Source organism: Protopterus annectens, chromosome 1.part2 (genome assembly GCF_019279795.1).
Source record: "Protopterus annectens isolate FY-2018-M chromosome 1.part2, PAN1.0, whole genome shotgun sequence".
In the NCBI taxonomy this organism is placed as follows: domain Eukaryota; kingdom Metazoa; phylum Chordata; order Ceratodontiformes; family Protopteridae; genus Protopterus; species Protopterus annectens.
The window spans coordinates 618138323-618282501 of NC_056727.1; positions in this window are offsets into that span (position 1 = coordinate 618138323).

Genomic DNA, 144179 nt, shown 5'->3' on the forward strand with positions numbered 1-144179 from the left:
TGCCAGTCCTGGCCTCATGTGGCGGGATCTGGTAATAGACAGTAGGTTGACCCTGTACCTACATTGATAGCATGATACAGGTATTCCCTGGTATCAGTGGCATCTGTCCATACAGGGCATGTGTTTAAGGCATGGTATGTCCTTTGTGGGTCACATTTGATGGCACCACAGGTGTTGCAGGTGTCCAGTGGGGAATATAGGGAAGGTGCACTGTCTGCATGTACATGCCTATTGGACTGATGGACAGGGTGCCATGCCCTCTGTAGCCCACTGCAATCACACCATGGTTACTATCAGTGGGCAATATGCAGGATACTACCAACATAGCGGTTGTTGCCTAGAGAAGTATGTGTGTGTATGAGACATGGGTTGAGAGTGTTCTCTAGGTAATACAAGAGTTGCTAACTTCATTCGCCAGGCCTTTAATGTCACATGTAGGGTTATGGATTTACACCCCAGCCTCTCGGCTATTTCACATTTGTTATCCCTGTAAGGTGAACATTGTGCCATATACTAGGGCCACCATATAAGAAATTTGCAAAACCCGCCCTACAATGAGTCCAGTTGTTACACACTCACAATCACCTCCACACAGGATACAAATGACAAACACACACACACACACACACACACACACACACACACACACACACACACACCTGCCATGTCTGGGATTAGAACTCCTACCTAGCTAGCTTAATACACTACATCACGATGCAGTTATAGGACACGGCAAGGAGATTACTGGAGTACTTCTTCCCCAAAGGTGTATTTCACAGTGAATGACATCAGTAGGCTTGCCAAAGTAGGGAATTTGAATTGTAGTGATTGTGACTAGCCTAAAAAGCACTGCTCCCTACACAGACATAAAAACACACACACAAACATCCACACATGCCATGTGTGGGAATAGAACCCCTACCAGAGTTCTATATCACACAACAACATTACACTGTTATAGGACATGCCATGGAGATTGTAGAGTACTTCTTCCCCAAAGGTGTATTTCACAGTGAATGACATCAGCAGGCTTGAAAAAGTAGGGCATTTGAATTGTAGTGGGTATAAGTAGCCTAAAAACTAGTGCTCCATACACAGGCAGAGACACACACAAACACATTTTCCATGTCTGGGTTTAGAACTCCTGCTTAACTAGTTTATCACACTACAACAGTACACAGTTATAGGACATGCCATGGAGATTATTAAGGTACATTGTTCCTAAAGGTGCATTTCACAGTGAATGACATCAACAGCCTTGCCAAAGTAGGGCATTGAAATTGTAGTGAGTATGACTAGCCTAAAATGGATTGCTCCCTACACAGACAGGAACACACACACACAGTTCCCATGTCTCAGATTAGAACTCCTACCTAACAAGTTTATCACATTACAGCAGTACGCAGTTATAGGACACGCCACAGAGATTACTGGGCTATACTGTTTCCAAAGGTGTATTTCACAGTGAATGACATCAGCAGGCTTGCCAAAGTAGGGCATTTGAATTGTAGTGAGTGTGACTAACCTAAAAATCATTGCTCCCTACACAGACATAGAAATGCACACACAAACACCCACACTTGCCATGTGTGGAAATAGAACCCCTACCAGCATTCTATACCACACTACAGCATTAAACTGTTATAGGATACACTATGGAGATTATTATAGTACTCTTTCTCCAAATGTGTATTTCACAGTGAATGGCATCAGCAGGCTTGCCAAAGTAGGGCATTTGAATTGTAGTGGGTGTGACTAGCCTAAAAAGCATTGCTCCCTACACAGACATAGAAACACAAACAGCCACACTTGCCATGTGTGGGAATAAAGCCCCTAACAGAGCTCTATATTACACTACAGCAATACACTGTTACAGGACGCGCCATGGAAATTACTAGGTTGCATTGTTCCCAAAGGTGTATTTCACAGTGAATGACATTAGCAGCCTTGCTAAAGAAGAGGATTTGAATTGTAGTGAGTGTGACTAGCCTAAAATGCATTGTTCCATACACAGACAGGGACACACAGCATTGCCATGTCTGGGATTAGAACTCCTACCTAACTAGTTTATCACACTACAGCAGTACGCAGTTACAGGACACACCACAGAGATTACTCTCCCAAAGGTGTATTTCACAGTGAATGACATCAACAGGCTTGTCAAAGTGGGGCATTTGAATTGTAGTGAGGGTGACTAGCCTAAAAAGCATTGCTTCATACACAGGCAGAGACACACACACACACACAGTTGCTATGTCTGAGATTAAAACTCCAACCTAACTAGATCATCACACTACAGCAGTACGCAGTTATAGGACACGCCACAGAGATTACTGGGCTACTTTTCCTCAAAGGTGTATTTCAAAGTGGATGACCTCAGCAGGCTTGTCATAGTAGGGCTATGGGGAGGGCAGTGTGTGTGCATGGGCCATAACCCATTCATCTAGAGGTTGACACACCACGTGCAGGCACACGCAGGGTTATATTCTGCAGGTATGTGTATACACCTGCTAGATGACTACTTCCTTGTACAGTCATGTTGCACAGCTAGCACTTGTGCCACATAGTCTGTAATGCTGAAGGATACTGGTGACTAATTTCTACAGTGAGTGACATTTACATCTCATGTGGTTGTAGCCATTTGGCTGTGTGCTGGGTGGGACATGCCTCATAATGGATGGCTCCTTGTTACAGTCACTCTCTTCCACACATGTATGTACATCTACTTTTGGCTTATTATAGTGTGTTGTCCTTGGATATATGTCTGCATTCCTATCCACTGTGTCTGTAAATTATGACTGGTGCATACTGAGGAGTGTATGCACTAACATCTGCAACTGCCAGATATGTATGGTCTACTGTTGTTTGCAGACATGGGCTTCATTTGTTTAAGTGTGTGAGCATGCCCAGTATGCCCTTCTGTATTGAATGTGTGGATCTATTCCAGGTAGTTTGTACTCCAGTGCAGACCTTTGTGTTCTACACCTACAGGTAGCAAACTGTTTCTGCAGGGTATCCATTGATCATTTGGCAAAATGGGGACAAACTGTGCAGGGGATAGTGTGTACTGTAGGTGATTGTGTCTGTGCTGCTTCAGCTACATGGTACTGCTGTTAGCAGAGATATTCAGACGTGTATTGTTATACACTGTGATGTTTTCTGTCCTCATGTACTGTCAGGTGGACATTCTTGCTCACAGTGATGTCTTGGGGGACAAGGGTGACTGCAGCTGTGTCTGGTATTGTGGGCAGACGCCTACATATTCATGGTAAATTATGCCATTCTGGAGGAGGAGCTGCAGACACTTGTTGGGTCTGTGTATCTGGTTCAGCACTTTGGTACAGTGCTGGCAGTGGATCCCATACTTGTACATCCATCGACATGACATTATGGTCTTGTCTTGCTGTGGCAATACCTCCCAGCTGTACAGATTCGCACAGGTTACTCAGAGGCAGGGGTCATGAGTCAGGAAATTACCCCTATTGTGGTGTACGGGCAGGTATGTAGCCAACCATTTATGTGTTTGCAGCCAGAGATAGTGTGTGAACACAGCTTTGTGTTGGACCTTGCACATTCCATGCTGCCCATGCTCCCATCCCCCCTGTTATTCTATTCTCTTCCATACATTATGCATACAACTTTCCATAAGGTTATCACCCCATCACAGCTGAGTTTTGGTGTTGGTCCACAGTTCATGCAGTGGGACATGGTGGACATGTTACTGTGGTTTGTCCACATTGCCTTGCATATGGCTTATGTGGAGTGTGTTATGTTATTTGGATGTCCATGACATAACATGCATTGACAGTACATGTAAGACACAGGCCTTTGGCAGAGGCCTGTGGGCCATTTGGTGTTCATGCAGGCCAGATGTGGCAGGTCGTTGCATTCTGTCAGTCCTAAAGTCTCAGACCACCATACAGTATATTCCCCTGAGGTGACAGGGTAGGTGTGCTAGGTGTTCATGCCAATACCTTCTATCAGTCTTGATCAGGTTGTGTGGATGCTGACAGGGTGCTACCTATGGCTAGGGACACACCTGCATGGGACACCTGGACTGCATGCTGCATTCTTTCGCTATTGCCATATACAGGTGGATCATATTGTACCCATTCCCCACAGCAGGGATACGACCAGAGAGGTACCTGTGGGTGGTGTTTGGGTGAGCTTGGTGCATGTGTGCTATGGACACTACTTGCATCTGACACACAGATATGCATGGGGCATTCCAGTTATGCTGGCATGTGCAGGTACATCAGCTGTTTTCCAATACATCAGTCCTACCTCCTTTGTGATCAGCAAGTGTTCGGGCAGACAACACCAGTATCCCCTACTACAAGACCAGATAATGTGATGCATACCTGTATGTAAAATTCCAAGAGTGTGCCCATTTCACAGTTACACAATATACACTGTATATCGGGGGACTTTCCCTTGTGAACTGCTTGTATATCTAGCCCAACAGCCATACCATGTCAATCTTGCAGATGATGGCACATATTACCACCATACATTTACAATGGCTTACTGCTAGCATGGGTTATACTAGTGGGAATTGTCTTAGGCACTGCAGTTGTGAGGACTTGGCCCTGTCATCAGCAGTAGTGGGCAATGGCCACCGAGTCTTACTTCAACATGCATACATACTGACCACTCTCACACAATATGAAACACACCAACCTAACACACACATACCTGCATATTCTGCAAATGCTACAATCTATCCTGCTACCTTGGCCACCTCTGGGAATCTGTGCTCCACTGGTATTATACCTACACATACATGTTACTACATTTCTATATAGGGTTGTGGGGGGCACACCTGACTGTTGCGATGTGTGTACATCAGATTGGGGGGACACACCAGACCGTTATTACATTTCTAAATAGGTTAGGGGGGCACACCTGACTGTTACTACATTTCTAAGTAGGGTTGGGGGAGCACACCTGAATGTTTCTACAATTCTACACAGGATTGGGGGAGGAGGACACACCTGACTGTCACTACATTTCTACGCTGGATTGGGGGAAGGGGCACACTTGACTGTTTCTACATGTCTACATAGGAGTGGGGGGGCACACCTGACAGCTACTACATTTCTACATAGGATTGGGGGCACACCTGACTGTTTCTACATTTCTACACAGAATTGGGGGGCACACCTGACTATTTCTACATTTCTACACAGGGCTGGGGGGCACACTTGACTGTTTCTACATTTCTACACAGGATTGGGGTGCACCTGACTGTTACTACATTTCTACATAGGATGGGGGGCACACCTAACTGTTTCTATATTTCTACACAGAATTGGAGGGCACACCTGACTATTTCTACATTTCTACACAGGATTGGGGGCACACCTGACTGTTTCTACATTTCTACACATGATTGGGGGGCACACCTGATTGTTACTACATTTCTATTCATGATTGGGGAGGGGGCATACCTGTCTGTTTCTACATTCTACACAGAGGTTGGGAGGCACACCTGACTGTTTCTACATTTTTACACAGGATTGGAGGGGGAATCTGACTGTTTCAACATAACTACATAGGATGGGGGTGCACACCTGACACTTGTGTACTAGTATGTCAGGTACTCCATTTCATTCTGTATTCTAACCTATCATGCTGACTATAGGCATATCAGTGTACTATAGGTCTTAGGTTTGATTGACCTACATATTAGTTTCTGACTTCCTTCCCTTCAGAACTAACATCCCACTGCCTGACCTGATGTAGTCTGTCTGTGTAGGCCTGGGGGGGAGGTTACCCATAGGCATCATTCAGAGGCCATAGCACAGCATTTGTTTATGTTTGTCTACACTTGTTCTGCTGGCTGAGACTGTTGTTGAGTATGTGAACCTCCCTGACTGGCATGTGTGAGTCATATGGACACACATGTGGCCCAGCGCATTTCCTGCAGTGGGTTTTGCTGCCCTGCATAGTACTGGCTACTATGGTGACACCAGTATTTGTTACAGATCTCATGGTGCCACTATAGGTGTCTACTAACTGCTGGCATTCCATTCAGCCACCAGATTCCCTTGCATGCTCACATCCATACCATAGATACAGGTAACAACACATACTACTCCATTTGGCAATTGGTAGGTTGAGTGACTTACCTTGTGGGTGTGCCAGTACTGAGGGTGGTGCTGCAGAGTGGTCTATGTCAGATGCACACAGTACATTCCCTACACATGGCTGAGCACAGGTGGTGTCATGTTTGGCATCCCTTTTACTGTATGTGCAAGTCAGAGAGAGGTGTCATTCCTTGGGTCCCTCCTGTGTCAGTGTATGTGCTAGGCGTTGCCTCTTTGCCAAGGCCAGGGCATACTGAGCATGCCTCCTTCTGCCTACTGGGGCAGGCTCAGGTTGTTCCTTCTCTGGGTCACTATGTGCCTGTGCAGGCCTTGGCAAAGGTGGAGGGCTGTGTGGCCCTGCCCCATGCTGTTCCTGCTGCAGCTGTTTCCGCAGGATCATATTGTGTAGCATGGCACATGCGATGACAATTTGGGTACATGTAGCTGGTGAGTACTGCAAGGCTCCACCAGATGTGACCAGGCACCAGAACACACGCTCTATTATAATTCTGGTCTGGGCGTGTGCCTCATTATGGAGTTCTTGTTCGGGTGTGTGTGCATTTCTGATGGGTGTCATCAGCCACGGCTCCAGTCCGTAACCAGCATCCCCCACTAGGTAACTGTAAGGGATGTCCCCACTGGCAAATCTCTGGTACAGCTGTGACAGATGCCAGATGTGGGAATCGTGATAGCTTCCAGAGCAGCCAGCACACACATTCATTATTATGCCCTGGACATCGCACATGACCTGGCAGTTGACGGAGGGGAAGCCCTTCCGGTTGATGTAGACCCTACCCCGCTCACCAGGTGGTGCCTTGATGCATATGTGCATGCAGTCTATAGCACCCACTACCTCAGGGTATTCTGCTATTTGGTGGAACAGTTGCATATTGCTGGCCAACAACTCACGGGTGTTGGGGAAATATATGTGCTCACCAGCATGTGCTGACATGGCATCCAGGAACTGGTGGAGTACTCTGGATGCTGATGCCTGTAAGATCCCCATCATATCCCCAGTTGGCCTTTGGAAAGAACCTGTAGCTAGTATTCTTAGGGCTACATATACCTTGGTATCCATTGAGATGGGTTCCCCTCTGTTAGTTCTGTGTGTCAGGCGTGACCGGCACAGCTCAACAATTTGCTGTAAAAGGTCCCTGTCCACCCTATAGCACTCCACTATCTCCAGCTCATGTAGCTCCTGGTAGGTTACCCTGGGTCTGTACACTCTTCTCTGTCTCCTCACTGTGGGGTTGGACGACAGCATTCACATCCTCACCACCCTCAGCCTCTTCCACATGTTGTTGTATGATAGCTATTGCAGCCCTTATCATTTTGTTGTTTTGTTTGTTAAAATGTCCCCACTTGTATACACCGGTGGTGTACAGCATGGGAAAACCAGAGGGAAAGGTGTTTGCATAGTTTATAGTAGTGTTCCGGGCTGGGCTGGTCTGCTGCCTGTGTAACTGGCTGATTCTGATACATTTCACCTGCCAGCTATGCTAGTTCTCCTAGATTACCTTCCTACTGCTGTTTTACTTCCCATTGCCTTCCTGTTTAAGCCCGAGGGGAGCCGCACAAACACAGTGCTCAAATGTGCACAGAGCTGCTATTTCCTGGTATACTTTTTTTTTTCCTTTAAAACCCGGTGCGCGGTACACACACCTGCTTAGGCAATGTAAAGAGTGCTAGGCAGCCTCAGACACACCCCCTTGCTTAGCTCTGCTAAACTAGGAGCAAACCCAAGCCACAGGGCTTCAGACTGCTTACAGTATGCCTGACACACACCCCTATGATGTCAGCGAACTCCTAGGCTTGCACCAAGCTATTCCTGCTCTTACACTGTTGGGTGCTGACCAGCATGCAGGGGAAATCTGGGATTCAGTATCATTCCCCTCAGTTGCATAGGATTGCCTGCTAATGCATAGTTACATGTCCCACACTGAGCCTCCCCCTTAGCAGCCACTATTCACTGGCCATGTTGTCTTCTGCCTGCCATTGAGTATAATGGTTCATAGGTTCATAGGTTCTTAGGTTCATACTAGGCTATCTGCCCTAGGGCATTTATAAGCCTAGCCAGAATGTGTTTGGCTTTCACCACCCATTTTAAATTTATTTTGCTATGCCCTTTTCGAGGTTAGTATACCGTGCCTCTGTCTAACAGTGACACAGAAGTGATACCCGGGGTAAACCTACGATCTCCCATCCACTCATCAAGATTCCTCTTGAAGAGAGTCAATGAGGGACTCTGCCTAACCTGTACTGGGATTTTATTCCAGAGTGAAGGGAGCCTCTGGGTTAAGAATCTGTCCCTCCAGCATGTCCTATTTATTTCAGTGCTGAGGTTCAAGTCTCTCGAGCGTGTAGCTCGATGGGATTTGGATTTTCTGAGGTGCAGCATGTCCATTAATTCCGGGTTGGACATGGCTTTATACGTCAGGCACAGATCACCTCTGAACAGGCGGTAGAGCTGGAGTTTCTTTAACCGGGCAGCATACGGCATCTGTTTGAGCCCTTTGATCCTCTTGGTGAGGTACTTTTGGGGTCTTTCCAGTTGCTGCAGGTGTCTGGTAAGGTACATCCCAAAAGGGGCATTGTACTCAATTATGGGCCTGATGAGGGATGAGTAAAGAGGCACGATGACCTCCCTTGATCTAGATGTGAATCCCTTCATGATTAGGTGGGCTATATAAAATGTTTTTCTAACCACTTTGGCCACGTGGTTGTCAAATGAGAGATTGCTATCAACTTGGGTCCCCAGGTCCTAATTACTTCTTCTGTACTTAATGGATTACCATCTATGTGGTAATTTGTGGGCACTTTGTTTTGCCAAAGGGGATGACTATACACTTTTTGGCATTTAGCTTGAGGCCATGGCTCTGGCACCAGTTTTCTGTTTCTATGAGGCCCTTTTGGAGGATGCTTGTGTCAGCTGAAGAGTCAATTATGGCGCCCAGTTTGCAGTCATCTGTGGACTTGGTCAGCCACAGTCCTTCCATGTTGGCCTGTACCTCCAAGAAATATATACCCAACAAGAGAGGTCCCAGGACTGAGCCTTGTGGGACACCACTTGTAACTGGTTTGGAGTCTGACATGGCTCCAGCAATTCTAACCATGTGGGCTCTGTCCTTGAGCCAGTTTGCAATCCATCTAGTGACATAGGGGTTTATATTTAAGCTGGTGAGCTTATCTATCATGCCCGAGTAGGGTATTGTATCGAAGACTTTTGCGAGGTCCAGGTAGGCTGTGTGGACCACCTTCCCCTCGTCAATGGCCTTGGTGACTGTTTCAAAGAAATCAACCAGGTTTAAGAGGCAGGATCTGCCCTTAACAAAGCCAAACTGGGTAGGATCCAGTGTCTGTAGGTCCCCAATATCTTTATTTATGAGGTCCATGATGATCCTTTCCATAGCTTTGCAGACCAAGCTAGTCAGGCTTATGGGGCGATAGTTTCCAGGATCCGTTGAGGCACCACCTTTATGGAGAGGGACCACTGTTGCTGTACGCCACTCTTTGGGCACATATCCTGTAGTAAGGCTGAGATTGAACAGTAGTTTTATGTTTGGGTTTAGCTCTTCTTGGAGTTCATGTAGGATGCAGCCGGGACACTGTCTGGTCCCATTGATGCTGTGTTTTTGCTTTGAAGAGGCGGCTCTTACCTGAGCATCTGAGATGTCAGGGGCAGCACTCTGCTGGGATAGATATTTGCCCTTTCGGTGTGGAGGGAGGAGAAGTTTGCGCTGAACCTGTCAGCTAGGATGTTGGCAATGTCTGTGGGTTTGGTGTATTTTTTGTCATTTTGGACTAATTCTGAGCATATCTGGGAATTACCACCCAGGTTCCTAACATAACTAAAGAAAGCCTTGTGATTATCCTTAGTGTCCTGTGCAATGTTTCTCTTGAAGCTGGCCTTAGACAATTTTATGAGTGCCCGTAGTTTTTTGCTAATACTGATCAGTGATGCCTTCCCTTTTTGGGATTTTGCTCTATCATATAGTAGCTTCCTCCTTCTATTGTATAGTTTGTTTATGGCTGGGGTCCACCAGACAGGACGTCTGCCTTTGGAGGACTGGGTCTTGGTTTTATTTGGGATCGCATGATCCATGCATTCCTGAAGGTGTTCATAGAATGCGTTTATAAAGGATTCTGTGGTCTGGGACGTATTTTCCACAGGCCCGGGGGCTTTGAAGGATTCCACCTCGGTTTTGAGGAGTGTGAAATTTGCTTTAGAGAAGTTTTTCACTGTGGTTTTCTGGGCAGGGGGTGGGGTCGGGATGTGAATATCCAGTGAGATTAGTTTATGGTCTGATCTTACCAGTGAGGGATACACTTCTGGTCTGGGGCATAGAGTCTCCATGTTGGTGATGATCAGGTCCAGTATGTTTTCCCCTCTTGTGAGAGTGGTAACAAGTTGTTCCATAGCATTTGAGTTTATAAATTCTAGGAACCTTTGGGCTAGGGTGTTGGAGCTAGAGTAATGCTCCCAGTCTATGTTTGCGTAGTTGAAGTCGCCTAATATAATGGTGTTTGGAGAGACCTTCATATTTTCCAGTGTTCTCAGGAAGGCCGAGTGGGGTTCCTGGGTTTGGGAGGGTGGTCTGTAGCAGGCTATAAACTGGAAGGCAGTTTTACCCACTGTTAGTTGCACATGGATAGTCTCTGATGCTTCGTGCTTTGCCACCAACCTGGAGGTGTGGGTATCTTTGATGAATATCGATACTCCCCCTCCTTTTGTGGTTCGATCCAAGTTTTGGGGCCGAAAAGAATGGTATGAGGTATAACCTGATAGTGCTGGGGTGCTCTCGGGAGTCCTGAACCAGGTTTCTGTTACTGCACAGATATCGATGTTCTCCATGCTAAGGAGAGTTTCGTGCATCTTGAGGTTTAGACTTCTGGCGTTGAGTAGCATTACTCTTAGTTTCTTATCCCTTGTGATACCTATGGAGGTGGGTTTGTCTTTTGAGCCTTGCCTAAAAAAGGCACTATGGGGGTAGCAAGAGCCTTTGCCAATATCCGAAAGCCCAGGGGTGACAGGTGCAAGCCGTCCCTAACGATGCATCGTGGCTTGTCGAGCATATCATCCTAAGCTGACAGGCATTGGATCCCCTTTGAATGACACCAGTACTTAAGCCAATTGTTGAAATTGATCATCTTGTCTTCATATTGTGGCATCATTCTTGGTGAGGGTAAGATGCTACTCAAGGTCAGAGTCATACTGGCCTGGGCTACATGCTCAGAGAGCTCCTCTATGTCTCTTTTCATGTAGTCCAGGGAGGTACGTCTCAGGTCATTCACACCAGCATGGACAATGACTGAGTCATATTTGTACTTGCCTTGGAGTGACCTGAGTGCTTGTGTTATGTGGCGGATCCTAGCGCCCGACAGGCTGCTCACCGTGACCCTCTCTTTGTTCAGCCTGGTGAGCGGGACGTCAGTGTGCCTGATGATAGAGTCACCTATTACAAGTGTATCAGGTGTGTTGTTTAGTCTTAAGGGCTGTGACTGTTCGGCACACTGGCTTTGTGAGATATGTGTTGCACGTGTTTTGTTTTGGGGTAGCGGTTGCTTGGGTGTCTGCTTTGGAGGTCTCTGCTGCTTAGGCATCATTCACCCCTATATTAACCTGCAATCTTTACGCTCCTCCAATAAGATCTTAGCTCAAACTACCAAAGCCAATAATTCTGCTGGGGATTCTCTATTCTCAAACTTTGTAGGTAAAATGTGGAACTCCCTACCGACCATGCTCACCTCAGAACCCTCACTCCTACAATTCAAAAAAAAGCTTAAACCCCATCTCAATACTCTCTGGCAATGTCCCTGTTCCAAACCTGATTAACCACTATCATTTACCCTTCTCTTACCTCACTATCCTTAAGCTTTTAACAAGGCCTGCCTTTGTAACTGACCTATGTTTTTTATATGCTGCTGTTTTTTTTTTTCCCCAAGATGTGATGTATCTTTATATTGTATTTAGAACTCAACTATCTTCCTTTTTTTGCATTTAACAATGTTCATATGTCTGTTATGTACTTGGAGCTTTTCTCCCCTGGGCTCCACTGAAAATGGACATGTATCCAGTCGGACTCTCCCGGTTAACAAATGTAAAATAAAATAAATAAATAAATAAAATTATTTAGAGCCTCCGAGTATGTTTTTGTGTGATTATGTGTTTGGTTTGTTGTCGTGGTAGGTCTATGTGAGACTGGAATTGTAGGGAGTGTGGTTTCCTTCTCCTCCTGACTGGTTATGCCAGTACTGAGTTGAGAGAGCTTAGCCTCCAGTTTGGCTATATGGTTGCATCTCTCACATGCGTTGGAATTTGTTGGGAGGAGGAGAGGGTTGTCTGTGTACATGAGGCAGTTGTAACATTGCCTCAAGATTCCCAGATTCACCAGCTGGACCGGAGAGGAGATTGACAACTGACCTTTGGACGTGCTAGAATAATATTGGGAATTCCTTTATAATTGAAAACAAGGGCCAGTGGGAAGTGAGGGTGTAGTGCTTTTAATTTTTAGTGCTGACTTATATAATTGCTTTAGTGAGCAAGTGCCAGGTAACTTAAGTGCAATGTGTTACAGGTAACTTAAATGCAAAAATGACAAACAGTAACTTTCTTTCAAGTGAAACAAGGAAATAAGTACAGTAAGCAATGCAGATATCACTAGTGATCCACAGAAGTTCTAAGAAGCCGCGTATTAGGTGGAATTAGCGTTCCAGGGAAATAACAAGCAAACAAACAACAAGCATATAAACAAAGCTAGATTCAGCAGGCCTGGATCTAGTCTATGCTACAGCAAACAAAGTGTATCAATTTCAGTAAGATACAGTTCAAATATTCTGGCACTATAAACCTTTAACCAAAAATTCCCAGCTCAGAAGGGCAGAGTCCAGCCTCTTCTCCCACAAGAGTGCAGGCAACGAACCTTCTTAATGTAAAATAACTGGCCTGAAGCCCAAGTGCTTAAACAAGAACTAATACAATTTAAGAATAACAGACACTGGGCTCTCAATCAGCAGTTCCCAACTTAGAAGGATGAAAGCTACCTATCCTGCCACCACAGTGCATGCCACAAACCTTCCTAATGTAAAACAACTGGTCTGAAGCCCAAGTGCTTAATCCAAAAGACTTAGAATGATAGCTACACTTTAATCAAGTTGGCAAAATTGTGATTTTGATTAGAATGCTTGTTTTATGTTTTTTTTCTCGTTTTCCGTACGATCCGGTCTGTGCGCCGCTGCCCTATGCTTAAACAGCAGAGATTGGCTAAAAAAAAAAAATAAAAGTTGTTTTTTTTTTAATTTTGCAAATGTTTTCCATAACAATGGCCTTATAGTTGGCCATTGGCATGCTTTCTACATGATATCCGCCCTTTATTTGGAGCTTTCATGGCTCCGTTTTGTAATTTGCAGAAATGTACTCTGTTACTGGTGGAGTACATTTCTGCAGATTACACTAGTCCTGCATGGCCAGTTTCCAGCTTTCTGGATCGCAAATTCACCTCATTTGCATGGCTTTCTCCTGCAAATGTGGTAATTTGCATACAGAGGCTGAGTCGATGCAGGACTAGTGCAGGAATGCTCATGCACATCCCTACAGGTTATTCCTGGATTGCACGGCACACATATTGCCTGCAGAATCCAGGGGATGATGTGAGCCTTTTGATTTCCTTACTTAGAAGTACTGTGTGCAAAAGATAGCTGCAAAGCTTCCCTTTCGATAAAGGACAGCATGATGTTATGCTGACAGTGGTTCAGGTGAAGCATAATCGTTAAAAGATGTGGTTAGTTACGTTTTTGCACCTGCAGGAATAAAATATTACTCTGCAGGCTGTACTCAATATAGAAGCACTGAAATTAGTATTATAGGCTTCCACAAGCAGTCTGCAGGCAGTAACTCAGGCAAATAAACCTTTGTCAGAGGTGTTCATGGCCCTTATTACTGCTTTCATTGTTCTGACTATGTTTCTGTTCATTGCAGTTTATTGTTCATTCCTCCTGAGTGGATTTTTGTTTTTGTTGGTAAATATGTCGGATGATGTTTTTTGTGGGTTGGTTAAATATTATTTATTTTATTTTAATTTATTTTCATTTGCTAACCAGGGACATACAGTAATCCCTATGGACTATTTTGAGTCTCAGCCCAGAATAGTTCAATAGACAGAAGATAACACAATTGATGGTTTCACTCTTTAATTTTTCCAAATCTTTTGGGTTTTCAATACCCTGATGGGAATGGGCCCCATTCCTAAGTCAAAGTACGATTAAAGGTCATGAAATTAGTATTGTTTCAATCTTTGATGTCAGCCAAAAGTGCTCTTCACAGCACCCACAATGTGCCCAGTAATGAGTCCTTCTGCAATTCGTACGGGGTTACATGGATTGGTAACATATCTAAATACGATTGTAGATTCTTTTTTATAAGACCCATTGCGCCTACAACTATTGGAACTGACTGGGTATCTTTCTTCCACATTGCTCTTGTTTCTGCCTGCAGATCCTGATATTTTATGACTTTGTGTCTCTCTGTATGCAACGCACTGTAGTCCCTGGGTGTGGCGATTTCAATGATCAGTGCTATTTTTGTCTTCTTTTATGGACTGCTATATCCAGTTTTCTAGCATCTATCTTTTGAATTGTTGGTAATGGGTGATCCCATGTGATATAAACTTCGTAATTTTCTATGATGCTTTGTGGATCATGTTTCCAGTGTTTTTCAGCTACTTTAATACCATAACGTTTGCACAATCCCCAGTGCAACAGTCTTGCCACATTATTATGCCTTTCAGTATGCAGTCCTCCTGCCATTATTACGTCACAACCAGCAACAAGGTGTGTGACTGTTTTCAATTTGGTTTTACAAAACCTACATTTGTCTGTTTTCTCACATGTTCAATGGACTTTGTAAACCAGTGTGTACATAGCCTGCTATCTTGGGCCACCAGTATTAACCTTTCATCTTTTGGTTTGAATTCGTCTATCCTTAATCATTCCTGCATTCAATCCTGATCAATATGAGGTTCTTCCAGAAGTTTTCTATACTTGCAACTATATTTATGCATTTTCCGCATTCCTTGCCATCTCATCTGGTCCTTCATCTTATATTCTTTCTTTTGGTTTTGGCACATTCAGTTGCTGCCTGATTTTTATCTACTTCTGGTTTGATTTCCATTCCTGCTTGACGCCGAAATGCTTCTGCTAGATTAAGCAGTAGCTTACAATAGACAAAGTACAATAGATAGAAGATAACACAGTTGATTGTTTCATGTAGATGATTAAATGATGATTAATACCAAAGTATGTTTGACAAGCAAGTGATCAACACTATTAAGTGCTTTATTATAAGAAAAATATGACTATAACTAAATCAAATCAAATAAAACTATCAGGATTTAAATGGTAAAATAGATTACCCAACAGATTCAAAATGCATCATACACGGTGTCTGTTCACTTTATACGCTATGTACAGTGAGGCATGCTGGGAGGAAGTAAAAGAAAAAAGTCAAGGAAGATGGAAAAGAAGAGAAAGAATGTGGTGGAAGAACTCCTATTTTGTTCTAATTTTGCTACAGAGATTAAAGTGAGTCTACAGTCAGATTTCTGGTATGTCAGAAGCCTAACATTAATCAGTTGCCAGTATGCAAGCAGTTTTTTTAACAGAACAAAATTAAACATTTCATACGAAACAGCATGATAGTAAGATAGCGGAACATTGGACAATAAATGGAAAACAAGTGCTACTAGTCAGCATTTATAACATATACAGCTGGAAATGTGTTCACAAAGTCTTTAACTCTTGTACACTAAAACTTTAAACAGATTTTCTTTCAAAGGTTTCAGGGCTCAACATTTTTTCTGTGGAAAATAATTTAGCATATGAATAAATGTTGTGATGCCACAAGAAATGGGATGAAATAGTTAATGATGATAAATGGCTGCTCTGTGATAGAACCATTCCAAAACATTGGGCAAAGGAAAATAATGTTTTTGAAGTAATATGAGACTGAGTACTGTAAAAGCACTACCTGAATATTAAATTCCCTGCAGACAAATGAGAGCTCTCCAAGATGCAGTTGCAAATATTAATGATGAAGTCTTAATAACTTTGATTTGTTTCATCCCCTTCTCTCATCACCACAGTATAATGAATGTCTGGTCTCATTCACCTGTAGTAAAGACTAAACAACTTCTGGTTTCAAAGTCACTGCATGCTGTAACATGTAATCAGATGTTAACAGTCTTTTCTTACGTTAAATTGGTTGTTCTAATTTTCTATCGATGCTCTCTGACTGGCTGCAAATGCTGGAATATGACTTCTCATTACTAAATTTTATACACGACAAAGAGTCGGCCTTGTCTTGTGCAGTTATGCACGGTAGCAGATTTTATTTAGATTTCACCCTAACATGTGGCTTGCAGCATGAGCGGCATGTTTTTTTTTTCCTGCACTCATTCAATGAATTCTTGAAGAGCTAACTTCATGTTAGCTTACGCTTTGATTACACTCATCTGGTTCCATTTAGTAAGCATCCAGCTGGACAAAGCTGTTTCATCTGAATGCTTCTACAACAGCAGCCAGAAAAATGAGTGCGTTGAAAATCATTTTAAGAATATATTGTCTCTGGGGAAATACTTCAGCTATTGAAGAGCGCAGAATTATATTTTTGTAACCTGGTTGAACTGCTATTTTGTTTTTATTTTACTACGGGGTTTAAAGATAGTCTCCAGACTGATTTCTGGTATTTCAGAAGCTTAGCTTCATCAGGTGCCTGTATATAAGCGGTCTTTTAACAGAACACAATTAAACTTTACAGCAACGCATAAACACTTTTCATATTCAGCTGAGTTTTTGTATTTGAGAAAGTACATGGTCCTAAGTAATTATAATAAAAGTCATTAATGGGAACCAGAACATTGTTCACTGTTAATGCAGCACCTAGCTGTCATTGTCATCAACAACCCTTTCTTCTCATTTTCTGCATGGGGTTGGGGTGTTCTATCAACTTTCTTCATTCAATGCCACTCATATCTCTTCTTCGACCGTCATGCCTGGCTGTCTCAGGTCCGCACTCATGCAGTCCCTCCATCTCTTTGCTGGACTCGTAGTTTCCTCTTGCCATCTTCCTGCCTCTCCCAAATCTTCTTCACCAGATTGCCTTCTGCTTTCCTGCACGTGTCTGAACTACCATAATGTGTTCTCTTTGACTTTCTCTGCAATTAGATCCACTTAGGCTTCAGTTTAAATGTCATCATTCCTTCATCTGTTCCACTGTGTGCACCCTACCGCCCATCTCAGGTTCTTATCTCCATCATCTCTAAGTTCCTCAACAGTTCTGACTTCAATGTCCAAGTTTCTGTGCCATACAGTAGTACTGGTCACAGCACTATTTTGTACACCTTACTTCTCAGCTTGTTATCCTTCTTCTGTCCCACACTACCCCTGACACTGATTGATAGTACCCTCCTTCTCAGCCACCCCTCCCAGATACCTGAAGCTATTAACCTGTTACACTAGTTTCCCTTCTGTCTCGTTTGTCAAATTCTTCTGATTTTCATTTGCCGCCATGAAAACTGTTTTGTCTGTTCTCACTTTCATCCTGTATGCCTTCCACTTTGCATTCCCTTCCCTTATAATTTGCTGATGTTCTTGCTCAGAGTCTGATTGTAATGCCACATCATCTGCATGCAGTGGTTTTGTCGATCGTCCCAGATCACCTGTTTGGTAATGTAGACCATCAACCATATTAGCAGTGGGCTTACATATGAACCCTGATGCAACCACCCTACTGGGACCCCCACTGTGAGTCTGAACACTGTCTGTACTTGCATCATTGCATCCTTGTACATAACTGGCACAAATTCTATCAGTGTTTCACGGACTTCAAACCATTGCAGGACTGCCTAAATAAGCTTTCTTGGGACCTTACTGTATGCTTTATCAAAGTTTGTGAATGCTCATTTGGACTCTTTTCTCATCTTTAACTTCTTTTCAAATATCTTTTTTACTGCAAACATTGGGTAAATTGTGAAACATCCTGATCTGAATCCAAACTGGTCACCTCCCATCTTACTTTCTGCTACTGTCTGTACTCATTTATCAATCACCGTCTCCAGCATTTTCATGCAGTGTGACAGGGGTCTGATACATCTGTACTGCCCACAATTGGGAATTTCCCATTTAGTATTGTACAGTGACACTAGAATGCCTATTCTCCAGTCATCTGGAATACACTTTTCTCTCCATACTGCTGTGAGTACCCTCTGGAACCATTCCTCCTCCAACTGACCCAGCATCTTGTTCAGATCTGCTGTGACCTCATCTGAGCCTGCTATGTACCTTAGCCTCCTTTCCTTAGGGCTGTTCTTACTTCTTCTAGGGTGGGCTCTTCTCCTTTAATCATAGGCCATGTCTGGGACAGTACAACTTCTCAGAGGTTCTCTTTATTCTGAAGCTATCGGGAGTACTCATTCCATCAGTATTTGATGTCCTGTGGTCTGGTAAGCAGGGTTTTGCTGGTATCCTATATGAAGGGTGGCTCTGATGACTATCGTCTTTATATTTCTCTTTTTGTATTCAGTTTAGTATGTAGAATTTACCTAGCTATACCACTACATTATTTAATCAAACCCATAAGATGGGAAAATACCATTTTTATAAAATTACAAGGAATCATGATCCTGTACTTCCTTAGCCACAGTGTTAAAATGTTCAATCAAAGGGTTCCGATAGATATTACAATTATGACATGGTTCTATACTGCAAGATCTTATTATGCATGTTATTTTGCAAAAAGCAGGACTGTAATGGCTAAAAAACTGCTGTAGGGAGACAGAAGCATCTTCAGCAACTCCAGCACTTCAGCACCTAATTCAGCCCCACATTCCCTCTAGAGCCTTAAGAGCTAGCAACCAGAACCTCATAACTGTCATCAAACATAAAAACAAAACTGGTAAGTCCCTCATTTCCAACACCATTGCCAAAACCTGGAACATACTACCAAGCCAAATAACTTCTACCACCTCCTTTAGTCAATTAAAAAAACTCCTTAAAACCCACTATCTAAGTAACTGGATATGCTCATGCCACTCACCAGGGTAGTCCATACCAAGAGAATTTGTCAGGGTACATTTATGTTTAAACAGTTTCTCCCCTGAAAGCTTCCAAACCCATATACATTTACCTTACAAAACTTATAACTGCAAAAGAAAAAAAAGGTACCTCTGATTGTCTACTGTAAGAAATGTTAATCACTAGCATAATGTCCTATTGTGTGTATATATGCTATATGTATGTTTGTTAATCACCAGCATGTTGTCCTGATGTGTATATATGCCATATGTATGTATGTTCTACTTCTTTTTACTCTCATGTAATGTATTGCAATGTGAAGCTTTTCTCCCAGGGCCTCCGCTGAAAATGGGCCTGTGTCCAGTTGGACTTTCCCGGTAAACAAATGTAAAAAAAAAAAAAAAACAAATGTAAAAGCAGCAGTACTATGGATGAGACTACAACATGCCAGATTCCATGCAGTTTATTAATATATTTGAGCTGAAAGGATGCAGGTTAACAGGTTTTGAATTTGTCATAAGAAATAATGGACTTAGTAAACAAATAAACAAAGTAAAATTGCTGAATGTTCTGGTCCAACAGAAGAGGAAATATTGTAAACTTACAAAGGTGTATGAGCTGAAAGAAAATCATTGCTTGCACTAGCCATGCAAGTCAAAAGGTGGTATTTGCAGTCCCAGTGTTCACACTTTCTTGCTGCTACACCTATATGCAAATACACTAATCCCAGGTTTTTCATACTGACTAAGTAAATGTGAAAGCTTCTGCTAAAAAAATGCCCACTTTCATGAAATGTGCAAACTTGTTGAAGTTAATTGTTTTGTATGCATGAAGTACGAAGTGAAAATGTGAGTACTTATTTAATTTTAGAAGTATCTGTGAGTTTTAGGTGAACACGCCTATGTGCAGGCACATCATATGTATGGCGCAAAGCACAGTTATTTTTATTAGATTTTTTAAATTATGAAGAGGTTTTATATATTTTCTACAGTGGTGTCCTTATGTGGACATCCTGTTTGATTTCTTAAAAGAGTGGAAAGGGGAATACGTATAGGCGTTTTCTACAGGGGTAACCTTATGTGGATGCCCTGATTATTATTTAATTATTTTTTAAGAGTGGAACGGGAGATATAGGAAAGATTAAAAAAGGGGAGATGTAACAAAGAAGGAAACACAGAAGGAACACATCAAGAGGTTTATACTGGAGAGGACTGAAGAAGAGGGGTTCTGTATTATTAGTTGAGGATATATCCCCTATTTTTCAAATAATTTTTTGTAAGAGAGGTAGTTTGGGTAGGAACTAGGTTAGAGGGTGTGGAGGAAAGGATTAGAGAGGGAGATGAAGATATTTTTTTTAACAGGAGGACACCCAGTCCACAGGACCTCAAACGTTTCAACTGCCTGCGCAGAACCCTATGATGAGGGGTTGGAGGCCTGTGGTTGCATTTTTGTCAACATCGACTGGGGCCTCTCTATCATCTGCTCCATCACATCTTCAACCAAGTCCCAAAGCCCACTGTTTGTGTGACTTACCAGGCATCACTCTGCCAGGGTGCCTACAGGATCAATGCTACCAGCCCAACCCTATGAGGACATCCCTGGATGAGCAAACTGTGAACACTCCCTGATCCTGAAGGAACATGGTTGGTCTGCTCCTAGGAATTCTGGACCTGTAGAAAAATGAACATAAATAGGCAATAAAGGAAAAAAGAAAGACCAAGTAATACATAATTAACATAAGGGGAGAAAAAGAGGGAGGGTAGACAGATAAAAAAGACATGTAGACAATAAATTAACTCATAATTTAATTTAAGGACGGTGCAGTGGTGCAGCGGTAGTGTTGCCGCCTCACAGCAGGAGGTGCTCTGGTTCGATTCGTGGCTGCTGGGGTGCCTTCTGTGTGGAGTCTGCATGTCCTCCCTGTGTTCATGTGGGTTTCCCTCCACATTACAAAGACATGCATCTGGAACCTTTCTCCCCAGGCCTCTGCTGAAAATTGGCTTTGTTCCAAGTCAGACTTTCCCGGTTGATAAATAATTTAATACATCAATGCAATCTTTAATTTTTTTCAATTCTTGGGTGGGGTGCCTTCTGCACGGAGTCTGCATGTCCTCCCTGTGGTCACATGGGTTTCCTCCAGGTGCTCCAGTTTCCTCCCACATCCCAAAGACATGCTGTAGGTGGATTGGATACTCTAAATTGGCCATAGGTGGGAGTGTGTGTGTGTGTGCGCCTTCTGTGGAAGGTTGGATGCCGGGCTGGCAACTCAACACTGTAAAACTCCACTGCCAATCATGAGCGGACAGGTGATCCGCTGTGGCGACCCCTAACCGGGAAAAAGCCGAAAGAAGAAGAAGATATATATATATATATATATATATATTCAGAAAATTCATAAAAAAATATATGCTGGGAAATGATGCTGGAATCTTGTGAACAATCAGCATAATGATATCAAATTGTGTTGATTTTTGCATTTACAGTCCACTTATACTGAGAAGATAAGCTGCTGTAACATAAGAAATGGAAACATTTTTGAAATTTCCTGCTGATTTGGATTGTGCTGCAGTTGTGTCAGGCATTATTCAACACTTTTTTTGAAATTACACTTTTTTCAGAATCATGTTTGAATACTCATGAGAACCCTCTGTACATCTATTAAGGCATCTTTCATCCTGTGCCTGGCTATATGAGATCTCTTGTTCCATAAGACATAGAGGATGGTTGCTTATCTATCATAGATGTGTGCTCAAATCTTTCTTACACAACTACTTTTAGTGATCAGGAAAGCAAAGAAGTTATTCTTGTCCTTATACTGAGTCTATGTGCTTATTTCTGCATGCATGTCTGCTGAATCCATCTCTCTTATATGTTTATATTTACTAACTACCAAAGCAGCAAATCACAGATTTTCACCAAGTATTTCTACTGAATCCTTCTATAATATGATAAATTTCTTGTTTACTGCAAGCTGAACTACAATGATATCCTGACTTTCATCGTAGGTATATACTAAACTAACAATTACCAGGGTCTTTATAAGCCTAGCTGTGCATTCCAACCCAATTGTGTCTCTGTCTATCATGGGCATTTATTTGGAGGGGGTATGTTAGTTATAAAGTTTCTAGAGGTTATCCGGGCATTACTGTCTGCCTCTGTCGGAGTTGTGTCACCAAAAATGTATTTGTACTCAGATCTTTGATTTATTTATGATGAAAGCAGGCATGCTTTCATTCCTGTGTTGTTTGGTTAAAAAGTGGATCAAACTTACTTTTGTATGTTGTTTTAGGTAAATGAATGATGCAGCAGCAGGGATCCACACAGAGGAAAATATAATTTTAGCCACAAGGAGAAATACATCCTCATTACATCCCTTACTATATATAGCAAATGTTTTTTTGGAAAATGGGGCCCCAAACAAGTTGAAAGGGCAAAGACCTGGAATCAAGTGGATATGGATATAAATGCTGTAAGTGGAATGTACCATATATTAACATAGTGCAAGAAGAGGGCTAATGGTGTTGTAGGACATGCTAGAGCAAAGGCAAGGCATAATGCACTTAACTATAACACTACTAGGAGGTTATTCATACATGTATTCCTTTAACACCTAAGGATTACCTCTTCTCTATTCATATGGGTGACAACAAAACTGATCATGATGACACAGGCATAATCATAGGTTCATAGGTGTGTACAAGGCTAATGGCCCTGCAGCCTTTACAAGCCTAGCCCATAGACGTGCCTTGGCATCGTGTAGCCTGATGTTAGTTCCCAGTGCCTCTATCAAGTAGAGCCACTGGAGTGATCCCCGGGGTGAACTTTCTATTTCCCATCCACTCATCAAGATTTCTCTTGAAGAGGCCCAGTGAGGTGCTCTGCTTGAAATGTATGGGAAGTCTATTCCAGAGCATGGGCAGTCTCTGGGTTATGAACCTGTCCCTCCAGCATGTTCTGTTGATTGTGCTAATGAGGTTGAGGTCTCTGGAGCGTGTGGTGCAGAGGGATTTGGATTTCATTAGATGTAGTATTTCTAACAGAGCTGGGTCAGACATAGCTTTGTAAGTCAAACAGAGATCGCCTCTTAGTAGACGATATGAGACAGAGAATAGTTGGAATTTTTGAGTCTGTCCATGTAGAATATGTGTTTAAGGCCTAGGATCCTCTTCATGTGGTACTTTTGTGGCCTTTCCAGCTGTTGCATGTGTCCAGTGAGGTACATGTCAAATGGAGCATTATACTCGATGGTTGCCCTAATGAGGGATGAATACAGAGAGATGATGACATCTTTCTTCCTGGATGCAAAACCCTTGGTAATGAGATGTACCACATAGAAGGACTTTCTGACCACAGTGGCAATGTGGTGGTCGAAGAAGAGGTTGCTGTCAACCTGTGTCCCCAGATCTCTTATAACTACTTCAGTGTTCAATGGGCTCCCATCGATGTGGTAATTAGTGGGAACTGAGTTTTCCCCAAAGGGGATGATGACGCATTTTTTTGCATTAAGCTTAAGGCCGTGGTTTTGACAACAGTAATTGGTCTCAGTGAGGCCTTTCTGTAGGATGTCTACATCACTTGGGAGCTAATATCACTCCCAGCTTGCAGTCGTCTGCAAACTTGGTCAGCTAGAGTCCCTACTTGTTGGCTTGGACTTCTGAGAAGTAGATTCCAAACAGGAGAGGATCTAGGACCAATCCCTGTGGGACTCCACTCGTGACTGGTCAGCGGTCTGACTTGGAGTCCACTACTTTCACATTGTGGGTTCTATCTGTGAGCCAATTTGCAACCCACCTATTGATATAGTTTCATAGGTTCATAGGTATGTACTACTCTAATGGCCCTGGAGACTTTACAATCATAGCCCAAAAAATTGCCCAGACACCATGCCACCCAATGTTAATTCACAGTGCCCCTATCCAGTAGGGCAACTGGAGTGATCCCTGGGGTGAACTTTCTGTTACCCATCCACTTGTCAAGATTTCTCTTGAAGAGGTCCAGGGAGGTGTTCTGCTTGACATGAATGGGAAGCTTATTCCAGAGTATGGGCAGTCTCTGGGAGATGAACCTGTCCCTCCATCATGTTCTGTTAATTGTGGTAATGAAGTTATGATCTCTGGAGCATATGGCATTGGAGGATTGGGATTTCATTAGATGTAGCATTTCAATTAGGGCTGGGTTGGACATGGCTTTGTAAGTCAAGCAGCGATCACCTCTAAGTAGATGATAAGAGACTGAAAACAGCTGAAGTTTCTTGGGTCTGTCCATGTAGGATATGCATTTAAGGCCTAGGATCATTTTTATGAGGTACTTTTGTGGCCTCTCCAGCTGTTGTAGGTGTCTGGTCAGGTACATGCCAAATGGGGCATTATATTCGATGATTGGTCTAATGAGGGATGAGTATATAGGGATGATGACCTCTTTCTTCCTGGATACAAAACATTTGGTTATAATACGTGCCACATAGAAGGACTTTTTGACCACAGTGGCAATGTGGTGGTCGAAGGTGAGGTGGCTGTCGACCTGGGTGCCCAGATCTCTTATGTCTCCTTCAGTGTTCAGCGGGCTCCCATCAGTGTGGTAATTCATGGGAACTGAGTTTTTTCCAAAGGGGATGATAACACATTTTTGGCATTAAGCTTCAGGCTATGGTTCTGATACCAGTCATTGGTCTCAGAGAGGCCCTTTTGTAGGATGTCTACATTACTTGTGTAGTTGATAATGACTACTAGCTTGCAGTCATCAGCAAATGTGGTCAGCCAAATTCCATTTGTGTTTGCCTGGACTTCTGAGAAGTAGATGCCAAACAGGAGACGGCCCAGGACCAAGCCCTGTGGGACTCCACTAGTGACTGGTTGATAGTCTGACTTGGAATCCACAACATTCACTCTGTGGGTCCTGTCTGTGAGCCAATTTGTAACCCACCTTGTGATGTAAGGATTGATGCCTAGTTTGGTGAGTTTATCAATGATACCTGAGTGGGAAATGGTATCAAAGGCCTTGGCCAGGTCAAGGTAGGCTGTATGCACTGCCTTACCCTCGTCCACAGCCTTGGTGACTGCCTTGAAGAAGACAACCAGGTTCTGTAGGCAGGATCTCCTCTTGACAAAGCCAAACTGTGTGGGGTCAAGAGTTTGGAGATTGCCTATATCTTTGTTAAGCAGGTCCATGATGATATGCTCCATAGCTTTGCATACCAGACTTGTCAGGCTAATGGGGCGATAGTTCCCAGGGTCTGTAGTTGCTCCCCCTTTATGGAGCAGTATGACTGTAGTAGTCCACTATTCATTAGGGACATAGCCCGAGGTAAGGCTATGATTGAACAGGACACACAGATGTGGTGCCAGTTCATTTTGTAGCTCATGTAGAATGCAGCCAGGGATATTATCAGGTCCCATGGATGCTGTATTCTTGGTTTTGGACAATGCAACTTTTACCTGTGCCGCAAAAATGGTGGGTACCAGGCTTTCTTCTGGTATTGTGATAGGACCTTTGGGGGGGGTAGAGAGGTAAAGCTGGCACTGAATCTGTCTGCCAGTATGTTGGCTATATCTGTTGGCTCAGTATAGGAGGTGCCATTGTGCAATAACTCAGAGCAAATCTGTGTATTGCTTTGGAGGTTTTTGATATATCTATAGAGTGCTTTGTGGTCATTTTTGGTATCAGCCACAATTCTGCCTTCATAGCTGGCTTTAGAGGATTTGATAAGGGATCTCAGCTTTTTGTTGAGACTGACAAGGGAGGTTTTCCAGTCTTGTGACTTCATTTTTTTTTGCAACAGTTTCTTCTTTTTGTTGTAGAGTTTATTGATGGCTGGGGACCACCAGATCGGCTTCCTTTTTTGGAGGAGAGCATTTTAATTCTATTTGGTATGGCAAGGTCCATGCATTTGTGTACATGCTCGTACAGTGCATTGGTATATGATTCGGCAGTCATGCAGCTATTTTCCATTGGCATGGGTGCCGAGAAGTTAGTCACCTCTGTTTTTAGGAGCCCAAAGTTGGCTTTAGAGAAGTTTTTCAGGGTGGTCTCCTTAGCGGGGGTTGTAGGTGAGATGGAGATTTCCATGGTGATCAGTTTGTGGTCAGATTTAACCAGGGAGGAATTGACTATAGGTGTGGAGCAATGGCCTCCCATGTTGGTGATAATCAGGTCAAGGAGGTTGCTTCCTCTAGTGGGGGTCAGAAAGAGCTGGTCCAAGGCATTGAAACTGATAAATTCCAGAAAGCGTTGGGCCTGTACATTGGTACTTGAAAAGTTTTTCCATTTGATGGAAGGGTAGTTGAAGTCATTCAGTATGAGAGTATTGGGTTGGACCTTGATAGATTCCAGGGTGCTTAGGAACTTGGAGTGAGAGTCTAGGGACATGTTTGGTGTTCTGTAGCAGGTTATGACTTGTATCACCATTTTACCCAGTGTTAGTTGTACCTGAAGTATCTCAGATGCATTATGCTGGGCTACCACTCTAGAGGTGTATGTATCCTTTAAGAATATGGAAACACCACCACTTTTAGAGCTTACGGACATATTCTGGGGTGAAAGGTATGGGACGAGTTGTAGCATGGGAGCACAGGGGTGCTTTCTGCCTCTTTAAACCAGGTCTCTGTTACAGCACAGATGTCAACATTCTCCATTTTGAGGACAGCTTTGAGTAAGTGCATCTTGAGATTTAGACTTCTAGCACTGTGCAGCATGACCCTCAGATTGCATTTGTTTGTAGCTGCTATACTGGAAGTTTGGTCTTTGGAACACTGCCTACAAAGGCACTATAGGGGTGACAAGAGCCTTATCCAGTACCTGGAATCCCAGGGATGACAGATGCAGGCTGTCTTTGGCAAAGCATCGAGGTCTGTTGATCATGTCATCCCAGGCAGACAGATACTGTATCCCCTTAGAATGACACCAGAAACTTAGTCAATTGTTGAAGTGAATAATTTTCTGCTCATACTGTGGTATCATTCTGGGTGACAGAATACTGCTCAGGGCTACGGTCATACCTGCCTGCGCCACATAATCCAAGCATTCCATCACATCTCTTCTCATGTAGTCCAGAGAGGTATGTCTCAGGTCATTCACACCCACATGGATAATGACTGAGTCATATTTGTACTTGTTGTGGAGTGACCTGAGTTAATGTGTTATGTGGCAGATCCTGGCACCTGATAGACAACTGACTGTCACCTTCTCCTTGTTCAACCTAGTGAGTGGGACATCCGTGTGTCTCACAATTCAGTCTCCTATGATTAGTACATTGGGCAAAGTGTTTTGCCTTAAGGGCTTAAGCTGAGGGGTACATTGTGGTGGTGAGCTATGTGCTCTGGGATTGGTGTTGTGTTGTGGTGGGTGAGTGCATTTCTGTCTCAGGGGGTCTCTGTTGTTTGGGTAAATTTTTATTGAGAGCCTCCATGAAGGTGAGTGCATGGTTTGTGTTTCTATGTGTGGGCTGTGATGGTTGGTGTTTTGGAGGTCTGTGTGTTCTATGCAGTGAGTTGCAGATGTTGACCTTCTCTTGACCAGCTAGTTCAGTCTTGTTTAGAGCATGCACTGCTTCCAGTTTGGTGGTATAAGTGCATCTCTCACATGCATGAGTGTTGGGAGGTAAGATGAGAGGGTTGTCTGTGTACATTAGACAGTTGCCACACTATCTCAGAATGTGCAAGTGCACCAGGTTAGCAGGAGAAAGCATAGGAAATTGCCCTACAATCACACCAGGAGGGGTGGTCATAAATAATATGTATTGGTGCTGTTACTGTGTAGGAACAGCTAGTGCTGATAGCGCCTAAGAGTGCTACAATAAATGCTACAAAAGCCTGTTAAAGTGCTAGCTGATTAAGCTAATTGAAGTGCAAGTAGTAAAAGAATATGCACATTCTAAGGGAAAAATTGAAGAGCAGACTGTCTGGTACCAGTAATAGTTTATTTCGGCTGAGCGCCGCTGCACAGTGTGTAAACCCACGCAAACATGGGTTTTAAACCAGAAAGTTGAAAGGGATGGAAAAACTGCCCAAACTGCCAATAAACTACAATTTCTGGACCAGAAACCTCTCCTCTTGTGGTAGATAGGCTAACTAGTGCTTACCACTCCCACTGATAAGTTAGAAGGCTTCCTTCCAACACAGAAAGGTCTGGGGGGCTCAGAAACTTACAAAACCATCCTGGATACACCAAATCTGTATCTGGACTAGACTAGTTACAGGAAAGGTGGGAAACAAGCTTAGAACTTTTTTTTGTTTGCTTGTTTTTTGCAGAAAAGGAGTTAAAACAGTAGCAAAAGCACTTTAAATGCAGTACAAGCTAGCACACTTGAGTGTGTAGCAATATTAAGATAAATACAGTTTAAATAAATACAGATAAACTAAAAACAACAAAAAACAAGTGCAGAGAGCAGAACATTATGAAAAAATCAAAATGGAGGCACTTAGAGTATCTCTTTCTCCTTCCTGTTGCTCTTGTAGTCTGCAGGTCACCAAAACTGGATCCGCAGAGCTTAACCAAGTGCAAACCCATGCAAACAAGGGATTTAAAACCAGAAAGTTGAAAAAGATGGAAAAAGTGCCCAAACGGCCAATGAACTAAAATTTCTGGGCCAGAAACCACTCCTCTTGTGGTAGATAGGCTACCTAGTGCTTACAACTCCCACTGATAAGCTAGAAGGCTTCCCTCCAACACAGATCAGAGGTTTTGTGGATGCTGGCTATTACATACATCTGCATCATCAACAGACATATACTCAGGAAAGTTATTATGACCATATAACATATCCACGTAAAGAAATGACTGCCTGGTGAAATGAGCACATGTAACACATGACATTTACTAAGGGGAACCTGGATGACTGGATGGGAAACAGAAAATACACCCCTGGGATTCCAACTGTGTCCCTGCTGGACAGGGGAAACAGGTGCTGACTTTGTTTTACTTTTTATTGCTTATTTTTACTAATTGCACTGTTTCTAGCATTTGTTATTAACTTTGCAACTTATTTGAATTGTTCTTCTGAAACCTGTTACTGTTATCACTTTAACTGATCATTTTAAGTGTATTTCAATTGTTTAACTGTTGTGGGCTACACACTCAAGTGTGATAGCCATTTTTCTACCCTGAAAGTGTTTGTATTACTGTATTTATTTTAATTTTCACAAAAAATCATATCTCTCTACTCATTTCCCACCTTTCTATAACTAGTAGAGTCTGGTTTTCAGATTTTGCTGAATTCTGGGCTGTTTTGTAGTTTCTGTGTTGCCCAGACCTTACTAAGATAGACGGGAGCTTCTCTGTTCATTAGTGAGAGTGGTGATCTTTGAGCAGCCTATCTGTCTCTGGAGGAGTGGTTTCAGCTCATAATTTGTAGTTTTATAGGCAATTTTGGGCTATTTCTATCCCTTTCATCGTTTGGTTTAAAAACCCATGTTTGCCCAGTGTTTGCACTTGTATTACATCAGCAAGATCCTACTGGATGTCCTGCAGAGTTCTACAGCAGCAGAGAGAGAAAAGAGAGACTTTGAGTGGATTAAGTACCTCTGTTTTACTTTTTATTGCTTATTTTCACTAACCGCACTATTTCTAACATTTTTTATTAACTTTGCAATTTATTTGAATTGTTTTTTTGAAACCTGTTACTGCTTGCACTTTAACTGATCAAGTGTGATAGCCATTTTTCTGCCTTGAAAGTGTTTGTATTACTGTATCTATTGTAATTTTCACCAAAAAAAAATCCTATCTCTCTACTCATTTCCCACCTTTCTATAACTAGTAGAGTCCAGTTTTCAGATTTTACTGAATTCTGGGCTGTATTGTAGTTTCTGTGTTGCCCAGACCTTATTAAGATAGAAGGGAGCTCCTTTGTTCATCAGTGAGAGTGGTGAGCTTTGATTAGCCAATCTGTCACTGGAGGAGTGGTTTCAGCTCAGAATTTGTAGTTTTATTGGCCATTTTTGGCTATTTCTATCCCTTTCATCTTTCTGTTTAAAAACCCGTGTTTGCGCAGCTTTTGCACTTGTATTACCTCAGCAAGATCCTCCTGCAGAGTTCTACAGCAGCAGAGGGAGAAAAGAGAGACTTTGAGTGGAATAAGTACCTCTGTTTTGCTTTTTATTGCTTATTTTTGTTAACCACACTATTCCTGGCATTTTTTATTAACTTTGCAATTTATTTGGATTGCTTTTTTGAAACCTGTTACTGTTTGCACTTTAACTGATCATTTTTAGGCGTATTTCAATTGTTTAAATGTTGTGGGTTATACACTCAAGTGCAATAGCTGTTTTTCTGCCTTGAAAGTGTTTGTATTTCTGTATCTCTTTTAATTTTCACAAAAAAAAAATCTTCTCTCTACTCGTTTCCCACCTTTTAAAACTAGTAGAGTCTGGTTTTCAGATTTTGCTGAATTCTAGGCTGTTTTGTAGTTTCTGTATTGCCCAGACCTTAGTAAGATAGAAGGAAGCTTCTCTGTTCATCAGTGAGAGTGGTGAGCTTAGAGCATCCTATCTGTCACTGGAAAAGTGGTTTCAGCTCAGAATTTGGAGTTTTATTGGCCATTCTGGACTATTTCTAGCCCTTTCATCTTTCTGTTTAAAAACCCGTGTTTGTGTGGGTTTTGTGTTTGTATTACCTCAGCAAGATCCTGCCTGGGTGTCCTGCAGAATTCTACAGCAGCAGAGAGAGAAAAGAGAGACTTTGACTGGATTAAGCACCTCTGTTTTGCTTTTTATTGCTTATTTTTACTAACCACACTGTTTCTAGCATTTTTTATTAACTTTGCAACTTATTTGAATTGTTTTTTGAAACTTGTTACTGTTTGCACTTTAACTGATCATTTTTAAGTGAATTTCAATTGTTTAACTGTTGTGGGCTACACACTCCAGTGTGATAGACGTTTTTCTGCCTTGAAAGTGTTTGTATTTCTGTATCTGTTTTAATTTTCACAAAAAAAATCCTGTCTCTCTATTCGTTTCCCACCTTTCTATAACTAGTTGAGTCTGGTTTTCAGATTTTGCTGAATTCTAGGCTGTTTTGTAGTTTCTGTGTTGCCCAGACCTTACTTAAATAGAAGGAAGCTTCTGTGTTCATCAGTGAGAGTGTAAGCTTTGAACAGCCTATCTGTCACTGGAGGAGTTTTTTCAGCTCAGAACTTGTAGTTTTATTCACCATTTTGGGCTATTTCTATCCCTTTCATCTTTCTGTTTAAAAAACATGTTTGTGTAGTTTATTGCACTTGTATTACCTCAGCAAGATCCTGCCTGGGTGTCCTGCAGAGTTCTTCAGCAGCAGAGAGAGAAAAGAGACTTTGAGTTGATTAAGTACCTCTGTTTTGCTTTTTATTGCTTATTTTCACTAACCACACTGTTTCTAGCATTTTTATTAGCTTTGCAACTTATTTGAATTGTTTTTTTGAAACCTGTTACTGTTTGCACTTTAACTGATAATGTTTAAGTGTATTTCAGTTTTGTGGGCTACACACAGCCATTTTTCTGCCTTGAAAGTGTTTGCATTACTGTATCTGTTTTAATTTTCAAAAATAAAATGTATCTCTCTACTCATTTCCCACCTTTCTATAATGAGTAGTGTCCGGTTTTCAGATTTTGCTGAATTCTGGGCTGTTTTGTAGTTTCTGTGTTGCCCAGACCTTACTAAGATAGAAGGAAGCTTCTCTGTTCATCAGTGAGAGTGGTGAGCTTTGAGCACCCTATCTGTCGCTGGAGGAGTGGTTTCGGCCCATAATTTGTAGTTTTATTGGCCATTTTGGGCTACTTTTATCCCTTTCATCTTTCTGTTTAAAAACCCATGTCTGCGTGGGTTTGCACATCGTCCAGTTCTGTTTAACTAGGGTTAAACTATTACCGGCGCCAGGAAGTCTGCTCTTCAAATTTTCCCTTCGAACTAGCCAGTTGTTCAGTTTTAAGCACTCAAACCTGTTGCTTGAAGCTCAACACTTGCTTAGAAACCCTTGTAAGCACTAGATAGTCTATAGATTGCTACAGCACTCAACTCTCCTTACTTAGAGAAAAACAGTGTTTAGTGTTTAAATAAACAAGCACCTATTCAGGCATGCCCAAGGGTCAGCTCCCAGTGTTTTCTCCTGTCCACCTGATGAATCTAGGCATCCTGGGGTAATGTAGCAATTGCCTCATGTACAGAGACAACCCTCTCCTCCTTCTACATAACACTACAACCTGTGAGAGATGCACTTATATAACAAAACTGGAAGCCAAGCTCCCTCCAGCAAAGACTGAATTAGTCAAGAGGAGAAGGTAAACACTCACACCACAGCACACACAACACATAGTCCATCAAAACCTACACCCACACACTGTAACACAAAACACATGCCTATATGCGCGGAGGTTCTTAATATAAATCTACCCAAACAACAGAGACCTCTGAAGCTGAAATGCAAACAACCAACACCGCCCAACACAACCCAAGTGACACATAACTCACAAAACCAGTGTGCCACTCAACCTCAGCCCCTAAGGCAAAACAACGTACCAAGCACACTAGTCATAGGTGATGTTTTAGTCAGGCACACTGATGTCAAACTCACCAGGCTAAACAAGGAGAAGATTACTGTCAGCTGCCTGTCAGGTGCCAGGATCCACCTCATAACGCATGCACTCAGGTCACTCCACAACTAGTACAAATATAACTCAATCATTGTTCCTGTTGTAGTGAACGACCTGAGACATACCTCCCTGGACAATATGAAAAGAGACATGGAGGAGCTCTTGGATTTTGTAGCTCAGGCAGGTATGATCCCAGCCCTGAGCAGCATCCTGCCATCACCCAGAATGATACCTCAGTACAAGGACAAAATGATTAGGGTTATACTAGGCTATCTGCCCTAAGGCATTTATAAGCCTAGCCCAAAGTTTTGTGGCTTACGCCACCCCTTATGTTAAAAAATACTGTGCCCATTAGTTTGTTGTGCCTCTGTCCAGCAGTGACACAGAGATGATTCCCGGGGTAAACCTATGATCTCCCATCCACCGGTCAAGATTTCTCTTGAACAGAGCCAGCGAGGTGCTCTGCCTCACATGGACCGGGATTTTATTCCACAACATAGGGAGTCTCTGGGTGACAAATCTATCCCTCCAGCATGTCCTATTTATATCTGTGCTAAGGTTTAAGTTGCTTGCTCTAGTGGATCTGGTAGATTTGGATTTTTTTAGGTGGAGCATGTCCATTAATTCCGGGTTGGACATGGCCTTGTATGTCAGGCACAGGTCACCTCTGAGCAGGCGGTCACGATGCGACTGAATAGAGCTGGAGTTTTTTCAGTCTGGCAGCATATGACAGATTTTGGAGTCCCTTTATCCTTTTGGTGAGGAACTTTTGGGGTCTCTCCAATTGCTGCAGGTGTCGGGTGAGATACATCCCGAATGGGGCATTGTACTCAATCATTGGTCTGATAAGTGAAGAGTACATGGGAACAATGACCTCACTTGATCTGGATGTGAATCCCTTCATGATCAGGTGGGCAATGTAGAAGGTCTTTCTAACCACTTTAGCAATGCGAGTGTCAAAAGAAAGGCCACTGTCAACCTGGGTCCCCAGGTCCCTGATAACCTCTTCTGTGCTTAGTGGATTTCCACCTATATGGTAGCTTGGGGTTACCTTGTTTTTCCTGAAGGGTATGACTATACATTTTTTGGCATTTACCTTCAGGCCATGGCTCTGGCACCAGCTATCAGTTTCCATGAGACCCCTCCGAAGGATATCTGTGTGTCGATGTACTCCACTATATGGCCCAGTTTGCAGTCATCTGCAAACTTTGTCATATAGTCCTCCTATGTTTGCCTGTACTTCTGAGAAGTAGATGCCGAACAACAGGGGCCAAGGACTGAGCCCTGTGGGACACCACTTGTGACCGGCTTGGTCTGACATGGCGCCAGCAACTCTAACCCTGTGGGTTCTGTCCTTTAGCCAGTTTGCAACCCATCTTGTGACATATGGGTTTACATTTAAGTAGTGGTCTCTATCTATAATAATTGGGGTGGGGTGTAGAAAGCTTTTGCAAGGTCAAGGTAGGCTGTATGGACTGCCTTTCCTCATCAATGGCCTTGGTGACTGTTTGAAGAACGACTAAGTTCAAAAAAAAGCATGATGCCCCTTGACAAAAGCCAAACTGGGTCGGGTCATGTCTGCAAGTCCCCTATGTCTTTGTTTATGAGTTCCATTATGATCCTCTCCATAGCTTTGCAGACCAGGCTTGTTTAAAATGGGGGCGTAATTACCAGGGGTCGTAGAGGCACTGCCTTTGTGGAGTGGGACCACAGTTGCCGTCGCCACTCCTTGGGCACGTATCCTGTGGTAAGGCTAAGATTAAACAGCTGCCCTTATGTGCGGGTTTAGTTCCTCATTGAGTTCATGTAGCACACAGCTGGGGACACCATCCGGTCCCATTGATGCTGTTTTTTCTGCTTTAGTGAGAGCAGCTTTCACCTGCTCATTTGCGTTGTCTGGGAGGCTTCACTCCGCTGGGCTAGTTATCTCTCCTTTTGGGGAGAGAGGTGAAGTTTGCACTGAACCTGTCTGCCAGGGGTGAGTTTTTACTGAAAACCTGTCTGCCAGTATGTTGGCAATGTCTGTGGGTTCAGTGATTTTTGTATCATTTTGGACTAATTCTGAGCATATCTGGGAGTTTCCACCCAGGTTTCTAACATAGCTGAAGAAGGCCTTATGATTGTCTTTTGAATCTATGGCAATTTACTCTCAAAGTTGGCCTTGGATGATTTTATGAGTGCTCATATTTTCTTACTAATAATGATCAAGGGTGTCTTCTCTTTTATGGATTTTGCTCTATCATGTAACAGCTTTCTCCTCTTAATGTAAAGTTTGTTTATACCAGGGTCCACACCAGACTGGGCGTTTGCCCTTGGTGGAAAGAGTCTTGGTTTTATTAGGGATTGCCTGATCCATGCAGTCCTGGAGGTGTTTGTAGAAGGCATTTGTAAGGGCTTCCGCAGCTTGGGTTGTGGTTTCCACTGGCTGGGAGCCTTGAAGGATACCACACCAGTCTTGAGTAGTGTGAAAGTTTTTTAGAGAAGTTCTTCACTGTGGTCTTTTTGTTTGGGGTGGGGGTGGGATGTGGATTTCCAGTGAGATTAGTTTATGATCTGATCTCTCTCAATGAGATATACTTTCGGTGTGGAGCATTTTGTCACCATGTTTGTGATGATGAGATCTAGTATATTTTCTCCTCTTGTGGGAGCGGTGACTAGTTGTTCCATGGCATTTGAATTTATGAACTCCAGGAACCTTTGGGCTAGAAAGTTGGGGCTTGAGTAATGTTCCCAGTCTATATTCAGGTAGTTGAAGTCACCCAATATAATGGTGTTTGGAGATACATTTATACCCTCCAGTGTCTTCAGGAAGGCTGTGTGGGGTTCCTGAGTTTGAGAGGGTGGCCTGTAGCATGCTACAAATTGTAGAGCAGTTTTGCCTATGGTTAATTGCACCTGGATGGTTTCCGATGCTTGCGTGCGTTGCCACCAACCTGGAGGTGTGGGTATCCTTGATGAATATGGATACACCCCCTTCCTTTGTGGTGTGGTCAGGGTTTTGGGTTTTGGGGCATGATATGAGGTAAAACCTGATAGTGCGGGGGTGCTCTCAGGAGCCTTGAACCAGGTTTCAGTCACAGCACAGACATCAATGTTCTCCTCCATACTGGAGAAGGGCTCGAGTCGTGCATTTTGAGATTTAGACTTCTGGCATTGAGCAGCATTACCCTTAGTTTCTTCCCATTTTTGTTTTCTAGGGTGGTAGGTTTAGAATTTGAGCCTTGCCTAAAAAGGCACTATGGGGTGGCAAGAGCCTTAGCCAATATCCGAATCCCAGGGTGACAGGTGCAAGCCGTGCGAAGCAGCGTGGCTTGTCAAGCATGTCATCCCAGGCAGACAGACACTGGATCCCCGCTTGAAATTACCACAATTAAATTTGAACTGTTAATGTCATCTAAGCTTCAATTTGTGGGCAAGCCATTGCATGTGAAGGAAGGATACTGCTCCTTAGGTCAGAAGGATACTGCCTATCAGGGTCAGAGAGAAGCTCCTCTATCTCCTACATCCCTTATTCTCTAGTAATGGATAGTCGGTCTTAGGTCACCCACATGGTCGCTCACACACTCATATTTGTACTACTTGTGGAGTGTGACCCAAGTGCTTGTGTTATGTGGCTGTTATGCGGCCCATAGGCAGCTTACTGTGGCTCTCTCCTTGTTCAGCCTGGTGAGTGGGACGCCAGTGTGTCTGACTATGGAGTCACCTATGACAAGTATGTTTGGTGTTGTATTTGGTCTTAAGGGCTGTGACTGGCACACTGATTTGCACACTGATTTTGTGGTTTGTGTGTCCTGTGTGTGGAGGTGGGTTGGGTCTTGGGTGTCTGCTTTGGAGGCTCAGAGGCCTTAGTTTTGCTTTGCTCCTCCACCTCGGTATGTCTTCAATGTGTTTGTGTGTTTGTTTGATTCATTGCTGTGATAGCTTTGTGAGACTGGTTGTGTGGTGTGTGCCTTTGCCTTCTCTCTGTCTGAATGTCTTGCCAGTCCTGGAGTTGAGAGAGCTCAGCCCTTGGCTAAATAGCTGAGCCATCTCTTGCAAGTATTTTGTGTTGTGTGGGAGGAGGAGAGGGTTGTTCAGTACATGAGGCAATTGTAACATTGCCTCAATATTCCCAGATTCACCAACTGGACAGGGAAGGAGGCGCGCAGCATCTGGCTTCGGACATGCTAGAGAAATTAGTTAGTTAGTAACTGAAAGAGAGAGGACTTAGTAAGAAGTAAGGAAGTGGGGGGGGGTTCGCTAGTGAGGGTCTTTGTATAATACAGAAGTGCTTAACCTGAAAAGAAGATGCTTTTAAGAGATTGACAAAGATTGACTTCAACAATTGGCTAAACTTCCGGTGCCATTCTAAGGGGATCCAGTATCTGTCAGCCTGGGATGACATGATTGACAGGTCACAATGTTTTGCCAGGGATGGCCTACAACTGTCACCCCTGGGTTTCCAGATACTGGCTAAGGTGCTTGCCAACCTTATAATGCCTGTTTTAGGCAAGGTTCAAATGACAAAATTACCACCATAACAGGTACAAGCAAGCAACATCTGAGGGTAATGCTACTCAATACTAGAAGTCTAAACCTCAAAATGCACTCACTCAAGGCACTCCTTAAAATGGAGAACATCGACATCTGTGCAGTGACAGAGACCTGGATCAAGGCTCCAGAGAGCACCGCTGCAATACCAGACTACAATTCATACCACCAAGATGTAAGCAATTGTAATGAAACACTTTGACTCTAGGATGGCTGTGCAAGCCGAGGAGCTAAGTGTTTCATTAAAATTGCTTACTTCTTGGATCGGTGGTCTTGGTGGTATTTTAAAATTTTTTAATTTTTAAATTTTATTTTTTGCTTTTTTTAAGTTGTATTTGTTACAATTCACACCACACCTTTCAGCCATCTAACCTGGACCGAAACACCAGAGGTGGACACATGTCCATATCCACCAAGGATATCCACACCTTCAGGCTAGTTGCCCAACATAATGCATCTGGAATTCTCCAGGTGCATCTAACACTGGGCAAGACTGCAATCCAAATTGTAGCTTGCTACAGATCCCCCAACATGCCCCAAGACTCCAACTCCACTTTTCTTAACATACTGGAAAATATTAAGGTACAACCCAACAGCCTCATACTGGGAGACTTCAACTACCCCACCATCAACTGGGAGAGCTACTCATATACCAAAGCTACTCATGTGCCAACACATTTGCTCAGAGTTTTTTGGAATTAATAAATTCCAATGCCTTGGATCAACTTATCGAGACCCCCACCAGGGGCAGCAATATCATAGACCTGGTCATTACCAACATAGGCGACTGGTGCTCCACACCAGAGGTCAGCCCCTCATTGGTCAGATCCAGCCACAAGCTAATCACCCTAGACATCCACATCCCTCCCCCACCCCCTGTTAAGGAAAGCATCATAAAAACTTCTCCAAAGCCAACTTCATGCTTCTTAAGACAGAAGTGGCTAACTTCCCCACACCCATGCTGATGGAAAGTAGTAGTATGACTGCTGAATCCTACATCAATGCACTGTATGAACACATACACGAGTGCATGGACCATGCCATTCCAAATAGAATCAAGATGCTATCACCCAAAAAAAGAAGTCTGGCAGTTCCCTGTCATTAACAAACTCACAACAAAAGGAAGAAACTTTTGCAAAAAAAGAGTAAAATCCCAAGATTGGAAAAACTCCCTTGTCAGTCTCAGTAAGAAGCTGAGATCCCTCATAAAATCCTCCAAAGCTACTTACAAGAACAAAATCACCACAGATTCTAAAGACAACCACAAGGCATTCTATAGTTATGTCAAGAATCTCAATGGCAACACTCAGATTTGCTCTGAGTTACAGTACAATAGCACTAAACATACAGAACCAGCTGATATTGCCAACATTCTGGCAGATAGGTTGAGTACAAATTTCACCCCCTTCACCCCCTAAAGGGATCATCTCTATACAGGATGAATGCCAAGTCCCTGTAATCAAGGCCACACAGGTGAAAAATGCACTTGCGTAAGCCAAGAATACAGCATTCATGGGACCTGACAACATCCTAGGCTGTGTTCTGCATGAACTCCAAGATAAACTGGCACCCCACCTAAGTATCATGTTCAATCATAGCCTCGCTACAGGCTTTGTGCCTACTGATTGGCACACAGCTATGGTAATCCCACTCCACAAGGGAGGCTCCACCACGGACCCCGGGAACCGCCGACCCATCAGTCTGACGAGTCTGATTTGCAAGGCCATGGAACGTATCATCATGGAAATTATAAACAAAGACATAGGTAACCTGCAAACTGTGGACCCCACCCAGTTTGAGTTTGTGAAAGGTAGATCATGTCTCTTAAACCTGACTGACTTCTTTGAAGCTGTCACCAAAGCCATGGATGAGGGTAAGGCGGTTTATACAGTCTACCTAGACCTCGCCAAGGCCTTTGACACCATCACCTACTCTGGTATCATTGATAAACTCACAAAACTGGGCATAAACCTCTATGTCATATGATGGGTGGCCAACTGGTTCACTGACAGAACCCACACTGTGAAAATAGACAGTTCCAAATCCGACTCCAGACCAATGACAAGTGGAGTACCACAAAGTTCAGTCCTGGGTCCCCTCCTGTTTGGCATCTACTTCTCTGAAGACCAGGCCAACACAGAGGGCTTATGGCTGACAAAGTTCACAGATGCCTGCAAACTGGGAGCAATTATTGAATCCCCTAATGATGTGGACATTCTACAAAAGGGCCTCGCTGAGACAGATGCCTGGTGTGAAAGCCATGGCCTCAAGCTCAATGCTAAAAAATGCATTGTCATGCCCTTTGGGAAAAACCTTGTGCCAACAAACTACCACATAGGTGGTAGTCCACTCAACACCAAAAGTGTAATACGGGACCTAGGGACGCAGGTGGACAGTAGTCTCTCCTTTGATAAATACATCGCCAGAGTAGTCAGGAAATCCTTCTATGTGGCACACCTCATCACAAAAGGTTTCTCATCTAGAAAAAAGAAGTCATTGTCCCCCTCTACTCAACCCTCATTAGATCTATTATAGAGTACAACTCCCCGTTCGAGATGTACCTCACAAGACATTTGCAGCAACTGGAAAGACCGCAGAAATACCTCACAAAGAGAATCTCCGGCCTCAACCAGATGCCCTGTGCAGACCGTCTTAAGAAACTCCACCTCTACTCCATTGCCTATCACCTACTCAGAGGCGATCTCTGCCTAACATACAAAGCCATGTCAAGCCTAGAGCTGTTGGACATGCTACACTTAAAAATCCCAATCCCTTCAGGCCACACGCTCCAGAGACCTAAAACTTGTCACCACAATAAACAGCACTTGCTGGAGGGATAGGTTTCTGTCCCAGACACTTCCCATACTCTGGAGCAAGCTGCCCATTCATGTCAAGCAGAGCACCTCATTGGCTCTTTTTAAGAAAAATCTGGACAATTGGATGGGAAATAGGAAATTTACCCGGGGGATCACTTCTGTGGCTCTGCTTGACAGGGGCATAGGAAAATCATTTTTTTTTGAGTGGCTAAGCCAGGGAATCTTTATGGCTAGGCTTATATAGCCCCTAGGGCTGATAACCTAGTACCTACTTATGAACCTATGAACCTATGAATAAATACATTGTTTTGAAGCTTCCAGTAGTTTATTCAGTTAAGCAGGCAGATGGATGAGTGTTCTAAGAACACATTCTTCAACAAGTTTTGGGTTAAGTGACTGATTTTCTGGTTGTTTTGCTGTTACTAGTGAAGACTTAATCAGACTCAAATAGGAGTCAGTGTTGAAAGGGGAAGAGGACCAGGCACTATCCGGCATGTGGAGGCATATCAAATTGCACTATAAGTGCTTCTCAAGAAAGTAAAGGAAATAGTAAGGGGGACTAAACACAACAGAATTCATGCAGGCCATGTCAGCATTCATCTGCATGTAGCAGAACCTCTGTTACATGGTCCCAGTCCCACACTGTGAGATTAGTGTTTGTAGGATCACCTATATTATGTAGGTCACGTCATTCCAGCAAGTCACCATCTAGTTCAAATGACAGCTTCTCCTTAATGTCACATGCTGCTTCACCTACCCTATCTTTAAGAGATTTCATGTATGACACATTTGACTTTGACCTACTGTGACTCAGGCTAGACCTTTCAGGTACTTACAATATGAAATGCCGCATTTGACTACTATGCCTCTCCATACAGTAATGTCAATGTGTAACTTTAAAGGCAATGCATTAAAAAGAAGAAAAAATAATAACTGAAGAATATATTTGTTCCCAATGTAACCCAGTATGAAGAGGCTTCAGATGTGTATGCATTTCAATGCAATGATGGTAGTGCATGCAATTAAAGAAAGGAATCTGGAAAGAAATGTGTAAAGCATAACATGCAAATTGCAATGTTTAACACCATTAAGGTCCCTTCCGTTATAGTACAAATGATAATTGCAAAGAACATAAAACAAATATCACACACTATTAAGAGAACTTGCTGTGTAAGACATAATGAATTAATCAGATGTGCAGTACCTTTAGAGAGAATAGTAAATAATTTCTAATATGTCATAGTTAAAACTGAGAAAACATTGCATAATAAAAAAATGAACGCAATACATTCTCTACTCTAATACAAGGTATGAACTCATGAATGCAAATGTAGAGATTGCAATACACACAATTTGACAAATTCCAAGCAGTCAGATATTGAAATAACACATTTTATTACATTTACAATTTCAGTAGGTTCAGTATGTGCATACTTAAACACAGTCCCTAAGTAGAAATTCTTCTGCAAAACATTTAAAAATTAAGTATTCCTTATACGATGCCTTGAGACATCACTGAACTGATGTTAGTAAGTAATCAGGCATAACTTTTATAAACAATAGTATGAGTACCTGTTGTGAGATATAAAAACAAAATATTTAAAGGTAAGAGGGACTGCCTGATAAACAATGACAGTCGACCATGTACCACATAGCATAGCCCACAAATAGCACTGCATGCATCAATTATACTCTATGCAATTTTTATAAAAAACAAAACACTAACCTGAATGTCATGGTCCATAATTGCGGACTAGACACTGCCTCTTTACTTGAGCTGCTGATGCTGTACATGAGTCTGTTGCATGCAGTCCCTTACTACTGCTACTGGCAGGACAGTATTGTTCATAAAAGGACTTGAACCGGGAGCTGCAATGACAGCATGGGTCATTTCATCAGCAGACTGGTGCATGATCATGGTGTACAGAATGCAATGTACAGTAAAAATCCTGCATGCTACAGCAGGGTCGTACTGAAGGCTACCCCCAGACTCATCCAGGCATGACACAGTGTCTCTCAGTCACAATGTGAATCGGGAAAAATGATGTATTAAAATTACCTTCACCAACTTCACTCAGATTTTTCACCAGTATCATGAGCAATGGCTCCAGTGGATATCCTGCATCACCTGAAAAACAACAGAAAAAGAGAAAAGAGGAGACCAAACAAAGGGAAATGGTTAAGCATTAAGTAATACATTTAACTATGAATAACTAATTAAATGCTAAATCTATCATACCAAGTACCTCATGGAAATGTAAAAACCCCATAAAAGATGAGCATAGTTTGGGCTTGGTCCTAAGGTGGCATTAGGAAATACATGTGCTGATCCATATGTGACAAGAGTATGTCCAGTAAATGATGAAGTATCCTTGAGGCAGAAGTCTGAGAAATACCCAATGTGCCCCCCAGTCTGTCTCTGGAAAGTCCCTTTGGCAAGTATAGAGAAGGCTATGCATACCTTAGTGTCCACAGGGATGGGAAGGACATGCACCCCCCAATACTTTTGTGAGGATCATACATGCTCTCTATGATCCTCATAATACCACTGTCTATTCTGAAACTATCAATGATTTCCTGATTATCAAAAGTAAGATGAGTTATTCTCCATCTCTATCTTTGTCTTCTTGGCAGTTGAATGCCGCTGCTTACTGGTAGTTTTGGCTCTGCTTAGACAAGCATCTCACACCAGGAAATAGCAAAGATAGCAGCAAGAGATACCATCGCTGCTGATTGCAAAGTAGTTAGAAAAGCCTCAATTCAACCTTTTATAAAGAATCTGCACACAGCACAGAAAAGTGTTAAAATAAGACTATGAATCTCAAACAGGAGGAAGGAGGACTTATTAGTTTAGACATTTTAGATTATTTTTCGCTGACATCTCATTACTACTTCATTTGCCTATTTTGTCGCAGTCATCTTGTGTTAGTGCAACTGGCCTTTAAGAATTGTGTTTTTGCTGCATTTATGAGCCAGCGGTGCTGATTACCTTTACACGCATTCGTATATCAACTATGAATACTATTTGAAGTTTTCACTTCCATTTTTAGTGTCTATATATCAATAAACTGAAAAAGTAAAATGTAAATGATGAAAAGGCATCCAGTTTTAATTTACTTGTGTGGAGAAACTGTCAATGTGCCACATGTAGGACAAATTTGCTTGTGGCGACCTCTTCTATTAAGTGATACTGGAAAACAATCATCTGCTTCTGTCTGTACGTACTTCAAATTGCATGAGTTGCTAATTCATTGCTGCTTCTAGGAAATGGCAAATCGAAAGAGAATAGCATTGCCGGAATGCCGTCTTGTGCAATTATTTCAGAACTCTAATGTCATGTCTATATTAATGCTGCCAAATGTAGCACATCCGACATAAGAAAACCAGGTGCTAGACTCCCCATCACTATGGCTTAGCATTCCAGCAGTACTGACAAAGCATTACATCTTCATTCCTATCAACACTGCTGACACCAAAGGAACATTTACTGCATATACAGGCCAACAGATGGGCAACCAAATAACTACAGACTAAAATAATATACTAAGCACTCACACATGGAAAAACAACCAGATATTTCACTATATTAATGATGTAAGCTTAACTGTCTTCTAATTCAATAAACGAATTAGTAAGTTGATTCTACTAGTACAGTATGTATACCAGAAGATTAGATGAGTGACTGGGGTCTGTACATTATATATTGTGAAAAATGCAAAGAAAAAATCAATTTCGGTTGGATATATAATACTCTGTGCAATCTAAGCACATGTGATTAATTATGTTCACATGTTTGTGGATTTAAAGCACTGACAGTTTCTGCAGTATTGCTGTTGTGGTATCATACACTTTTGTTTGTGTCTTTTGTCTTTTCCTGGTTAGGGGTCACCACAGCGGAACTCCGGTCCCCTAATGATTGGCAGTTGCTTTTTACATACCGGCTTGCCAAACCTGATGCACAACCTTCAACAAAGGTACACCCATTCACGCATGTCTCCACACAGAAGACGCTCTAGCTGAGAATCGAACCGGACAGCGTCTTACTGTGAGGGGACAATGCTACCGCAGCACCACCACACATATTTCTCTGTTATCAGAATGGAAGGCAATAATCAATAATGTGAAACATCTTGACAGCAAGAAACAAACTAAAGTCTTATTTTAGAATGATTGTTAAAATTAAATCGGTGCTATAAGAAGTGCTAATTTTTAAAATAAAATAAAATTGCGTTCAAGAACTTTGTGGATTACTTGGGCTTACAGACTCTTGATATTCTCTTTTTCACCAGTTTTTGCGTTTTGCCTTTCTGCTTGTTAATTTTTAAAATAGTTATCTGGTTTACACGTTATATGGTCACCTAAATTACTGATTAGTTAATACATATTGTAGTATTGTGTTGAGAGCTCTGACTCTGCATCATGGAAAAAGGATCCACACTGGTGTCCCTACTTGTGTATTCCATCAAATTATTATTTTAAAGAAATCGTGTGCTAAGGTGATACATGCCACAGTCATCACAGTAAGTGGTGTTCCATAGTTTAGGCTTCATAAAGCAGAATAATTTCTCATGAATGTATTTTAGGTCTCCCACAAAGGATGGACACAGACTAATTGCTAGCTTGTGTAGGTAAGACACATCCTATCACTTTGCTTTACATACCTCCATAATCTGTGCATCAAACACTGTGCAGAAAATGAGGAAAACAAAAACAGTTCCATGCTAACAATCACTTTCCACTGCATTAAGGATATTAGGAACTGAAGTTATCTATGTCATATCCATTACCATAACTAAAATGTTTATAAGTTATTTATTTTGTGAGACAAGCACTTCATTTACTTTTTATGTTTTGACTTATCCTGTCCAGCTTCCTCTGTAGAAGGAGAAAGTCTGAGAAAGATGACAGTAAAATAGACCAAATGAATATTATGTGCTCACAACTGTATACTGTTGTTTCTACCATTTTACAGCATATTAAAAATATGCCAGGAAGCATGGATGAAACAAATAAATACAAATTAGAAAAGCTACACGGGAGATACTGGAACCACACGCAGGAGTATAACAGCAATGGAAATTTCAAACTTTGACAAAGCGATTTTTGTCCCACTAAGTAGTGGGACTTCTTCAGGGATGAAAAGCACCCTGCGTGTGGTTCCAGTATCTCCCGTGTGGCTTTTCTCATTCATATTAAAACTACATGCAGTTTTCTCTTAATACTGAGCCTCATTAGCTTAAAAAGATGTATGCATCATTTCAGCTATTGCCCCTAAATCTGTAGAACTAGTTATTTTTCAGATGACTAAGTCTATTTCATTAAGAAACATATGACTTTTAGCTATGGTAATTTATCTCAAGATTTATGATCACAGAACTAATTATAATAAAGATGCAATGTAAGAGTATATGATAGCCTAGCAACACACAAAAAAATAGCAATCCCAACTGAATAGCCTTCACTGAGGGAGTCTCCCATAGATCCAGATATTTCCAAGTTTAGTTAAGCATATTGAGGACATATCAATGTTGTAGTTGTTATTTTAAACATTTATCAATACCCTTTTAGCTTTGCAGGCCATGGTGACCTGAGAAGTATTCATAAAATAATGTATCCAACTCGGTATAGTGAGTATACTTTGGTGGCTTTATCCATGAAGTAAGAATGTTTACCAAAATGTACAGTTGTGCAAGTTGCACTTACCCATAACAGTAGATAGTTGAATTCTCTACTGCTGCAGTAGCCAATGGGTTGTATTCTGCCAAGGATACACCAACAGGACAACTTCCAAGAGCTGTTATCCCCTCCCAAACTGCCACTCTGCCTCCTTATAGGCTGAGCCCTTTATGGAGGGAGCTATATGAACAGCAGGACTTTCTTGCTCCTCAACAGAAATATGGGGAGCTCATGTTGAACTAAGCAATATATTTACAATAAAAAAATCAATTTTATATTCCACCAAAACTATTTACAAGAAGGAGGCTGGAGGGTGGATATGAATCCTGCAGCAGTGAAGAATTTAAACACTTACTGTTGTAGGTCCAGCCTGGGTGGAGAAAGGATAAAGGTTCAGGAGTCCTTGGAGAATGGTCCTAGCAAAGCTTACTCTGGACCTGGAAAATTAATCCAACTTGTAGTGTTTTGTAAATGAATGGCTAGAGGACCAAGTTGTCATCTCTAGAATGCTTCTTGGGTCCTTCCCTTTCTAGTATGCCATTGTAGAGGCTAAGGATCTAGTAGAAAGTGCCTAAACACTGCCTGGAATGGATCTTCCATGGTGAGAGAATAAAAAAAAAAATAGCAGAGGACAACCACTTGGAAATAGTTTGTTTAAACATAGGTTGAAATTTTTTAGTCCTGAAGTAGGAACTAAAAAGCTAGTTAGTTTTTCTGAAGGATTTAGTTATATCAAGATACTACCTATGTTGCCTTTGCAAATCTAGAGCATGTTGAATCTCCATTCCCTTGTTTTTTCAGGATCTGGATAGAAAACAGGGAGATGTAGAACCTGATTCAATGTAAACTCTGAAACAACATTGGGACTAAAAGAGGATGTTTTGGGCAAAGTGACCTTATCTTTATAAAAAAAAACAGATAGGATTCTATCACCATAGCAGCTTACAACTCAAATAATCTTCTTGTAGATGTCAGAGCAATACGAAGAGCAGTTTTCCAAGTGATAAGCCCTTAGTCTTCCTGAGTGACAGATTCAAAGGATGACACTGCTAGTTTTTCTAAAACAAAATTAAGATTCCAAGGAGGACAAAACTGCTTACGTGAAGGTCTGAGTTGTAAAGCTCTTTCTAAAAAAACAGTTTGACAACAAATACAGAAGAAAGAAGTTGGTCAATCTGCAGACATAAAGAAATGGTCACAAGATGCACTTTAATGGAGTCATAAGAGAGGCCAGAAGTTAGTAAGTCCCAGAAATGTTTAAGCACCATTGGTATAAAATCCCTAATACATTCCTGGTCATTGGCTAGGCACCCACTAGATAATCTCTTACATTTGCCAATATAAGATTTTGTAGTAGGCAAGTTTTCTTGTCTCCGTCAGTACCTGCTGCATGTCCTCATGAAAATGGTGCCCAAAGGGTACCATAATCGAATCATCCAGGCGGTCAGTTGAAGTTGTCTGATACTGGAGTGTATCAAAATCCCCTTGCCCTGTATGAGTAGATCCAATCTGTAATGAAGCTTGTGGTAACTGCCCAAGCCAATGTCATAAGAAGGAAGAACCACAGTGATTTTTGGAAAGTCTTTCTGAATCTTCAAAATTACCCTGGAAATCATTGGAAAGGGTGAAAATATACACAGGAACATCCCCAACCAGGAAAATGGCAGGAGTATCTGTTTTCCAGACCTGCTTGCAGTGACTCCTAGAAAGAATCTGTTTAGTTGTCTGTTTTCAAAGGAGGTGAACAATCTATTTGAGATGTTCCTCACATCTGTATCATTTCATGGAAGACCTTTGCATTGCGTTTTCACTCGTGAAGGTATGAACAGGATGTGCTTAGTTTGTCTGCCACTATGCTTTGCTTTGATGGAATGTACAATGCTTGAAGAGTTGAGGAATGCTGTAGAGCTAACTCCCAAGCTGTCATTGCCTGCACAGGAGGTACTAGCTGGTGCCCCTTGTTTGTTTGTGTCACATCATTGTGGCTGTATATCATGATCTGTGAAGGACCTGGGTTCTAGGAAAATACAGAACCTTATGGAATGAATCATTCCAGCATTCCTTTTACACCGATATGCATTGATCTGTCTGAACTGCCCACAATCCTTGCGCTTTTACTCCTATTGAAAATGAGTCCCAAGCAAAATCCGAAAAAGGAAGATCTGTATTGTGAGCCACAATTTGAATTTGAAAATTCAGTGTGTGAGAATGCTTGGTCCACATGTTTTTAGGAACCACTTCATCTTTCTCATACATAATGTGTTTAAAGGAATCATGTGAATCATACAAGCCATAAGGCCTAGACTCCTGAGAAATTATCTGGCAGTAGCTACAGACAGGTTATAAAAGTTCAGGAAAACTTCTAGATAGAAATCCACCATCTCTTGAGGCAGGAATGCCTTTTGAGATGCAGTGTCTATTAGGCAACCTAGAAACACAATACTGTGTGATCAAGATAGGACAGACTTTTGTGAAGATATCTGGAATTCCAGATGCTCTAGGAGGGATGATACTTTTTTAGGTCTCCTGAAAACTGTGAAATTACTTTGCACAAATAAGCAAGTCATCTAAATAAGGAAAATGTGGATACTTTGCAATCTGCAGTGAGCCACTACTGGTAGTAGACACTTTGTAAACACTCATGGCGCAGTGCAAGTCCCAAAGGCTGATACAGAGAATTGATGCAGGAGATGTGAGGGAATCTCTGTAAAAGGAGGGGGCTTTTCTAACCATTGCCAAATATAACTCTGCTAAATAACCTTTAACACCAATACCTTTATTACCCATTTTTTGAAATAATCTGATGCCAAAAGGGAGCATTTAAGTTCAGTTTTCTTGAAATTGAAAGAGATGCTTGGGCAGTAAGGGAAGGTGGGTGACCTGGCTCCCTGTATAGCCATTCCAAGGAAGGCACCTGACCTTTTTTGGAAAGTGTCTTTTCCTTTTGGGGTTCTTGCTATCTCTTCTTAGGAATCTGTCTAATGGAAGGAGGCCCAGTTTGTTTATTTTGTCTCTTAAAAGTAGTCAAGGATTTAAAGGAAAAGAACTTGGGAGCCTGAAAAAATCCTAGAAACATCTTGCATTAATTTACCTGTCTCGTCATATTGTTTGAACGCCTGCACAGCTGAAGGCCCAAATAAAGTCTCCCCATAGGTTCATAGATTGGTACTAGGCTATTGGCCCTAGGGCCTATACAAGCCCAGCCATAACAATTCCCTGGCTATTTCTTCCCACACTATCTAATGGGGAGTTCAGGATTTCTGACTTTAAGTGATCTGAAAACTTTTGGCTTTGTACCAGAGAAATCTTTTCAAGAAACAGAAGCCATAGTTACAGTACCAGCACAATCATACACAATTTTTAAGGCATGTTTAGAAACCCGAGACAAACTGCTCACAATCTGATTCAAGTAAAATCTCCCTGCAGGAGACAGAGAAGCAGAAAATCCTCTCAAACTATTAACACATTTAACCATAAATTCCCACATAAAGCTCTGGTAATTGAGAATTCTTAAGGTTGAAGTAGAAGAAGAAAACTTCTCTTATGCAGTCTGTCTACAGGTTTACCTCTTTATTCCCTGAAACTGAGTAAGGGGTGGTAAGGCACCTGTTTGCATCAGGAGTAGTGGGAGTGATAGCTGCTCAGTCTGCTATAAGATGAGAACAAAGAAATGTGCCGGCTTGAGAGACTTTATACAATATATCTGCTTGTTTGCATTCAGATACTTGAGAGTAAGGAGCATTACAGGCAGCAATCTTTCAAGGCTGGCAGAATGGGAAAAATCAGTGCAGTATATGAGGCTTTTTGTTCTAATAAATCATAAAATCTGCCCCAGTCAGGAAAAACATCCAGCTTTTCCCAAGAAAATGCATCCTTCAGTCTGAAGACAGTCTCAGAAAAGGAGAAAATCCCCAATTATTCAAATTCAGATTCCTTATCCAGCGAATCAGAGCTTTGGCCTATGGACCCCTATGGTAACATTACTGTGTCTCTGTCCAAAGCAGACCCTGCAAAACAAACATCCTCATACTTTGGAGTATAGGAATATAGGACCAGTTTGAGGCATTTGACAACCAGGATTAAAAATTACTATTCCACTTCACCTCCAGTAACTGACAACCAAAAAAACATAAAGCAAAGCACAGCTTCAAGGCAAACACAACTCCAGGGTGAAAAATTGTCAAATCATTTATTCTTTTTTTTGAAAAATTCTCAAATCATTTATTCTAGTACTTCGGCCTTTTGCATGCAACAAATTTCTAGCTAGGTTAATAACTAAGGTAGTAACATCATTTCCCCACAGAAACCATGTCCTTGTTGTCACAATGATTAATTTTCTGTTTCATTGTTCTAGGGCATCTGTGGAGGATGACCAAGTAGGTGAAAGCATATCATCTCAAGCAAGAAATCTCTTTTCATGGCTGTCATGAAAAGACCCTCCTGGGGTGTCTTCAGCACCTAAATTGGATGGTTTTCCCATGGCCACAATTGACACTGCAACAGCCAAAGAGGACGTCTGACCTCTGAGCAATAATAACCAGCAAGGCTATAACAGAGGGAATCAAGGAAACTGGAAGTGGTCTGAGGAACCAGAAGTGGCCACTGTAGAGTCACCTATCATTGGCTGTGGCACTGACTGAGTTCACACTGTGGGCAAAGGTTCATGCTTTAACTATTTGTTTCTTTTTAGACAAGTTGGTGGAAAGAATGTCAGGACCAGTGTAAGAATCCATGCTGTAGCCGAGGAAGAAACCTGATTGCCAGTAAGTGCTGCTGAAAAGAGTTGATTGGAAGGCAGGTACTCGGACCAGTATTCACAAGAAGCACACACACTTACACTTACTTACTGTAGCCGAGGAAGAAACCTGATTGCCAGTAAGTGCTGCTGAAAAGAGTTGATTGGAAGGCAGGTACACTTACTTACTGTAGCCGAGGAAGAAACCTGATTGTCAGTAAGTGCTGCTGAAAAGAGTTGATTGGACCAGTATTCACAAGAACTTACTGTAGCCAAGGAAGAAACCTGATTGCCAGTAAGTGCTGCTGAAAAGAGTTGATTGGAAGGCAGGTACTCGGACCAGTATTCACAAGAAGCACACACACTTACACTTACTGTAGCCGAGGAAGAAACCTGATTGCCAGTAAGTGCTGCTGAAAAGAGTTGATTGGAAGGCAGGTACTCAGACCAGTATTCACAAGAAGCACACACACACTTACTTACACAGTCCCTCAGTATTTAAAAGTAAAAGCATAAGCAGTACAAAGCCACCCTGCAAGAACTCCAAGTCCCTTTCACAGAAAATGCACTGACAGAAATTAAGAAATGAAGGAACGATGTCACAAAGTGTAATCAAGTACCAAACATAAAATACACGTCTAGCCCTGAAATAACACCTTCAGAAAATAAAGAATACATCAAAAATATTTAAAAAGATAAAATTGTCTGTGTGGGAGGGTTCCTCTATGAGAAGCCTGTCTCCAGTTACTCTTTCCTGTAGAGCCTCTAAGCTCTAATTCCTTGAGGCAGCAAGAAAGTCCTGAGGATTTTTAGTCATTCTGGTTGTTTATATATCTCCCTCCAAAATGGGCTCAGCTTATAAGTAGCCAGAGTGATGGTGTGGAAGGGGATGAAAGCTTCTGGAAGCTGGCTGATTGCTGAATCTTTGGCAGGCAGGATACAACCCATAGGCTGCTGCAGCAGTGAGGATGATGAACATCATACATTTTCTTAAGGAAGAATATCACCTTATCTTGCTTTACCAAATAAGGACACACAACTGACTTATAGAAAGAAACAATTCTGTTTCCTGGAGCACTATAATACTGCCTTGATTCAGACAGCAAGCCATCAGTGCTGGGGAGAAGTTAAATTCAGTGCACTCAGTCAAAGTCAACATGCAGGGATGTAGATGTGAAATACTGTATGTTAGAAATTTCTCTACAAGTTGGCAAAGTGGCATTTGAGGGAACAGCTGTGACTACATGTAGCTCACAGCATTAACTCACTGAGTTCTGAGTGTTTCAAACTGGTAACATCATAGTTAAGTTATCTTTTTATGTTTGGATGAAATAATAGGGGGTTTATCACTGCAATAAAATACTTTAAAAGTTCAACAACTTGGTAATCCCAAAAGATGAACAATGTGTGGTTGAGTTCCAGAGCTGGCAACTCTGCTATTAAGGTGCAAAATTATGTATTGGTGCATTAATAAGCACAAATCTGGGAAGTTCTTTTTGAATTCCTGCAGCAACGTTATGGAGTATGTGGATAATGACAAAATAAGAAAGCTATTCTTATCATAAAAGTACATAAGAACAAATAATTGAATTTTTATTACCCCCACTTCAAATGACAAAAATAATATAAAGAAAATGTTTACAAGGATTGCCGGATAAGTACATATGGAATGGGAAAGGTCTTTTTTAATAAACTATAAAAGCTTTTGTAATTTGGAATTGCAGGAATTTAATACACCTCTACAATTATCTTTTTATCTCAGCAAACTTCCTTGATACCTTGGAGCAAGTACCTGCTTTGGTAGGTACAGCCTTAAAAAGAAATTGGACCTACTATGCACATCTGCTTGTAACCTGTAAACTGGCATTAAATACGTTACAAATTTCTTGCATAATCCTGAAGCAAGCTATATGAATATGAAACAAAATTGTTTTATGGCTTTTAGAAAAAGCATTCAGTTTCCTAGAAGAAAGCTCCTGTCTCTTTAGAGAGGCAGTCTAGGACAGATTATATATTTATTAGTGGCTTGGGGGAAATCTAAACAGATGATTATCTGAATGAGGCTGTGCAACAAATTTTGAAGCTTTTTGATAACCCCTTCAAGGTTCTCACTGGCTATACTGTGGAAATGGTACACAGAGTTCTTTGCCCCTACCATCCAGGGTCATACACCCGGATTATTGTACACTGACTCATGTACTACAGCTGAACCCGTTTAACTACCATCAGCAGAAAAAAGACAGAATTCAGTTTTCTGGCATGGCTACAGCATTTAAAGTTCACCTAATTTAACCAAGAAAGAATCAATTATCAACTTATTTTCAAACATTGATTTGTTTGTGTCTTTCGGCTTTTCCCGGTTAGGGGTCGCCACAGCGGAACTCTGATCCGCTAATGGTTGGCAGTTGATTTTTACGTACCGGCTTGCCAGGCCTGATGCACAACCTTCAATGAAGGTACGCCTATTCACGCATGTCTCCACGCAGAAGACGCTCTAGCTGAGAATTGAACCAGACAGCATCTTACTGTGAGGTGACAATGCTACAGCAACACCACCACCGTGGGTTTTTTTTTTTTTCAAACATTGATACAGTATGGAAATACATTTAAAATATACCCTGGGATTCTTTAGCAATTGTGTAGGAGATGTGTTAAGCCTACATGACTTCAGCATGTCGAAAATGCATGCTGCTCATCACACCTACATATTTGCAAGCACCTTTTGTGGCCAGCAACAGTATTCCCTGGCCATGGAAATGTTCTTTCAAGCACAAGCACAGAACATAAAGAAACAGCTTGCATATAGGCAAAATTCAGATACAAGCACATGCACAGAAATATTAAGGTTAAGTACAGTGAACGAATAATAATGGAAGGGAAGTCAGATGGGTAACTGAACACAAATAACTGTTTTACACTGCATAATTAATTAATGTGGAAGGGGAACTGTGTAAAGTGTTCTTATATACTGCAGGCAAAAGTATTGAAGTGTCAGAGAAGCATTTTTGACATAAGTCCTGCGATACTGATGTGATGATAATTAATATCAATAACAATAATGGAGTTTTGCATATAAGTAAAAATGGACATTGTAACAAAGAATGTGATTGGGATATAAAGATGCAGTGTAACAAAGAGGAGTGAAAATATGGGGTCTATATCAAAATCACTAAGAGGTGTTTCAGTGAATGCCTCTTCATCAACACATAATGAACGAATGCACTAAACCAAGATCGTTCAGAACAGCAATTTCTTTCCCTGGGAAAGAAATCGCTTGGCCTTCTGTTTTAGTTTGTCTTTTTCTCCACTGTAGTGTGATCTTGGTGTTGGTATATTTAGTTAGGGAGGTGTGGGGGGCACAGCTCCCCACGTTGGGGGATGTGGGGGCCAAAGCCCCACCACTTTTTGTTTGAAATGATGTGTTCGTGGTTTGAGGGCAAGTGATTTATTTCCCAGGGAACAAAATCGCTGTTCTGAATGATAATGGTTTAGTGCGTTCGTCCAGTATGTGCCGATGAAGAGGCGTTCACTGAAATGCCTCTTTGAGATTTTAATATAGACCCGAAAATATGGTATATATGTTAACAAAATGCTGAGTTGAGATAACAGCAAGTACAGAGGATGCATTATGGGATTAATGCATAGACTGCAGTTATTGTATATGAGATGTATATACAGAGAATGTATGCATGCAAGCTGACACCACTGCTGTATTCTCCACCTCAGCATGTATACACAAGACTAAATGGACCTTACAGTTGCAGTGTCAGGTACATCAGAAATGCACTTGTTTTTGCAAAGAAATATCAGTAGCACCAATAGGAAAGGGACTTACTACCTACAGTATGATGCACAGGAGACACTCCAGGTGCAGTTAACCATTGACAAGACCCCTATTCAAATCATAGCTAGCTACCAGCCCCCAAATCTGACTCAAGATGCCCAATCTGTCTATTTGGACCTGTTCGAATCTATCAAGATTCATCCCTTTACCCTGTACCTGGGTGACTTTAACTTCCCAAACATAGATTGGAAGAACTACTCATGCCAGAACACAAATGCCCAGAGATTCCTCGATTTTGTCATTGGAAATGCCTTGGAACAGCTAGTTGATACCCCCACAAGAGGTGATAATATCTTGGACTTTGTATTAACCAACATGAGTAACTACTGCAGCATCCTTATAGTATCATCTTCCCTGGTATGATCTGACCATAAAGCTGTCAGTTTCAAAGTCACCATCTCCCCAACCCATCTCTAGCTAGGATCAGACATAAAAACTTCTCCAAAGCTGAATACAGCCTCCTGAGGGATGATATAAACAGCTTCACACCCCCTCTCCGTCTGTAGGAACTGGCACCAATATCCAAAACTACACCAAAGCACTATATGAGCATTTATATTGATGAATGGAATCAGGAATACACAACAGGTCTAAATCATCCTCCGCAAGGAAGAGTAAACCTCTCTGGTGGACATCTGCAATAAATAAACTCTATAACAAAAGGAAAAGAATTGTTGCCCAAGACCAAGAAGGAGCAGGTGCCCAACTGGAGCCCAACTGGAAGCAATATCTCCTTAGCCAGAACAAGCAAATAAGAGCACTAGTGAAATCCTCCAAAGCAAATTTTGATTCCAAATTGGCCACATCTACTAGAGACAATCATAAGGCCTTCTTCAGATATGTCCACAACCTCAAAAAAAGCATCCAGATATGTTCAGAACTGGTGGTCAAGGACACCACATATAGAAATGCTGTAGATATAGCAAACTTGCTGCCTGACAGATTCAGCAAAAACTTCACCCTTGTCCCTCCCCCATCAGTAAATCAGGACACAACTAGTACCTGCCCCCTTCCCCTTATAGCTAGGAAACAGGTCATCACTGCTCTCTCAAAGGCAAAAAATACAGCCTCCATGGGTCCCAATAACAAAGCAGGCTGCATTCTACATGAACTCAGGCAGGAACTTGAAGCACCATCAAGTGCTCTATTCAACCAAAGCCTGAGTTCCGGCTTCATCCTAGCTGAGTGGACGACAGCCACTGTCATCCCTTTACACAAAGTTGGAGAGTCCACCAATCCAGGAAATTATAGACCCATCAGCCTAACTAGCCTGATCTGAAAGGCCATGGAACAGATTATCATGGACCTCATTAACAAGGACATTGGCAACCTCCAAACACTCGATCCCACACGATTTGGCTTCATCAAGGGGGAGGTCATGTCTGCTAAATTTGGTCAACTTCTTTGAGACAGTCACCAAAGCCTTTGACACTATTCCCCACTCAGGCATAACAGATAAACTCTTTCAACTAGGCATCAATCCATATGTTATCAGATGGGTAGCAAACTGGCTCACTGATAGAACACACCTAGTCAAAATAGGTGAAGCCACCTTAAGCAGTAGACTCGTAGTAAGCAGCATACCCCAGGGTTCAGTCTTGCGGTCTCTGTTATTAGGGATATACTTTTCTGAGTTGCAGGCCAAAACTAGTGGGCTAGGGCTGACCAAGTTTGCAGATGGCTGCAAGCTGGGTAATGTCATCAATTCCCCTAGTGATGTGGACATCCTCCAAGACAGTCTCACTCAGACAAATAACTGGTGCCAGAAACGTGGCCTCAAGCTGAATACCAAAAAATGCATCATCATCCCCTTTGGAGAGAGTGACATACCCACAAATTATCACATTAATAACAAAGTCCTAAGCCTGCAATCAGTCATGAGGGATTTGGGCACCCAGGTTGATAATAACCTGACTTTTGACCACCATGTTGCTTCTGTTGTATGGAAGCCTTCTACATGGCCCACCTCATAAGTAAGGGTATCTTATCCAGGGACAAGGATGTCATAACATACCTCTATTTTTCCCTTATAAGGCCCATTATTGAGTACAATGCCCCTTTTGGCATATACCTCACAAAGCGCATGCAGCAGCTGGATAGACCACAGAGGTTACTCACCAGGAGAATCCAGGGCCTCAAACATGTATCATACACAGATAGGCTAAAAGCCCTATCCCTCTACTCAGTTTCATACAGACTCCTCACTGGTGACCTCTTTCTGGCATACAAGGCGATCACGGACCACACCTTGATGGGACTACTGCATATCCGCAAGTCAAGCTCTACTCGAGTAACTCACACGCACAACCTCAACCTGGTCTGCAACATCAACAGGACTTGTTGGCGGGACAGATTCATGTTCCAGAGACTCCCCATCTATGGAATAGACTCCCTCTCCATGTCAAGCAGAGTATCTCTTTACCCCTTTTTAAGCACAACCTAGATAACTGGATGGGAAACAGAAAATATACCCCTGGGATTCCACCCATGTCCCTGCTGGACAGGGGCATTGGGTGCTGGCTCATCTAAATATGGGCTAAACTCTTGGCTAAGCTTATAAGGGCCTCAGGGCTAATAGCCTAGTAATCTCCTACGATCCTATGATCCTATGGACACGTACTAGACAAGCGAGTGTTGTACAGTCATACAAATACTGATGGCAATCCAACAACACACAATGTACATGAGTGAAGAATGACAACACAGATCAGATGACATGCCAAGATTTCAAGTTTTCCATTGCTGATTTGCAAACATCTCAGACATCACTATGCTAGGCATGCTCACATGGCAAATTGCTTGATGGTGGCCGACACATGGTTCAGAAAGTGAGACAGCCACAAAATCAAATACAAGAGTGGTCAACATGCAACTTGGGTAAACTTTCTTCTAGTAAATCAAGGGCATTGTGGTAAGATCATTGACTGCATCCCCAGAGAAACAGTTGTCCCACAGCATAAATCACAGGTTGCCACAATCAGTTGCAAGCAGTAGTGAGGAAATATTTGGAGTCGAAGCAGAATGGCAGTGTCTCAAAATAGCACCATTGAGTAGTGCAGAACAGATATAAGGCTGAACCATGTATGGAAATAAGGCACATAAGGAAAGCTGGTGGTGAAGGCAGAAGTCCAGAAAGTCATCAAAAGAAAGAAGGCATGCAGGAAGATGTGCGAAACAGAAAAGACAGACCTGACTAGGAATGAATACTGGTTGGCTAATAAAGAGGCTAAGAAAGGAGTTGTAATAGCAAAGAAAAAGGCATCAGAGGTTCTCTACCAGCTTCTGGAAAGTGAATCATTATATGGCACAAACAAACTATATCAAGTTGCAAGGCAAAGACAGAAAGATAAAGAAGATAGACACTTTTCATAAGGGATTGCAACAACAACCTTCTCACCTGTCCACATAACATCAAAGGTAGATGGAAGGAGTACTTCCAGCAGTTTCAGAATGAAGAAAACTCCACAGAAGCTGTACTGCCCCAGACACAGCCTATGATGAGAGAAGAAGAGGAGCCCAACATAGAAGGAATAAGAAAAGCACTAAGGAAAACAAAGTCACGGAAAGCAGCAGGCTCAGATGAGGTCACAGCAGATATGGTAAACATGCTGGGTGAGATAGGGGAGAAATGGCTCCTGAGGGTACTCATAGCTCTGTAGAGAGAAAGACATATGCCAGATGACTGGAGAATAAGCATATTCATGCCAGTGTACAAGAAAAAAGGGGACAGCCACAACTGTGGGCAGTACGGAGCTATCAGAATCCTGTCACGTTGCATGAAAGTTCTGGAGAGGGTAATTGATAAACAAATACTCAAAGTAATAGAAAGTAACATGGGAGATGAGCAGTTCGGATTTAGATCAGGATTCAGCACAAGTGACCTGATGCTTGCAGTGAGACAGATAATTATAAAGAAGCTAGAGGTGAGGCAGTCCAACTGGGCATTCCTAGACTTGGAAAAAGAACATGACAAGGTCCCGGGAAAGCTGATTTGGACAGTCTTGTGGTGGTTTGAATTCTAGAAACATTGGTAGAATTACTGTAAGCTATGTACAATGACCCAATGACTTAAGTATGAACAGTGTTTGCTCTCACAGAGGAATTCCCAGTGGGAGTGGGTGTACATCAGGGTTCATCTCTGAGACCACTGCTGTTCATACTGGTGATAGACTATACTAGCAAACAAGATGGAGGGGACAAATCAATAATGTTGCTGTATACAGATGATGTAGCATTAAAGGCAGCCTCTGAGCAAGAACATCAGTAAAGGATAGGGGAATGGAATGCAAAACTGAAGGCACATGGGATGAAACTGAGTACAGATAATTCAGTTGTCATGGCAGCAAATGGGAGAAACCAGAAGAAGCTAAAAATTGAGATAGGAGGGAAAATAATAGAACAGGTTAACAGCTTCAAGTATCTGAGAGGGTGATTGAGGAGAAGGAAAGTCTGAGTGAGGAGGTCAAAGCTAGAATCAGAGGGCTGCATCCTATTGGTACAGTGTGTCTTGTGTAGTCTATGACAGAAGAATACCAAAGAAGCTGAAAAGTAAGGTGTACAAAACAATGGTGCAACCACTGGTACTGTATGGTACAGAAACCTGGGAAGTAAAGGCAGAACAGTTGAAGAAGCCAGAGGTGATGGAGATGAAGTGCTTGAGGTGGTGGTAGGATGCAGACTGTGGAACAGATGAAGAAATGAGGACATAAGAGCAGAAGCCAAAGTAGCTCCAATTTTAGAAAAGGTCAAAGAGAACAGATTGTGGTGGTTCAGGCACATGTGCAGAAAAGCAGAAGACAATCTGCTGAAGAAAATTTGGGACACACAGGAAGAAGCCAAGAGGAAATGAGGGCATCCAGCAAAGATGTAGATGGATTGTGTGAGAGAAAACCTGGAATAATAAGGCATGAGTGTCGAAAAAGCCAGGATAGTGTTACTGAATAGAGAGAGAAATGGCAACAGTTGACAGGACAAGCTGACCCCGTGTAGAAAGTGAAAAAAGGGCGTTAATGATGATGATGAATCAGATTTAGTCAGAATGCTGGGAAGGAGCATCACGTTACTGTCCATAAAAGAATGAGCAGTACAATATCAATGCTTCTTTGACAAGGAAGCTGTTTCCGTCATGTGTTAGACACACACTCTGTCTCAGAATTGAACTACAGTCTATGTGTGCAAGTGTGATATACAAGCCAGTACTCAATGCACATGCCATACGAGCAGCCAAAGCATTACATGCCCCAAACAACCATGTTGCTGCCATGCAATCAAAACCTGTAATGATATATCATTATCCAACATAAAAATGGATAAGCATAACTAGATACAATGGTCTTTATGTAATGATAGTACATTCATATAATGTTGCCCTTTCAGGAATTGAGCAGCAAGCTATGTGATTTTACTGACTAATGACATTTAAATAAACCACAAAAAACTCAGTGGAAGTCCTAAAACAACTGTGGCACTCCACCTATGCTAACTTAGTTCATCAGATGTATGTGTTGTAAAGAATCCCTTTGAGATAAAATGGATGGTGGAGGCCTCTCCCACTATAAATGGATACATTATAACTGTGGTGGATACCATTCGTGCATTACACAATAAAGCCCAAAAGTGGTAACAGTCACTAAATGTGGAGGTTGAACACATGGGCATTTAACAACAGAAAATACCTGATATTATACAGGATGAATGCACCATGGTTGAATTGTCACTACAAATGTGAGATGGAAGTGCACATAAAGGTGGTTGTGAGATATGCAATAGTATATGACAGTAATCACAGCCACACTATGCAGTGATAGACGTGAACCATGTACGTATCCACTTACACTATCTATATAGTACATTATCATCAGGCAGCACCACGGGACAATACTGAGGATAAGAATTAGTAAGAAAATTAAGGAGGTCATTAGTAATACGTTTGTCCAGGACATATTCTTCTAAATAACTGTCAGTACGTTGATATGCAATATTTATTTGGTTCTTAGAAACCTGTGCATAGTTCTCTTCATTAAATAAAATATTCTGTATAATGTTGGAATAATCCTCTGACCTGAATATTACTATACCACCTCCCTTGTCAGAGATCATGATGTGCAGTCCCTTGTCCCACCTCAGTTGATTCATGAAAATTCTTTCATAAGAACTTAAGTTGGCATAAAACTTCCTATTCTGAGCCCATAATTTATACATGTCTTCTTTCACTGCCTTCTCAAAAACATTAATGAGGGGATGGAGTGGTGGATTGAACACACTATGACTTTTTACTTTTTAGTTTTAAAGTCTTTATGGATACATTCAAGCTAATAAAGCCAAACTCGCTACCTGTGGATATTACGTTTCAGCCTTTTTATTGACCTCATCAGTGTGTGTGTGTGTGTGTGTGTGTGTGTGTGTGTGTGTGTGTGTGTGTGTGTGTCTGTCTATCTTCAGGTTCATAGGTTCATAGGCTGTTACTAGGCTATTGACCTGAGGGTCTTTACAAGCTTAGCTCTTAACTCCCAGTATAATACTAGATGAGAGATACCGTGTATGCCTAAGGTTTTGCTAGGAAGGACTCCTCATGTTCAGGAGAGAAGCCGGTGCAATCCCCAGGGAAAATTTATGGTCACCCATCCAGTTGTCCAGGTTGAGCTTAAAAGGGGTCATGGAGGTACTCTGCTTGATATGGATTGAAAGCCTATTCCAGAAGAGTGGCAACCTCTGAGAGATGTATCTGTCTTTCCATCAAGTCATGTTTATGTTGCAGGCTAGATTGAAGTCCCTGGAATGGGTGACTCGAGTTCCATTTGACTTAGAGATGTGCAGCATTTCCATTAGAGTTGGGTCAGATATAAACCTGTAAACCAGACATAAATCATCTCTAAGTAGGCCATATGCTACTGAGTACAGTGACAGCGACTTTAGTCTGTCCATATAAGACATGTGCAGGAGACCCTGAATTTTCTTAGAAATCTCTGAGGTCTGTCATGTTGCTGCAGATGTCTGTTATGGTACATAACAAAGGGAGAAATATATTCAATAATAGGCCTGATGAGGGATGAGTACAGGTGAGTTATAACCTCTTTTGTTCTTGAGGTGATGCCTTCGCTAATCAGGTGAGCAACAGAGAATATCTTCCTCACCACAGTAGATACATGGTGGTCAAAGTTGAGGTCACAGTCATCTTGTGTTCCCAGGTCTCTCACTACTGAATTGGTACTTGGGGTATTGTCTATTTATAACACAGGGACATAGTTTTTACTGAAGGGAATGATGATGCATTTTTTAGCAATTAGTTTAAGACCATGACTTTGGCAACAATCACTGGTCTGTGTAAGCCCCTTTTTAAGTATTCTGACATTGCTAGGGGATCCAATGATAGCACCTAATTTGCATTCATCCAGAAACCTAGCCACAGCCCGTCCATTTTGTCCTGGACTTGTGAGACGTATATCCCAAACAAGAGGGCACCCAGCACTGACCCTTGTTGGACCCCACTGCTGACAGGTCTGCTGACAGAGGTAAAGTCTCCCACTTTCATTGAGTGTTGTCAATCTGTGACCCAGTTTGCAACCCACCTGATAACATAGGGGTTGATATTCAACTGGGTTAGGTTGTCAATGATGCCCGAATGTGGGATAGTGTTGAAGACCTTGGCAAAGTCAAGATAGGCTGTATGCATAGCTTTGTTCTCATCTATGACTCTAGTCACATTCTCAAAGAAGTTTACCAGGTTTAGCAGACATGACCTTCCCTTGACAAAACTGAACTGAGATGGATCAAGAGTTTGGAGCTCACCTATATCCTTGTTTATGAGGGCCATGATGATTCATTTCATTGCCTTACAGATGAGGCTGGTTAAACTTATGGGTCTATAGTTACCCAGGTCTGTTGCTGAGCCACCCTTGTGGCTCAGGATAACAGTCACTGTTTTCCATTCAGTGAGGTCAAAGTCAGTACTCAGGCTGTGGTTGAATAGAGTACCTAATGGAGTAGCTACCGCTTGTTTTAGAACATTAAGAATGTAGCTCAGAATGCCATCTAGTCCCATGGAAGCTGTGTTCTTAGCCTTTGAGGGAGCATTGATGACTTGCTATTTGGAGATGCAGGGAGGAAAAGATGATGAAAACATGGTTTGTGGTATGGTTGGGGGGATAGGGGGGTGAAATTTTTGACAAACCTGAATGCTGGCAGGTTTGCAATTTCCACAGGGTCAGTGTGCATTATCCCATGCACTATTACTTCTGCACACATCTGAGTTCTACCTTTTGGGTTGTGGATGTAGCTGAATAAAGTCTTATGGTTAGCCTTAGCTGTGGTTGCTAAATTTTCCTCATAGTTGCTCTTTAAAGATTTTATGAGTTGTCTTATTATCTTGTTTAGGCTGAGGAGGGTGCTCTTTAATTTCTGGGATCTCACTTTTGTATTTTTGACAGCAGCTTCTTTCACTTATTGTATAATTTATTAATGCTAGATGTCCACCAGGAAGGTTTGTTTTTTTCTTGAGAATCTGGCTTTAATCCTATTCAACACGGCTGTGTCTATACATTTGTGTAGATGTTTATACAGGGCATCATTGTATACCTTAGTATAGCCGCCATTGCCATCTGTGAAAACTGGAGCTTGGAAGTCGATCATTCCTTCTCTTAGGAGGGTATAGATGACTTTGGTGAAGTTTTTTAGCCTGACTTCTCCTTTGAGGAGTTCTGGTGCTATTGCTTCTTGAACAATTACTGATTTATGGATGGATTTAATCAGTGTGGGCCCTACACCTGAGGCATTGCACCAGTCACTCATATTGGTGAGGACCAGGTCAAGAATATTGGAGCCCCTTGGGGGGGGTGTTATTTGTCCATATCATTTGAGTTAACAAAGGTCAGGAACTTTTATGCAAGTGATTTTGGGCTCATACGTTTCCCAGTTAATGGAAGGCTAGTTAAAGTCACCCATGACTAGGTGTTAGGGTGTAACTTAATTGTCCCAAATAGGCCTAAATAAGCTGTGTTTAGAGGTATAATTGTCTATAATGAAGATAGATACTCCACCTCCTTTGGTTCTCACTATCACAAAAGAGGATACTGCCAGAACAGCAATCTGGAATTTTGTAAATAATTAATTATCATTTGTGAATATCAACATGATTTATATAAGATGGCTGTGTTGCAAATGTATTAGAACTGTATAGCAAACTGCTGGTACAGGAGTATGTGTTGAAAAGTTTTTTGCAAAGTGCTTGTGCTTAAAATGGAACCACAGTGTGACCTACTGGTATAGAAAAGAAATGTGCATGCACTATTGTCACTGTTTAAATGTATATATTTTAACAGTGGAAACTGGAATTCAGGAAGTTAACTTCAGAAAAATAACTGAAATTAAATTGCTTTATGGCCACGCCATAAAAGACAGTATATTTCAGTTTCAATGCAGCAAGGAGACACAATGTCCAAAACTAGGGAGCTTTCTGTATTGTCTCTAGGGTGAGATAATAACTAGTTTTGAAATGTGAAGGAATGTAATTGTTCTATGACTTCCAGCATCTGCCAAAGATCTGAGGTTTATGTATATTAGGTAGATTCTAAATATTGTCAGCTTCCAGCAATGGGGGTTTCACCTGGGTTAGAGTCAGATAACAAGAAATGATGTAATTCCGCCTGCTATCCCAGCAATAATATTTGAGATATTAATTTGAGAACTCTCTTAGAGAGACAGTGCATTCTGTATTCTGTCTTGGACCTGACAAGAACCATTCACCACATCTGTCTTGCTCTGATGAAGTTATTTACTAAGGAATAGTATAATTCTTGGGTCTACTTCACCCTGTTGAAGGCCGACAATATCAAAGCTGATATTGTTGGCACCAAAATGTCAAAAGCTCATCGCTCGTGTAAACGGAAATCTCCATAAGGGGAGATTTCCTTTTACTGTAATGTAGTGCGATCTCAAGGTTGGTATATTTAACTCATTCCCTCCAGTAGAGCTCTTTTGAGTGTGTACCTTTAACTCCTAGTGGGTGTGGCTTCAGCATTTTAAAATTGAAGTAATCACCTTACATTTTTAACAAATACCCACTGACAGAGGTCATATATCAATACAATTGTGTTTGCTATCTTGTATGCTTCAAGATAAAATTTTCCGATACCTTGTATGTAACATGGTTTTGGAATTATTAATGCAAATATAAACAGGCAATATTTCACGCCTAGAGGACCAGTAGGGTGTAACTGCAGAAACGCCTGGAGATGTCACTCGGCTGTAATAAGTTAAGTAGCAGGGGTGTGGGGGGTGCAGGGGGGCTGTGGGGGGGAGAAAACCCCCACATACTTTATACATTTTAAACCATACACATGGATATTTATAACTGCAATGAATAACTCTTTGCAGAAAATAATATTTACCTAATATATGTGGGGGGGCTTTTCCCCCCACACCCCCCAATGTGGGGAGCTGTGCCCCCCACACCCCCCTAAATATATATACTAACTCCAGGATCACACTACAGTGGAGAAAAGGCCATATACCTTTTACTTTAATGTGTCAGTGTTATGAGTTTCAGTCAAATGAGTTTTCAGTCTTTTGAACCTTCAGTGTTTTGGTCTCAGTCAAATGAATTTCAATCAAATGAAAATGTAGGTCATATGAAGTAGATATACATATATATATATATATATATATATATATATATATATATATATATATATATATATATATATACTGGATATGGTCCTCATTAATATGGGAGAGTGCTGCACACCCCCTGGTTTAATGTTTGTCTGGTAAGATCAGACAACAAAATGGTCTCCTTTCAAGTAAAAATAAAACCCAGAACCGCAGCTAACCTTGGAATGTTCAGGAACAACTCTTAGGTTCTTTTGAGTTTTTAAATTTTTTTTTTAAAGTTTTTAGTTTCTGATATTTAAGCCACACATTTTAGTGGGTTTCTCCTTGTTTGCACATCACCCAGCACTATGCACTACAGCTAATTGTACGCCATAGCCAGACAGATAATTTCAACATTTTTCCCTTAGATACAGCTGTAGTACATTAGTCTAGTCCTCATCTTTAGTACATCTCCAGTCTCTAAGTATTGTTAGTGAGCTATGACCTATTAATCCACCAGCCAAAAACCCTGTCAGAAATACCCATCTACAGCGCACCTCCTAGATCAGTCCTGAAAGCACTCCCTTTCTGATAAAAGTTCTTCAGACCTAATATGGACAGTTAGATTAACCTTGTTTCTCCCACCAGCCTTGTTGACTTGGGTCTTCTTAGGCAAGGTAGCAACTGCCTCATGTACACTGACAAACCTCTTCTAATAACTCACTCCAGTACAGAGTGTGAGAGATGTATCTACACCAAGAATCTTCAGTACCTACTTTCTCATACTTGAAATAATAACACTGAAGAGGTTGTCAACTCACCACCAATACTCGTGCACATAAAACCACTACTCATACACAGAGCATGCACCCAACACATGAAACATACACAGAGGTTCTCTCAAAAAACTTTCAGAAACACCAAAGCCCTCCAAAACAAACGACTGCCACAACTAATACAGTTCCCACAGCACCCAAGACACATAGCAACACCAGTGTCTCTCCTACCAAGCCATTAAGATGTAATACTCAAAAAACAAATTTTCTTGTTACTGGAGACTCCATAGTGAGACACACGGATGTCCCACTCACCAAGTTAGATAAGGAGAAAGTCATGGTCAGCTGCCCGTCCAATGCCAGGATTCATCAGATTATGCATGCACTCAGGTCTCTCAACAACAAGTGCCATTAAGACTCTGTCATAGCTCATGTTGGAGTGAACAAACTGAGATGTACTTCACTGGACTATATGAAGAGAGACATGACTGAGCTCTACGAGTATGTGTCCTAGGCAGGTATTTCCCTAGCCTTGAGCAACATATTATGCTTACCTAGAATGATGCCACAGTATAAACAAAAAATTATCAATTTCAATAATTGGCTTAGTTTTTGGTGTCATTCAGAGGGGATCCAGTTTCTGTTAGCCTGGGATGACATGGTCGACAAACCTCACTGCATTGCCAGAGGCGGATTGCACCTGGCACCACTAGCCTTTCAACTGCTTGTAAAGGCTCTTGCCTCCTCCATAGTGCCGTTTTTAGGCAAGGTCTCAAAAACAAAATTGCCAACCATAACAAAATAAGGGTTATGCTGCTAAATGTTAGGCACTTAAACCAAAAACTGCACACCCTAGAAGTACTTCTGTCACTGGAGGATGTAGATGTCTGTGCAGTTACAGAAACCTGGTTCAAGGCATAAGAGAGTCCCCTGTACGTGCAAGGCTACAATGTCTTCCACAGCTTCAGACCGCAAAACAACCGTATGAGAACCAAAGGAGGTGGTGCTTCTATCTATAGTAGGGATAAATTCACCTCTCAGCTAGTTAGATTGGACAACTCCATGGAGTTACTCCAAGTTCAGATTACTGTTGGTAAGACCCCCCCCCCCCATTCAAGTCAAAGCTAGTTATAGTCCCTCTGCATGGATCATGATGTGCATGAGGCCTACTTGACCAAACTGGAGTCAGTCCAAATACTGTCAAACACTCTGGTCATGAAGGATTTCAATTATCCCACCATCAATTGAGAAACATACTCTAGCCCTAACTCAGTGCAAAATTTCCTTGCCCATGACTTTGTTAACTCAAATGCCATGGAGCAAATACTTCAAACCCCAGCAAGAAGAACAAACATATTAGATATGGTCCTCACTAACATGACAAACAGATGCACCACTGCAACTGTCGGAATATCATTAGTCAAATCTGACCACAAAACAGTCACATTTGAACTGACAGCAACACCAGAACTCACAAAGTGTGAAGCCAGGCTAAAAAACTTCACCAAAGCAAACTATACCCTCCTATGGGAAGGTATAAATGCTTTCCAAACCCCACCCCTAGCTAAAAGTGGTAACTACACCAAAGCTTACACTAAAGCCCTGTACAATCACTTGTATAAGTGTATAGACTCAGTTGTTCAAGAGGGAATGAAAGCCAGAGCCCCAAGTAAAACCAAGCTGCCCTGGTGGACATCCAGCATCAACAAACTTTACAACAAAGGCAAAAAGGTGCTGTCTAAGAAAACAAGGTGAGACCTCAACAATGGAAAAGCATCCTCCTCAGCCTCAACCCTCAGTCAGGCAAATAAGGCATCATGTCAAATCCTCTAAGGGTAACTTTGAGAAAACTTTAGCAATCACAGGCAAGGATAACCATAAGACCTTTTACACCTATATACATGGCTTAAAAGTTAAGACCCAAGCATGTGCCGAACTAGTGACTAACGGTACTGCACATACTGATCCCACAGTGATAGCAAACCTGCTAGTTGACAGATTTGGTGAAATTTTCACTCCCTTATCCCCTCCAAACATATCACAAACCTTGCCCCCAACTTCCCCCACACCCTACATATCTGAAGAGTAGGTCATTAAAGCCTTGTCTATGGCAAAAAACACAGCCTCTATGGGACCAGATGGCATCTCAGGCTGTCTTCTAAACAAACTAAAACATGAACTAGCATCACCATTAAGTACCCTATTCAATCACAGTCTAACCACAGGCTTTGTTCCTGTGGAATGGAGAACAGCAACAGTTATTCCCTTCCACAAAGGTGGCTTAGCAACAGACACAGGAAATTATAGACCCATAAGTCTGACCAGCCTCATCTGTAAAGCCATGGAGCGTATCATCATGGACCTCATAAATAAAAACACAGGTGACCTCCAAACCCTGGATTTGACCATATTTGGCTTCATGAAGGGTAGATCCTGCCTGTTAAAATTGGTGAAATTCTTGGAAAATGTGAATAGGCCCATTGACGAGGGGAAATCTGTGCACACAACATACCTCAGCTTGGCAAAGGTCTTTTACACAATCCCAAACTCAGGCATTACCAATAAACTTAACAAACTGAATGTAAACCCCTTTGTTGTAAGATGGGTTGCCAACTGGCTCACAAATGGGTCACACACTGTCAAAGTGGGTGACTCCGCATCAGCCAGCAGACCTGTCACCAGCAGTATGGCCGGTGCTAGCATTTTGGGAGCCCTCAGCAAGTTTCAAGCTGGGGGCCATACTCAGGAGAATATAAAGATTGATCACATTGCCATCACACCCCCTTCCCTGTCAAGCTCATCCAGCACCATTTATCAGTCACTATAGTGTTACTACATTCAGATCATTAAGAACTGATGTACCAAGGTACACACACCGACTAGCACTTAGTACCAATGTTACATTATGACCACAGCAAGGTAGCCATGCAGAGGTGCACTCACACATTGACTATGATTTAGTACCAATGATACATTATGACAAACCCCTGTACCACAGCAAGGTAGCCACTCAGAGGTGCACACACACTGACTGCATACTCCTCAACTGCCCAGATTTCCACAGAATGTCCAGATTTGACTAATTTTTGGTTTGTTCCTCAAAATTTGTAGTTTTCTGGATTTTTTGTGGCAAATCATTGAGGACTGAATTCATTAAATGACAGGCATTTGAGTTTCAGAATTCACATCCTTCAGAAAATGCTTGGTAACACAACACCTTTTACTCTAGAAACGTTATAAGTCTATTAGATCAATATTTAAAATGCGTCCTGATTTTTGGGGCTGCCCCCTATTATCTTTGGCTTTGTACAGTTTTTTTGTGCCATGGGATTTAGTGCTATGACTGACTGACTGATTGGCATTTAGTAGCAATGTTGTTACACTACAACAAGTCTCTGTACCACATCAAGGTAGCCAGTCCCACAGAGGTGCACAAAGATAACCACACTGACTCCCATACATAGCACAGACACAAGACAAAGACAGCAATACAGCAAGGCTGAACAAAGACACCCACACAGACTCTTGCACACAGGACAGACATCCACACATGATAAATACAGCACTACAGCGAGACTGAACATTAACACCCCACAGACTCCCACACATAGGACAGACAGGTACACAAGATAAAGACATTATCTCAAGACTAAACAGAGACATACAAGACAGACAGCTACACAGACTCTTGGACACAGGACAGACACATGATAAAGAAATACAGCAAGACTGAATACCCACACAGACTCCCATAAACAGGATAGAGACACAAGATCAAGACAAAACGACTGCAAGACTGAACAGACACTCACACAAGATGAAGAAAGCACTACCACAAAACAGATGTGAGACACCACTCCCAAAGACAAGACAATGACAGCACTATGGCAAGACTGAAATACACATGCAGCATTAGATAAACTTAAATAATCACACAACACAGACAGTTACTGACATGCAGAACAGTCACATTGCAGAGGTACACAAGACAACTAAGGGACAGACATAGAAAAGACTAAAGAAACAAGACATACGAGGGAAAGCCATGGGGATTACTGAGTCTGACACAGGCAGACTCAAACCCAGAGAGAAATAGGTAAAGTCAAAACAATCAGAGTGTCATTCATCTTCAATGTGCAGTTAGCTCCTCAGCTTTTTTGATTGCTGCCACTTTTAGTGCCATTAGCAATCTGTTCTTCCTGTGCTTCTGTGTTATCTTCACGACAAGTCTTGATACTCCCAAATGTCCTGGCCTCATGACGAGTCCTGCCGGTCCCAACTTTCCTGCCACTCCTCGCTGCCTTTGCTTCAAATCCTGCTCATTTCATCCTCCTTGTACTACTTTGTCCTACCTGCTGGAGTAACCAAAACATCAGTGAATACACAGTGTACTATACAAGCCAGGCTAAGGTGCTACCTGAAATTTACTGCCACGGCATTATAAAAGATTACTGGAAAGGAAATATGAGCACATACCTAGAGTTTTACTGGGATCTTATGAATTTTCTTTTGGACAAAGTCTTCAATGGGGCTGCCATGTGATAAACCTTGTCCCACTTCATGCTCAGCTGAGAGCAAAGCTAAGTCTGAAAGTCTCTCCTAACTCATTGATGAATGTAGGAATGTCTTTATGAGTTTCGATTTAGAAAAGCTGCATTCTGCAGTAGCCTGTAACAGGTGCAGACAAATAAATACACAGTGAAACATTAAGTATTTATGTAGATGTCATGCAGGTGGTTATGAATGAGGAAATTTAACACTGTCAGTGGTGACGATTCATTATCAATCATTTGAGAAAGGCTTTTCAGTTCATGTCCAAGGTCAGAGTCATCAATGTGACAGTGGCCACTTATCCATCCGCCAGTTGTTCTTTCAGAGCGTTGTAGTGTTGGATCAATGTGTCTTCTGCAACATCACTCAAGGCTTTAATTTTTGATAAAAATCCAAAGGCCTTATCAAACTCTGAAAGTTGTGCAAACCAGTCAGTAAATGATTGGATTGTTGTGTCCATCAGCACACTGAAAAACTCTAGACGTAGTTTTACCACTGGCTCCTGTGCAGTCTCATCTTCTCCTTCATAGTCAAAGAAGCACTTTACTTTCTTGTGCCTCTTTTCCTGAAATGTGGTGGCAACATCCAGTTCTTCTGCTGTCTTGGAGGCTTCACCCATGACATGTTGAAATCCTTTCTCTCTGCAATTCTTCAGCAAGTCCATAGTTAATGCCAGCACTTCGACACATGTAGAAATATCAACCAATGGACTCTGCAGAACTTTGCTTGCATGATTTTCATCTGTCAGCACATCATACCAAACCACTAAACATGAAATCAATTGATATAACATAAGTTCTGAGCACAGTACCCTTGCTTGTTGATGTTTTGCAGCATCACTTATACGTAAAACCTCACCTATCTCCTGTAATGCTTCTACAACTTCCTTGAACTGAAATCTTACTGTCTTGACAGAGTCTATCCTGCTTTCCCAGTGAGTCTCTGACAGTGACATCACAGTGATGTTTATGTGCCATTTCAAAATTTGCTATCAGTTCGTTGATGCCATATAGAGTGCATAAATGTTCTGCAGACATCCAAAGAAAGACACTGCCTATAGTGATTAATGCGCTCCATCACTAACTATAAGATTTAAATTATGTCAGGCGCATGGCACATAAAAAGCCCTTGAATCCATATGTTTTATCCAGGCCTGCACTCCAGCCAGTTTCCCCTTCATGTTGCTGCCATTATTGTATCCTTGCCCTCGACGGTCGTTAATATCCAGCTGATGATTTTGCAGATTCTGAAAAAAGTGCTTCTGTAAGTCCTGCTCTGGTTGTTTAATTCACAATCACAAATCCCAGAAACTGCTCCTTAAGGCTGCAATCCTTGAAATGTCCACATATCTAACTACTACAGTCATTTGCTCTTGATTGTTGATGTCTGGCGTGCACTCAAGAATCAAGGAAAAGTACCTAGTATCCTTCGCATTTCCTACAATGGTCCTTAAAATAGCATTTGCAATCAGCTGGATAATTTCATTCTATATGTCCTTCCCAAGATAGTGATGCATTACTTCTTTATTCCTAATACAATGCAAATGTTCAGCCATGACAGAATCAAACTGTGACAAAAGCTGCACTTGGCCTAAGAAATTGCCCTTGCCATAGGTGTACAGGGCATCATTCGTACCACGGACTGCCATGTTCTGTTCCACTAGATATTGGGCAGTAGCTATAATGCATTCTAACACACCATACCAGTGAGTTATCTCCTTTTTAACCACTGCTTGTCTCCTATCATCCATTGTCTGCCTACCCTTTGCTCTATTGTCCAGTTCCTTCCACTTCAGCATGCATGCTGTATGCACTGGTGCTCAGTCATGGCTGAGTAAAGCTTTGGACATCTCTCTCCATGTTCTGTAACCACCTGACCTGAGAAGATGGTTAGAATGTCCAAATAATTGCATGCAAAGAAAAACAGTGCATCGTTTGAGACTGAATATGTCAACCAAGTGCATTTTGCTCTCTACCCATTAGGCAGCATGTGGAAATATTACTCCAATGTAAATCTTCTTTTCTGTTCATTGACTCGGAACTTCAGCAACACCACTTGCACAGGGACATGCTGAATGGCAGCTACCCTAAACTCATCCCTTATCAAGACTGGCCAATTTCCTAGATTTTCAAAAGATACACCTGACACTCCCTGCAAGTCATAGACCACATCTGTTGTCACTACAGAAGTATGGGTTCCTCCTTCTGTATCAAACTCTGGTGATCCTGACAGCATTTCTAAAGTTGACTCCTTATTTGTTGACATACTTTCACCCATAGTAATGGCTGTAGGTTCACAGGAGGTAGCCTGTGGTGCAGCTCCAACACAGTGGTCGCTTTCTATGGTACGGACGCTGGGCTCACAGTGGATAGGCTGTAATGCAGAACCATTGTGTTGTCCTGAAGGTAGTCTTTTTTCTGAATCTCCCCTGTTTGATGGCCCACAGAAAAAGTTCTTAATGAACCCTGTTCCCATCTTCATTCCTCTGCTGCTGAAGCTTTCTTTCTGCTGCTCCTGACAAATATGTACGCTTCATCTTTAACTGGGAATGGAAGTAAAGCAGAATTACTACACATGCAGACATTTGGTCCTTTTGTCATAATGTTAGGAAAACGCACTACACTTCAGGTACATGTTACTCCACTTTCTTTGATCTACCCAGACTACATAATGACAAAGATTAACATTCTGAACACATTCTAAGGATGGTATTTTCCAGTTTACATAGAAACAACTCCTATGACAATAGTGGAATCTTACATATTAGATTTACTTAAATGGACCCAGTGAGGCAAACCTTCAACTTTGAGGTGCCCATTGCTGTAATATGAAATACAAATTCCAAGCGAGCCAACCAGTGTAAACAATAAGTGACAACTTTAGGCACAAGTTACAAATCTACAACCTTTCCCTTAACACACTGACACTTGCCTCCTCTGCTTACAAAATATAATCACTAACTACAAGTCACTATTGTGCATTACTCTCCAAGTACTTTATTGCACTACAGAATGTCATAATAAAAAGGAAATAAATTCAAACATATGGTTTATAACTAGATCGCACTACATCTTTATATGAAAGACCACTGCAGAATGCATTCCAGTTAAGCAAAAAAACTGAAGCTGCCACACCAAGTCAAGAGCTACACAATCCATGATGCAATGCACACCCAGCAAGTGACAGTTGATTCCATCTTAAACTGTAGGTGGAACTGAAGAGACCTGACGACCAGTAGGCAAAAGAACTGCAGTGCAGGCATATAAACCAGAAGAATGGATTAGGTTCCAAAACGTCATGTTAGTATGACTGCAGGCACAGAAAAATGAGTAACCTAATACTGAATACTGTTCATAAAGACAAGCTATACAGTAATCACAACTGAAATGTATTACAAAATTTCTATTGACATCTGTTACTATTGTACCACAGGCCAAACACCTGCTGAATAGCAGTAACTAGCAGGGAAAAAGAACTGTAATGTAGGCAACAGATGTAATTTGAGTGCATTACGAAATACATATTGCATAATGACTTCCATTGACATCAGTCACTATTGTACTGCAGGCAGATAGACTGAAGAATGACTGACCAGTAGGCAAATAATTTAATGAGAAAGGCCCAAATTACAGTTTTAAGTTAAATACCAAACACTGGAGTTGAACCTCAGCTTTTTCTACAAACTTCTCTCCTTTTCTTCCCCCCAAAACATGTGAAGAGACCCAAAAGACTTAAAATATTGCTATTACAAACTCTCTGGAACAGGCAACAAAAGTCTGAAAGAACAAATGGTTAGGTAGAAAGTAACAAGTTTTAAGGGGAACACACCAGACTATAAGGCAGGAAAAAGGTTATGGAGCAAAAAAGACATTTCCAAAAACTATTCACACTTTAATCACAAACCAGCCAAAATTCAGGAATGCAGTGTCACAATGACAGGTACTGCATAACATGTACATTTTCATACAGCTACCCACTACCTCTAAATCTCTTAGCAGATAATTTAGAGCAAACAAAAAGCGTTGGTAGAACAAAGGAGTAAAACCATGGACTTGCTAGAAAACCTCATTTATGAGGCGCATTGAAATGCCAAGCAAACATTGGGGAAACAGACATTCCCACAACCCCCCCCCCCCTTAGCACAAGAACTATGGGCAAAAGCATAAAGCCAGGGAATGTACCATGCATTATGTGCAGATATGAAATATGAAGTCCATTTTGCTAGCAGCTTCAGCCCTCAACATTGTGCTACGTAATCATTTTGTAAGCAAAGAACAGATCAAAAATAACAGGCAAAAATTCTACAACATTCTCCCAGCCCCTACCCCCCCCCCCGACTTCTCATCACAATAATTCTAACAGACAAAGCCAAAAAACAAATGTGTAACATCAAGAACAGTTTAAAACAGGGGTTCCCAAAGTGTGTGCCACGGCACCCTTGGCATCCATTGCTTCCTCACAGGGGCACCATGAACTAATAAGCTTAGCTGCAAAATAAACCGCGAACAGTTCATGGTTTATTTTGTAGGTGAGCTTATTAGTTCGCGGTGAGTGTGAGGGAATGCAGGAATGAATGAAGAAGTAGCTGTGTGTGTGTATGTGTGAGCTCGGGAGAGTGAGAGCGATGTGTGAGTGAATGCAGGAATAAATGAAGAAGTGGCTGTGTGTGTGTGTGAGATCGGGAGAGTGAGAGCGATGTGTGAGTGAATGCAGGTATGAACAAGGAAGTGGCTGTGTGTGCGTGTGTGTGTGAATGAATGCAGGTATGAATGATGAAGTGGCTGTTTGTGTGTATGTGTGAGATCGGGAGAGTGAGAGCAATGTGTGAATGAATGCAGGTATGAATGAGGAAGTGACTGTGTGTGTGTGTATGTGCGAGATCAGAAGAGTGAGAGGGATGTATGAATGAATGCGTGAGTGGGTGTGCGGCATGTGGGTGTGAGATCGGGAGAGTAAGAGCGATGTATGAATGAATGTGTAAGTTGGTGTGTGGCATGTGGGTGTGAAAGAGTGAGAGCGATGTGTGAATGAATGCAGCTATGAATGAGGAAGTGAATGTGTGTGTGTTTGATCGGGAGACAGTGAGAGCGCTGTGTGAGTGAATGCAGGTATGAATGAGGAAGTGACTGTGTGTGTGTTTGATTGGGAGAGAGTGAGAGCGATGTGTGAGTGAATGAAGGAATGAATGAGAAAGTGACTGTGTGCTTGATTGGGAGAGAGAGAGAGAGAGAGTGATGTGTGAGTGAATGCAGGTATGAATGAGGAAGTGGCTGTGTGTGTATGTGTGAGATCGGGAGACTGAGAGCAATGTGTGAATGAATGCAGTTATGAATGAGGAAGTGACTGTGTGTGTGTGATTCACACCTTTTAATTGCACAGATTTTCACAGCATGCCCAGATTTTTGCCTCATATTTTTTATGTGTTCCTCCTAAAATCTGCACTTTTCTGGGAAATAGTTTAGAACTGAAGTAATTAAATAATGACAAACATTTGAGTTTAAGGTTCCACATCCTTCAGAGAATTCATGCTAATGCAAAACCTGTTATAATATAGGATCTTCTGTTCATAGTCACTTCACACAGCAGTTATCCAGTTCTGTCAATCCCTTTCACATAGCTGTCTTCAAGTTCTGTTTTGTTTTTAACTCTCAAGAGAATGTTAACTGATACAAGACACACTGACATTATATGTATAATTTTGTATATGCATAAATAGTTTGTAAATGTTTGAATTAAGCAGCAGAATGTTATCAAATTCTGCTTTACTCTCTAAATTCATAAATGGTTGTAAAACATAGTAGACCTTTGTGTCTCCTTAGGCTGAAACTGTAGCACAGACTTTTTTGACTGATGTTAAATTACTACAATACAGTAAATATCCTTTTAATAAGAATGTGTGCTCTGGAAACCTGGGAAGAGGTACTGTCTTTCATTTTATAATAGGCTATAGTAACAGGGTTGCTTGCATTCTGGTACCTTTTGTTAGAAGTTTCAGTAAGTTATTTTAATAATTTTGCAGTCAGAATGTCAGTTACCTTAATCATCTTGAGAATCTGTTCTAAGAATAAGATACCAGAAGAATATTGGAAGTCACTGGAATATCATATGGACCTTTTTTAAATACTCCATCTCTATTCTTTCTTACATATATTATTAAGGAGAGAGCTACATCTCTTACTGACATTGCAGCATAATTTGTGAGAGTCGGTTGGTCAGTAAGCATTTAAGATGTCTTTGGCTTTAGCCAGAGTGTGTAGAAAAATAGGTGAAAGGTAAGAAGCGGTAAGTGCAGAGGAAGAAAAGATAGGAAATGAGGGATAAAGGAGAAGGATTTTAACCATCTATAAAGGAGAAAGGTTTATGAGCTGTGAAGAAAGTAGTTATTGTACAAAGGGAGATTAGAGGTTTTGAGCAGATTAAGGTATAGGTTGTTGGTACTATGTGAGAGTCACACATGAAGCAGTTTTAGGTGATTGTTGTTAACCTTTGGAAAGACATGATCAGAGCCAGGTATTTACCACATGATGGTTTAGCTTGGTTTTGAATTAGTTTAGATTTTCTATATGTCTCAGAGAAATAGGAATAGAGTTCTATTGTTTAGAGATGCTGCCGGAGTCTGGTGGGTCTCCAGCAGTGTGTCTTTTCTGGATATGTACTGAGCAGTAGATTGTCTTTGGAGTACAGTGTTCTAATAGGAAAGCAGGGATGGATAAGCATTTTAAGCATGGGCAGTTTTTTGGTTTCTATGACAATTCATGGGTTATCAGGAATTGTGATTAAGCAAGAGTGTGAGGCAATTCCATTCAGTTTAGTTTTTTGAGGATCAGACAGTGGTAGGTCCTACTCAGGTGGTTTGTTGCAAATTTCACTAGTTTATTATACTATTGTAGTTTTGAGGTTAACGTGTATGAAAGGTTAGTCAAAGTTGGGGAGGAATATAAGAGGGTTGGGAATAGATAAGGTGAAGCAATGCTGATTCTTACATACTCTGTAAGGAAGGGTTAAATCTGAGAGAGTGTCCAGTTTTTGGTTAGTCTTTTTTTATGGCTTGTAGGATATGATGGTCAAATTTAAACTGATTGTCTATAACAACTCCTAGTAGCCTAGTCTGTGACACAAGTTAAGCAAAGTTTTTGTGTTGTTCTAAGTAAGCTATTTTTGGGGGTGTTTTACTGTTTGGGTGTGAATTTCATTTATTTATTTATTTATTTAGTATTAATAATTAGGAGTTGTTAAGAAAGGGTTCAATGGAAATAAATGATTCTTGGGTAAGTTACTGGAGAGCTGATAGACCTTTTGCTGTGCACATAAGGGTCAATTCATTGGCATTTTGTACAACAGAGGCATGTTTGTATGTAGACTGAATATCAATGATAAAAAAATTGAACAATTCAGGTCCTAATGGGGATCCCGGGGGACACTCCCTGTTACGGGTAGGAAAATAGAAGGATATTCTTGCCATTTAGCAGCTTATTCTTTGTTAGTTATGTAAATGTGGAGCCAAAGAAGAAGAAAGCTTGTTACGCCCAAGGGTGATAGTTCATTTTTTAGGAGATTTTGATGACGGACAGTGTCAGCACTGCCAAAGACTTCTGATAAAGCTAGGCAGAGTGTGGTTGCTGAATACTGGAGATTCTGATTTCATTACCTGTGTTCATGAAGCACAGCAGTACAATAGCGCTGCTACTGTTTGGGCAGAAGCCACGTCAAGTGCGAGAGAATAGCTTTTACTGCAGAATACATGTCTACACTTGGGACTGGCAAGAGGGACTAGTCTGAAAGAGACAATGGTCTCCATATTACATGATTCAGAAGATACAGTAAAACTGACATTTGTTTTATGTTTGAGTAGAGAGGCAACAAACTGAATAAAATGAGGGTTAAATTGGGTTGCTATATATTTTTTCTTTCTTTCAGGAGGTGGTGGCTGATGGCATAGGTTGAATAGTTTTTCCAGAGTTTAAGATTTTATTTAATGAGGACCAGAAAAAATTGTGATTTGGTGAGATTTGTTTGTATGAAGATTTTTTATCATTTCTAATGTGTCATTTAACCTTTTAGTTGTCCTAGTTGGAACAGATTTGTGTGTTTTATTTTGTAGTCATATTTTCCAGATTTTATCTCTTACTTTTATAAACTGTTTTGTATTTTTAGATAGCATGGGGCAGGATTTGCTTTGACTCTTTTTGTTCTGGTGGGTATGTGCTTGTTGAGTATAGCAAGGAAGACAATGTTAAATGGTAAGCTGGCATCATAGGGGTAGGGGTTTCAGTATGTCCCATTTGTAACGTACTTCATTTATAAAAGTTTCACTTTGTAAGTTAGGTTCCTTACTATGTTAAAGCAATGACTGCATTTTATTTGTGACCGATGCCTAATTGGGCAGGTTGGGAGACAGTCACTTAAGACATTTGGCAGTGTGCCACAGGATGTATATATTTTTTTGGCTTGGATGAGTGTATCCAGTCCAAGATATTGTCCCTTGAAGTATTTTTTGTTATACTGGTATTTCAGTACAAGTATAATGGTACTTCTGCATTACTAAATTATGAAATCAAAATACCATGTGGGGATAGTTCATACTTGTAAATAGCCTGCTTTTGAACTATAATTATTCTATCAACTTTCTAAGTTTGTAAGAGGAATATTTAAAATCTGTCCCTAATTGTCCCCCCATCATTTTAGGCTTTGTCCAGATTTTTTAAGGGGTTCAGAGGTATGGTGTGATCGGGAGAGAGTAAGAGAGACGTGTGAATGAATGCAGGTATGAATGAGGGGGTGAGTGTGTGTGAGAGATCGGGAAAGAGTGACAGTGATGTGTACGAGTGAATGTGTGCATGAATGCAAAAGAGACTGTGTGTGAGTGTCTGTGTGTGTGTGTGCGCGTGTGTGTGTGTGTGTGTGTGTGTGTGTGTGTGTGTGTGTGTGTGTGTGTGTGTGTGTGTGTGTGTGTGTATAAGATCAGGAGAGTGAGAGTGGTGTGAATGAATGCAGGTGTGAATGAGGATGTGATTGAGTGTGTTTTTGATCGGGAGAGGGCAAGAGTGATGTGTGAGTGAATGCAGGTATGAATGAAGGAGTGACTGTGTGTGCGAGAAATCGGGAAAAGAGTGAGAGCGATGTGTATAAGTGAATGTGTGCATGAATGCAAAAGAGACTGTGTGTGTGTGTGTGTGTGTGTGTGTGTGTGTGTGTGTGTGTGTGTGTGTGTGTGTGTGTGTGTGTGTCTGTGTGTGTGTGTGTGTGTGTGTGTATAAGATTGGGAGAGTGAGAGCGGTGTGTGAATGAATGCAGGTGTGAATGAGGATGTGATTGAGTGTGTTTTTGATCGGGAGAGGGCAAGAGTGATGTGTGAGTGAATGCAGGTATGAATAAGAAAAAACCTTCCAGAAGGATACTGCTGTCGTATAAAAACTCTTTATTAAAACCAAAACAAGAGTAAAATCCAAAGACACAAGTGAAGAAGGTGTTAGTGCTTTCGGGTGTTACCCTACATCAGACAAAGCTTAAACATCTTGAGACATTATTTAAAACAAACCTAAGCCAATCATAAGTCAGTAAAAAACCCGCCTATTTCTCAGGGCGGGTTTCATAGGTATGACATCATTAAGGCCGGGCCATCTATGAGCCATGAGTTCAATAATCCACCTTGACTCAACCAATTCTGTCTGTTGTTTTACATCCCCCCCTCTCTTGTTTAATGTGACGTTCACTATAGCCCTAAAGGTGAAGGTATGTGTGGGGAACTCACTGACATGCCTGTATAGGGCATTATGAACATCACCATTCCTTATGGCTGATAGATGCTGTAACAGTCTCACTTTGAACATATTGTTGGTCTTGCCCACATAAAAACATGGGCAAGATCTACACTCAGCCAAATAAACAATGTTCTTCGTCCTACAAGTGGCTCTGGCTTTCAATTCTATAGTCCTACCTGTATTGTGATGCACAAATGTCGTGTCCCTGTTAAGATAAGGACAAGCCTTACAGGCTCCACAGGGTGTACTGCCAACTTGTTTAACGAGTACCCTTTCAGGCATAGTATGCTCTCTGCAAAGGATATCTTTCAAATTTTTGTTTCTCCTATATCCAAAAACTGGACCAGAACCCACCACCTTTTTAACCTTGGGAGAGTGAGAGCGGTGTGTGAATGAATGCAGGTGTGAATGAGGATGTGATTGAGTGTGTTTTTGATCGGGAGAGGGCAAGAGTGATGTGTGAGTGAATGCAGGTATGAATGAAGGAGTGACTGTGTGTGCGAGAAATCGTGAAAAGAGTGAGAGCGATGTGTATAAGTGAATGTGTGCATGAATGCAAAAGAGACTGTGTGTGTGTGTGTGTGTGTGTGTGTATGTGTGTGTGTGTGTGTGTGTGTGTGTGTGTGTGTGTGTGTGTGTGTGTGTGTGTGTGTGTGTGTGTGTGTGTGTGTGTGTGTGTGTGTGTGTGTGTGTGTGTGTGTGTGTGTGTGTGTGTGTGTGTGTGTGTGTGTGTGTGTGTGTGTATGCAAGCATGCGTGTGTGTGTGTGTGTGTGTGTGTGTGTGTGTGTATGTGTGTGTGTGTGTGTGTGTGTGTGTGTGTGTGTGTGTGTGTGTGTGTGTGTGTGTGTGTGTGTGTGTGTGTGTGTGTGTGTCATGGGGGAGAGAGTGAAGAGTGAGAGTGATCCCTAGCAGCAGCAATGAGGTCTGTGTAAGTCTGGTCCATACAACTGGACACATACCTCTCACCCTCTTAGATCACGAACTTGACAAAGCCAAAAATAGTCGGGGTACAAAATCACAAAATAGGGACACTTTTAAGCACCTCTCTCACAAACTTAGAAAGTTGATAGAAATGCAGGTTTTGCATTAGCATTAATTTTCTGAAGGGTATGAAGTATGAAACTCAACTGTCTGTCATTCTTTTCTGACTTCAACCTCAATGATCTGCCAGTGATTTGCCAGAAAACAACAATTTTATGAGAAAAAGACCAAAAATATGAGGTACAAATCTGGACATTCTGCAAAAATCTATACAGTTGAGAGGTATGCTGGACAGAGCCAAATAATAGGGACAGATTTTAAATATTGCTCTTATAACCTTAAAGTTAATAAGGTTGCCATTAGGTTGGTCTACCTCTCAACCATAGTAGAGCTGTGTTATGCTGTTAATCAGAATGTACACTTTTTTTTTTTTTTGGTAATTGTCTCTTTATTGTACTTTTGAGCTTTTCTCCCCAGATCTCCTAGTCCAGTCGGGCAGCCTTGTTAAACAAATGTCAAATAAATGAAATATGCACTTTATGCTCGCCGCAGGGGGGCACCTTGGGAAAACCTTGAGTCAGTAAGGGAGCCTTGAATCGAAAAAGTTTGGAAACCACTGGTTTAAAACATTGCTATGATAAACTTAGAAAGGCACTAGAATAGCAGGGTTTACATTAGCATGCATTAAAATAGTACATTCTGTAGAATTCTCACAGCCTCTACCCCAATGTCTCAGCAAAACAATTCTAGACAAAGGAGACAAACTAAAGAATGAGACAAAGGCATAGCATTAGGAATTGAAAACAATGTACTTATGAACTAAACTATGCCAGAACGGATTTTGCAGGAGCATGCATTACCTGAACCTACATTTTTGATGAGTAACAGACTAAATTACCAGGCAAACATCTAAATATTGTGCAACATTGAAGCATTATGGCTGCCCTACCCCTCTCCTAACCTATTGACTTAAAGAGTCTAGACAAAAGCCAAAAATAACTGCATAACAAAGGTGTAACATAAAGGAGAGTTTAAACATTGCTATAATAAGTCTTCATGAAGCAAAGCCACTGCAAGACAAAGGCATTACATTAGGGATTTAAAATACTGGGCTTATGAACTAACAATGACCCTATAATAAGATTTTGCAGTAGCATGTGTTGTATGATCCCACATTTTTGTGGAAGAAAAAACACAAATTGCAAACATTTGGACATTGTGCAACATTCTCACAGGCCCTATCAACCTCCTAACCTCTCAGTCAGCATAATTCCAGACTCAGCCAAAAATAACTACAGAACAAAGGCGTAACATCAGGGATAGTTTAAAACATTACTGTGATAAACTTAGACAGCAGAACAGTGTTTGCATTAGCATGCATTAAGATATCAGTGCATTCTGCAGAATTGAATTCTCACAACCCCCCACCAATGTCTCAGCACAATAATTCTGGATGAAGTGAAAACAAAATAAAAAGATAAAGGAGTAGCATCAACATTGTCCTTATATATCACGTGACCCCACATTTAAGGAACAAAAAATACCAGGCAAACATTTGAACATTGAAACATTCTTTCAGCCCCTAACCATTCTCCCAACCTCTCAACACAATAACTACGGGCACATTAAAAAATTAGAGTCATACCATCAGTGATAGTTATAAACATTGCTGGTATACACAATATTAGCGTAACAGGGTTTGCATTAGTATATATATATGTATATATATATATATATATATATATATATATATATATATATATACATATATATATATATAAACATCTATACATTCTGCAACATACTCACAGCTGCTAACACCCCTGCTAACATTAGGCATTTTAAACAATGTACTTATGAATTAAAAATGTTAGAGCATATTTTGCAGTAGCATGCATTGAACGCACCCACATTTTTGATGAAGAACAGACCAAAAATACCAGGCAAACATCTAATTGTACATTAGCATGCAATAAGACATTTTTTATTTATTTATTTTTTATTTTACATTTGTTTACCGGGAAAGTCCGACTGGACACAGGTCCATTTTCAGCTGAGGCCCGGGGATCAAAGCTCCAGTAAAAAATGCATATGATTACATAAAAAAACTCATAAAATGCAAAAGTACATAAAATAAACAATATGAAATTAGCAAACACTTTGTCTGTGGATAACAAGTTATAGTAAATGTTGTACAGCACATAGTAATAAAGACAATAAGGTTTAGAATATAGTTTCATATAGTACATAGTAAGATCCTTCTGTGTGGAGTATGCATGTCCTCCCCACGGTTGAGTGGCATTCGAAAGACATGTGTAAAATTGGCGTGCCTTCGCTGAAGGTTGGTCGTTGAGCTGGCACCTCGGCACCCGTAAAAAATCTACTGCCAATCATTAGCGGACCGGAGTTCCGCTGTGGCGACCCCTAACCTGGAAAAGCCGAAAGAAGAACAACATAGTACATAGTAAGAAGATAATCTAGATTTATTTATATAGTGTTGTTGATAGTATAGTAATAATGCTTATGCATGTCATCACTTTTTACAGTATTTGGTGGTCTAGATGGTATGCTACTCTCCTATATCAGTACATTCTATAGATTGTTCACAGCCCCTAACCTACAGTGTCTCAGCACAATTCTGGAAGAAGTGGTAAAATAAAAGCAAGACAAAAGTGTAACAATAACAGTGTGCTTATACATTGTGTGACCTGAGTTTTTTAAGAAACAAACAAAAAATATGAGGCAAACACTTGAGCACTGTGTAACATTCTCACAGCCGCTAAATATGCTCCCAACCTCTCAACACAATAACTACAGGCAAAGCAAAAAAGTATCATAGAACAAAGTCATAGCATCAGGGATAGTTATAAACATTACTGGTATACACAACACTAGCATAACAATGTTTGCATTAGTGTACATTAAAACATCTATACATTTTGCAACATTCTCACAGCCACTAACTCCCTCCCAACCTCTCAGCACAATTATGGACAAAGCAAAAAGTTATAGAACAAAGCTGCATCATCAGGGATAATTGTAAATATCGCTGGTATACACAATAAAATACTAGCATAACAGAGTTTGTATCTGTATACATCAAAACAATATCTGTATCTTCTGTAACATTCTCACAGCCACTATCCCCTCCCGCCAATCTTTCAGCACAATTATAGACAAAACAAAAATAAGTTAATAAACATTTTTTGTGCAAAACCACCTAAAAAAACTATATCAGATCTGGACATTAGTTACAGACAAGCCTCCCTTTCTCAAAATCTTAGCAGAAAAAAATCTGGACAAAAGCAAAATAAAACTGGTACGACCACAGCCCCTCACCCCCCAATTCTCTTAGCAAAAGAACTCTGCACAAAAAAGGTAATGCAATCATCTCCCTAGGTTAGCCCCCACAAAAATAAAGTTAAAAATAAACCCTAAAACATACCTTTTATGCAGATGCTAGAAGGCTGCTACTAATCCTCTCCTCCCTCTTCATGATTGTAGACTGATCTGCTGCTTGCTTCCCCTCCACACAGATCAGACAAGATTAGTTCTTTAGAAACTGGCCTTAAAAGGACAGCTTTCAGATCTTTTAGAAATTGCCCTTACAAGGACAGTTGAAAATACTTTAGCTTTTCCAAAGACCATGACTACTCCTGGAAGACTTGAATCCACCAACTGTCCACCATTGTCTATCCTCATATCAGTAATCCACAGCTGCTCCTGGAAGGCTTGAATCCACCATCTGTCCACTGTTCTCCATTATCACACCAGTAATCCACAGCACTACTTGATCTACCACAGATACAATGCAAATAAAACTCCTGTCTTGTAAAATGAGAAGACAAGTAATATGTACTACCCACACATGCCTTTTTAAAGGCAGCTGACACAGGAAGTGCTTTGCAAGGACCAATCCGGTCCTTGCTTCATCACTTCCTTGTTAAAAAAAACAACAATTTCCTTCCCTGACTGCTATGGCCAATTAGGTTCCTTGCTTTACTGAAGTGGTCCTGATTGAGTTCAGCTTACAAACAAATAAAAAAAAAAATGGAAAAAAGTTACAATCTCAAGTTGACATCACACAGCCATGCAAACGTCCATGAGGTGCCGAGGAATGAATGGAGGAGACGGAGAAACCCGCAGCTGCTGCAGGGGGGGGGGGTCCCACATTTGGGGAGGGATAATCAGAGTTCTGTGGGTGCCTAAAGCCAGCTCTGACCAGCAAGGGGCAAGGGTTTGTGCTGGGCCCCCTACTGTTTGGTATGTACTTCTCAGAAGTTCAGGCCAAAACTAAGGGGCTGTAGCTGACCTAGTTTGTGGATGACTGCAAACTGGATGCAATTATTGAATCCCCAAATGATGTCAGTATACTTCAGGATGGTTTTACAGAGACCAATGACTGGTATCTTAGTCATGGTCTCAAAATGAATGCAAAGAAATGCACCATCATTCCCTTTTGTAAAACAATGCCTCTTCACACTATCAGATTAACAACAATACACTATGTATGCATGAAGTGCTAAGAAATCTGGGATCACAAGTAGACTGTGACCTCAACTTTGACCACCATGTGTCTACTGTAGTAAGGAGGGCTTTCTACATAGCACATTTGATCAGCAAAGATATCGCCTCTAGAGCAAAAGAGGTTTTAACCCCTCTATACTCATCACTAATCAGGCCCATAATTGAGTATAACACCCCTTTTGGTATGTACAGTGCAAAATAAGTGCAGCAATTGAAAAGACCTCAGAGGTTTCTAACTAAGAAGTTCAAGGGCCTCCAGCGCATGCCTTACACAGACCGACTAAAGTCCCTGTCACTATAGTCAGTATTATATAGACTTCTTAGGGGAGACTTATGCCTGGCTTACAGAGCGATCTCTGACCCAAACCTAATGAATTTGCTGCACATCCGTAAAGCAAATAGGACTAGAGCTAACAGCTCTAGGGACCTGAATATGGCCTGTGACTTGAATAGGACATGTGTGAGGGACATATTTGTCTCCCAGCGACTGCTGCATCTTTGGAATAGACTGTCAATTCCTGTGAAGCAGAGCACCTCTATAACACTATTCAAAAGTAACCTGGACGAGTGTTGATGAGTAGTATTGATGAGTAGTGGATGAGTAGTGGATGGGTCACCACAAATTTTTAACCGGGTAGCACCCACAACCCTCCTGGACATGGGCAGTTATTACTAAATACAATCCTGGGTATTGATCAGAGTATCTATGGTATTACATTGGGATGAAATGACTAGGCTTGAAATGACCTCCGAGTCAATAGCCTAGTAACCTCCTATGATACTAATATGCAATAATATGGCAAAATTACAAGCCTTCATAAACCCTGAAAACACTGTTGCCTTTGTGAAACTGTTCACAGAAATGCTATACAAGCATATTAATAGCTGCAGGGGGCAGCTGTACCCATCATGAGGTACAGAATTAACTCTAAAAATAAGCCACCCTGGTTGAATCACAGCATCAGTAGGCTGTAAAACAAAAAGAAGAAAATCATGGAAAAATTTAGGAAATGTAGCACTCAGCAGCATAACAGCATTCTCATCAAAGAAAAACAGCTCAGAAGACAAACAAGTCTACCAAAGTCAAATTTGAGGCAAATTTGGCCTCCCAAGCCAACAACAACTACAAGACATTATTTAGCTATATCTGCAGTTTCAAAGGCAACACACAACTGTGTGCAGAGCTCATTGTAAATGGAGCCACCTATACTGATCCAGAAGACATAGCAAACTTGCTGGCAGACAAATTCAGATCTGCTTTACCCCTCTCTCTGCCCTCAACCTCCCCTCAGGAAATGCTATCAAATATAACTACCCCTTCTGTCATTACGGATCAAGTCCTCAATGCTCTCTAAGCCTAAGAAGACTACATCAATGGGCTGAGAAACATGAACTATCAGGCCGCCTGGAATTCCTATTTAACCATAGCCTCCAAACAAGCCTTGTACCTCACAAATGGAGAACAACAACAGACATCCTTCTGCACAAAGGTGGTCCAACTACAGACCCTGACAACTAGAGATTCATAACTGTCACTAGTCTCATAAGCAAAGCCATGAAAAGTATTATCATGGAAATTATCAATAATGACATAGGAAACTGCACACACTGAACCCAACCCACTTTGGTTTTGTCAAGGGCAGGTCATGCCTAATAATCTTGGTGGACTTCTTTGAGACGGTCATCAAAACAATGAATGAGGCAAAATTATTCTCACTGCCTACCTTGATATAGCCGAGGCATTTGACACAATACCTCACTGAGGCATTGTTGATAAACTCAAGAGTTTAGGTATAAACCCTTATTTCATACTGTGGATAGGCTGTTGGCTTACAGACAGGATCCTGGAAGTTAGAATTGGGGAGTCTACTTCTTCAAAGAGGCCATTTACAAGAGGAGTCCCTCAAGCATTGGTCCTGGGACCGCTTCTTTTTGGCATTTACTTTTCTGAGGTCAAGGCTGATGTCATGGGCTTCTGGCTAACTAAATTTGCAGATACCTGCAAATTAGGAGCAGTCATAGAATCCCCCACTGACACTAATACTCTCTAGGAAGGGCTGACACAAATAACTTGTGTCAGAGTCGTGGACTAAAACTAAATGCCACAAAATGAATTTTAATACTCTTTGGGGAGTTCTCTATCCCTGGTAATTATCATATTGAAAACACACCCCAGCCCAGTAGTCAGGGACATGGAATCACATAGACAGTAATCTAGCCTTTGACTATCATGCAGCTACATTAGTAAGGAAATCATGATATGTTGTGCAACTCATAAACAAAAGTATGGCATCTAGGTCCAAGGAGGTCATTGCTCCATTATATTCAGCATTCATCAGACCTGTCATTGAGTACAACCCCCCCCCCCCTTTAGTATGTACATAACCAGGCACATCCAACACCTGAAACATTCAAAAAGTTCATTTTTATTTATTTATTTATTTATTTTTATTTTTTTATTTATTTAACATTTGTTTACCAAGATAATCCAACTGGACAGCTAGTGTCCATTTTCAGTGGAGTCCTGGGGAGAAAAGCTCCATACAGTTACAAAGAGTAATTAATGGTAACAATTTTGGTTACAAAGTGAAATGATAATATTATTTTATTTATTTATTTTACATTTGTTGACCGGGCTAGTCTAACTGGATATATGTCCATTTTCAGTAGAGGCCCGGGGAGAAAAGCTCCAAGACATATGCAAAAATACAATGTAAAAAGAAGTAGTAAAGATACATACAAACTGAAATATAGAAATTAGTAGCAGTTAGGAAATAAAACAAAAAAGAAAAACTTTTTTTTTTTGTAATAGCAATAGATAAACATTCTTATAACAATACTAACTTCAATACTACAACTGTGCTTCGCAAGGACCGTAAGGAGGTATACATACATAAAGATGAATGGTTGTTATTAATGAGACATAGGAAAGTTAGTCTGGATTAGTACAGGAACATAACCAGTGTGTATTGAGATATAATAGTTAGGAAACATGCTATAGAAAAGGTTAAACAGTTTAAAAGTACAAAACAGGAGTACAAATATGTGAGCATAGCCCTTTCATGGAATGAGCATAGGTACATTATATGTTCAAGGCATTTACCTAGCAAAAAACAATATGTACAATATATGCAATGAGCATAAGTAGAACACAGTATTGCAAGGCATTTACCTAGTAAAAACAATATGTACAATTTATACAGTGGGCAATGGTGGATCACAATAATAGTAAACACAAGAAGCATAAGGGAATAAAATCCTACAGTAGGGAGAGGCTTCAGGGGGTCCATTATGAAAAGAATACAGGGCATAACTAAAATGTCATATACAGAACACCTCAAACCTTATCCCTGTATTTCGTCTCTTGCAGGCTGTTGAAGGGAGATATATGCCTGGCATACAAGACATTGTCAGACCTCATTGCGATGGACATCCTGCATATCTACAAAAACAAACAGCACCAGAATTACCTGTTCTAAAGAGTTAAACATTGCTGTGAAGTAAATATGACCTGCTAGAGAGACAGGCATGTATGACAGAGACTATCCCTTGTCTGAGACAGGCTTCCCATTCATGTAAAGCACTGTTCACCAACCCAGTTTTGTGCAGTGTATATCTATGGCATATTGTTCATTGTTTGCTGGCTAATAAAGAGGCTAAGAGAACAGTTACAATAGCAAAGATAAAAGCATCAGAGGCACTCTTCCAGTTTCTGGGAAGTAAACAGACCACAAAGCAAAAAAAGGCATGACAAATGAGTTAAAAATTAAAACAAAGCCGGGAACTGGGTCAAACGCCACTAGACTTTTCATCTAGTCTGTGACTAGACTTCCTCAGATCACATATTACATTGCAGATTTTCCATAAATATTTTAGCCTCACCTCTGCCTAATTAATTAATTGGTTGTTAAAGTCTGTAATGAATTAACTAATGAAAATGAACTGCTAGTGCATAAATTCTCTGTTCAATAAGGTAATAAAATCAAATACATAAAAAGCTGTACAGTACAAAATAGAACATGTATAATGTCAAACGTAAAATATAAAATATAAAAATTGAAATGCAAAAAGGTATAAAATACATAACTTTGTTATTACCCTCCCTAAAGAATTCATATACTAGTCAGTTATATCTACATTGGGTAGTTAAAATAAAGAAGAAAATGTTATTGTTCAAGGTACTGGAATGTGGCGTGGCTAAAGTGTAAAGGTGTAAAAAGAGAACCTAAAATTAAGGCTAGATGTGACACCCTGAGTATGAAGACCCCAGGTATACGAATGTACATATATACATGTATACATAAAGTATGTAGGACAAAAGTGTCCCAAGGGTGCAAATATCTCTAAATAGTTATGTTGCCATTGTGAATTAGTGAAATAGGCAGTGCTAAAGTCCAACATTATGTACTGGACCCTAAATTCATCTTAAAACAAGTTACTAATAAAACAGGGTCAAATGCTAAATGTGCTATACTATACAAGTGGATGCAGTTAGACAATCTGTGTCCTAGACCTAGGCTAATAGTCATCTAGTCAAGTTCCTAAGTCTTAAGAGGCACTGGATGGAGTACATTGCATTAAGGCCTAGAAAGTGGCAAGCGTCTAGACAAATTTGCCACATTAATTCCAGTCTCTCCAAGAATAAGGACCTTGGTTCACCTCTAGGGTCTTTTGTGATGTCATCGATGACCCTGAATTTTTATACATGGTTTGGGTTCAAATTTATGTGGCAAGCTAAAGCATTTTCAATTTTCTCTTTCTTAATGTAATATAAGTGCTCATAAACCCATTCTCTTAACTTGCAATCTGTCTTCCCTACATAAAAGGCTGTACAAAGTTGGCATTAAGCTAAGTAAACCATAAAACGTGAATTGCAATTAAACCTCCCGTATGTTGTAGTGAACCGTTTGTCCTGGATGTTAAAGTTGTAACCTACATCCATGTGTTTACAATAATTACATGACTCACATCTTGTCATACCCAGATATCTGACTGACATAATGTTCGAGTTCTTCAGGAGGGTCTTCAAGTTACTCCCTCTCTTGAAAGTGAAAGTGGGGGCAGGGCCTAATTTAACTCACAAGTTTTGATTGTTATTAAATATATTCCAATTTTTTCTCACCACGGCCTGGATGTCTCTGCTCTCCATACTAAAAGTTAGTATGAAGCTTATTGGAGACAAGATTGAATCTTGGTAAGTTAGGGACATGGTTGATTCTTGCTGTGGATTGTTGTTCAGAATGTTGTTACTGTTGTTTGTTGCTAATGTAGCACTGAGCAGTGGAAGATATATCCCACTGGCCCTTTTGTTACGGACTTCAGTGGTAATCTCAAAGACAAGTTCCTCAGGGTATACCCTAGTGATGAACATATCTCCTATTTTTTGACATTCTTTTATAAAGTCTTCATCAATAGATACCATTGTAGCAGCTCGAACTAGTTGGCCTTTAATTACCAACTTTTTTTGATGGAATGGGTGAGAGCTGCTGTAATGTAAGTAGGTGTTTGAAAATGTACTTTTTCTATGTATCCTAGATGTCAGTCTCTTTGGGGTCCTGTCTTTTATTAATTCGATGTCAAGATATGCGATAACATCCTGGTGACATGTGTAAGTGAATTACAAAAATTCAGTAGTCTGATTTAAATGTTTAATTAGGTCTGCTACTTCTTCCAGGCCAACTTTAAATATGACAAATATTTCATCGAGGTAGCGGGTGTAAAATGTAATCTGTTCCATTAAATCCATCTGAGGAAGTCTAGTCACGGACTAGACGAAAAGCACTTAATCTTATTGTGTATTTATTTATTTTATTTTCTCATTAAAGTCTAGTGCCGTTTGATCCAGTTCCCGGCTTTGTTTTAAATTTTAGCTTCTGGGAAGTAACTCAACAGATGGCACAAAGAAACTCTATCAGGCTGGAAGGGAAATGTAAAAAGATAAAAAAGACACTTTTCATAAGGGATGCTAGCAACAACCTGTTCAGCAGCCCACTGGGCACCAAAGACAGATGGAAAGAGTACTTTCAGCAGCTTCTCAATGAAAACCTCACAGAGGATGTGCTGCCCCAGACAGCCTATAATGAAAGAGGAAGAAGAGCGCACACTAGAAGTATGAACAACACTAAGGAAAATGAAGTCAGGAAAAGCAGCAGACTCAGATGAGATCACTGCAAATGTAACAAAGGTATTGGGCGAGTTAGAGGAGAAATGGCTCCAGACGATACTCATAGCAGAATGGAGAGACATGTGCATCCCAGGTGACTGGAGAATATGCATTCTTGTGCTAGTGTACAAGGACAAAGAGGACATTCAGAACTGTGGGCAGTATAGAGGTATCAAACTCCTGTCACACTGCATGAAAGTGCTGGAGAGGGTGACTGATAAATGAATAGATAGATTAGCAGAAAGTAAGACTGGAGATGAGCAGTTTGGATTCAGAAATGGATGCTGAACAACTGACTTAATGTTTGCAGTTAAACAGATAGTGGAGAAGAAGTTAGAAATGAGGAAAGAATCCAACTGGACATTCCTAGACTTGGAAAGAGCAAATGAAAATGTTCCAAAAAAGCTGATATGGACAATTCCATAATGGTTTAAAGTCCAAGAAACACCAATAGAATTAGTGCAAGCTATGTAAAACAACCACGTAACACAAGTAAGAGGAGTGTTCGGACTCACAGAGAGGTTCCCAATGGGAGTAGATGTGTAGCAGGATTCAGATGTGAGCCCACTCCTGTTAATATTTGTGATAGACTGCATCAGCAAACAGGTCGGAGGGGACAGATCAACAAAGCTGCTGTAGGCAGACAATGTGGCATTACAAGCAGACTCTGAATAAGAATGTGAGCAGATAAGGTGACTGGAATGCAAACTGAAAATACATGGGATGTAATGGATTATAGACAAGACAGAGGTAACAGCAGCTTGGGGAAATCAGAAGAAGTTGAAAACTGAGATAGAAGGGGAAATATTTATTCATTTATTTATTATTTATTTCACATTTGTTTACCGGGAAAGTCTGGCTGGACAACTAATTTGTTTTCAGCGGATGCCTGGGAAGAAAAGCTCCACATAATACAAAAAAAAATGATGAAGTGGTACCTAAATACAGATTTACATGATGTAATACAGAACAGAGAAAAGAAAAACATTTGTGTAGCATAGTTCAAGTCTTAACACAAGACAGAGATATAGTACATAGGTTGCAGAGTTACATGAACTGGTATAAACAAAAATTGTTTAAGAAACAAGGAGAAACATACCAATCAGTGCTTTAGACATTTCAGTAGAGTTAAAATAAGCATAATGAGAGCCCACATTTACTGTAAAAATGATTAAAGGACTTAGACTAAGACAGAGTTGTGTGGTTATAAAGTCAATTGGTTATGTAAAAGCTATTTCTTAACTAGGGCCAGTACAAGAGCAAATCCAGTATCAGTGGGTTTTGAGTATTTTTTTTAAGCTTGTCATGCTAGTGGTGGATTTCATGTTCAGAGGTAAGGTGTTCCAGATTTTTGTTATACAGTTAGAGTACAGGGAATCACCCACAACAGTTTTACTTTTGGTAATGCTTATTAATGCTTTGTTACTGGAGTGTAGTGTTTAGATATTTGAGTACGGAATAATCTGGTTTTGAATAGCCTGAGTTTTTTTTCTGGTTGGTTAAATATTTGACAGGCAATGGAAAGTTGGTTGTAGGCCAGTTATTTGGGGAATTCAAGCCAGAAGAGTTGTTTAAGGGCAAGGGAATGATGGGATCTGTAACAGATTCTGTAGGACACTTAGCAATTTTATTGTAGCACGTGTCTGGTTTACTTAAGTCAGATTTCCTTAGGTTAGTAAGAATGGGAGATGCGTATAAGAGGATTGAGATAAGAATTCTAGCAATGGTGGCCTTTGTGTTAATAGTAAGGAAATGTTTGTTCCTATAGAGACTACCAAGTTCCTTGTGTACTTTTTATTGTCTGGGCTATGTGTATGTCAAATTTCATGTAATGATCTATTGTGACCCTGAGGAGTTTGATATGGGTTACTGGAGTGATAGCAGTATTGTTTGATGAAGAGATTTTGAATGGAGGGAGGGGTCTGGGGCTGTTGTGGGATGAAATAGTATGACCTTAGTTTTATTAAGGCTGTGTATTAGCTGAGCATTGGATAGCCAAGATTCAACTGAAGTGAAGGACTGCTTTGTTATTAGTTGGAGTTGGTGGAGTGTTGGAGCAGCACACATTAAGGATGAATCGTAGGCACAGTGCACCAGGGTGGCGTGAAGGGTGGCAGTGTGGAGATTATTATTAAATATAGTAAAGAGAAGAGGGCCAAGGATAGCTCCCTGTGGAATTCCCAAAGTAACAGGTATTAGAGGAGAGAGGTTATTTAGCTATTTTACAGCTTGTTGGTGTCCAGTTTGATAGTCTTGGAACCAAGCAAGTGCAGAATTTCTAAGTTTGAGTTCTGGAAGTATTTTAAGAGTTTGTTATATCAGACTGTGTCGAATGCTTTTGAAAGATTCAGAAAGATAGAAGAGACTAGGTTTCCTTCATTCCAAAGTTGGTTAATGGTGTTAGTAAAGCTCAACAGGGCAATGATAGTACTGTGGTTAGGACAGAATCCATGCTGAGAATTAGCTAGAAGATTATTGGATAAGAGATAGTCTGGAATTTGTGAATGAATGCATTTTTCAAGAATGTTAGATAACGGAGAATGTATAGCTATAGGCCAGTAGTTGGATAGTTCTGTTGAGTTTCCACCTTTGTGTAATGAGATGATCTGTGATACTTTTCAGATTGATGGGTCTTGCTGTTCAGAGATGGAGTGATTTATGAGTGTGGATACTGGATAGGAGATGGGTTCAGCAGCAATTTTAAGAAACTCTGCAGGTAGATTATCACCTGCTAGGGTAGATGGCTTGAGGTTTTGAAGTTTTTTTCATAGTAGTAGTTGGGATTGTTTGAAAGAAAAAGTTACTGGGATCATGTCTTGATTGTGAGCAAGTGAGATAGGCTGAGGGACATTTATTATTTGTGGGGGTTAGTATGGAACTGGTGGAAAACTTTTTAAGTTGTGTAGCTATGTTGTCTGTAGTGTTGGTTAATGTTGGGGTTGGTGTATTGACTTGTCCTGGCTGTAGGATTTGTTTTGTGGTTGACCATACCTTTTGCGGGTTTGATTGATGTTTTAATTGGATGTTGCTATAATGATCTTTTTTGTCCTGTTTGATATGTTTTTGGCTTTATTTCTTAGTTCCATATATTGCTGTTGATTTGCTACAGTTTTGTTATGGACCCATTTTTTTCCATGCATTATCTCATGTTTTTAGTAAGAATCTTGTCGCCTTTGTTAACCATGCAGTGTAGTTGGATTTTATCCTAATTGTTCTGGCAGGAGCAAGTTTGTTTAAGATGTTAAGAAAGGTGGAATTAAAGTACTGTACTACAGCGTCTAAAGGGACATATGAAAGAGGTGCCCAATTACAGTGCTTGAGGGTGGATATGAATCCTTGGGGATTAAAGTTTCTGTTACTTCTGAAATGATGGTAAGAGGTGAGTGTTCTTGGATCTATATGGTGCCAGATTACAAAGGCAGGAAGGTAGCCAGTTAGGCTATCAGGGAGACAGAATTTAGTGAAAGAGTGGGACGGTTTGTAAGGATCCAGTCAAGGACTGGTTCTTTATTTGATGTTTTGTCCACCCTAATGAGACTTTGGATTATTTGGGAGAAGCCATGGAGGTTAATATGACTGATACAACTGAGTGAGTTACAGGAGTATCAACTGATGTTAAAGTCCCCCATTATAATTTTTTCCTGAAGGAGGGATTTGGATGTCCAGTGTAGGATGTGTTCTGGGATAGGAAGATTATTTTGGGGTGGGATATAATCCTTGAATTAATCACCAGTTCATTAAACATTATTTCAGCATTCTTAAAATCTGGGGTGACTATGTCTCTAGTTTTGAGGGTGAGGTTGTTTTTAAATAGAATAGCTATGCCACCATCTCTTTTGCCTTTTCTGTCTTGCCTGTGCTTGTTATATCCAGGGAGTATTATTTTGTTGCTAGTGACTTCTTCCTTTAGCCAAGTTTCAGTAATGAGGGTGATGTCAGGTGTGTATAGTGAAAGGGTGGCATGAAGTTGTTGTATCTTAAGTATACTTATAAAGTTTAAGTTTAGAATTAGTAAGTCAGTTCCTTTTCTGGCAAGGTTTAGAGGATTATGGTGCTGAGTGGTGGGTTGGAAGTTAAGTTGGGCTGGGTGTGTTTGGAGGCCAGGGTTAGGGTGTAAGTCTCAACTGAGTATTAATTGTGATGCTATTTGAACAATCATTTTTAGGTATTTATATATAGTTTTATATTTCAGGGAGATGTGAGAATACGATTGATGAGGGAGAACAAGAAATGTGGTTAGATTAATGTTTACAATATTATAGAGAGCTGGTGATATTGTGAGAGTTGTAGGTTTTTGTTGTGAGAGGTTGGGGAATAGGGAAGTATGGGGCAGACATGAGATGTTAAGTTCATTATGGCATGATATCAGATAAGCAGCTAATGCTAGAATTAAGAGGGTTGAAAGTTAAAAAGGTAGCATATTAGTTTTGTTTGGTATAGGTGTGTAGTATGAATTAGGGACTGAAAGTAATAAGAGATTATGAGTAGTCGGTTGTGTCATTGTGTAGGTATGTGAGTGTTGATCATGTAGTAGTTAAAGTTCTAACAAAAACACTAACAGTCAATTCACTATCTAAGGCTAAACAAACCATAGGTGCTCCAGTTCAGCATAATAGTCATCTAAACTTAAAAATTAAACTAACCCATAAATTTGATAGGTCAGGGGGTCACCAGACAACAAATTTCATTCCAACAACACAAGATCATTCACCCCACGCTCCCTCCCATCTTCTATCCACCCTACTCTATGCATCACCCATTCTGATCATCTCAAAAAAACTGAACTGAAAACAGAATCTCAGCATAAGCTGAAAATTGCTCAATAGGCTGCTTGCCCATATAGAACTCATCATTGTACTGCTTTGAGACAGCTCCACTGCTTTGAACTGCCCAACCTCCTAACCCTCTGTCAGCCTCCCCTCCTAAACTCCTTCTATTACCTCCCTCAAGTCCTATGGGCCCCTCAAACCTACCTAAACTCTCTTCAGCCAAAAAAAACTCTAGTACAACATCACACCAACAAACTAGAAGCCATCTCCAAGCTACAAGCTAATTGCTGTACCACACTATTAGTTCTTGAACCTGGGTGGACTAAAATTCAACCTAGCTAAAACTAGCACTCAAAACAGCCTGGCCATCAGGCTCATCATCAAAACCCCACATTCAAAGCCTCAGTTCCTGCATCTCAAGCAAGCCCAGGCTGCCATGAAAAGTGAAAGCACATACATATGCATACTATTTCAATCTGTATACATAATAATTTTAAGCTAAAACACTACCAACACTGGCTATGTGTCACGTGTGTATGTTAATTCGTGATGTATTACTATGTACTACCTACATTTCAAAGCTATTAAGTACACCACAAATATTTTATTTACTTACCTTTAAATTTAAAATTTTTTTTTGATTGTTCTTTCCTGTTGCTGTTTGTGCCGCAAACTGTAAAAAAAATGTCTCTTGTAAGTTGTGTGTATTATGATTATTATGTCTAAATAATGTGTCTGTAATTTTTTTTGTGGTTTTTTTTTTCTCCCTCTGCTGAAAAAAAAAAGGGCCTTTTTTCACAGACAAGACTCCGACACAAAAAATTAAAAAAAAATAAAAAAAAATAAATTTGGGGATATTATGCACTAGTTAAGTTGAAGTATTGAAAGAATAGAATGTGTGAGTGGATATTGTTGTTTTAGTAGATATAATAATTGGTCATGGGCTATACTGATTAGATAATTATGTTGAATGTGGGGTTGAGAATAACATGTTGTGATTGGCTATGGGTGAATAGTGGGAGTGGCTAGTTAGGAATAAATATATGTGTAGTGGGGGTGACTGGGAAATAGGGGTAGGGGTGGAGTGGAGTGAGCCCAAGTGCAGTGAGGACGAAAGGAGGGGGTAGACCCTGTTATCATGATATATAGAAAAAAGAACAATCAGTGTAGTCTGGGACCAGATAAGTAGTTTAGTTCGACTGTGTCTGCAGTTTAATTAATTTTCTTTAAGTGAAAGAACTGCACCAGAGTCTGGTAAGATGAATTCATAAAGCTCTTATTATATGAGAGGACTTAGGTTTCACTTGTACAATTGATTTAGATTACTGTCTCCTGTTTAAGATGCTAAGAAAGGAGAAGTTCTGTTAAGGAAACCATATATCTAGTATCCAAGAAAGGATGAACTTAGTGTTACAGAAAAATTAAAAAAGATAAGTCTACTTTGAGGAGTGAGGATATATAGGTGATAAGAACAGTCTAGCAGCTTTCACCCCTTGGTAAAGTGCTCCCTGCACAAAGCTTTTTGCAGATTTACTTGTTTGACTATTGTAAACAATAATTTAATTAGAAGCACCTGCATCAGATTATGTGCACTTTATTACCTGTGAAGCTGCTCCCCAGAGATACCAATTTCATGGAAAAAACAGTTCAGCTATGGTAGCCACATTTTCAGAAAGGTGAGGGGGATCCAGAGTAGATTAGATTTAATGCAGAGAGTAGTTGTAAGAGTAAAAGAGTTCAATAAGAAACCATTCCAGGATAAGTCTACTGCTGTAGTTAATTATGCTGTTTCATAGTGTGAATATCACTTTCACTCTACTATATCTGCTATGAAGCATATAGTACAGTAGCCAGCTGCCGAACAAGTAATACAGTATAGAACTTGTTTCTTGAGGCATTTAGAAAATGTTAATGTTAATAAAAATACAATACATAAATTGCAGATCACAAAGCCAGCCTTAAACGTATTTCAAATACTGAAACTAGCGTGTATCCTTCAGTATTTACCCTTTACAGTTAACTGCATTGAATGTATTGCACTTAGAAACTAACATGTATGAAATGCAGATTTAAACAGGTTCTTAGTACATTACATAACTAGCGATTGCTGTTACCTGACAAAAATATATTCAAACAATTACTAACCCTATTGGTGACTACTGTAAGAATGGGTTTACAATTAAATGCAAAGGTCTTGTAGCTCATAAAATGATATTAATTAGCTAACGACCATAGGAAACCATTTTAAATATGTTCACAATACAGTGCTGGAACTAGCGGCTGTAATTACTAACAAAAAGAACTCAAAAGAAACAAAACCTTCTGGCGACTACTGTAGAAAGTAAAATAATTCTAAAATCAAGTATAATAGTTTTAGAGCACTAAAAATTGAAACCAATACAAGTGATCAAAGCGCCCAAGAAATGCATCAATAATCCAGAATAGGCATCCGGAAGTCCAACGAGTCCAACACTAAAAACTGGCATAGAAAGGTAACAGCCATTAAGTGCAGCATTAAACATGTTCTCAAAGCAGTACGTGACCAGTGACTGCTGTACCTATCAAAAGATGCATTCTAAGAGTAACCAACCTACTAATGACTACTTAAACATTGCTGTAAGACAAAACAGAAGCCAATATTTCACCCTCTTCACCCTACCAATACTCAATTTTACAAAAGTCTACAATTGAAGGCAGTATTGCACAGAGAACAGTAACAGCACAATGTTAAAAATAGTTTAAAGAGAACAGATGTAACAAAACTTACTTAAGGGGTCACTCAATGAGGAAACGAACAGCTGCAATGAAATTTACATAGGGTGCCCATAACTTTTATAGGTATGATTAGGTCAGTACCAGACGTTGTTGGGGGGAGATGCTTAACTACTGTGACAGGTTCACAGCTTCAAGTATCTGGTAGGTGTGGCTGAGGAAAAAGGAAGTTTGAATAAGGAGGTTAAATTAATAATTAGAGGTACTGCAGTCAGCTGGCACATTTTCAAGTGTTGTATATGACAGAGGAATCTGAAATGCAGCATGTAAAAGCAGCAGTGTGACTTGTGATTCTGTGTGGCACACAATGAAGACAGAGCAGCTGAGGAAACTTGAAGTGATGGAAATGAAGTGCTTGAGATATGATGTTGGATGCACACTGTGGACAGACCTGAAAGGAATGAGGACATCAGAGAAGAATCCAAGATAACCCCAACTGGAGAAAGTGTGAAGGAGACCAGATTAGAGTGGTTTAGTCACATGTGCAGGAAAGTAGAACATGATTTGGTAAAACAGATTTGGGAGAGACAAGAGGAAGGCAAGAGGAGACAATGATGCAGTTGGGCATGACTTTTGAAAAAGGTAGGAGAGTGGATGTGTATTGAGAGAGAGATGGAAAAAGGGGGATGATAATTATGATTTGCAGCCTCTTTTCCCTCAACATTATCTCAGAATTAAGCTGTTTTCTAGTCCGGAAAATATGACAACTATTATGTACAACCATTCCCTTTTCAGAATTACTACATTCTACCAAGCATCCAATAAGTCTGTGTAGAAGACTCCTCATTTGTGTACTTTCTGCTTTTCTGCTGGAGCCACAGCTCCCTTGTGCTCAGTACAAAACTGAAGGATAATAGCACAGGTAATAGGCTAAGAGAATGTTGTCGTTATGCCATATTACAAAACAGAAATGCACACTGCCATTCTATCAAATAACATTTCCATTCTATCAGATATATATTTATATTGTCATACTGAAATGTGGAAATCAAGACTGCCACTAAGGGTCCAGTGCTTCCCATACATCTCACCCACTGGATTTATTCACTACAGAATTTATTCAGAGCAAGCAGGTATGTGTGTATGTGAGTGTGAGTGTGTAGACACACACGGGGGACTTCTTGAAAGTGATATTAAAGAGATTTGAAGAGATTTATATAGCAGTGCAGCCAAGCTAAATGCCAAATAACAAAGTAGCTGAGCAGTGCTAGCATGAATAGTAGCATTATATCAGCATACCTTAGAAGCAGTACTACTACACTGTGCTGGGTGATGTGTATGACACAGGTTCATAAGTTCATAGGTGGGTACTAGGCTATCTGCCCGAGGGCATTTATAAGCCTAGCCAGAGTGTGTTAGCTTTCACCGCCCCATTGATTAATTAACTAATCCTCTGTCAAGCAGAGCCAATGAAGTGATCCCAGGGGTGTATTTTCTGTTTCCTATCCATTCATCAAGGTTTCTGTTGAAGAGTGTTAGTGAAGGGATCTGCCTAATGTAGTTTGGAATTTTATAACAAAGCATGGAGAGTCTTTGTGACAGGAATCTATCCCTCCAACATGTTCTATTTATTGTTGTGGTGAGGTTTAGCTCACTAGAGTGTGTGGCTCACAGTGACTTGGATTTCTTTAGGTGGAGCATGTCCATCAATTCTGAGTTGGACATGGCTTTGTAAGTCAGGCAGAGATCACCTCTGAGTAAGCGATATGCCACTGAATACATTTGGAGTTTTTTCAGTCAGGCTGCATAGGACATATGTTTGAGACCATTATTCCTCTTGCTAAGGTACTTTTTATGGTCTCTCCAGCTGTTGGAAGTGTCTTGTGAGGTACTTACCAAATGGGGCATTGTACTCTATGATGGGTCTGATGAGCGATGAGTAGAGGGGCACTATAACCTCTTTATTTCTAGATGCGAACCCTTTAGTAATTAGATGGGCTACACAGAAGGATTTCCTAACTACTTTGGCAATATGATTGTCAAAGGAGAGATTACTATCTACCTGGGTCCCCAGATCTCTTATTACCTCTTCTGTATTAAGGGGGCTGCCACCTATGCGGTAATTCGTGGGTGTTTTGTTTTTCCCAAATGGGATCATTATGCATTTTTTGGCATTTAGCTTGAGGCCATGACTTTGACACCAGATGTCCATCTCAGTAAGGCCCTTTTGGAGGATGTCTGTGTCAGCTGGAGAGACAATTATAGCTCCCAGTTTGCAGTCATCAACGAACTTGGTTAGCCATAGTCCTCCTGTGTTTGCCTGTACTTCTGAGAAGTATATGCTGAAAAGTAGGGGTCCCAGGACCAAGCCTTGTGGGACACCACTTGTGTCTGGTTTAGAGTTGGACCTGGCGCCCGCTATTCTTACCGTGTGAGTTCTGTCTGTAAGCCAGTTGGCAACCCATCTCATGATGTAGGGGTTCATGTTGAGGGTGGTGTGTTTTTCTGTAATACCCGAGTGGGGAATGATGTCAAAAGCCTTGGAGAGGCCAGGGTAGGCTGTGTGAACAACCGTTCCCTCGTCTATGGCCTTGGTGACTGTCTCAAACAAGTCAACCAGGTTTAGTAGGCATGATCTGCCCATAACAAATCTGAACTAGGTCGGGTCAAGTGTTTGGAGGTTTTCAATGTCTTTGTTAATGAGTTTCATGATGATGCGCTCCATAGCCTTGCAGACCAGGCTAGTCAGGCTTATGGGGCGATAGTTACCAGGGTCAGTTGTGGCCCCTCCTTTGTGGAGTGGAATAACCATTGCTGTGCACCATTCTATGGGCATGTAGCCTGTGGAGAGGCTGAGGTTGAACAGCATGTTTAGGTGGGGTGGTTAGTTTGTTCTGTAATTTGTGCAAGATGCAGCCTGGGATACCATCTGGCTCCACTGACGCTGTGTTTTTGGCTTTTGAAAGGGCTATTTTCACCTGTGCGTCTGTGATTTCTGAGACACTACACTTTTCCGGTACTGTTGTGAGCCCTTTTGGGGATGGGGGGGGGGGGTGAAGTTTTCACTGAATCTATCTGCCAGGATGTTGGCAATATCAGTAGGGTCGGTATATTTTGTGCTATTTTGCACTAGTTCAGTGCATATCTGTGAGTTGCCACTTAGATTCTTAACATAGCTAAAAAGGCTTTGTGGTTATCTTTTGATTCCCTGGCTATTTTTCTTTCAAAGTTAGCCTTGGATGATTTTATGAGGGACCTTAGTTTCTTACTGATACTGATTAGGGATGTCTTTCCTTCTTGGGATTTGCTTTTTTTCTGAACTAGTTTCCTCCTTCTATTGTATAGCCTGTTTATGGCAGGGGTCGACCAGACTGGTTTCCTTCTCTTAGAGGAGTGAGTCTTGGTTTTGCTAGGGATGGCACAATCCATACATCCTTGTAGGTGCTCATAGAGTGCATTTGCAAAGGTTTCTGCATCTTTGTCAGTGTTATCCTTTAGCGTGGGGGCTGTGAAACTTACTGCCTCTGTCTTAAGTAACGTGAAGTTTGCTTTAGAAAAGTTTTTTATTGTGGTTTCCTTAGTTGGGGTGGTGGTGGGGTGTGGACATTCAGAGTGATTAGTTTATGGTCTGATCTAACCAGTGATGGGTTGACCTCTGGTGTGGAACATCTGTTGCCCATGTTTGTGATTACCAGGTCCAATATATTTTCACCTCTGGTAGGGGAGTTTACCAGCTGATCCAGGGCATTTGAGTTGATGAATTCCAGGAAGCGCTGAGGCTGGGAGTTTGTGTTCGAGTAGTTTTCCCAGTTAATGGTAGGGTAATTGAAATCACCCAATATCAGGGTGTTTGATAGAACCTTCATGTTTTCCAGTGTCTCCTGAAAGGTGGAGTGGTGGTCCTGGGTCATGGAGGGTGATCTGTAGCAGGCCACAATTTGCATTGCAGATTTGCCCGATGTTAGTTGAACATGGATGATCTCAGAGGTATTACGCTGCACCACTAACCTGGAGGTGTAGGTATCCTTGATGAATATGGATACACCCCCTCCTTTTGTGTTTTGGTCCGTGTTCTGTAGCAGAAGCATGTGGTACGAGTTGTAGCCCAGTAGTGCTGGGGTGCTCTCTGGAGCCTTGAACCAGGTTTCAGTTACAGCACAAATGTCGATGTTCTCCATACTGAGGAGTGCTTCGAGCATGTGCATTTTTAGATTTAAACTCCTGGCATTGAGTAGCATAACCTTCAGTTTTTTGTTAATTGTGGTGTTTACGGAGGTGGGTTTGACTTTTGAGCCTTGCCTAAAAAAGGCACTATGGGGCAGCAAGACCCTTGGCCAGTATTCGAAAGCATAGGGGTGACAGGTGCAAGCCATCTTTTGTGAAGCAACGCAACTTGTCCAGCATGTCATTCCAGGCTGACAGACACTGGATCCCCTTTGAATGACAACAGAAGCTTAGCCAATTGTTAAAATTGATCATTTTTTCTTTATACTGAGGTATCATTCTTGGTGAGGGCAGGATGCTGCTCAGGGTCAGGGTCATACCAGCCTGGGCTACATGATCAGAGAGCTCTTCCATGTCTCTTTTCATGTAGTCCAGGGAGGTATGTCTCAGGTCATTCACACCAACATGAACAATGACAGAGTCATATTTGTACTTGTTCTGGAGTGACCTGAGTGCTTGTGTTATATGGCAGATTCTGGCTCCCGACAGGCAGCTAACAGTAACCTTCTCCTTGTCCAGCCTAGTGAGTGGGACATCAGTGTGCCTGACTATTGAGTCACCTATTACTAGTGTGTTAGGTATGTTATTTTGCCTTAAGGGTTGTGATTGTGCGGCACACTGATTTTGTGTTTTATGTGTTGTCTGGTTTGTGACAGGAGGTGCAGGTTTTTTGTATGTCTGCTTTGGAGGTCTCTGATGCTTTTGCAGGTTTTTATTTAGAGCCTCTGAGTATTATTTTGTGTATTTATGTGTATTTTTTGCCAGTGCTGGTTTAGTAGGTCTATGTGTGGCTGGAGATGTGGTGCAAGTGTTAACCTTCTCCTCTTGACTGTCTGTCTAGGTAACCTATCTACCACAGGAGGAATGGTTTCTGGCTCAGAAATTATAGTTTATTGGCTGTTTGGGAAGCTTTTCCATCTCTTTCAACCTTCTTGTTTAAAAGCCTGTGTTTGTGCTTGTTTCCTGCCTTTCCTGTTACTAGTCTAGTCCAGGTACAGATTTGCTGTATCCAGGACTCTTTGTAAGCTTCTGAGCCCCCAAGCCTTTCCGTGTTGGAGGGAAGCCTTCTAGCTTATCAGTGGGAGTGGTAAGCATTAGGTAGCCTAATCATGACAAATCTGTCACTCTAAAGCAGTACAAGTGGCTATAAGAAGAGCTGCAGTGCCTAGAGAAAGCTGCTGGCACAAAGTGACGGGGTGCTCAGAAAACAAAGTAGCCAACAGGAGCATCATCACAGGTACACAAACCAAAGTAGCCACCATGTCCATCATATACATTGGGGGTGTACAGGAAAGGAGAAAGTGGATTATAGCAAGCACAAGAAACAAAAACAGAAGGAAAGCCAGCTATGATGACCAAAAACAACTACAAGGCCTTCTATAGCTATATCAAAAAATCTCAAAGGCAATACCCATATTTGCTATGAGTTATTGCACAATGGCACCTCCTATACTGAGCCAACAAATGTAGCCAACTTGCTGGCCAACAGATTCAGTGCCAACTTTACCCTTCTTTCCCCCTGAGAGCCCTATCACAATACCAGAAGAAAGCCTGGTAGCACCATTTCTGCAGCACACGTAAAAGCTGCATTGTCCAAAACCAAGAATACAGCACCCATGTGACCTGATAATATCCCTGGCTGCATCCTACATGAGCTACAAAATGAACTGGCACCACATTTTTGTGCCCTGCTCAATCACAGCCTTACCTCAGGCTATGTACATAATGCATGGCGCACTGCTACAGTCATCACACTCCATAAAAAGGGAGTAACTACAGATCCTGGAGACTATCACCCCATTAGCCTGAAGAGACTGGTATGCAAAGCCATGGAGTGCATCATCATGGACCTGCTTAACAAGGATATAGGCAATCTCCAAACTCTTGACCCCACACCATTTGGCTTTGCCAAGGGGAGATCCTGCCTACTGAACCTGGTTGACTTCTTTGAGGCAGTCACCAAGGCTGTGGATGAAGGTAAGGCAGTGCATACAGCCTACCTCGACCTTGCTAAGGCCTTTGACACCATTTTCCACTCAAGTATCATTGATAAACTCACCAAACTAGGCATCAATCCTTACATCACTAGGTGGGTTGCAAATTTGCTCACAGCCAGGACCCACAGAGTGAAAGTTGGAGATTCTAAGTCAGACTGTCAACCAGTCACGAGTGGATTCCCAGAGGGCTCGGTCCTGGGCCCTCTCCTGTTTGGCATCTACTTCTCAGAAGTCCAGTCCAACATAGAAGGACTTTGGCTTATGATTGCAAGCTCGAAGTCATTACCAACTCCCCAAGTGATGCAGACATCCTACAAAAGGGCCTCTCTGAGACCAATGACTGGTGTTAGAACCATGGCCTGAAGCTTAATGCTAAAAAATGCATTATCATCCCCTTTGGAAAAAACTCAGGTCCCATGAATTGCCGCATTGATGGGAGGCCACTGCATACTGAAGGAGCCATAATAGATCTGGGCACCCTGGTCGACAGCCACCTCACCTTCGACCACCACATTGTCACTGCGGTCAGATAGTCCTTCTACATGGCACATCTTATAATCAAAGGTTTCGCATCCAGGAAGAAAAAGGTCATCATCCCTCTCTACTCATCCCTCATTAGACCAATCATCGAATATAACGTCCCGTATGTCATGTATCTGACAAGACACCTACAACAGCTGGAGATGCCACAAAAGTACCTCACAAAAAGGATCCTAGGCCTTAAATACATGTCCTACATGGACAGACTCAAGTAACTTCAGCTGTTCCGCTTGACTTACAAAGCCATGTCCAACCCAGCCCTACTTGAAATGCTGCACCTAAAGAAATCCCAGTCTCTCCATGCCACACGCTCCAGAGATTGTAACCTCATTACCAACATTAACAGAACATGCTGGAGGGACAGGTTCATCTCCCAAAGACTGCCCATACTCTGGAATAAACTTCCCATTCATGTCAAGCAGAGCACCTCGCTGGCCCTCTTCAAGAGAAATCTTGATGAGTGGATGGGGAACAGAAAGTTCACTCCAGGGATCATTCCAGTTGCCCTATTTGGATAAAAGAACTGTGAACTAACATTGGGTGGCACAGTGCCTGGGCAATTTTTTTTGGGATAGGCTTGTAAAGGCTCCAGGGCCATTAGCCTAGTACACACCTATGAAACTATGAACTGCAGGGTGGGTGGGGGGTGATTCATAGCAGTAAAATAAGGCCCAGTTTCCTAGTTATAACATTTGAAGTCTTAGTGTGCATGTGTGTGGTGGGGAAGCAACATCCAGGTGAGGGTTTAAGGTGACTTCCAGTATTTCAAAAACCCACTGACCTATGCTCCTGCCATAAGAAAAAAAATCACTAATATTTGTATTGTATTACCTAACCATAGAGCATGGTTTACATTAGTGTTGACATTCAGAGGTACCATATTTGTGCATTGCCATTCTTAAATCCTATATAAACTGACATAGCAATTTGCATAGATGTTACTGTCATCAGTAGAGAGGATAGTAGGTATGCAGATTGAAAAGTGATAGTGAGGGGACAGGGCCTAGTGCAGCAATCTGAAGCTCTGCCTTTTGAATGGTAAGAGAGGGGAAAAGTTTATTTAAATTTACCATTTCAGCTTGTTACAAAACTAATATGTTTTTTCACATATCCGTAATGAAGCATTTTATCTCCCTAAGATGAGATGCAAAATATAAAAGTAGTCTGACACCAGCACAAAACATCATTACAAATAAGATCACAAAATATTCAGTGTCATCATTTCTGCAGATAGGCTATGCCTTCTGTACCTCCTAATGTGGGGAGGTTTGTCTATATTTCCAGAGACTAAATATAGTACTTCTGAAATCACACACACTTGGAGAAAAGGGAAAAGTTAATAAAGGGATACATACCTTTCATTTTTCCAAGTGCGACTACCTCACTGATACTGTCAAAACACTTGTGACAAACCACTGTTCAATATACTGACATCAACAACACTTTACTAACATGCTTACATCTCTTCAAGTATTGACAAAAATAACTCAACAAATTTTAGAGGTCTTAATATGCATACTGTTTAGCTACAAGTGATGATAGGTTGAGATAACTGACTTTACCTAAGAGAAGCTTTATGAGTTGCCTATATTCTATAGTCGCTAACATCCCTGATGTCATACCAGTATAAGCTTACAAAATGGTACACGCATGGAAAACACAGAAGGCTGTAGAGAGGAAAGCATATTTGTGAATGTACTCTGACAGATGAAAGAAATTGCTGGTTGAAGGATTTTGCATTGCCACTGACAACAGCAGTGGGTTTGTCCTAATGAACAGGCTCAGGATTTACTTTTCTGTATACAAGACATTCCCACCAATTTTGCATGTGTTATCATTTCTGTCTATACAGAGATATGAGTCAAGATACAGATCTGGTGGTGTTGAAGGATAAAGGCCCAACTGTTGTGCAAATGATCTACATTCAACTCAAGTTCATCAGTTCAAATGAAGGAGCTGACAGGGGAGGCTGAAATTCAGTGGCACTACTGGTCACTCATTCTTGGAAGAAGGAGGTGACTGTGCTCTCCACTTGGGTGACACCTGATAGATATTGCCAGGACAGCATTCAGATGTGCTCTAAGGATTTATTATTTATAAGATGTTTTCACACAAAATTCACCATGTTTTGTAAATTATGTCATTACCTACATTTTCACTCACATTTTATAACTAATTTTAGGATACATGTGGACTATTCATGAAATGTTATACTGTATGGTTAAGTAAAATCATATTATTTGAGTTTTTAAGTGAAAACATGGTCTCATCTTTCTTACTGGTGTTGGAGTTCATTAATCACTTGAAACTTCAGTCAAAATAAAACTTCAGCAGCAAAGACCACAACAGACCACAGTAGGTGTGAACTGAGGTAAAAACGTCTCCATTCATCTCAAAGAGACAGTTAAAAGAGATGAAAATGTCCCCATTCACATTAATGAGGCAGTGGAGATGGAAATTCATTTTTCAGGTCTGACAGATTCCTAGTCTATTAATGCTTCACAGTTAAGGAATTTTAATTTCAGTTTATGAAAAGTGTCACAGAAGCCATTATTGGTGGGGTTTGCCTCTAGGAGGTGTGACGCTTTGACGTTTCTGCAACATTTTTGGCTCAGTTGAGGACAAATAGTGACAGTAAAAACCTGGAGGAGAGTTTAGCGTATTATTTTTATATTGCTTCTCAGGTAAAAAAGGAAATACTCCTGTTGAGCCATGTCCTATGGACAATGGCCATTTTTGTTACATGTGTACTGGCTATGTAGTTATATTTTGGGGGAAATTATTTGGAAATTGTCATATTTGTAGAAGACCACTACCAGAAAAATGTATGAACCACACATAAACCTGATAGCTGCTGTGTATTACAGGTAAGTGCAACTTTTTATTTTTTCATAGATTGTAAAACAGTGCATGTTGAGGAAGAAATATGTACAAGTTATACATTTAGTGTACTTCTGCAGTGTTTTTTTGACTAAACATTAATGTTTTGTAGTATTTTTTATTTATTTCACAAATTTAATAGTACTTTTTTAAAATATCTACAGCTGTATTTCAAAAGCTATCTAGCCAGATGCCAAGCAGCCATGCCCCTTTCAACCCCTGGCAACTAAACTTTCTCCTCCTTGCATATCCTGCTGTAGCTATTTACCTGAGACTTCCAACCTTATTTCCTCACTATCTTTCTCACACCAGCTGCTTCTGCTGCATTTTACTTTTCTCCTCTAGGTTACTACCTTCACTAAGTGTGTTTCTCAACCTTCTTAACCTACTTCTCTCCTAGCTACCCTTACAATACAGCAGTGCTGTAGTAGATTATATCTACATCTCCCCTAACATCCACCTTCTCCTCACAAGGGCTCCCTGGAATCCCCTCTTCTAGTGCTCTCTCTTGGTTTCTACATACCTGATAGTACCCTCATAAGAAGTTAGCAATCCAGTGATTGTTTTCTCTGAACTCTTATACTTACTTGTCTGATCCCGCACTGTTCGCCCTGCAGGCTCACTCTGCTCCCATATCCTACCCCCAAATCTCACCCACCCCCAGTGCTCCTACCCTTATACCTCTCCAGCCACTCCCACATCCCCATTATCCAATCCTAATGCACATCTCTTTAAAGGGATTCCTGCCACACTCCATCACTCCTCCCAATTCATTACATACTTCACCTATCACTCTGTACCTTATAACTTCTTCATCACATTGCCTATTTCAACAATATCAGCCTACCTCAAACCCCTACTCTTCTTTTTTTCCTGTACCTTCCCTATATCCTAACAGCCTATGAACATCTTAACTACCCTGATTTCCACCAGCCCTCTAAACAAACATCCCTACCACCTATATCAGCCACCCTTAAACACATCAATATAACATCTACAACCAGCTATCTCCTCCCAAAGTATCATAGAGTTATCCATATTACCTATAAACACTACCAAGTCAAAAGAACCCAATACATATTGAATCATCCTCTAATTCACACACACAAACTACACAAACACCTCCTACTAGATGGTGACATTCATCCCAACCCTGGCGCTACCAATAATAGTCCTGCTAACTGAGTTAGACCCTCACCCTCTACTTTTCACACCCCTACAAGGCCTCCTAACTCCTTCTTCATAGCTCACCTAAATATATGAAGTATAAATAATAAACTGACTCACCCTCATGCACTACTGGATTTACATGACTTTGACATCCTATGCCTAACCGAAACATGGTTAAAACCAGCAACCCAAGACCATGAAATCACCCCTCCAGGATACAATATTTTAAGATTGGATCACCTTAATAAAAAGGGTGGGGGCATAGCCTTAATATATAAAGCAGGGCTCCTAGTTACTTTACTAGATAGCCACCCACCATCTGATGCCAAAACTGAAATTCTTATCACTAAGCTTCAACTAAACACTTGTAAGTCCATCTACATTATTTGCTCCTATCGTCCTCCAGGTAATAACATCACCTCCCAAGAAAATATCCTTAGCTGGCTTTTCACAAACTATCCACAAGAAACCATAGTGCTAGGTGACTTTAATATAGACTGGAATAGCTGTAATACTAATAATCTGACTAATCACATAAACCTACATGGCTTTTCCCCAACTATCACCTCACTCACCAGAATCCACAAACCTACCAATAAAGAAAGCACCTTAGATTGGATTCTAACAAATACTCAGTCCCTAACATATATGGCAGGCATCCTACCAGACGACATTAGTGTTCACTCACTAAATTATATAATTAGACAAAAGAGTAATATTCCCTACCCTTGAACTTATAGAACTACTCACTCCAATAAACATTTTAACACTGAACACTTCCAAAATGAACTTAGTGTGTGTGATTGGTCACCCCTAAAACATCTCCAGCTAGAGGAAGCAGTGACATACTTCAATTCTAAGTTCCTAGAAATCTTGGACTACCATGCCCCTTCTTGTACTCTTAGGAACAAGACAAAAACTGCTCCATGGCTAACTAAGGAAACTAAGCAAAAAATTCTACTAAGAAACAAATTCTGGGCCATATGACGTACTACCAAAGACCCATCTGATCATTTAAAATTTAAACAGCTTAGAAATACTACTAAAGCATCAGTACTATTAGATAAAAGAAACTTCTACTTTCAACGTTAACAGACCAACCAACATAAACCACAAAAGTTCTGGTCAGGTATCAATAGACTCCTACATCCAGGCCACTCAAAGACACCAACCCCATCAGGAATAGCCCCAGAAACTCCCAAACAAATTGCTGATACCTTTAATTTCTTCTTTACCGAAGCCATCCAGTCACTTGCTATTTCTCTACCTCCTGTATCCTCTAATCTCCCCTCCTCAAATAACTTACCATCTACATTCCATCTACAACCTGTTCCTACATCCCTCATCTGTACCCTTCTTCAAAAGCTCAAACCATCTACCCCCTCTGCTGACCTATTACCTGCTAAATATCTGCAAATAGCAGCTAAAGTTATCGCCTACCCTATTTTGATCCTAATAAATAGAACCATAACAGAAGGTACCATCCCATCCATCTGGAAAATCTCCCATATAATCCCTCTACACAAAGGTGGCAACTCAACAGAACTTTCTAACTTCCGTCCAATTGCCCTACTATCTCCTTTAGCTAAAATTATCGAAAAATGCATCCACCGTCAACTGTTAGACCACCTTCTCCAGAATAGACTATTAGCCAACTCTCAGCATGGCTTTAGAACTTTCCATAGTACCACCTCTGCCCTCCTATCATTTTCTGACCACATTAACAAAAACCATAATAATAACACCTTGTCCTCTGCAATCTTTATTGATCTCTCAAAAGCATTTGACATGGACAACCATCAGCTACTGTTAAATATTCTTAAGTCCCTCTCACTTGATACTCAAGCACTACAGTGGTTCAAGTCCTACTTAGATAACAGGCAACAGGCAGTGCTTTGGGACAACAGTCTATCCATCCACCTTCCTGTCGCCCTTGGTGTACCCCAAGGTTCTATATTAGGTCCTCTTCTATTCTCAATTTTTATTAATGATCTAATTGTAAATATCCCCCAAGCTACATGCATACAATATGCAGATGACTCCATATTAATTAGCTCTGCTAATGGTCTATCTGAACTCAGTCCCTCACCCAAAATGTCTTTGAGTTAGTAGAAGAATGTTTTTTACAGCGTTATCTCCTCCTTAACCCCAAAACGACTAAACTATTGCTCTTTATCCCCTCACAAAAGTCCACCTCAATTGACTTCATTATCAAATCTAATAATGGCACAGTCATATCTCCTGACACTACCACCAAACTCTTAGGAGTAACTATTAACCACAACCTTAACTATGATACTCATATCAACACCACAATAAAATCAGTTAACAGAAAACTAGGCTCCCTCTATAAAATTAAACCCTTCCTTACTCCCATAGCTAGAACTACTATTGCCCACACCCACCTTATCTCAACTCTCTTTTATGCCTCTCCTATATACACTAATCTATCTAAAAGCAACCTCAACAAGCTGGCAATCTCATACAATAACATTGCTAGATTTGCTACTGGCTCCCCTTTTAGAACCCACCACTGCCAAAATCTGAAAAAACTGGGTTGTCTGGAACTGCATAATCAAATTCTATTCCACCAACTTATTATTTCCCACAAAACCCTTTATCACCCAGGCAACACACCATTTCTCATGAGTCTAATCACCCCATATAAAAATCTTACAAACCAACGATCAGCAAATAAACTACTGGTATCTAGACAAAAGCCCAACAATAAAGCAGGGGATTCCCTATTCCCGAACACTGTGGGAAAAATCTGGAACCTACTTCCTGGGGAACTCACATTCCTTTCTTCAACTGCGCTACATAAAAAGAAACTCAAAATATACTTTAAAACCCATTGGCTGTGTCCTTGTACTAACCCAGACTAAGATTTCTCTTCCTGTTATCCTAGGTTATAGCACTAAACACTGCTAACTTCATAGCCACCTTAATGACCACTACCTTCTAGATTAAACTAATTGTACCCAGGAAAGACTGTATGAACAGTACCCAGGAAAGACTGTATGAATAAGTTACTGCCTTATAGATCAGTTACTGCCCTTAACTAAGTCTCCCTACCTTGTTGTTAGAAAAATATGCATTAATGTGTGTATGCTTAATACCAAATTAATAATCAAGTGTTTTTAATATGCTTTTCATTCTATTTTTCATGCACTGTGTTATATACAAATTGAGTTTCATATGAGACTGAAAAAGATGCTTTTTGGAAACTGCAGCATGCTTTCTGAAACTTGCAAGTTGCCCTCTGGCCTAGTAACTGCTAGCACAGCAATATTCTTGTGTATGCCTTGTGGAAATGTACTTGAGAAGCAGGTGTTTATCTGCTAGGTCAGAAGCATATGAATGAACAACGCTTTATATTATAAATGTAATGATTCTAGACAAACAACCTTGTCCAGAGGATGGGGACCTCTGCAGCTGCAGTAATTTAGAGATAAAGTAGACAAAGGATTATTAGAGAAATGAACTGCTAGCATTGTGCTTGATTTAGCCATAGTATCTTGAATGTAACATAACAAGTATCTAACTGAAAGTAACCAAGGCCATGTTGTTTTCCTCAGGAAGGTTCACATAAAAATTGTTTAAATCAGCAGAAATCCATGGGAAAGATGGTCAGCATATGATGATGGAAATGTGGTAATCTGTTACATCAGCATGGTAGGACAGGATTAATTTGAAAACCTATAAAAATTAATGTATTTCCTGTTTCTGGTTAGACAAACTCTGTATTAGCACGTTTTTGTCTCCTTGCTGCAAGATTAAAGTGCCTTAACCTGAACCTACCGTGTTTTGATAATTTTTAAAGTATATTTTTCCTTTGGCAGATTGGTCCTTTGAGCCGGAAACGTATATCTCGCTCTAGGCCTAGGTCAGAATTGGGCCCGGTGGCATGCATCCATATGGAGAAGAGGCCAAATCGTCTCTTCTGTTTTGAAAGACCTCTGACTGAATTGTCGTTCGAAAGAGGCCAGCCACTGTTTCTGATCTGGGATTGGAGGACGAGTCAACGATCTGGTGGATCAACTCACGGAGGGTCAGGTAAGGAGGAATTACCTTATTTCTGTTTTAAGATCAGGGACTAAGTACAGAACTTTTTTTGTCAGGCAAATTTGCATATGCAGATTAGGGACAGAAACAGGGGTTACTGTATTTTGTCATAGATCAGGGAAACAGAATAGGTAGACAGTTATTCTAGATAAACTGTGAAAAGGTATAGATTTGTGGTACCACGTGATAGAAAGGGTTACGTAACAATTTACAGCTTAGCTAAGACACCAATGGGAAATCAGTGCACAAAAAGTTCCCGGGACACGCCCCTAACTGAAGACGTGAAGTATATGCAATTACAGCGTGCCAATAATGTAAAATATTACACCAAATGGGTTGATAAGTATAAATTCGAGGGTAATTTAGATAAACTTGCACGTATGAAACTTGTAAGACAGTTAAAAATAGCCACAAAAGGTCAATTAAAAAAGCAGAGACAATTAGGAGTTCCTCGGGCGCATAGGTGGCTTGAGGAAGCAAACTGTAGGGAACAGAAAATTAAAAATTCAAAAGCAATGTTCTTAGACAAAGAAGACAATAACTTAGTAATAGCAACGGCCCCTCTTTTTCCCCCTCCACTTCCGTTACCAGAATATGAAGAGAGTGGACGAGCTGATCCACCTCCGCTATACCCAGCTGTCCCTACGAAAGCACAGCCATTTGTCAGGGATCCTATCGAGACTAGGTCTCGAACACGCGACTTGAGGAGGGAGATTGAATTAAATTAATTAAACAGAGCATCACAGGCTATGAGTGAAGAAGAGATATGTCCGCTCATAGAAGTACCAAATCCTCAGGCAGGACAGGCTGGACACGATCTGACTCTTTTGGTTTATAGACTGTGGACACCGGAAGATATCCGGAAAGCCACAAAAGGTATTCCCCACCCAAAAGTGAATTTTAGAAAATTTCTAGAAGACTTACAGCATATGAGATTAAGTTACCATTTAAATGGAGAAGAAGTAGAAAAAGTAGTTAGACAAATTGTGGGTCCAGATTGGCACATGATCAGTGGCGACTGGAATCCTCGTGACGCACAACTTAGACCACTCCCACATACTAATGCAGAACTGGATGGCAGAGTGAAAGGTCTGACAGACCGAATCTCTGAAAAGTGGAAGCCTAGGGCTGATTGGACTTGCATTAATCAATGCATTCAGCAGGAAGGTAAAACAGTTGATAGATATTATGCTAGACTGTTAGAGTGTTTTAATAATCACTGCAGAATGCAGATACCAGAAAACCAGACACATGATTCCTCATATGAACAACAGTTAAAGAACACATTCTTGAAGGGTAGTATAACTCCCATTAGTAGCTTTATTACGAAGCATATGGTAGATCATCGAACAAGTAGATTACAGCCATTACTTGAATATGCTAGACATGCAGAAAGACACTTTAATAGTAAAAAGAAAAAGAAAACTCAAGTATTTTCGGCAGGAGATGGGTCAGAAGTATTTGTAGTACAAACTGGGAAAAAGGGTAAGAGAAATACCCAGGGAAATAAACAATCTGACAAATGATCAGAAGATTTCGAGGAAAGAAAGAAAAAGGGTGAGTGTTTTAAGTGCGGGAAAAAAGGACATTTAGCGAGGGACTGCAAGCTAAACAAGAAGGCGACTACAGAAAATAAGGAGGATGAGGAATGACTATATGATAGTCAGGAATCATTGGAAGAGAGTGAGCAGGGAAAGGTAAGTGGAAATGTGACAGCAGGAGTAGAGGATGTGACACAAGGGGTAGAGGATGTATCTGAATACAGACATAGAAGAAAATGAAATTTTAGACCTAGCTCTTTTGAGCTTAGAGCTTTACTTAGCAGACACAAAACCGGAAGTGACGCTTCTGGTAGAGGGGAGGGAAGTTAAATTTTTGTGTGACTCAGGGGCTTCACGGACCCTGATACACCCTTCCAAGCTACCGGAAGATACAGAATCACCAGATTATATACTAGTGAAAGCAACTAATGGACAGCTGTATCGGGAGCCACTCTCCCATGACATAACAATAACAGACCCCATTTCAGGGATGACTCAAAAAAGTAAAATTGTAGGTTCTGCAAAATGCGCAGTAAATCTTTTGGGTAGAGATTTGATGCAGATATTTGGCATAGCCGTAGTTCCAACCATGCAGGTTATGGAAGCACAGCGACAACTGGACACTTTTGTAGTGCGACCGGAGGGTGAAATGTATTATTGGTACAGCCAGGACTTGGTTACGACTGGTCCAGGGGCAGTAACCGAAGAACTGATGAATGTAGCCACCAGCAAGTCCCCCTCCCTCGACATTGACAAACAGTATTTGTTGCATTGTACTCTATATTACTGTAATAGACCAGGACCTGATAAAGATTATGAACAAGAATTGTTTCAGAACCATGCAAACAGGCTAGTATTGCGAAACTTGTACTGGGATGCAGAAGGGAACAGTGTAGCAAGCTGTTCATTGCCCCAGGAATTTTTAGCACTTTACAAATCTAATCGACTGCCACATGTTAGTTTAACTAAGAACAAAACTTTAAAATGGGCAGACTTAGGTGAAAAAGTCACGAGGTGGGAGAAGCAGACAGAATTAGAGCTCTCCGAACAAGGAGTACAGAAACAGAAATTGAACTGGATTACACAGACACACCCAGCTGTACACTGACAGGCTAGTGAGAATAGCTGAGTATTACTCTTACTGGAAGAAGAGGAAAAAGCCTTGCGAGATACACCAGATATTCTCTGGTCAGCAGGGAAATCAGATGTAGGACTAATATGAACAGCAGGACCAGTTACCATAACGCCAAAGTCAGCTTTTAGACCCCAGAAAAGACAGTATCCCTTGAGAAAAGATGCAGAGGTAGGAATCAAACCTATCATAGCAGCCTTACTTAAGGAAGGAGTTTTAATAGAATCTCCTGATTCACCATGTAATACACCTTTATTTCCTGTCAAGAAAGCAAACGGGGAATGGCGTATGGTCCAAGACTTACAAGCTGTAAATAATGCAGTTATACCCAGGGCACCAACGGTGCCAGATCCACACACCTTACTGAATGATTTAAAGCCAGAACAAAAATATTTTTTAGTGGTAGATATTAGTAATGCATTTTTCTCGATACTGATACACCCTGACAGCCAATATTGGTTTGCATTTACATTTCAGGGAAAGCGGTACACATATACCAGATTACTACAGGGATATTGTGAAAGTCCAACAATATTTGCACAGGAAATGGCAAGCAACCAGGTGGGATTTATCCCACCGAAAGGTAGTCAGATTCTACTTTATGTAGATGACATTCTGCTGGCAGCCCCCACCCAGCAAAAATGCAAGGAGGACACAATAGCTTTATTACAATTTTTAGCTACTCAAGGTCACAAAGTAAACAAACAAGTTACAGCTTTGGAGAAAACGTTAAGTACTTGGGATATGTAATATCCAAAGAAGGTAGAATATTAGATGAAGACAGAAAAACAGCAATTTTACAAGCACCTAGACCAACTACCAAGAAGGATATGATGTCCTTCCTGGGAACTACTAATTTTTGTTGGAGTTGGATACCGAACTATGCTTTGGAATCTGCTCCTCTGGCTGATTTAATATTTAAAAGGCCGATGGCAGTGCAAGATTTACTACAATGGACACCTGAAGTAGTAGCAGCTTTCTGTAAGCTGAAACAATTGATAGCATCATCCTTAGTTCTAGGATTACCAAACTATCACAAGCAGTTTATCCAAACTGTAGATTGCAAGCAAGGTTATATGACATCAGTATTGACACAGCAACATGGGGACAAACAATGCCCCATAGCTTACTATTCATCACAGTTAGACCCAGTGGCACGATCCTTGCCCCACTGTGTACAAGCAGTAGTTGCAGCTGCAATGGCAGTGCAGGCTTCAGCCTCAGTAGTGTTATTCCACCCTCTCATATTGAGAGTGCCTCATGCAGTCGCAATTATTTTACTGCAAGAAAAAGTAGCATATGTTTCTCCAGCTAGGCATCTTTCCTGTATGACCATACTGTTGAGCCAACCTCGTATGACAATTAAACGATGCACATCTTTGAATCCGTCAACTTTACTTCCAACCCCTGCAGATGGCAAACCACACTGCTGCCTGCAGGAGATTGAACAAAAGACATTACCCAGACAAGACCTTACGGATTTTCCCCTGGATGATGCCGAGGTGACATGCTATGTGGACAGCTCATGCAGGAGGGGTCCTACAGGACAGAACCTAGTGGGGTATGCAGTCGTTTCTGATACTGAAACTTTAGAAGCAAAATCTTTACCACACAACTTATCTGCACAAGCAGCAGAATTGATTGCCTTGACAAGGGCATGTACCTTAGCAAAAGGTAAGAAAGTGAACATTTATACTGACAGTCAGTATGCTTTTTCTACTGTACATGTTTTTGCGCAACAGTGGAAAAATAGAGGAATGATAACATCTACTGGTAAACCCATCAATCATGCGCAACTTATTTTAGACTTGTTAGATTCAATTCAGTTACCTAAAGAAGTAGCTATTTGCAAATGCGTAGCTCATACAAAACAACAGGATAGAATTTCAAAAGGTAATGCATGGGCTGATACAGCTGCAAAGCAGGCAGCCTCAGCCACTAAAACTTTTCTTTTGAGTGAGGAATTACAACCCTCAGAGACTTTAGATTTAGAAATGTTAAAAACAATGCAGACACTTACTACAGATATTGAGAAACAGAAGTGGATAAAACGAGGAGCAATCCTCGAAAAAGGACTGTACATCTCCAAGGAAAAGAAACCAATTTTGCCATCTAATTTGTTTAGATATGCAGTGTTGTTGAGCCATGGGCAGAGCCATGTCTCAACAGGGGGATGGTACAGTTAGTGAATCGAGTGTTTACAACTTACGGATTTACGAATTATACAAAAAATTTTTGTGCAGCATGCCATGTTTGTAACAAGCATCATGCACAAGGGGCGTTGAAGCCTAAGCAAGGGAATTTTCCTACACCACCATATCCGTTCCATACTATTGGTATGGACTTCATAGAATTGAATAAATGTGAAAATAAGAAGTATTGCCTTGTCATTATAAACATGTTTTCCAAATGGGTAGAAGCGTTTCCAACTAAAAATCCAGATGCAGCTACTGTTGCGAAGGTCCTCGTTAAAGAAATTATACCCAGATTTGGTATACCGGAAAATATTTATAGTGATAACGGGACACATTTTGTGAACCAAATGATTCAGCAACTCAGTCGTTATTTTGGGATATCGTTAAAGAAACACTGTGCTTATCACCCCCAATCTGCAGGACTAGTAGAGAGGCATAATGGGATATTGAAGAACAAACTTAGGAAGTTGATAGCAGAGACACAGAAAAACTGGGTGCACTGTTTGCCTTTAGCACTGTTGAGTATGAGAACTGTTCCAAATGTGAAGGGATTAACTCCTTTTGAAACTTTGTTTGGGAGGGCATATTATACACCTCAGTGGAAACCTGTCATGTCTACAGAGCAGGTGGCTGACAGTTCACTTGCAGGATATATGAGGCGATTTTTGAATAACAAACTTTTGCAGTTAAATTCTGTTTCAGATAAAGAGCAACCAAAATCGGAAGCACCAGTAGCCCCAGGCACCTGGGTCTGGGTGAAGATTGTGAAACGGAAGAATTGGAGTTCTCCGAAGTGGGAAGGTCCATACCAGGTACTACTGTCAACACCCACTGCAGTTAAGATCGCAGAGCGAGCTTCCTGGATTCATTTGACGCACTGTAAAACTGGTTAAAAACTTTGAACTGGACAAAAACTTTGTTGCACAACAAGAACAAAATGGCCAGGTACAGAGTGAATAGAGACATTGAGCAACCTCAGAAAACTTGTATGATTGTTTTTATTTCAATTTTAATCACACTATTCTTTTTGTTGTGGCCGTTCCTTTTTCCTGCCACAAAGGTTGAACTGATTAGATGTAATGAACCAAACATAGACTGGCATCCGAACTTTAACACTTATCAGGCAATTACACATGTGTACGCAGAGACTTTTAATGTTTCAAACTGCTGGGTCTGTACGGCCATACCAACAGCATACGGGGGTTTATTAATGACTGCTATCCCCCTAGGGGTCAATGAGACCTGGTAAAATCTGTTTTTTGACACAGTTGCTATTAAAGCACAAGATAAGGTAGCACTGTATTTGCCTGTGACACAAAAAGGAATTGTATGTTTCTATAAAAATGATACCATCCAAGTTGGATTGAGCAAATGCAACGTTACAGTACAGTATAAATGTTACAGAAAATCAAATGATTTGAGTGGATCTTGTAGTACAGATTATGACTCATTTTTGAAATCTATGCATAAGACTCTTGATCAGGTAGAACACAATCCTGTACTTTTCAAACAGTTATCAATAATAGATAAGAAAATGTTTCATGCAGTGCAGTCATTTCGTAACAAAGTAATAACTAAGGTAGAAGACTGTTATTTTCTATGTGGTAAAAAGGCATATAAATGGTTACCTGAGAAATGGTCTGGCAGTTGTTTTTTGGGGTACCTGGTTCCGGCCATCCGACACACTGCAGGTTTGCCTCAGGGGAGTATTCAAAATACTCAAGACATAGCCAAAAAGACTGTTAAGAAACCTGAGAATCCAGTGGGACGAATCGAAGCAGGGTGGAAAGACCATCATAATGTGGGAACCAAACTTGTGCACATGGACTTGAGTGATGCTGTTATATCCTGGGCAGGTATATCACCCATGTATGGCGGAGTTAAATCAATATGGGAGCTGCGAAAACTGTCCAAACTTCTCGAAATAATGAGTTATGCGACTTTTTCTGCCCTCGAATTGATAACTGATGAACTGAATGCCATGAGAACTGTAGTGCTCCAAAACCGAATGGCTCTTGACTTCACCCTAGCGGCGAGAGGTGGAACTTGCGCTTTAATCAAAGAAGAATGCTGTGCATTCATTCCTGACCATCAGCATGAGATTAACGACCATCTCAAGGTGATTCAGCAAGTGTCGGCCATGACCAAACTAGGCCCAAACCCTTTGACAGATTTTTTCCAGAATGCCTTTGGGGGGGTGGGGCTCCATTTTTATGAACATATTGATTGCTATTGGGGTAGGATTACTCCTAATAGGAGTTTGTATTTGTTGCGGAATCCCCTGCATGAAGAGATTAATTAAAGAATTCATAGATATATCCGTATCTGAGACTATGTATCAAAGTACTGAATTTGAAGAGCTGCTAGAATGCGAAACACTTTCATAAAAGTTTAAACTGAATGACTTTCTTGACTGCAAATCCTGAATGGAAGAGGTTAGGAAAAGAAACAAGTTGTTTATTCTTTTTTAAAAATAGAATAAAAAGTATTAACAGGAGGGAAATGTTAGAAAAATATGTATTAATGTGTGTATGCTTAATACCAAATTAAAAATCAAGTGTTTTTAATATGCTTTTCATTCTATTTTTCATGCACTGTGTTATTTACAAATTGAGTTTCATATGAGACTGAAAAATATGCTTTTTGGAAACTGCGGCATGCTTTCTGAAACTTGCAAGTTGCCCTCTGACCTAGTAACTGCTAGCACAGCAATATTCTTGTTTATGCCTTGTGGAAATGTACTTGAGAAGCAGGTGTTTATCTGCTAGGTCACAAGCATATGAATGAACAATGCTTTATATTATAAATGTAATGATTCTAGACAAACAACCTTGTCCAGAGGATGGGAACCTCTACAGTTGCAGTAATTTAGAGATAAAGTAGACAAAGGATTATTAGAGAAATGAACTGCTAGCATTGTGCTTGATTTAGCCGTAGTATCTTGAATGTAACATAACAAGTATCTAACTGAAAGTAACCAAGGCCATGTTGTTTTCCTCAGGAAGTTTCACATAAAAATTGTTTAAATCAGCAGAAATCCATGGGAAAGATGGTCAGCATATGATGATGGAAAGGTGGTAATCTGTTACGTCAGCATGGTAGGACAGGATTAATTTGAAAACCTATAAAAATGAATGTATTTCCTGTTTCTGGTTAGACAAACTGTGTATTAGCATGTTTTTGTCTCCTTGCTGCAAGATTAAAGTGCCTTAACCTGAACCTACCATGTTTTCATCATTTTTAAAGTATATTTTTCCTTTGACACTTGTAAATAACTATATATTCTCTTATGCCATATTTACAACTTTGAGTTGGGAATCTCTGTCTTTTTTCTGAATGCTCTTTTCTTCTATTATTGTTTGGTCTACAAAAAAAACAAACAAAAAAAAACTTTTTCTATTTTGTTTTAATTTTTTTTATCTATCATTATTGCTAAGTTACCATGTAAACAAGTGTTTTGTCTGACAAGTGAACTGTAATCGAAGTTGCAATGTTCTGTTAGCTTTTGTTTTGTTTTTATGTGGAGCTTTTCTCCCCGGGCCTCTACTGAAAATGGACATAAATCCAGTTAGACTAGCCCAGTCAACAAATATAAAATAAAATAAAATAAAATAAAAAATGTATTGTTTAACTTTGATGTGGGTGGGTGGGGTGGGGGTATTTACTCTTGGATGGGATTTTCCATAATTTTGTTCTTACTTTTATTTCAGCTCTGAGATTCATCAAAACCTACACTTTTCTGAGTGAACAGACAACACAAGCATAACTCACACCTTCATCCTCCTAATTTTAGTTCCCCTGCTGATTATTTTGCAGCTTTAAATACTGAAGGGAATCCATAAATGTTGTCACAAAATGTAGACTACATGTACACTTAGTAGAATCTCTCTGAGTGACTAGAGGGTACAAAAATGTGGTGGGGATGTTCTTGAATACAGATTGTGTACACTTATTGTACTCTTAGTACTCTTAGTGTAGGTGTTACTGAATTTGGCCCCAGGTCTATTTGTTAAACTGAAATACATTATGGGGCTCAGTTTGTTTTCTAATAGGTGGGAATTAAGTGAGTATTTGCTTGGTGTGTGTGTGTGTGTGTGTGTGTGTGTGTGTGTGTGTGTGTGTGTGTGTGTGTGTGTGTGTGTGTGTGTGTGTGTGTGTGTGTGTGTGTGTCTGTGTGTGTGTGTGTGTGTCTGTAATTTGTGCACTTTCAGGTTAATCCTGTCTTGTTTGAGGTTAATGATCAGGAATGTGAGTGTTTATCACTGGCTTCCTGATGAGATTCTCTGCACACATGCTCTGCAGTTAGATAAATTCAGGTTTCTAGCAACTTAATCTAAAATAACTACTGCTACAACAGTCCCCATTAGTCTATTTTGGTAGCCTTGTCACAGTATTCCATGAAGAGAACAATTAGTGTCTCAAAAGTTTCTTGGTCACTTGGTTTGCATTATGCAGAGCAACCTGGAGTCAGATGTGTATGTGTGTATGTATGTATTCATGTGCCTTTAAGTGGGCCTACTAGCCATTTAACTTGCCCTACTTAGCTCATAGTAAAGCTCTGTATTCTAACATGATAATGTCTTGCTTATTTATATTGAATTGCTCTCTTGATGATGTTGGCAGTTGGAGAGTTGTTGTACTGTCAGTCTTCTAAGGTATGCCTGAGGTGGGAAGTGCAAAGGTGGGGTTTGATACTGTGCAACTGATGTAATGCTTCTTTGAGATATAGCCTATACATAATTTGATTTGTTTATGTTTATATAAGTAAACAACCCCACAGGAACTGAATGTACCGGGCTTCTCACACAGTGACCTAAAGCAGTATGAATAACAGCAAGGCTGCACAGTCCTATGCCCTGATAAGAATTACTTGTGATAATCTGTTTACTGAAATACATAAGTTTTTGTGTCACAAATACACGGAGGTCTGTCCATCATTTATGATGTTTAGGGTTACAGTTGTTAAGATCTTTATTTAGATTCCATGCTATTGAATACTGCCACATTTTCCCTAGTCTTTTTTCAGACAATTCCTGAGATTTGTGAGTAGTCCACCATCCATGAATTATACATTATGTACACTTTCGGTGAATTAAATCTTCATTCTAATCCCACACCACAACATTCATGCCTTGTATCATCTGACTGTCCTGTTATTTGTGCAAATAACTTTTTATATGATGCCTATTTCCATTATTTAGATTTCATTGCGTTAATAAAAAGCAAAATAATTCCTACTGCTCTCAACCTCTTTTCTCAACACTAAACAAATTAACTGTTTAGGTCTATCTTTATTTTGGTTCGGATTGATACAGGAAAAATATTGTGCATAGTTTGATACAGGAAAAATATTCTGCATAGTTTCTGAGATAACGATACTTGTTTATGATATTAAGCTGATTTCTGCAGAATTACATATCTTGTGAGGTGTGCTTTCAAAGTGTTAATATGTATTGAGATTAAACATTTCACATTTTCCCTGCTAAATCCTTTGCATGTATACCTCATTATGCTACATATTCTTTGCTGTTTTTAGACAGTAGCACTCGCTCACTTTTATGGCATCTGATAAATGTATACCCTAGGCATTTTTTGACTTATGCTATTTGTCACCCAACAGTTCTGTAATAATCCTGTGAATTATTACTTTGCAGAAAGCATTACATTGCATTTTCAAACAAATGTTACAGGGACATTAGGAGAGACTTGTAGACTGTAAAAAACAGTGCAATAATATCAGCTGAGTGGTAAAACCAGTGATCAGATCATTTGTATAACATGTTTTTTTTTTAATTCTCTTTATTATTTTATACAAATAACAACAGCAAAGGACAACAAACTGGATCTACAGAACTAAATACATTCAAAACTATATACACTTATACTATGCCCAAAATTACAAAGAGAGTGACAAGGTAAACAAATATTCAGTTCAAAATATGTTCAAATAACATTCTCCAATATTCTTTGAGATAAGATTTCTGGTTAGTATTGTGAAATAAATATCTGTGAGCCTTAAGGTGTTTAATAGCTCAAAGCTTGAAGCCTTCCGAGGATAGTAAGTGCCTATTTTTCCAGTTAAGTGAGATATAATACTTTATTAACATGAAAATGGAGATTAGGATTCTGTGTTGGACTTTTGATAGTCCAGGAGGAGGAATATACAGAAGAGTAAATTTCCAGGATAGGGTTTATTTTTAGTAGCCCATTTTCTCTAGCTGGACTCTTAGGGCGCACCATAGCTTATATGAGCAATTACACCTCCAGAATATATGTAAAAGATCGTCTGTTTTATTTTGACAGACTTGGCACTGAGGGGAAGAGTTAGGGTAAATTTTGCTAATTATGTCAGCAGTAAGGTATGCATTGTTCATTAACATGAGCTGGGTATATTTAAGTTTTTTTAGGGGTATAAGGCTAGAACTAATCTTGATGGCATTTGATATCTGATTGTGAGCGATAGAGGGATCCTGCTTTAGCCAGTAGTTAGAAAAAATGGGTTCCTTATGTGTTTTGGAGGACATAATAACTTTGTAGGTATTTGAAATCATCTTCTTTTTGAGGAGGAGTAGTTTCCACAGTACCTTGCAGGATGAGATATCTTTATTTGTTACCAGGGGGTGGTCTAAAAACATATGAGATAACTCCCTGATTTGTCTTAATATGATTCTATATTTTTTGGGGAGATTCATCTTAATTCTTATATCTGAGATGGTCTGATATTTGAAAGGGTAGAGGTCGGAAATGGTTTTATTCTTGAGAAGGGGGTATTGGTCTAAGTTTAACATACGACCATTTATCTTTAAATTAGGATTGAGATGGAGTGGTTGTAAAGTATTAAAGGCAGGGGGTCAGGTTTAGAGATTGGTAAAGTTCTTGTAGTGTCACTATATTAAACTTTATGCCACTAAGTATCTTAATTTTGCACAGGATTTCCTTATTTAAGAAAGGGAGAGCAGATGGGTTAAAGTTTAGAGATTTAATATAGTTATTATAGAGTATAACCCAAGCTGGACACCATGTAATGTTATCCTTATTGTAAGTAGCTACATTAATGATCCTACTACAATTAATAATTTCATAGTAAAGTTTAAAATCTGGCAGCCCTATACCTCCTTGATCTTTTGGGTATGTGAGTTTAGTGTAACTATTCCTTATAGATTTAGGGGACCATATAAATTTCAAAAGGAATGAGTGAATATTTTTGAAGAATTTGTTATGCAGAGTAATATTTGTTGCATTGTAAATACAAAGAAAACTAGAAAGTATGTTAATTTTTATGACTGCTACTCTAACTGCGGTGGTGGTGCTGCGGCAGCGTTGTCGCCTCAAAGTAAGACATTGTCCTGTTCGATTCTCAGCTAGAGCGTTTTCTGTATGGAGACATGCGTGAATGGCCGTACCTTCGTTGAAGGTTGTGCGTCACGGCCGGCAACTTGGCATGTAAAAATCTACTGCCAATCATTAGCAGACTGTTCCACTGTGGCGACCCCTAACCGGGAAAAGCCGAAAGACACAACAACAACAACAACTCTAGCAAGGAAAGGAAGTTTAAGTTTGGCCCATCTGTTTAAGTAATTTTGTGCACTCGACCATAATTTATTAACATTACCCTGCTAATAAGCTGTAGGTTCCTGGAAAAATGATATTCCTAGATAGTGGAATTGTTTAATATTTATACCTCTGGGTGCAAGTATATTGGGGTATAGAGAGGACATATTTATAGGAAATATTAAAGATTTATCTCTGTTGAGTTTGTAGTTTGCAAATTTGGAAAAGGTATTAATGGAGGACATAATTTTCTCAAAGTCAGAGCTAGGTAAAGTAAAATAGATGTTTAAATCATCAGCATATGCTGTATAACACAGGAATGTAATGAAAGGTTTTCTGTTTGATTAAAAGAAATAAGGGGTCAATGAATAAGTTAAATAATAGAGGAGAGAGAGGACATCCTTGCCTTGCACCATTTTTAATTTCAATTCTGCATGATATCTGACTATTTATTTGTAGCATAGTGTATGCATTAGCGTAAAGAGTTTTAATCTTATTAATGAATAAATTAGGTATGTTGAAATGAGGAAGAATATCAAACAGAAAGACTGTGTTGATTAGATCAAAGGCTTTGGATGCATCAATAGCTAATGTGTATAAAGGGGTTTTAGCAAGGGAAGAGAGCAAAATCATAGCGTCTAGTGTGAGGGTGTGGTATATTGTTTGTCTGTGAAGTATAAAGCCTGATTGTTCAGGTGAAACAATACTGGGACTGACTGCTTTAAGTCTATTAGCTAGAATTGTGGCCAAGATCTTCATATCCATATTAATAATAGAAATGGGTCTATAATCCCAGGGGTTTTTCATATCAGAGTTATGTTTAGGAATAAAGTGAGTTCTAGATGCGTTTAGGTGAATGTCTTTAATTCCTAAATGAATAATATGATTAAAGAGCTGAAGCAGAACTTTGGAAATTTTGGGTATAAAGCATTTATAAAATTCAGCCATGAAGCCATCCGGGCCAGGGGATTTATGAGATTTCAAGTTGTTAATGGTGTCTATAATTTCTTGTTGTATAAATTCCCTGTCTAGGGAGTCTTTTTGATTCTTAGTAAGCTTGGGTAAGGTTAAATTGTTTAAGAAATGCTGTAGCTCTGTTTTGTCAATAGAACCTTCTGGAGGGCTGTAAAGTTGAGAATATAGTGATTCAAAGAGTTTAAGAATTTCCTGCATATTCTGATATGCTTTCCCCTAATATGATATTTCAGATATAAAAGAAGATGTTCTAGTTTGGTTAATAATTCTGGCTAAAAAATTAGAGGGAAACTGGGTCCATTTTGAGTAATTGGCAAAATTTTTTATCTCATTAAAGGAAAGATTCTCAGCCTGTAAAGATAGAAGTTTCTTTTGTAATTGAATTATTTCATTCTCAGATTCAGGTGAATATTTTAATTGTAATTCAGCTTCAAGCTTAGTTATTTTACTTGTTATATCTGATTTGTTTTTATTGTAAAGATTCTTGTAGTATGATGCTTTATTAATAAGGAATCCTCTAATCATTGCCATAGTGGCAGCCCATGAGTGGTCTAAAGATGATGAGTGGGAATTTAAAGATTGAAGAAATTGATCTAGATAAAACTCCACATGTGAGAGTATTTCTTCCTTCGTTAAAAGATTGGGGTTTAACCGCCACCAAATACCTTTGTTATTTGAGGATGTTGATGAGGACCAGTGAATAGAAAGAGAGATTTTGGAATGGTCCGATAAGCATCTGGGATCGGTATGAAATGAGATGTTGAAGTTACTGAGTACTGAAGAAATTAGGAAAAAGTCCAATCCAGACCAACTTTTGTGACAGTTGGAGAAGCAAGTGAATTTGTTATTTTTTGAGGGGCCTTTTTGGAAGATATAGTGATCAAATAGGTTATAATCTTCTTTCAATTCGGATATCTTTAAGGTTGCATATTTATTATAATTAGCATTAATGTTAGTCCTGTCAGTCATTGGATCCTGGATAGAATTCCAGTCACCACCCACTACGTAATAATGATTAGGAAATGATGATAGTATTTTATAGATTGCCATGAGAACAATTTCTTGACAAGGCGTATAAATATTAATTAATCAGATAGGTTTATCTAGATAAGAGTAGTGTGAAGTAAAGTAATACCATCTTCCCTCTTTGTCACAGTCATAACTAATTATGTCTTGTTGAAAAATATTTTTGATGATTATGGCAACCCCCGCACTATTAGTTTTTGCTCCTGATGCTATAATAGATTTAACCCACGGTCTCCCTCTGTCATGTTCCCACTGGTGATTAAATAAGTGATGAACCACAATAACGAACCTCAAATATCCTCCGTTGGAACAGGAAACACAACCAAGGTGATGGAAATGCAAGCAAATATCAAACACATCCACAGTAGAAGAAATGAATGTGAAAACGATAAACCAAACCCTGTATATCTCATAAAAAACTGCTCCAAACGTACTTATGCTGGAACCTCCGTTTATTGGTAAATACAACAAAGAATGACCTAGGTTTCGTCCGTCTCCACAGACTTCATCAGATAACATGAAAGGTTATGTTGAGCCACTTAAATAATAACCTTAAATGCCAATTCCACAATTAATCAATCAATTAAAAAAATACACAATTAATCAAATATTTAGAATGTTTAAAACACATTTTAAAAAACCATTCATACATATAAAATACGTTAATTGACAAAAAAAACAAAAAAAACAAATAACACATAGCAGTAAATGTATATTATGAAGCTTAATATATTGTGTATCGACTTGTGTAAAGATTAATTAATGATAAAACTAATGATGTTACTATAAAAAAATATATATATAATAACATTATATAAAATATATAAATATGTGTGTATATATATGTATGTTTTATTATGTCACCTAAAATACATTAATATAAGTGTAAATATAAATCGCATAATATATTAAAATTCTATAAATGGATATTGTACTACTTAAAGAGCTGCCCTATTGTAGTCATTGAACTCTATCTGTATTTACTACACATGCAAAAATTTTGTATATTTACTGTGTTTGGTTGCTTGAATGCCTAAAATAATAAACCTATTAATATATATGTCCCAAAACTACAAATTATTGTAGTGTTGTACATATATAATATATAATATGTATCATCTCCCTTTAATATTATTAAGTCTTAAAATGGGTTTAATGCTACAATATTCATTTAAGCCTGGGTAATTGTGGGCATTCAACATGATTTGCATTCTTAACTCTTGTGCATCTAAATCGTAGGCAGTCGTCCTGCCTTGTTGATCTTTCTTAATTTGTAATACCCCAAAAAACTTAAAATGGTGACTAGTGCAATGTGCAACATGTCTTGCTAAGGCATTTGTGTTTTTGAGCTTTTTAATGTTGTTTAGATGTTCCTTAATTCTATCCCTCATGTGTCTGCTTGTCTTGCCAACATAAAAGGCTTCACATAGTTGGCATAAAGCAATATAAATCACATTGGTGGAATAACAATTAAAATAACTTCCTATCTTAATGTTGTAATGGTTTATCTTAATGCTTTTACCTGTGCTAAGTATAAAAATACAAACAGAACACCTCCCACATTTGAAATTATCTTTGCGTTTGTTAAGGGCAACTTCCTTATTATATGTTGCTCTTTCAAATAAATCCTTAAATGATAAATCCTTTCTAAAAATATATGGGATTTTACCCTGAAAATATCTTCCTAAATAGTTGTCAGATACCATTAAATTCCAATTTTTGTTAATAATATCCTTAATAGCATAAGAAATATCATTAAAGGTGGTAATATAAAATGGGATAGAATTGGAAATAAAATTCACATTTGGATTGTTGTTATTTACCCTGCTGTTGTTAACTAAATTGTCACTGGGGCTCAAAATGGCTTTATAAAATCCTATTTTCCTCTTATGTGTTACCTCCTCTAAAACCTTAAAACATAATTCTTCCGGGTAGTCACGATTGATGAATAGGGACATCATGAATCTCAATTCATCATGAAATTCAGATTCATTACTGACCATTCTTGCAGCCCTGACCATTTGGCCCTTAACAATGGCCTTCTTCTGATGGTCAGGGTGCCAACTTGCATAATGCAGGTAAGAATTTGAAAAAGTGGACTTTCTAAAAATGTTTGATTTTAATGTGCTGTTAGTTATGTCCACAGATAACTTTACATCCAAATATGTAATTGTGTCTCTGTTCATCTCATGTGTGAATTTCAAAAACCAAATACTATTGTTAATATACTCAATAAATGCCTCCAGCAGAATTTGGTCACCATCCCAAATAAAAAACAAATCATCTAAAAATCTTGAATAAAATTTTACATGTGTGTAAAATTCAGTGTTAAACAAATAGTGTGATTCCCAATAGGTCATGATAAAATTAGCAAACATGGGGGCGCATGCCGCCCCCATGGCTACTCCATTAATTTGCCGGTAATAGTTGCCTTCATAGTACAAAAAGTTGTATCTTAATACTATATCCATTAGCTTACTTAACATATTAATTCTATCCTGGTCATATAAGTTGGTCACAAAAAGTTGCTCCTCTAACCATACCAAACCGATATCATGTGGTATCACAGTAAATAAATTGTTGACGTCCATCGTCACAAAGATGTAACCCTGACTGTATTCAAAGGAACTTAATTTTCCTAAAAAGTCCCATGAATCCTTAACAATGTGAGTAAACTTAGACATTCCCAACTTAAAATAATAATCCAAAAACTGACTGATGAAATAGGTTTTGTTTCTTTTTCCGTCTACTATAGGTCTAAATTGTAGATTTTCAAGCCCCTTATGTATTTTGGGTATTCCAAAGATACCACTCACAACTGGATGTTCATTACTTAAGAAATTCCATTCAACTTCTGAAATTTCACCTTGATACAACATGTCTTTAAGTGTCAAATCAATCTTTTTATAGGCAATATTAATTTCGTTTAAACTAACTTCCTCATAAGAGTCCCCTAGCAGCATAGTGGTCATGTATAAAATGTAATCATTTTTGTCTACTACCACTACGCCGCTACCCTTATCGGGTTTCATAATTCTAATGTTGTTTATATTGAGGATCTTGTTAAAAATAAACTCTTCCTGTTTGGTCAAATTAGTGTTCATAGGTTGTTTATAGTTCTTGTAGAACTGTCTAATTTCTGTTTCACTAATATTTTCAAATACTGCCACTTTATCATTCATAGGCGGATTGTAAACACTAGGTTTTGTTAATGTGTTGCCTTGAGTGTTAGTGTCACGATCTGTGTTGTTATCTTGAAATAATATTTTTAAATTTAACTTATGTATAAACAATTTTAGGTCTAGTATTGAATTGACCATGTTAACCCTCTTACAAGGGACAAAATTAAATCCTTTGGAAAACAAGTTCACTGTGTCAGTATCAAATACAATTTGAGTATAATTGTATAACTTAAAATCCCCTTTAGTGTTATTAATGACAGTTGGATTCTTAAAAACCACACTACTATAATTTTGTATCAATGGATGTTCCGTTTCAACATCATTATCAATAAATGTGTGACCCAAAACAGATTTGGTCATATCATTCCCATTCAGTGCCAGATCAAGCGGCACGTTATATATGTTCTCATTAGTATCCGGCATTTGAACCCTCGACACACTTTCATCTGTAATAACATCAAACTCAGTAGGAATACCATATATGCTCAAATCGACAATGTCCGGTCGTCAATAGTTGCCTTGTTCAGCTGCAATGAGCTTGAATCAAAGTTACAATTACAGTCATTTAGACAACCAGTCAATGTCATATCATCCACACAAAGGTGGTGCCTCAAATGAACCAACATAATATCATTGTCACAAATAGACGAAAATGAATTAGTCAAAGATGGATTAATCAAACCATCGTAATGGCTATCCAATGTACTATAATAATCACAATACTTGTCACGATAAACTGTGGGTGACACTCGAAATGTTGTAGAAATGTTAGTTATCAAATTAGCGTTACCTATGATGTCGTTTGCCTGAGGATCTTCCGCCACCATGGGGAGTCGGACGCCAACGGCTACTTGTACGTCATCCATCCATTTTTTTTGAAATTGATGTGGTCTTCTATTTTCCAATCCATTCTTAGGGCATGCACCCATAGAGCTAAAATCCTCTTCATCACAAGATAAATGTTGGTTTTTAATCCTCTCTGAGCGCCTTAATCCTTCATCGCCAAATCCTTCACCCAAGTTATCGCGCCCAAATTCACCGTATCCATTACAGGAAATGACGTCATCCGATTCGTCAAAGTTCACACCCGTAGTTCGCTGACTTTGGTTACCATGGTTAGGACTGACTCTTTTAGATTTTGGATATACCTGCCCGTTGTCATAAATTTTCTTGTCTCTTTGAATCTTTTTACTTTTCTTTGATAAATGATGTCACAACTATAGTCTATATCTTTGATAATATTTACATAATTCGTATAATATTGTTCGAATACCAAGTCCTTACTAATACTTTGGTTAAGAAGCTCAAGTTCACTAAACAAAGTCTCTGTCTTCTTGGAGTTATATTTTATCATGATTTCCATGAGCTCCAACCCCGTTTTGTTAAATAAATCATGCAATTCATTTAACATGTCTTGTTCGTTGTCACAACGATTGGGGTATCTCCATAGCCTTAACCCCTTAGGAACCATACCCAGGTCAATGTTTTTCCTTAGGTAACCACTTTCCATATGTGTCCGTTTGAGTTTGAACAATTTCATTTCAAACTCCTTAAGCATTTCTTTCATAGTTTTACGAATGGTCACCTCACTGTTAACTTTAGCAGGCTTGTCTGTGTTGAAAGAAAAACAATTAGTTTTCCAGAGGTCACAATCAAAAGAAGCACAACGAGCATCTTTAACTGTTGTAGTGTTCCCAGCGTTATGCATCTGCGTTCCGTTAACTGAATTGTTAGGGGGGGGGTAATTTGGGTAAGTGGCAACCCCAAACTCCCCAAACTCCCCGTGTTACTTGTGTCAGCTTCCATCAATTTGTTTATAAGAGCAGTGTGTACCTTAAGTTGTTCGTTAATCTGCCTCACCATGACCCCCACATCGATGGTACCTCCCTCGCTTTCCATTCGGAACAGCCGCAAACCAATGAACCACAATAATGAACCTCAAATATCCTCCGTTGGAACAGGAAACACAACCAAGGTGATGGAAATGCAAGAAAATATCAAACACATCCACAGTAGAAGAAATGAATGTGAAAATGATAAACCAAACCCTGTATATCTCATAAAAAACTGCTCCAAACGTACTTATGCTGGAACCTCCATTTATTGGTAAATACAACAAAGAATGACTTAGGTTTCGTCCGTCTCCACAGACTTCATCAGATAACATGAAAGGTTATGTTGAGCCACTTAAATAATAACCTTAAATGCCAATTCCACAGTTAATCAATCAATTAAAAAATTACACAATTAATCAAATATTTAGAATGTTTAAAACACATTTTAAAAAAACATTTGTACATATAAAATACATTAATTGACAAAAAAAACAAAAAACCAAATAACACATAGCAGTAAATGTATATTATGAAGCTTAATATATTGTGCATCTACTTGTGTAAAGGTTAATTAATGATAAAACTAATGATATTACTATAAAAAAAAATATATATATATAATAACAATATATAAAATATATAAATATGTGTGTATATATGTATGTTTTATTATGTCACCTAAAATACTTGTCTATAATTTCTTGTTGTGTAAATTCCCTGTCTAGGGAGTCTTTTTGATTCTTAGTAAGCTTGGGTAAGGTTAAATTGTTTAAGAAATGTTGTAGCTCTGTTTTGTCAATAGAACCTTCTGGAGGGCTGTAAAGTTGAGAATATAGTGATTCAAAGAGTTCAAGAATTTCCTGCATATTCTGATATGCTTTCCCCTAATATGATATTTCAGATATAAAAGAAGATGTTCTAGTTTGGTTAATAATTCTGGCTAAAAATTTAGGGGGAAACTGGGTCCATTCTAAGTAATTGGCTAAAGTTTTTATCTCATGAAAGGAAAGATTCTCAGCCTGTAAAGATAGAAGTTTCTTTTGTAATTGAATTATTTCATTCTCAGATTCAAGTGAATATTTTAATTGTAATTCGGCTTCAAGCTTAGTTATTTTACTTGTTATATCTGATTTGTTTTTATTGTAAAGATTCTTGTAGTATGATGCTTTATTAATAAGGAATCCTTTAATCATTGCCATAGTGGCAGCCCATGAGTGGTCTATAGATGACGAGTGGGAATTTAAAGATTGAAGAAATTGATCTAGATAAAACTCCACATGTGAGAGTATTTCTTCCTTCTTTAAAAGATTTCGGTTTAACCGCCACCAAATACCTTTGTTATTTGAGGATGTTGATGAGGACCTGTGAATAGAAAGAGAGATTTTGGAATGGTCCGATAAGCATCTGGGATCGGTATGAAATGAGATGTCGAAGTTACTGAGTACTGAAGAAATTAGGAAAAAGTCCAATCTAGACCATCTTTTGTGACAGTTGGAGAAGCAAGTGAATTTGTTATTTTTTGAGGGGCCTTTTTGGAAGATATAGTGATCAAATAGGTTATAATCTTCTTTCAATTCGGATATCTTTAAGGTTGCATATTTATTATAATTAGCATTAATGTTAGTCCTGTCAGTCATTGGATCCTGGATAGAATTCCAGTCACCACCCACTACATAATAATGATTAGGAAATGATGATAGTATTTTATAGATTGTCATGAGAACAATTTCTTGACAAGGAGTATAAATATTAATTAATCAGATAGGTTTATCTAGATAAGAGTAGTGTGTAGTAAAGTAATACCATCTTCCCTCTTTGTCACAGTCATAACTAATTATGTCTTGTTGAAAAATATTTTTGATGATTATGGCAACCCCCGCACTATTGATTTTTGCTCCTGATGCTATAATAGATTTAACCCAGGGTCTCCCTCTGTCATGTTCCCACTGGTGATTAAATAAGTGAGTTTCCTGGATGAATATGATATTTGAAGCAGATTTAAATACCAGGTGCATACAATGTTTTATTTTGTTATCTGTTTGTAACCCTTTAATGTTCCAAGACTCTATATTCAGCATTTGTGCTCTATATTATATATTAAATAAAATGCTATAGATGGAGAATGTAGAACTGATTAAGTATACATACATTTTAAATGAGGATGTTTGGGCAGAGATAAGAAACCCTTCCTGCTTTAAACCCATGCCTAACCACCACCCTACTAGTCCGGAAGGGCCTGGGATATTAGGAGTTGATGTGACAAAGTAAGGCACTTTGTGTATATCCTGTAACCCCACCGATATAGTGAAACTAAAGTATCCCAAAGTGAACCAACAATAACTACGGAATCTAAAATGCATAACGATCCTAAACAGACAAAAAAAAAACAGACTCATAACTCAGCAATCTTGAAATTATATTGAGAGCTTAATTTTCTGTGCATCTATGCATTAGCTGTAACCATAAGTGATGGATAACACCAAGATTTGGTAATCAAGCAAGGTTACAAAATGTGTATATAAAATATTATTTTCAAATAAAACCAATTCTCTTTCCATTAGGCAAGTATAGTTGGTGTTAAAGGATACTATCCACTTAGACTCTAGTAAGTAGGTTTAATGGAAATAATTAACAAGTGCATGTAGCTGTAAGGCACCTTGGATCCAAGGTAATAGACCATAGCTGAAGAACTAGAATTAGGATAACAACCGAAGGACTCCTGTCATAAAGTAGAAGAGTATTTTCAGGAAATATAAAACAACTCAGAACTATCTACATTGAAATCAACCATATAGTATAAACTATGTATACAGGAGTCCTTACTTTCATTTCTTTCAGTGCTGGTAGAGAACCATTAATTACCTGAACAAGAACCCCCCCCTCCTCCCTTTGCTAGTAAGTAGGAACATCAACAGATAGTCATGTATACATCCTAGAGATTGACACCTAGTAAATCATGACATGCCTAATAACAGTTGAGCCTGACATTATATAACAGTTGACATCAAAGCATTTCATACGAGTATCAAGGCAAGGTAAAATCATTCTGCAGCTGAACCAGCGAAAATACCCTCGCACCTTGTAGGCTTAGCATATATTCTGTACACTTGCTGACTCTATTAAAACCTGTGTGAACAAGATACCGCCAATATGTTTTCATCAGCAAGTTGCTCCTCCTCCAAAAAAGAGCTTACTGGATTCTAACCTCAGTATCTCCGGATGTAGAACAAAGACATGCTTTTATAGAGCTATATTATAAATCCTGATTCACTTAATGCCATCGGTGAGTCTGATCTGCATCCCTTCAGTCCAAGTGAACCGGGATTATAAAAAAAAAAAAAAAAAAGACATACCTTTCTTACACAGGATGTAGCATAGCCTCATTTACACTCGTTGTGACAACTCTTTTATTCTAAATTTGAAAGCCGAATAAATGAATAGGAGGTATCCCGAACAATGGGATCTTTGCTTAAAGGGAATAAGAATAACAACGGGTGCTTGTTCCTTTAAGGCTCCTAAGGCTCATGGGAGAGCAAGGGTCAAGGGATATCACGTTGCCAAGGATCATGGTGGAAATGGGAGTTGTAGTTGCTGATATATCAGGAGCCATGAGGAAAGGAGGCCTGCTACAAAGTTAGCGATTACCGAGGCGAAAAACCACAATAGCAGCAGAGAGTCACCACAGGACCGAGGCAGCCCCTCAGAGAAGAGCCAGACAAAGAAGACAGCTCACAGAATTTGAAGTAAGTCAGCGATTTTGTTGTGCATTATCTGGACATTCCTTAAATGCTTTGAGAAGAAGCGAAGTAGCTTCCTTGCTGTTTACAGCAGATAATTTGGCGCCCTGGTGATGGAAAATCAGTATGTTTGGGTACTTCATCTGAAATTTTATTTGCCTTTTGATTAAATACATGCAGAAGGGTGCCAGCTTTTGTCTTTCCAGTTTTATCTGAGTAGGAAGGTCAGATGATAGGTAGATTTTGGATCCATTCCAAAGAATATATTTTTTTAGTTCTAGCTGCATATAAGAATTTGTTTACATGTTGGAAATTTATTATTTTTGCATAAACAATTTGTGGATGTTTTAAGTCAGAGGATGGTCTGAGGGCTCTGTGAGCTCTTTCTATTATTATTTGATCTGTCAAAGGTACATTGTCTAGGAACAGAGCAAAAATAGTAGAGATGGTTTCAGGTAGAGTGTTATAATCTATATGTTCTGGAATACCTCTTAATATAATATTATTGCGCCTGGATCTGGCTTCAAGGTCCAAAAGTTTCTGTTACATATCCAGTATAGTTGTGGCCTTTGATTTTGTTCTTTTTGCAACTGCTCTATTTTTATCTCATTATCAAAAACCTTTGGCTTTTTGTCAATTCTTGTAAGTATTCTGTCTATAGAGATGCCAAAGGTTTGTAGTTGAGTAGAAAAGCTTTGTATTGCAGTTCGAATAGGCTGCAACGCCATTTTCAGTTCTTCCATGTTAGTTGGGTCAGATTTTATTTTGGCAGGTGGTTTTGCAGATTCCTGTTGTTTACCACTTCTTGCCCTTTTAGGTAATGTTTCTTTCTCCGGTGATGAGATTGAAGAGTATTTTGCTTTTGTGGTTTGTGCCTCCATAAGTTCGGAGTCCTGTAACATAGTTGTATTTCCTCTTGTACTTGTTTAGGAGAGTGTAGGTCAGAGAGCCCCAGACCTCATAGGCAGCAGATGCAGGTAAGGTAAGGAAAAGTCTATCAAAGACTAAAACAAAGTCTATAAAGTCAATCCAAACTGTATCGAAAACCCACCTTCTCCAACTCTGTCCTGCACTTTGAGAGTGCACATCCTTTTTTCCAGAAAAAAGGCATCGTCAAAGGACAACTTATCAGGGCAAGTAGGATTTGCAGTGGACATGATGACTACATGGCAGAAGTCAAGTTTTTGGAAGGTTTATTCCTAGAAAGGGGCTATCCTTTGGACCTCTTTAAAAGCTTGGTCGAGGAGGTAAATTCCAAAAGAGGAACTGTTTACCCACCCCTGTTGGGCAAGGGAATGGGCACACCAGCCAGTTCCGTTCCTGTTATTACCAATGAATTTAAGAACAGATTTATCTACACCTATTCTTTGCATTCAAGGGAAATGGAGGAATCTATAAGAAAATATTGGCCTGTACTCGCCCTCTTTGAAGAGTTTAGGGGGCTATTGCCTGACCAACCTTCATTTGTAAGGAGAAGGGGTACCAATCTTAAGAAAATGTTTGAAAAAAAGCAGAACACTAAAAGGAAAATCAACCCAGCAAGAAAGGGTATGTTCAAATGCGGGGCATGTAGCCAATGCCATGCCATCTTGGAAGAAAAAAGCATCACCATTCCATCCAGAAGGTTTAAAATCTACCCAGCTGGCCATTTTACATGTGGTAGCAAGGGAGTGGTCTATTTAGGCTTCTGCACCACATGTAACAGTTTCTACGTAGGAAAAACGGAAAGGGAATTCTGTAAGCGGATATACGAACATTTTTATGATATAAATAAAAAGAAGGAAACCAATGCTTTTTAGAAGCACTTCCTGACCTGTCCAAACATAAAACTGAGATTTATGGTACTGGAACAAGTTGAGCCTGATGCCAGGGGGGGGTGATTGGGAATCAACTTTGGAATACCGAGAACTCCTTTGGCAATTAAAGCTAGATGCTGGGAGACCCCCTGGGCTTAACGGTATGATCAGTATCAAGCCACTATTGAAATTAAGAAGGGCAAGACATTAGTTTGATATTCCTCATATAATTATTTATGACAAGTATCCATGCACACAGACATGTTTTTTACTTAATGGTATATCACACAAAGTTTATGTTAAGGAATGACCTATTGCACAGCACAGTTTAGTTTAATCAAGATACACTGTTCTCTTTTTCTAGCAGGGCTTTCAATGAGGCCAAGAAAATATTATTATACCCATATTGGGCATTAGCTTTATATCACAATTATGTGAACAACAGTTGGTATGTCAAGTCATTCCATCTTATTTCAATTTTCAAAAGAAGTGCAGATTTTTGCACACAGCAAGTTTTACTACAAAGTTAAACATCAGGGAAATAATGTAAAATGTTTTGTTTATTTTATGTTATTAACATTTTTAGCAGTAATAGATGCATTAATGCATTATTTTAAGCATACTTTATCACTGGTTTTACATATTTTGTTTTAATGGAATTTTTAAATATGTGGAAAAGCGCACAGTCTCTTTAAAAGGTCAATTGGCAGTGCTTCCTAATTAATTTAGGATTCTCAAGGTATATAAGACACCTGACTTAACAGCATGGTGTCACTTGATAAAGCTCAGAATTTGTCTGAGCGAAAGCGCTTGTGTGTTATCATTCTGTGGTTCTGAATAAAGGAATTATTTGAATTCGTTTGATGCCTACCTGGATTTATTGAATCTGCTTTGGTGAACTTACAACGAACTGTTCCATCTCCTGGCTGTGTGTGCATTTACTTCCTGGTTTGGTTCTTTGCTGTTTAATTGACTTCGTTGCTGCTTTTTTCACCATGGCTACTGGACTGGATACTTTTAATGCTGCTGAAACACTGGAAGTGTTGCAAGGAGCTGACAACGAAGCTCCTGTAACACGCACAGAATTTAATGAAGTTTTACATGCTTTACAAGAGCTTACTTCCTTGTTAAAATTAATGGTACAGTTTCGCCAGCATTTGCATGTAATCAACAGCATGCAGCTGGTGCTAGAGGCAAGGCACCCTCTGGGCGTACAACAACAGAACTTTTCAAAGGTTTACCTACCTTTGATGCAACAGGAACACGTGTGAGACGAGGAAACAATGAGGTTAACCATGAACAACTCGAATCAACCGAGGAGAATGAGAATATAAGGAACAGCAGGACTGGGAACAGACCCAGTGACTTCAATTTTTCTAGATGGGCTGGACAACAGTTTGGTTTTTCCAAAGGTACTGTAAATAACCATAATTTTTCCAAATTTGAACAAGACTTTGATGAATTTAAAGACAAACTATACCTGCTTAAATCTAACCAGCTTGAGATTAATTACCTTAGGGAATGTTCCAAGGTCAAACGTATTCCTAAAGGATTAAGGTTTTACAAATTTCCTAACAATGTGCAAGCAGGTACTTCTTATTATCAAAAGTTATGTGATATTTTTGATAGAGCAGGTGTGGAAATGTTGAATTTAATGATTTCTGAATATGAATGTAAAGTTTGTTCATTATTAGAAGATTTGGAAACATTAAATAATAAAATAACAACTGACGCAGATTTTATGCTTTTTAAAAGTGACTATGATCTAATGTTTAACAAAGTTGACATGTTTTGTGACAAGGTTTTGAATAGAAAATTGAGAAAGCTGGAAAGAGACTTGGCAGAATACAGGGAAGGGGTGGCTTACCCCGCCCCTAACCGTTACACCAAAGGAGCGTCCAATAGGGTATCTTCTGTAGTGCATGCCCAAGAGGAAAATGTTCACGAAGAGGTGGAAGAGCCACCTCGAAGAAGTGAAAGGCTTGCTGAAAAGAGTAGGAAGGGTGGCAACCAGGATTTTCAGCAGAACCCCGGGAGGCCCGGGGTTTGGGGACACAAACAGGCACCCAGGGCATGGACCCGCAGACAATGAATGAGGAAAGTTTTTTTGAAGTAATACTAAATACTTCAAACACAGAATTTGCTGTGGATTACCTTAACAGCATCAAAGGCAATGGTACAGGGGGCCTTAATGACATGTGTACTATTTTAAGAAAGGATAATTTTGCCATTTATAATTACACGGATTTAGAATTGGATGACTGGGTGTTTGATGTGTTCACTCGTGGCTTGCAATATGTGCCTTCTAGACCTATGAATCTTTCACAGTCCCTTGTTGAGCTAAAACTCTTTACCAGGTTTTTGAATTTAACACACTATTTTAAGGGGCAGCAATTTATAGAGACAGGCCCAAGTCGCAGGAGTGTATTCAACCCCCCACTACACCCACTTATATCTTTTTTTGAGAATTTGGTGGAAAAGGATTTTAGGAAAATTTCTATGGATAGAAAGACTTTATTAACTGGCAACTTTTCCAATGAAGGGTTCAACTTTATCAAACAGTTAAAGGATGAAAATGTGAGGATAATTAAGCCGGACAAAGGCGGAGGGGTAGTGTTGATGTTTGCTGCTGATTATGAGGCTTATATTCATAATATGCTTCAAAATGATGGGCAATACTCAACAGTCTCACGAAATGAAGTTAATATTGCTCTAGCGCAGATCAACTACCATCTGTACGATCTATTGCTGCAAAATTCCATCAATGAAAAGCTCTATAACTATTTACATGTAGAAAAACCAAGGATACCGGTTTTGTTTGGCATCCCTAAAATCCACAAGTGAACTAATCCGCCAGCATTCAGGCCAATAGTAGCAGGGGCAGGAGGAATCACAGAACCCATTGGCAAATTTATTGATTGTCTGACCAAGAGATTCACCCCCCTGCTCACGCATGTATGCAAGGACTCCTGGCATTTTCTGTGTGATTTTCCTACTACCAAGTTTTCTCCTGACTTGTTGTTGGTAACTATTGACATCAAGGATCTCTTTTCAGGTATTCCTCATGGTGAGGGTCTGGATTGGTTTGGCGAGTTTCTCACCAAGGAAACCGACATGAACAACAGACTAAGCAATTTGGTCACTGAATTCATGGAAATCGTACTACGCAACAATTTCATCTTTTTCAATGGAGAACTCTTCAAGCAAAGTAAAGGAGTAGCAATGGGGGCATCTTGTGCCACTTCTTATGCCAACGTGGTGCTTCACGTATGGGAGCACAAGTTTGTGTTGGTTCCCCCTTGGGAACAACATCTGCTCCTCTATAGACGTTACCTCGACGATATTTGCATTCTGTGGCAAGGGTCTGAGGACGAGCTTTTGAGTTTTTTTGCCTACATCAACGCAAGTACCAGTTTTTTGCAGTTCACCCATTCCATAGATCCAGACCAATTGCATTATTTGGATGTCACCATATACAAAAATTACTTGGACAACAGTTTTCAATCCAAACTGTATCGAAAACCCACCTTCTCCAACTCTGTCCTGCACTTTGAGAGTGCACATCCTTTTTTCCAGAAAAAAGGCATCGTCAAAGGACAACTTATCAGGGCAAGTAGGATTTGCAGTGGACATGATGACTACATGGCAGAAGTCAAGTTTTTGGAAGGTTTATTCCTAGAAAGGGGCTATCCTTTGGACCTCTTTAAAAGCTTGGTCGAGGAGGTAAATTCCAAAAGAGGAACTGTTTACCCACCCCTGTTGGGCAAGGGAATGGGCACACCAGCCAGTTCCGTTCCTGTTATTACCAATGAATTTAAGAACAGATTTATCTACACCTATTCTTTGCATTCAAGGGAAATGGAGGAATCTATAAGAAAATATTGGCCTGTACTCGCCCTCTTTGAAGAGTTTAGGGGGCTATTGCCTGACCAACCTTCATTTGTAAGGAGAAGGGGTACCAATCTTAAGAAAATGTTTGAAAAAAAGCAGAACACTAAAAGGAAAATCAACCCAGCAAGAAAGGGTATGTTCAAATGCGGGGCATGTAGCCAATGCCATGCCATCTTGGAAGAAAAAAGCATCACCATTCCATCCAGAAGGTTTAAAATCTACCCAGCTGGCCATTTTACATGTGGTAGCATTGGAGTGGTCTATTTAGGCTTCTGCACCACATGTAACAGTTTCTACGTAGGAAAAACGGAAAGGGAATTCTGTAAGCGGATATACGAACATTTTTATGATATAAATAAAAAGAAGGAAACCAACACTTTTTACAAGCACTCCCTGACCTGTCCAAACATAAAACTGAGATTTATGGTACTGGAACAAGTTGCGCCTGATGCCAGGGGGGGGTGATTGGGAATCAACTTTGGAATACCGAGAACTCCTTTGGCAATTAAAGCTAGATGCTGGGAGACCCCCTGGGCTTAACGGTATGATCAGTATCAAGCCACTATTGAAATTAAGAAGGGCAAGACTTTAGTTTGATATTCCTCGTATAATTATTTATGACAAGTATCCATGCACACAGACATGTTTTTTACTTAATGGTATATCACACAAAGTTTATGTTAAGGAATGACCTATTGCACAGCACAGTTTAGTTTAATCAAGATACACTGTTCTCTTTTTCTAGCAGGGCTTTCAATGAGTCCAAGAAAATATTATTATACCCATATTGGGCATTAGCTTTATATCACAATTATGTGAACAACAGTTGGTATGTCAAGTCATTCCATCTTATTTCAATTTTCAAAAGAAGTGCAGATTTTTGCACACAGCAAGTTTTACTACAAAGTTAAACATCAGGGAAATAATGTAAAATGTTTTATTTATTTTATGTTATTAACATTTTTAGCAGTAATAGATGCATTAATGCATTATTTTAAGCATACTTTATCACTAGTTTTACATATTTTGTTTTAATGGAATTTTTAAATATGTGGAAAAGCGCACAGTCTCTTTAAAATGTCAATTGGCAGTGCTTCCTAATTAATTTAGGATTCTCAAGGTATATAAGACACCTGACTTAACAGCATGGTGTCACTTGATAAAGCTCAGAATTTGTCTGAGCGAAAGCGCTTGTGTGTATTCTGTGGTTCTGAATAAAGGAATTCTTTGAATTCGTTTGGTGCCTACCTGGATTTATTGAATCTGCTTTGGTGAACTTACAACGAACTGTTCCATCTCCTGG